Raw genomic sequence first — 137486 nt, 5'->3', positions numbered from 1 at the left:
AACTATATAATTAAAACACTATTTTAAAACACCTTCCAGACTGATCAGTAACTGAGGGCTTGTAACAGAGAGAACCACTACACAACCCCTCGTAGCATCACAACTCTCTCATTAGAAGAGAGCTGCCAGATTCTCGTTAGGAGAGTGCTCACTTGCTTTTTCTGTCAGCCCTGCACCCCTTCAAGGGTCACCACTGTCCAAACTAAGTGTCCAAAGAGGTCTTTAACAGAAAAGAAATTATTCCACCCTCTCTGGGGCCCTGCCTTTGGCTCAATCTACAGCCCCCTTGCTAGACTTCAGAACCCTTACAGTGGGCTTGTAGGCCCCCTTCCTTGGGGCGGGTAGAGGAACCCAGTCCCATCCGCAACTCTAGGCTCTGGCCTAGAGCCCTACACCAGAAAGTTAGCCCTGCTCCTTTACTTGTGCTTTGTTTTTTCCAGGTCACTTGCTATCTCTCCTTATATTCCCAGCCCTTTGGTCTTCCAGTAACTTTCCTGGTTATTCAGGATCTCTCCTGGGCCTCCCTGCTGAGAGAACTTTCCCACCTGCTGAGTCTATCGCCTTCCCAGATGGGCTTTATCAACACTTTACCCTGGCTCTCTCTGGGGAAGTGCCTGGTTCCCTTCAGGTGGGGCTCATTCTGTCATCAGGTTGGCTCTCCAGCCCATGGGGGAAAGTCACTCTGTTACAGGGCCATGTGGTTATGTTACCATCTGCCCTCTATAAAGGGCCAGGTGTGGCCATACTGCCTTAGGAGAGGAGCAGAGAATTAAATTCCCTGGTTCCTCCTGGTGGAAAGTAATGTACTATTGGTCTATACCAGTAGCAGGTTACATCCCCCACCTAACCAGGTCAGCTGTGCTGGCCGGTATGAGGGGGGAAGGAGGGGTTGAAGAGCCAAGTCCTCACCCATTACTCCCCCATTCTCTGCTCTCCTTCATAGGGAAGTGTACTGGCAAGGTCTTAGGGGCTGCTTCCCACTCACTTGCTTTGTGTTCACAGCAAAGTTAACTTGAGTGTTTCCTTAACTAGAGCCCTGTCCAACAAAAACCTTTAACTCATGTGAGGTGGTGCTTTTCGCTCAGGCTAGCCCGTCATAGGGTCGAGGCTACAGCTTGAGTGAGTACAACTCCTCAGTTGCTAACGCGACCATTCTGCAGCATGGACACAGGCTAACTCCACTTTAATGCTACTAGTCCTCCAGTGCCTTCCCACCTTCCCCACCATCCCCAGAAAGGACAGGCAAGGTCTCCCACAGTTCACTGGGAGAGAATTCATACAGTCGCTCAGCTCAGTGCAGTGCAAAGAGCCATGGGCTCAGCCCCCAGACATCTAAGTGTCAGACAGGAATGAGTGTGGTGTGGACACCGCAGCTTGAGTTCATTTCACAGTGTGGCTGCTCTCACTCGAGATAACCTGAGTTAACTCTACAGTGAAGACATACCCTGTTCTGTGACTCAATGTTGCTATCCCACACAATGGAGTAAGAGAGCACCTCCGCTGTGCAGCATTATATGGCCAGGTCACAATCCTGACCCTAATAATAATAATAATATTTATAGATACAGATAAAGTTGTGTTTGTATCATTTCCTTATATGCACTTCTATGGCACTTGTGCAATAGTATCTCAGCACCTCTCTAGGCCTAATCTCAATCTAATTCTTTAGACGTATACCCAGCTAGAAACACTGCAAGCACAGAGCTCTGCAAAATGAATATGGCTGAGATCTTAAAGAAAATGAGAACAAAATATTTCAACGCTGCATTCAAAAGGAAAAGGATGAGATCATAATTCGAAGAGTCTTGCCAAAGGTGAAGTCAGCAACAATTGCTGAAGCACTTACAGGAATGGAAACCAGCTATCAGAAGTCAATATGAAAACCTGAGGTATGCAACCATGACTAATACTTCACATGAAGTTTAAGACTAAAGCAGGGGGTTTTTAGTAGGGGTTCATGGACCCAATTGCACCCACAGTGGCTCCTGTTCTGTGGGGCCCAGCTCTCTGCTCCAGGCCCTGAGATCTGGTGCAAAGGGTTAGAGTGCTACTCAGGTTTGGCCCAGTCACCCCTCTGTAATGAAAGAGGGATGGCTGGGCCAAACCTGGGAGGTGCTGTGACCCTTCATGCCAGGTCACAGAGCTGGGAGCTGAGCCCACACCTGCGGGACAGGAGCCGCCGCTGCAGTGTGAGTGTGGCAAGCTCGCTCTCCAGTCCCTCCCCCCTTCACTGGGATGGCATCCCCCTCCCCAGGGTGGGATTAGGGCTTTGGTACTGGGACACAGGGTGCTGCTGCAGGTGGTTGGTAGCCCCTTGGCAGGTGAGGTGGCAGCAGCGAAGTGCACCCTTTGGATCAGGAAGCTGCATCTATCACTGGATTGAAGATGTGGCCTGCAGAGCCAACTCCAACTGCCTGTCCCTGTGAAGAGGAGTCAGAGAAGAGGTGTTTCTGTGGCTGGGAGTTAGTCTGTTTATTAACAATGTGATGAGCAAGGCCCTAATCTTGCCCTTTTGAGGGCACAAGCGAAACATTTTGCAGTATCTCTGTCCATTGTTAGGGTGGGAAAGATTTATATACTGTATCCTGGCCTTTTCTGGACACGTTTCCGAATGAGGTGGCTGGGGGAGAGCAGATGCAGTATATGCAGCTGTGGGAGGATTCTTCTGTAATCCAAACAGCACGACTAGTGTTCTCACCTTCTTTTGCCCTTATACAATGCCCCTGCCTCCTGTCAACCCCTCTTGGCTTGCCTTTATGTTTTCGATACAATATGCCTTGTACTTCTCTAATGTATTGACCTGGATTCACTCTCTCATCTGCCTCGGGTGCCAACCCTGCCCATCTCTCTGCAAGCTGCAATTCCATCGTCTGAAGCACAGTTATAACTGTGATGAAAAAGCAGGGCCTCCATGGGATAATCTGATATATTCTCAGATGTATCATTCCAGATGTGTGAAAATGTCTCATGTCACAATAAAGCCAGTCAAGTAGCTTCTGTGCTGCACTCTGTTGACTCACACTTAGTATCACCATCAGGTTAAATTTCAAAACAAAGCCACGAGGGCTGCAGCATTTTGTGGCATGTACCAGTGGCACTCATGTCAGCAAAGTGACACACCACAGAATTCCAACCATCACAATGCACATTGTGTATGTGCAGTTACCAATTTGTTGTGTTCTCTTAGAGGGTGTTCTAAAACCATTCAATAAAATCAAGACTATTTTTAGCTCATATTAGTAATTTGAAATCAGTCAGACTTGGATTAAATCATAAATGAAGATTATCTATATCAGACACCTCAGAGACTGATAAACTATCGATGCATATATATTGCTGCTGTGTACACCAAAAAGGTGTGTAAGATTTTTTGGTCCCTGAGTATGATTTCTATTCTTTACATCTCCGAATATTTTTCTGATCTTTTAGGAAAGTTTCTCTAATATTTAGCCTGAAAATGCCTATTGCTCTTCAGTATATGATTCCTAATTGTCTGTGAACTATGCAACTTGAACCACAAAAGTATTCAAAATCATCTTAGGACTGAGTTTGAACTGAAACCAGTAACCAGAAGAGGTTTGCTTGCATATTTATCCATTGCTGATGCCTGCATTTTCTTGTTTCAGGAATCCGAGGTGCACTGTATTTTGCATTTACAAAAACTTGCACACAGAAAGTATTCCCAAAACGTTTGGGATTGATCCAGAGCCCACCAAGGTTAATGGGAGTTTTTGCATTGACTTCTGTGGGCTTTGGATCAGGTCCTTAGAGACCACTCTTGAATAAGTGACCCTTTCGGGCATTTTATAACTCAACTGTTGCTTTATTTTTTAAAAACATTTTCACATATGTAATAACTGAAAGCTGTGGAACCAATCTATCTGACTGTACAGAGATCTTGGAGTCCTACTGGCAAATTTAAAACCATTCAGTCATCCCAAAGAAATCTGAAAATGCAAAAGCATCGTAGGAGCTTCCAGATGGTGACTGCATTTCAATTTTCGTAGTTTTCTCCTTCCTCTTTGTTCAAGATCTAAATGGGAGACAGTGTCAGAGATGTGAAAAAAGTGCCTAAGGAAACTATTTTGGTGCATCCCTCTTCTTTTTCAGAGCAGCAAGGTTTATACCATATCCTGGACTTTTTTTTTCACATTTCATTTGCTGAGGATTTGAATGTGTAACACATGGCTCCTTATGTGCCATTAATAACAATACATTACATCGTAGAAGGCCAAACTGTAGACACAGCACCACTGAAATGCAGCTACCTCTGGAGTGGAGGGTGACAATGAACTCTTGCACTGACTACTGTGCAATAGGGAAATTTTGGGCAAGAACACTGGGGCAAACTTTCTCTGTTTTGGTGGATGGATGTTCCCTCTCAGTTACTGTTGCTTTGGGTCTTGGGACATACGGTCCATAAATTAACACGTCACTGCTTGTGTTACTATGCACGTCTGTGTTGTTAAATTACTCAGCGTGGAGCCATACATATACTCCAGTGCTTGAATGCCAAAAACCACTCAGATTTGCTTGACCATAGCACTTATGCTATGTGATCTATCCATCTAGTACTAACATGTCTACTTGCAGCAAAACTTACAGAACATCTGCTAAAAAACATACAATTCATGCACTTTGGATCAAATAATTTTGCAAGGTTTAAATCCTGATACAACTTTGTGGATTCAAAATTAAACAGCCTTACACGGACTTTAAATCTGCATTAGAAAACCTCTTGGCTGCAACTGTATAAAAGTCAAATTACAGTTCTAGAACCCTAATTTATCAATTTATTTCAGCACCTCTGCCTTTCAAACCACATCTTTATTACATGAAAAGAGTAGGTATCTCTGCAACTTCCTCTGACCATTTTACCAGGAGGAACAGGACTGAGAAACAGCTAATTCTTTTCAGATAGGACACTGAACAGACAATATATAGTAACGGCTTCTGGTGACTACCAATCTGGGCTGGATTAGAATGGGTGGAGTAATGACGAAAGACAGTATAACATCTTCCCCAACCCAGGAGCCATCCTGTCCTCATTTAAACACTAATTTGATGCCAGATTGTGACTGGGCCCTGCAAGGGTGCACGGTAGGGTGGATACAAAAAGTCTTCCCCACCTTTTTACCTCACACTAGGATCAGCCACGGTTGCAGTCTCTGGATTTGAGAGCACACAGGAAGTACTGTCATCGGGCTCCCTAAAGAGAATATGTAGGGCCAAAGCTCAGCCCACCTGTATATCAGCCCTCCAGAGCAGACTGGGAACACAGGGAAGATGGTGCTGCATACAATCGTCCTTCAGATTTAAGTAGCACAATCCCTCCCTAAACTCCCTGCTGGGGCAGTGCAGCTCTACACCAGACCTCAGTCACGGCTGTGCTTACTTGGCATGGTCTAGGTCTTTGAGAGTAAAATCCTAACATCTTGCTCAGCCAACACACAAGGCTAATACAATTTCATATTGTGACACATCAGGGTATAATCCAGACTAATGAGCAGCTGTGTCACCCCTGACCTACAACCTTGGGTGCCTTACAATGCCTTGCTGAAGTAGCTCCCACCTGGCCCACTCACAAACAACCTTCCAGCATGCAAGCCACACCCTGAGTATCTGTATGTAACGGCAACCTGCCAGCCACACTTGGCCTACCCTCTGGTTCTCACCAGCCTTGGTTATACTGCGGGGTGACCCCAGCACTCCTTCAGTCCCAGATTTCTCTCCAGAAATGTATGTCCTGTACTGACCAGATCTCTCTTGGACAGTACAAAATATTGTAAGTCTGTTATTTCTTTAAAGGAATAATATGCCAGCTAATCCTCTCAAATAGTTATTCAGACACTTCAATTTAAACACACTGGATTAGATAAAACAGCAAATCAAGTTAATTAACTACAAAGAGATAGATTTTAAGTGAGTACAAGTAATGAGACATAAAATTCAGAAATGGTTACAGGAAAAATAAAGATAAGACATTTGCTAGTGCCGAATTTAACAAACGATATCAGATTCAAGCCAAGCCAAGCCAAGTTTCTCACCACATGTTTTCATCAGTCTTACTGACCAAACCTGTAGGTCAGGACCCCTCCCCCAATGCGTCCTTTGTCACTTCAGGTGCAGTGAATGCAATGGGCAGAGAGAGAGAGAGATGGATGCTGTGGGGTGTTTGTCCCTCCTTTTTATAGTTTCAGTCCCTCTCTTGAAAAACATTTCCAGCTGGGTGCTAGGAGACAAAGAGTCTGTGTGGAAGAATGTTCCCTGCTGGCTTTTCTCACCTGTTTGAGCTTCCTTTGTTTCCCTTCCTGCTTGATGACTCTGTTTATTGCTTAAATGCAAATTAGGCAGAGCACACATTCCTTTGTTTGCCAACCTCGTTTAGGCAGGGCCGTGGGATTTGGAACATGTGTTAATAATATCGTACAGGGAAATGTTATAAATTTACATATGATGTTGCCACATATTTTATCAGGATGATACTGACCAACAAATTATGAGTTTTCAAAGGATAATTTACAAGGCATGCCTTGTACAAAAAATATTACAACAGCCTCTAGGGCAGGAGTCTCAAACTCAACATACCTTAGGGCCAGTGCCAGTCCTCAAATCTTTCCAGGGGGCCAATAATGTCACTGAAGACGGTGTTCAGAAAAGAAAATGTTCCTATTGTATTTTTTATTTCGAATTTCTTAGAAATAATAAAACTGGTGTACAACTTTATACAGTTCTTTGCCTGCCAGAGAGTTTTTAGTGTTTGCCAGACACCTGGCAACACTTCAGTTCTGTCAGTTTGTTGATGTTTGGCCTCAGTGACTGAGCAGTTGAAACCTTCAGGACTGCAGCAAGGAGGGCATCAGATAGTTGTGTTTGGTATTTTGACTTGTTTACATTCATTGTGGAAAAAAGTGACACTGCCTCCATGGCTGACTCTGCCCGGCGACAAGTGATGGTATGTCTGTCCCTCTCCCCCGGCCTATAGGAGCTGCAGGGGGCGGTGCCTGCAGAAGACATTGCCAGCAGCTCTCCTCCATGCGCTGCAGTGGGGAGGTTCTCGGGCCGCAGATGGCCCATGGGCCAGGACTTTGAGACCCCTGCTCTAGGGTGTGAACACGGGTACATTATGTCTCACATATAAACTCTTAGATGACAACATTGGACACAAGGCTTTACAGAGAGGGTCTACCAATATTTCATTAAAAGGGGGGTCCAAACAATCTGGAATGTTGAAGGAAATCTAGAATCTATTCACTCTTTCCCATAATATATCCCACGCTAGAAGCAGCACCACTTGGCAAAGAAACCACTATGAAGTGCACTTGCTGGAAATGTTGATGCTTGCTTTCTGAAAAACGCACTGTATACATTGACAGCGTGGTGTGGTGTGCAACTTGTGGTGTCTAACCTGGCATGTGGAGAGGGGAGATTTTGCAGGTGATCATGCATATTTATCCTTCACCAGGAAAATACTTAGGGAGGACGTGATACTTGGTGTGATCTGGTGCTTCCCAGAGGCAAAACCATTTGCTCATTAGAAGCTTGTCTCAGGATGGATAATTTATGAGTATCTAGAGAGGGGGTGACACCCTCAAAGGACAGGAACTCATCATAACCCTCTCTTCAGTCTGGTGGGGAGATTCTATGGCCCCCAGGAGCCCTCTCAAGCTCAGCACTGGGGTTAGAGAAGCAGACCTGAAAGTTAAATCACAGAGCCCCAGAAGACCTCAGTGTCAATTAGCTGGCAGTAATAGTAGCTCGAATCCACACCAGGGACCGTGCTAGTGGCTGTAACTATTAGTGGCAGTATCAGGAACAGGATAACTGACCCCTTCTCTTACTTATATAAAGAATTTTGTTACATTAAAAACCAAGTTGTTTCCATATATACACACACGATTAATCTGAATGCCACCCCACACATAAATATCACAACATGAAGATCTGAAGGGAATGACATGCCTAAGAGATTTAGGAGCACAAGTCCCCATGAAAGTCAATGGAACTCATGGTCCTAAACCTCTTAGGTACTTTTGAAAATCTGTCCCTTAAGCTGCGTTAACTTTTTCATTGTAGAGTTATATCAAATTCCCATTAAATTCAATGGGAGTTGTTCCATTGATTCGACCTGGCGATCAGTTGCTAGGTAATTTTAAGTGAATCCACCACCTAAGATCACTATCATGCAATAATTAATCACACAAGTAACTCCACTGAAATTAATGAGATGACTAACATGCGTAATGACCACTTGTGTGAATGAGAATTGCAGGAGTGTTGCCAGCTCTTGTGATTTCATTGTGAGTCTTGTGATATTTGGTGTTTTGCTTAATGCCCCAGCTCCTGGAGCCATGTGATTAGGAGAGCATCTCAGCTTTACTTAAAATATAATTAAGTAAGTTTCTAGCCCTTATGGTTGTGGAGAAAAGCTTGAAAATGTGACCTTAAAGGCTCAAACACCGGAAGGAAAATAAAAAGACCTCAACTTATTGTATTTTTTCAAAGGCCTGGCATGCGATGTTTGAATATTTGGAATTGGTAATACTGTGGTTAACCATACATTTTGACCAAGAATGCTCAAAAATTTATTTATTTTGTTAAAAATGTGTTTCAGTTTCTAGATGAGTTTTTTAGGACTGGCGCCATTGCTTAATTCAGGGATTTCTTCTTCTCTAATGTTTCATTCAGTGTCTTATTATATTCCCCAAACATCCACTCCTCCCCCATAAAAGCCTGAGTCACCCATCAGGCGAAGTTCCTTAATGAACACATTTCCTAAAGTGTTTTTTGGTTTCAAAACATCACTCTTTCACAAGAAAACACGCTGCTAAAAAGGTCAGTTTTAACTAGTTTTCCATGAAGTATCCTTGGTTAGGTTGCAATACAGCTATTAGAGAAATGATGTTTCCTTTCTCAGTATCTGGGATCATAGGCACAACCATGGTGGAGGTAACAAGGGGGCAGCAGGGGACATGTCATTCCCTACTTCCCCTCCTCACACACAATAATTTGCTTGCCTGATGGCTGGGAAGGAAAGGAAGTCTCTCTGTAAGCATAACATCCTCCTACCGGAGATCTCCATTCCATGGCCCCATGCAACAAACAATTCTGTCTCCCCCATTCACCCTAACCTTGATGCAGCCATGCAGGGAGGGGACACAGTGCTGGAGGGGTCCACTGGGGGACACAGAACACGGGGGGCGGGGTGGGCGGAGGGAGAGACGCAGACGACAATGGGACATAGAGCATGCTGGGAAGGGGGAAGTATCCTGGGGCCCTCTACCTACTCAACTGACATAGGCTGGAGTAGCCCCAGGGCTAGGGCTAGGGTGGAGTTGTGAAGAGAATCAGGGAACTGAAGACCGTTGCCTAATAGTTCCCCTGTCTCTGCTGGTTGCAGAATAGAATTTGACACTCATTTGCTGGGCAGAGTTTGTCATGAATGAGTGGACCAGCTCTGGGGGCTGGACACGTAGGAGAGGAGCATGACCACTTGTGACCTGTTGCATCCCTTGGGCTTTTTGAAAAGCTCGGGCGCTAAGTTGTTCTGGTCACAGTAGATTCCCCCTTGTGATTTCAGGGGCACATTATATTCTGCCTTTCATTCTGTCCTACATGACTATGAACCGTTAAAACCGTTGTCACATTGCACCTTAGAGATGGTTGCATTTTAATGATTCCTGACTTCACTGACAGCTTCAAATACACAGCAAGGACAGAATTTGGCCCATAGTTTGTAGTCTGCTTAGGGTGAGGCCAATATATGCACCAAAGGTCCCCTGAAGTAGTACTTAGCCTCAGTGATATGAATCTCAAAAGTGAACAGTGCTTTCATTTACAGCTTCCTTCACACATGGTTTTAATGTCAATCAGCTACAGCTTTAACTGAATATAATAAGTTTTATAGTTTTGTTCCATTGCTCTTGATCCAGAATAGGTCTAATATCTTGGTTTGAGGGCTTCTTAGCTGCTAGATATTTAGAGGTACTGGCTGATTAGATTTCCAACCATCTGCATCTCTTTCCTTTTCCCCCATGAAACATATTCAAGGAATTTGGAAGAAATATATTGCTGTCATGACTTAAGGCTTGTCTACATGGGGAAATATCCTGGAACAGCTATTCAGTACTTTGGAAGTAGATTAAGCTAAGCCAACCAAGGCACTCAGGGTATGTCTACACTACGGAATAAGGTCGAATTTATAGAAGTGGGTTTTTTAGAAATCGGTTTTATATATTCGAGTGTGTGTGCCCCACAGAAAATGCTCTAAGTGCATTAAGTGCATTAACTCAGCGGCGTGCTTCCACAGTACCGAGGCTAGAGTCGACTTCCGGAGCGTTGCACTGTGGGTAGCTATCCCACAATTCCCGCAGTCTCCGCTGCCCATTGGAATTCTGGGTTGAGATCCCAACGCCTGATGGGGCTAAAACATTGTCGCGGGTGGTTCTGGGTACATATCGTCAGGCCCCCCTTCCCTCCCTCCCTCCGTGAAAGCAAGGGCAGACAATCGTTTCGCACCTTTTTTCCTGAGTTACCTGTGCAGACGCCATACCATGGCAAGCATGGAGCCTACTCACGTAACCGTCACCGTATGTCTCCTGGGTGCTGACAGACGTGGTACTGCATTGCTACACAGTAGCAGCAACCCATTGCCTTCTGGCAGCAGACGGTGCAATAAGACTGGTAGCCGTCCTCGTTGTGTCCGAGGTGCTCCTGGCCACGTCGGCTGGGAGCGCCTGGGCAGACATGGGCGCAGGGACTAAATTTGGAGTGACTTGACCAGGTCATTCTCTTTAGTCCTGCAGTCAGTCCTATTGAACCATCTTATGGTGATCAGGCAGGCGATACGGATTGCTAGCAGTCGTACTGTACCATCTTCTGCCGGGCAGGCAAGAGATGAGGATGGCTAGCAGTCGTACTGTACCATCTTCTGCCGAGCAGCCATGAGATGTGGATGGCATGCAGTCCTTCTGCACCGTCTGCTGCCAGCCAAAGATGTAAAAGATAGATGGAGTGGATCAAAACAAGAAATAGACCAGATTTGTTTTGTACTCATTTGCTTCCCCCCTCCCCTGTCTAGGGGACTCATTCCTCTAGGTCACACTGCAGTCACTCACAGAGAAGGTGCAGCGAGGTAAATCTAGCCATGAATCAATCAGAGGCCAGTTATTGTTCCAATAAGAACAATAACTTAGGTGCACCATTTCTTATTGGAACCCTCCGTGAAGTCCTGCCTGAAATACTCCTTGATGTAAAGCCACCCCCTTTGCTGATTTTAGCTCCCTGAAGCCAACCCTGCAAGCCGTGTCGTCAGTCGCCCCTCCCTCCATCAGAGCAATGGTAGACAATCGTTCCGCGCCTTTTTTCTGTGCGGATGCCATACCAAGGCAAGCATGGAGGCCGCTCAGCTCACTTTGGCAATTAGGAGCACATTAAACACCACACGCATTATCCAGCAGGAATGCAGGACCAGAACCTGGCAAAGCGATACCGGGCGAGGAGGCGACGTCAGCGCGGTCACGTGAGTGATCAGGACATGGACACAGATTTCTCTGAAAGCATGAGCCCTGCCAATGCATGCATCATGGTGCTAATGGGGCAGGTTCATGCTGTGGAACGCCGATTCTGGGCTCGGGAAACAAGCACAGACTGGTGGGACTGCATAGTGTTGCAGGTCTGGGACGATTCCCAGTGGCTGCGAAACTTTCGCATGCGTAAGGGCACTTTCATGGAACTTTGTGACTTGCTTTCCCCTGCCCTGAGGCGCATGAATACCAAGATGAGAGCAGCCCTCACAGTTGAGAAGCGAGTGGCGATAGCCCTGTGGAAGCTTGCAACACCAGACAGCTACCGGTCAGTTGGGAATCAATTTGGAGTGGGCAAATCTACTGTTGGGGCTGCTGTGATGCAAGTAGCCCACGCAATCAAAGATCCACTGATATCAAGGGTAGTGACCTTGGGAAATGTGCAGGTCATAGTGGATGGCTTTGCTGCAATGGGATTCCCTAACTGTGGTGGGGCCATAGACGGAACCCATATCCCTATCTTGGCACCGGAGCACCAAGCCGCCGAGTACATAAACCGCAAGGGGTTCTTTTCAATAGTGCTGCAAGCTCTGGTGGATCACAAGGGACGTTTCACCAACATCAACGTGGGATGGCCGGGAAAGGTACATGACGCTCGCATCTTCAGGAACTCTGGTCTGTTTCAAAAGCTGCAGGAAGGGACTTTATTTCCAGACCAGAAAATAACTGTTGGGGATGTTGAAATGCCTATATGTATCCTTGGGGACCCAGCCTACCCCTTAATGCCATGGCTCATGAAGCTGTACACAGGCAGCCTGGACAGTAGTCAGGAGCTGTTCAACTACAGGCTGAGCAAGTGCAGAATGGTGGTAGAATGTGCATTTGGACGTTTAAAGGCGCGCTGGCGCAGTTTACTGACTCGCTTAGACCTCAGCGAAACCAATATTCCCACTGTTATTACTGCTTGCTGTGTGCTGCACAATATCTGTGAGAGTAAGGGGGAGACGTTTATGGCGGGGTGGGAGGTTGAGGCAAATCGCCTGGCTGCTGGTTACGCGCAGCCAGACACCAGGGCGGTTAGAAGAGCACAGGAGGGCGCGGTACGCATCAGAGAAGCTTTGAAAACCAGTTTCATGACTGGCCAGGCTATGGTGTGAAAGTTCTCTTTGTTTCTCCTTGATGAAACCCCCCGCCCCTTGGTTCACTCTACTTCCCTGTAAGCTAACCACCCTCCCATCCTCCCTTCAATCACCGCTTGCAGAGGCAATAAAGTCATTGTTGCTTCACATTCATGCATTCTTTATTCATTCATCACACAAATAGGGGGATGACTACCAAGGTAGCCCAAGAGGGGTGGTGGAGGAGGGAAGGAAAATGCCACACAGCACTTTAAAAGTTTACAACTTTAAAATTTATTGAATGCCAGCCTTCTTTTTTTTGGGCAATCCTCTGTGGCGGAGTGGCTGGTTGGCTGGTGGCTCGCCCACCGCGTTCTTGGGCGTCTGGGTGTGGAGGCTATGGAACTTGGGGAGGAGGGCGGTTGGTTACACAGGGGCTGTAGTGGCAGTCTGTGCTCCAGCTGCCTTTGCTGCAGCTCAACCATACACTGGAGCATACTGGTTTGGTCCTCCAGCAGCCTCAGCATTGAATCCTGCCTCCTCTCATCATGCTGCTGCCACATTTGAGCTTCAGCCCTGTCTTCAGCCCACCACTTACTCTCTTCAGCCCGCCACTTACTCTCTTCAGCCCACCACCTCACCTCCTGGTCATTTTGTGCTTTCCTGCACTCTGACATTATTTGCCTCCACGCAGTCGTCTGTGCTCTGTCAGTGTGGGAGGACAGCATGACCTCGGAGAACATTTCATCTCAAGTGCGTTTTTTTTTCTTTCTAAGCTTCACTAGCCTCTGGGAAGGAGAAGATCCTGTGATCATTGAAACACATGCAGCTGGTGGAGAAAAAAAAAGGGACAGCGGTATTGAAAAAGACACATTTTATAAAACAGTGGCTACACTCTTTCAGGGTAAACCTTGCTGTTAACATTACATACATCGCACATGTGCTTTCGTTACAAGGTCGCATTTTGCCTCCCCCCACCGCGTGGCTACCCCCTCAACCCTCCCCCCTCCCTGTGGCTAACAGCAGGGAACATTTCTGTTTAGCCACAGGCAAACAGCCCAGCACGAATGGGCTCCTCTGAGTGTCCCCTGAAGAAAAGCACTCTATTTCAACCAGGTGACCATGAATTATATCTCACTCTCCTGAGGATAACACAGAGAGATAAAGAACGGATGTTGTTTGAACACCAGCAAACATACACTGCAATGTTTGTTGTACAATGATTCCCGAGTACGTGTTACTGGCCTGGAGTGGTAAAGTGTCCTACCATGAAGGACGCAATAAGGCTGCCCTCCCCAGAAACCTTTTGCAAAGGCTTTGGGAGTACATCCAGGAGAGCCGCAAATGCCAGGGCAAAGTAATCCTTTCACATGCTTGCTTTTAAACCATGTATAGTATTTTAAAAGGTACACTCACCGGAGGTCCCTTCTCCGCCTGCTGGGTCCAGGAGGCAGCCTTGGGTGGGTTCGGAGGGTACTGGCTGCAGGTCCAGGGTGAGAAACAGTTCCTGGCTGTCGGGAAAACCGGTTTCTCCGCTTGCTTGCTGTGAGCTATCTACAACCTCCTCCTCATCATCATCTTCTTCGTCCCCAAAACCTGCTTCCGTATTGCCTCCATCTCCATTGAAGGAGTCAAACAACACGGCTGGGGTAGTGGTGGCTGAACCCCCTAAAATGGCATGCAGCTCATAATAGAAGCGGCATGTTTGGGGCTCTGACCCGGAGCGGCCATTCGCCTCTCTGGTTTTCTGGTAGGCTCGCCTCAGCTCCTTCAGTTTCACGCGGCACTGCTTCGGGTCCCTGTTATGGCCTCTGTCCTTCATGCCCTGGGAGATTTTCACAAAGGTTTTGGCATTTCGAAAACTGGAACAGAGTTCTGATAGCACGGATTCCTCTCCCCACACAGTGATCAGATCCCGTACCTCCCGTTCAGTCCATGCTGGAGCTCTTTTGCGATTCTGGGACTCCATCATGGTCACCTGTGCTGATGAGCTCTGCATGGTCACCTGCAGCTTGCCACGCTGGCCAAACAGGAAATGAGATTCAAAAGTTCGCAGTTCTTTTCCTGTCTACCTGGCCAGTGCATCTGAGTTGAGAGTGCTGTCCAGAGCAGTCAAAATGGAGCACTCTGGGATAACTCCCGGAGGCCAACACCGTCGAATTGTGTCCACAGTACCCCAAATTCGAGCCGGCAAGGCCGATTTAAGCACTAATCCACTTGTCAGGGGAGGAGTAAGGAAATCGATTTTAAGAGCCCTTTAAGTCGAAATAAAGGGCTTCATCGTGTGGACGGGTGCAGGTTTACATCGATTTAATGCTGCTAAATTAGACCTAAAGTCCTAGTGTAGACCAGGGCTCAGTGTGGAATAAGAGTGCCCATAAAGGGAGTTAGTGCAGAATAGCTATTGCACTTTTAAATTGACACCCTGGCTCATTTCACAATAGCTTCCCCATGTAGATAAACCCTTAGAGAAATCACATCCCCCAGCCCATCCTGTTCAGAGGAGACTCCAATTGGAAGAGCGGATATAGCAATAGTTACGTCTTCTGAGATACCTGCATCAAATTTTAATTTTTGCTCAAAGTGAAATTTATGGAATGTTCAGAGAACCTCCATAAATGATCGATCTGGGCAGCATCTACATCTTCGGTCTTTGACACAGATCAGAATTTTCAAATTTGAGTGCCTTCATTCTGGCAGCTAAATCCAGACTGAGTACCTAAATCAGGTTACTAATTAGAAACCCTGAAAGAGATCCGCTCTCATTGTTCACAGCTTTTGGGTCCTTCTGGACTCCCGTATGCTAGTGGATATCCAAAAAGTCCCATTACTATCTTTGAATGGCCAAGAATTTTCCCCCTCCCCTATTGGAAACCAGATCTAGCGATACCGATTCATGTACTCACAACTTCCAGCCTCGATCATTGCAGCTCATTAGATCTAGGACAGAGGCCTCACTCCCTGAAAGAGCTTCAGCTTCTACAAATTGCAGCAGCCCCTTCCAGGTCATCGCAAACCTGTCACCCTAGTGCTCAGATGTATGTGCCCTGTTGAATCCAGAGTACAGTTCAAGGTCTCAGCCCTTACGTTCAAAGACCTCCATGGCGAATGAAAAAAAACAAGATGTCCCTTGCACCCTGCATGTTTTTTTGAGCTGTCAGACATTACACAGGTGAAATCTTGGCCCCACTGAAGTCATTGAGCGTTTTGCCATTGTCTTCTATGTGGCTAGGATTTCAACCTAGAAATTCATGTACAGATGGAGAGAAAGGGTATCTTTTACTCAAGTGAACCCTTCTGTATAGCCTCATCCACTGCATAAGAACTGAACCCTCTGCTAGCCATGAGACTTAGTCTTGTCACATTGTGATTGCTACTGTGCGGTTAAAGTGGCATCCATGGTTCCTAAGACCTATACGAGCCATTCCTACATTGATGACTATAACCGACTGGTAGGATTCCTCAGTGCTCATGCAGAATATCTTACTGATCCCATCACCGTTCCCCAAAATGTCATCATAGCGGACTTAGTTCTTGGTTGCACGCTTTCTGGAAGGGCCTCTCTCAGAGGCTGAGCCGCACGCTTACAGATAACAGATGTCCAGCGAGGGACACATGAGATTTCAGTTTGACAGAAGTAGTTTATGCACCAGAGGACATATAAATTATCAATCTGCTACTAGGAAATCCCCCTCCTGCTATACACACACACGCACGCACGCACCACTCTCAGCAGCTGGAGCATATTAAAAGGAGGGGGAAAAACTCAAGCCTGGTGTAATTCCACTGGAGTCCGTGGAGTTACACCAGGGATTAATTTGGCCCAATGCTTTTTTATATGCCAAGATACTGCAAAGCTCTCACAGAAGAGGCAAATATTATGATAAATCCTCAGCAGGAGAATCACTTAGCGGCACAGTTTACTACGATTTCATATTAAACTATTTTGGGAAACGAAGCCCAGCATTACTCACTCATCATGTGGCTGCTGGGACAAGGCGCTGCTGCCCTTGTCATCCCAAAGATACGTGGGTTGTTACATGGCTCTTCAAGAAAAAGGTTCATTTTGCTTAAAGGCGTGGGTATGTTTGATGGGTCTTGGGGTACCCAGGACTGTAAGTCACCTTGTTACCCCTGCCTCTAGCATGAGGGAATTTTGCTGGTGGTAACTAGATGTTAGCTCCTTAACACCACCAGCCTGTTAGCTACCCAAGCACTCTCCTCTGGATTAACAATATATGCGCCTCAGCCCCTGACTCCCTTTGAAGCGCTGCTACAGAAGATTTGCTGCAGAAGCGAGAAACATCTGTTAGCCATAGTGGGCGAGTCTAGAAGTCTGCCGACCCTTACCACATTGTTCAGGAAGGACTCCTACAACGAGAGCTCTCCTTTTCAAGTCACAGCAATGCTTTCATATTTGTACTTTGCTTTCTGTTATTGAGAGTGTGGCATTATTTCTCCATCTCCAAGAATAAACATAATTGAGACAAGAAAAAGCTCTTGGCTACACACTGAAAAATACCATGATACATACTAAAAGCAGAGCTGTGCAAATCCTGGTGGTTTCCCTCTACAGGGGTCTGTGTTATTTTTTTCCTCTGGTTTTGTTTCGTGAGGATTCACATAGCCCGCATTTTGGTTTGAGTTTGGATGAACCCAAAATCTCAAAGTGAAACTCAGTCAAAATGAGAGCGTTTCACCTCAAGAAACTTGCAAATTTCACCAGATTCTGATGCACCCCCATAAATCAGCCCATGTTCTCTCAAAACTGTGCACACACATTCTCCAAAGGGGCAGAATTTTAAGATACTTGGCTCCTAAAGATGCAGATAGATGCCTAAGGGAGTTTACAAAAAAGTGCTTAGGTGCCTAACTCTCATTGTGGGAGGCTGGCACTTTAGAAAATCCCACTACACCTATCTGCATCTTTAGGCACCCAAATACATTTAAAAAACTAGCCCTGTGTGCGTCAGGTAACTTTCTGAAAAACCTGATCTGGATGTACAGGTTGTAACAAACCCTGTAACCTGTGACTTGTATGAGCTTTCATGCTGAGCTGTGAATATTTTGCACAGTTCTGGTTGATGTCTTGATAGGGTGAATAACAGCAAACAGGACAAACCTACAGGGCGAAACTCAGCCCATTCAGGCCAGTTGCATTTTCCTGTGCTGGAGCTAAATTTGACATGCAAAACAGTACAGTAAGTACAAAAGGAGCTATGTTTTGCTTTTATTATATTATATTATATTATATTATATTATATTATATTATATTATATTATATTATAGTGACTAGGGCTAGTTGAAAATTTGCCAACAAAACTGTAATGTCAGTTAAACTAAAAAAAGTGTCTGCTTTCAACACAAAATTTAAATTTCTTTGTCAACCCTCCTGTCCCACAGAAACATCTGAAAACAGAAATATTGCCATTTGGAAATGCTGTTGCAGTGTCTCATGGGAGTTGTAGTTCCGTTACCTCGCGGCTCCATTTTCTTCTGTGAGCTAGGATCTTGGGACAGACTACATCTGCCATGATGCACATGGCCAGGGACTCCCATGATAAACTGCCTCCCCACTCCAAGAGGGGAGATTATGGTGCCTCATGGGACACAGGCTGACCAGGAAGTCCAGCCTATCTAGCAGAACAGGAGCATCAGGTGTCTGAACTACAACTCCCTGAGGCACCATAGCAGGGTTTCTGAATCAAAATATTACTGCTTTGTGGCCAAAATGTTTTGGTTTTCAGGTTTTTTTTTTCTATATGAAATTTTTACCAAACAGATGTTTTCCATCGGAAATTTATAGAAAAGACCATTTATTCCATTGTTGTCAAAACTTTCTATGAAAAAGTCTATTTTCCAACCAGCTCTGTTGGATACGTCATGTAAACATTCACAATACCTTCAATGTCACCATCCTAGTTCTTCTGTGGCACTCCCTTGAGGTGTGGCAGGTTATGTACTCACCTGGTTTCTGGTCACTCAGACTGGGGTAGCTGGTCACCCAGGAACTGAATATGAGCCCTCTGGCTGAGTTCCTCTGGAGTTTACCCCTTCTCGGGTACAAGGGAAGAAAGAAAAGAGCAAAGACACTGGAAAAAAGAAAAGGCAACAAATAGCCAGTCCCAGACAGACAAGCCACTGGCCTCTCTTCCTTCCAAGGGGCCCTGGGCAAGCTACAATCCAACTCAATGTCCACAAAGAGCCTGCCTTCATTTCAGGGAACTTGGACCATCCATAGGAAAGGAGGCAGGCTCTACTGCCTTTCACCAGGCCTGCCCCCTAGGCACCGGGAAGATAAACACTCTGCTCTGCTCCCAGGGCTGCCTCCTACTGACTGCTCCCCTTTTGAACTCTTCCGCCACTCTTTACATAATGTGCAGGGGTTGCAGTAATCCCCTTCCCGTCTACTGTGGGGTTTGTACACCCACCATGCTTAAAAGTCTGAAGCATGACACTCTCGCAAGAGACAATGGACCTTGCAGGGACAGATCCACCACTGATGTAAAGAGGCTTAGCTGCATTAAAGTCAGTTAAGTGAAGTTAGTTTACAATAGCCAAGCTACAAAGGCTTTATGCAAAACCCACTGACATTAATAGAAAGGCTCCTATTGACTTCACTGGGCTTTAGATCAGGTCCTATATGCTGTACAGGTGTGTAGGAAACCAAATTGACAGCTACATGGAATGAAACTGTTGAAAATGAAGTATCTCACCTGAGAGTGAGCATCTTAAGGAACTAAAGAAGTAATGAATGGAAAAGCCAGGACAAAGTTTATGAATAAGGGACAGGAGTGCATAATGTTTTATTCATAGTGCAAAATCATACATTTGGGTCAATGTATTTTCCTTTGCATGGTTTTGCTGAAAAGACATGGCAAAGAGCATTCTATAAAGCCTTGATGCAGGACAAGAGACAGTAGGCTCCAAATATAGGATATCATTTAAAAAAAAAAAGGTCTAGCAGACCTCACCCTAACTCACTGTTTTCCTGTACTTGGCTGCTTTTCTTCCATCGCTTATGCACAGACGATCTCAGGTTTTCAATATGAAAAGTGTTATTATGCCAGGATCCTCCAGCTGTGTGCCACCGGTGTTCAGTTGCCAGTGCTTCTGTACTCATAATGCCTCTTCTGAGGGACTGAAATTCAGCCAGGATGCAGAGCCAGCACAAGGTTCTCCTCTCCCCTTACTGCTCACACAGGGACTGTCCAGACAGAGTGGCTGTGCATAAGAGTTTCCGTGCACTCCCTCTGTGGTACAGAACGCGACTGCTGTAGAAATTAGAGATGGAGCTAAACCCAAACCCCAGAGCCAAGAACCCCTACATTCTAGTGAAGGTCTAAACTTTACAGCATAAGCCCCTCTCTAGTGGAAATGATTGGGATGTCACAAAGGATTATGGCTTCAAATGAGAAGCAGATGAATGATTAAGGAATAAAGATCACAGGTTATGTTCTGCTCCCAGTTACACTTGCACAAGCCCATTGATGTCAAGGGGTTGCACAGGGGTAACTTAGAGCATCTGGTTTAATGCAAATATCCTTAGCTCTGCTGACGTTTTTTAAAAGTGCTGTCCATAGCCCAAAAGGACTGCATGGTTGCTCCTGCGCTGGGCTGCCATCAAGGCATGCTTACTGTCACTGGCAGAATGCATTACAGGCTGCAGCACTGTGTGGCAACTTACGTCCACATCAGTGAAGTGAGGAGGGGAGGGGACACGCCCGATTTGGGTTTGAGATAAGTCACCTGCAACCAGATAGATGTAACATGGCAAAGGTAACAGCATGATAGCACAGGGCAGCCAGGGTTCAGGTGTACCATTTCCATTACCCTTCACCTGCAGCCAGATATAGCTGGAAACTGCCATATTGTTGATGGTACTTTTCAAGCTATAGAGTTTCCTCACCATGATGTTCAAATGTTGCAACAGCTCCCAGGTCCCATTTGACTCCAGTGACATTACGATATTTCAGCGATGACACATAGTTGTTTCTGGGTGCTTTCCTGCTGAAAGACGAATATGCTTCTGAATACTGACTAGCAAGGAAACTAATTACTATTACTTTCGTGTTGCAATAGTGCCTACGGACCACTGTCATAGGCCAGGACCCCCTATGCTACATGTTGTTCAAACACATATGAAACGGAGGCACTTATTTGTTCACACAGTGCCTAGCACTGCGGGTCCCCAGGCACTACCGCAATACAAATAAGGACTATTAAAAATAGTAACAGAGCAACATTTAAAACCCGCTGCCTAACGTTAGACACATGAATCCATACTGAGGCACCTACCGTAAGAATGTGGGGGTGGGGAAGGGATTATCAGAGGTGCTAATAGTAATTAACATGTGACGCAGGAGTTCTGGGAAGAGACAACAAAACTTTATTTCCTGGCTCCTGTTCATTGGTGCGGTATTCACTCAATAACATCTACTTTCACCATCTGGTCAAGTTCAGGTTTACTTTATTTCTCAATGCCACACGGTGCATGTATTTTGGCACTGCACTGGGATCTATCTCAACGTGATGTAGATCCTTAACGCATCCCAGTCCATTACACACCTCATCATAGTCTTTATTACATTTTGCATAGATCGCCCCCAATTACCGTTGAAGTCTATGGAAGCTGCGAGCACTCGGCACATCTGAAAAATCAGGTCCCCTGTTTAAATAGCTAAAAATAGATTTGGGTATCCAAATTTGAGAAGTTTGGCCTAAGTCACAGGGGAAGTCTGTAGTGGAGCTGGGAATGGAATCTAGGTTGTCTAGATCTTCCCATACGATGCTTTAGACATGAGAGCATTCTGCTTTACAATGATAGATTTTATGTGAATTTTCAATCTTACTTCAAGCTTTAATAAGTGATTTTCTTTTTATGCCTTGGAATCACATGCATCAGGTTCCATCTTCTAGTCTAAGATTCCATATAATAAAATGCACTCTGCATCGCTTTGTAAGGGACCACGTAACTGTGCATTTCTGTGTAAGAGCCAATTTTGCCAAATGGGAATGCACTGAGAAGTTCTTTATCCCCACCAAAAGTTAAAGGGGTTGGTATATTCACCTGATTTCCATGCAGGCTCTGCTAAATGTTTCTAAATGTGTCTCTGATTTCTCACTCATCGAGCTGTTGCACCACGTGATAGAGTGAGTTTCATAAATCAATGGGCATAGTGGCCCAGGAGTTTACAGTCCTCTTACTACATTTAGAGTCAGAGGGGCTGAAACAAGAGAACAGTGAACACCAAGACTTTATGCACCTGCTTGGGGTGTCACTCTGTAGAGAAATCAAAACCACCACCAGCTGGCTCAGAAACACAGCAACAGATTTCTTGTGGCACTGTTGCTGAGGATAACTAGGCTGTAAGATTTTCAGCAGCGAGGTGAAGCACTGGCAAGCTGGTACTTCACTGAGAAGAAATGTGAGGTCTCCCAGTTGAGGGAGGCCCATGTATAGTAAAGGATTAATCCGTAGTGATCAGCTAGGGAACAAAGATAGCCACATCTTAGCTGTACGCTTTGTAGAAAAAGGGCACTGCTAGCAAAACTCAAATGTAATATGTGAATCTTCTTCCCTCAGATATCCCTATGCAAACTCAGTTACATCCTGTAACTCCAGTGACCTGAGTAACAGAAGGCAGTGCATGGCTCGGTGTCAGCTTGCATGTCTGTGTGAACGCGGTGGATGGAGAAAGTGTGGAAGTAAATGAAAGATGGTTCTCTCCCAAATTATACCAATAAAGTGGAAATGTTTCAGGGTAGGGGGCTCTGTAGGGACTGAACTGACTTTAGCTTTGAAGTGATTCTCATACAGCAGAATTGCGTTATCTGAGACCAAGATTTACCATATACATTTAAAGCCTAAGTTATTGGGCTTTTGTGTAGGGAACACCCCCCCACACCCACCAAGCCACGTGCAGGCCACAGGGCTGAAACAGCTGCTCCTTTCTCTGCACTCCCACAATAGGAGAAAAGAGATTGGGCAGTTGCAGTTTGGGTGACTGATGCCTCTAGTTTCCCATATGGGCCAGTCTCTCTGGCTGGACTACAATTCCCATGATACACCCCCAATAGTGACTCCAATGAGCCACCACATGCCCCAGTCAGAGGGGAGACTGCACTGTAGCATGGGGGATGTAGTCTGGCCAGAGAGCCCAGGCCACAAGAGAGACTGGGAGCCTCAACTATGGTACCACTAAATATAATGAACTAATTAAAAGTCTGAGATAATTTAGTCTCAAAATGAGACGATGAAGAAGGACTTGACAGAATTATTCAGCATTATGAATGGCAGAGTGAAAATGAATTCATCCCTTCATGTAATTAGAGAACAAGTGGGATGATTCAACTAAAGAGAAGCAAGTTTAGAATAAATTTAATGGAAATACTTCTTTACACAGATGAGATTGGAATTCAGTGCTGCAGGAGGTTGTTGAGCCTAATTAATAGTAATGCCATGGGGCTGGGTTTAAAAGCTGGATAATTTTATGATCATTAAAAACATTTGTAGCTGTATGAGTTAAGAACATAAGGGCAACTAAATATCATGCTTTACTATGCAAACTGATTGCCTTCAATTATGGACAAGGAATTTCCCTGCCCCTGCACACATCATGGCAGTTAGCTAGATGCCTTACAAGGGAGGTTTGCATATTTTATTAACGTGTCAAGTAATGACCACAGTCAAACATAGGATATTGGATTAGATTGGTCAATGATCACATCCACTATGGCAGATCCTGTAACTTAAAAAATCCAGCACAATATATAGCAAGAGAGTGTTATGAGAATAATGGAAGTCTTAGATCAGGGGTCTCAAAGTCCTGGCCCGCGGGCCATCTGTGGCCCGAGAACCTCCCCACTGCGGCCTGCAGAGGAGAGAAGCATGCAGCCACGCTGCTGGCAATGTCTGCTGCAGGCGCCGCCCCCTGCAGCTCCTATTGGCTGGGAGAGAGGGACAGAGATATCATCACTTGTCGCCGGGCAGAGTCAGCCATGGAGGCAGCATCACTTTTCTCCACAATGAATATAAACAAGTCAAAATACCAATCACAACTATCTGATGCCCTCCTTGCTGCAATCCTGAAGGCTTCAACTGCTCAGTCACCGAGGCCAAACATCAACAAACTGACAGAACTGAAGCAAAGACTAAAAACTCTCTGGCAGGCGAAGAACTGTATAAAGTTGTACAACAGTTTTATTATTTCTAAGACATTCAAAATAAAAAAATGGTGTTCTTTTCTGAACACCATCTTCAGCGACATTATTGGCCCTCTGGGAGGATTTGAGGACTGGCACTGGCCCTAAGGTAAACTGAGTCTGAGACCCCTGTCTTAGATTCTTCCTCTAGGCTCCTGACAAAGGAGATATTTGTCTAGCGTTATAATGCAGAAAGAGTTGAGATACTATGTTGAAATAAGAGATTGGGCCAGGCTGCTGAGTTCAGATGCAAAGCCAGTAATGTCCAGATTTGAGACATTGTTTTGATTTGGGCCCATTTTTCATTAAAATATTTTAAAATATATATGTTTTTCTTTACTGACATGTCAAGGGAAAAAAAAAAAAAGGAAAATACAGACTAACACTACCCCCTGACACTACAAGCCAGATGTTTAAATTAAGACAGCACTTGTTATTACTGATATCAGGAATTACACCTTGCAGGCAATATGCACGAAGGGCATGGGGTGAGGAATTCTCATTGACCCCTCTCTGCTTCCATGGAAGTCTCTGATGCATCTACCACTGACTCCAATGGGAGCAGAGTACTTAGACTATCACTGGTTGCTTTCGAAAATCCACCCTCAACTTTTTGTTATGCATGCTGACTTTGGAGGTTAAACGGTAAGTGGGAGTCTGCGTTACATATCTCATTGGTAGAAGACGACTGGGAAGCTTTCTGACAGAGTGTTAGAAATACATCCAATTCATGATCACTACACTTTTTCAAAAACAAATTTTCAAATAGACTTTACGGGACATCAAAGCATCTCCATAAAGCAGATTTAGCTAAGCATAACAATAGCTGAAGAGGTTGCCAGCCATCAGCTAATCTTCAGGACCAATCCAGAGTTTTGGCTGAAATACTTTTAAAGACCCAAGATTTCATGTGGCACTAAATCATAATCCTGTTACTTGAAATAAGAACAGCCATATTGGGTCAGATCAAAGGTCCATCTAGCCCAGTATCCTGTCTTCTGGCAGTGGCCAATGCCAGGTGCCCGAGAGGGAATGAACAGAACAGATAATCATCAAGTGATCCATCCCCTGTCACCCATTCCCACAACAAAAAGGCAGTCCCCTACTTTTGTTCATGTTTTTCCAATATCTGTGCTCTGAATCCAAGCCTCACATATCCCCCCTTCTCACCTACTCCTCCATCAAGCCCCGTTGAGCTCTTCACTCTATGAGATGTTTCAGGACTGCTACTGCCCCTGCTAGTTCTCCGTGGATAGGTAGGACTTTTCTTCCTTCCTTGACCACCGCTTTAGCACATTCACTACACATGTCTCCTTGTCTACAGCAGGCACACAAGGTGGGGGATGTGGGAAGAGCCCAGATATTTGGTCGTTGCAATTCAAATAGTTGTTTAGGCCTATAGTTTCAAAAGTTCAAAAGTTCAAAAGTTTCAAAATCTTGGGGTCCTCAGTTTTTCAGTGCCCATCTTCAGGAAGTGAAGATACAATGAAGTACATTAAAAAAAAGCAGGCACCTAAAATTAGTGGCCACTTTTGACCATTTTGAGTCTAACTTTCCAATCTGCACTGCTGGCATTGTTGGGACACATGCAAATGCTGGACATCTGCACACACAAATAAATATACAATAAATAAAAATTGGGTGCATATGTAGGTATTGTTTTGAGGTTCCCTTGAAAATGTGCTTTGTTTTTCAATATAGATTTGGCAAATAATAAGAAATCACAGAGATAATCATGCCTAGATTTCACATGTATATTTCATAAAATGAATACATCAACTGTTGCCTGAATTGACCATGCTGTTGCTGAGATTATAATAAAATACACTTGGTCCTCCAGAGTACAAATTGAGAAACTTCCCCTGATAGCAATTAATCTTTCACTTTCCCAAAGCTTGTATGGGTTCAAGAGTCTATTTGCAGGACATGACACTGCTTTCTCAGTTTGCTGCAACAAATCTGGAGAACTGACAGTCTCCTTGACAAACAAGACAAGCTTTCAGTTCACAGGTTCAAACATATTGTGCTCTAGCAGATGTATATACTACGCAAAAGAAAAGTGTTATCTGAAGTGGAACAGGTGGTACATTTCAGCTACTCACCAGGGATTATGACAAAAGAGAGAGAGAAGGAGAAAAAGAAAGAGAGGACCAAGTTGAAAGAAAATCCAGTGTCACTGACAAATATACGTATTACTAGTGTATTTACCTTTGGCTGGGGTAAAGGCATGGCAATTTGTGCTGTACTGGGTCAGGTTATTATTTTGGAAAGGCATTTGGCCATTGTATTCCACACTCTTTGCTCAAAAGGAATTCTAAAGGGATTTGCTTTCTCTTGTTTCATGAGCCTCACATTTTCATACTGACCTAAGTGGATGCACACCAGCTGGCCATGTCCATCACTGCAGCCACGTCTGAGAATTCCTGATTATAGTTAGATCCCATACACTCCGCAGCAGAGACGGTCATTAACTGAGGCACTTTGTAACAAACCATGGTTTAAAATGAAACCGGCAGGGAACTCAATGCACTTTGCCTAAAGGAGCCTTGTATGATTCTGGATTAACCATGAAAGACTTAATGAACATTCCACTCGTACATATCTTCACTCTGGCGGCCTTCAGCTTAGCTGAAAAACTTCCAAAAGGTTTGTTTAAACAGCCTTCATCTTCTCCTAGCTTTTGTGACTGATTAAGGAGTTTTTATAAGGACAGGCGAGGCTTGAAGGGGGGACCCTTGTGTCAATACTGAAAACTATATAAATGTAAGGCTTTCAGTTTCACTAGTTTGGTCATTTCTCTATTGTCTTTAGAGGATAACAATGAAATAATCCTGCATTTATACCTAAAGCTGAAGGTTGTTTATTTACAAATAGCACTTAGTGTCACTGTAATGGGCAAGGATGTTCTTTGGGTCCAGTTTGCGTGGGATGGGTGTTGTCATGTCAAAGAAAGCTCCTAAGACTTAGCTGCTGACTGGTATACTATGTGTTAGGGTCAAAAGTTTTATGATATTCTTGTGCATCTATGTATGTATATGTATAAATCGTATTTGTATATATAATGCATATACATGTGTATATATAAAATGCCTACAAAATGCATGTATATATATATACACATACACATACACATGTATCATATATTAATATCATATGTCATTTATATTATACATACACACACACACACACACACACACACCAATATGAGATTCTAAAAATCTGTTCAGAAAATTCTGAGAGATGCAAATGCAACTTTATTGTAATGGGAACTGAAGATTTACCATATGGGAACCGAACTGTCAGCCAGGTAAATGTAACTTTTTTATTTTTCCATATTGATTATTAGGACTGGATCAAAATATACCATAAACTACACTCTCTGTGGACAAAGAAATTTAACCCAAGAGGAAGCTGCTAGTCACTTATTATGCCAATAGCTCTGCCCAAGTCAAGATTAATACCTATAACCGGTGATCAGACTGTTTTCCTTGCTTTCCAAATTTATTGACATGGAAATTGGCCCCAAGGTTTTGTATTAAGGCAGCAACACTAGATAAGGCTCGGGAAGAGCATGGTAGATAGTAGCAAGACTGGAGAGACAAGAAAACAAAAAGAGATAGAAGTGATTTTTCTGATACCATCATGCAATGAAGAGACATCTGCCCTTTCATGAAACATCTGCACTGGATTTTCTCTTTAAGAAAGCTAAACATCATGTTCATGTCAATTGTCTTGTTTCATGAGAGAGTCTGAACATGTGAATGCAACCAAGCGTGCTGAAAAGACCACAAAGTAATATTTTTGATAGGTTTTGCAGCAAAGCTGGACCAGCAATGGTCAGAAATACGCATAAGAGAAGTTCATAGAGAAGTTTCACTATTTCCAAGAGTCTACAATTCTGGAATGGGGGTAAATTTTATTTTTCTGTTTCATTTGTTCACTTAAAAAAGTTTAAATTTAAAAATAAAAAACAACCCAGTACTAACTGATGGACTGCATTTAGAACAGGGTCCACTATCTTCTCAATGAAAGTAACAAACACTAGAAACTTTTAATATTGACCGTGAATCCTTTTACTATTTCCTAAACTTACAATTGATGCCCAGGAAAATGGCACCTGAATGGCCTTAAGGATGGAGCAGTTATATGTCTTGTTGTGCTAGTTAAAGTTATACTTGTTATCTAAAAATATCAGGGCATAGTCTTGACTGACCTGAGTGCCGCAGCATGCAAAAGTCTTGGCCGGTTTCTCAAACCTAGGCACAAGGTACTATGCATTTTTCTCAGTTAATTTAACCATTGGCAATATGGACACCATTGGATTTGATGTGATTTTCTGTCTGGGAAAGCATTGGTTCTCATCAAAACCAGGACTTTTTTTATGTCAATCTCTAAATAAGCACCGGTCACTGCCATTTTGGAGATCTCTCTCTGGACAGAAACAAAATGGTGGCACGGCCCACAAATTACTGCGTCACACAAACACACCAAGTACTTCTTGGACCTGTGTCCTTCTTTTCTCTTATCCTAGCAAAATAATATTTACTCAATCTTCTCTATTATCCCAACATTAAATTTTAATATGGGAAAATAAAAAAGATAGGAAGGAAAGTGCAGGATACGCCCAGTTATTAACATTATGGTTATAAAGGCTTAGAAAGCAACAGAGGGCACTGTTAACAAGTTTTCCTTTAACTGTTTTTCTGATTGGTAAAATATTAGTTGTATGGATGCCATTCCCTTTACGTATAAGGGTTAATCCTGCTCTGAGAGTTATGCCATTAATTTGAATTGGGAGCTGGATTAGGCCCATAAAGCATAATAGCGCTAGTGCCAATGGTATCTTATCTACCAATAAAAAGGTAAAATAAAACTCTTTAATTGTGCCCATTATATCTGTTTACTCCCTGACTCTGAGGGATCTTGTTTTGCCTGATGAGCAAAGTACTATCAATAATACATCCAGTAGATCAGCTGTTACTGCTTTCTCCCTCAACATAGCTACATTTAGCTCATGAATACAATCAGTATGCAGTATACAATATGCATTTGAGTTAATTCATTAATTAAAGTAGCTTGAGATCAAAATGCACCTTTCCACAGCTCTAGGCACGCCAACATAAATTAAAATATCGCATGCAAGACAGCCATTGCAACCGATCCATCCCATAATAGAACCCAGCTATAAAATCTGATTCACAAAATAACTAAACCGTCTTTAAAATGAACAGACTTAGGGCAGAAAACGTACTAGCAATAATAAAGGACTTCAAAAAGTGCCTATAGTGTGTTTTCTCTAACATTTCAACACAGTTTTTTTCTTGGCATCTTTTTCAATAGGACCTGGAGTGAAATCCTGGCTTCACTGAAGTCAGTGATAAAACTCCCATTGACCTCAGTGGGGCCAGGATTTTAACCCAGCTGTAACACTTGCGAACAAGGAGGAAGGGACTTCTTATGCAGTAATAAACACACACCCTGCATACTTTAAAGCAGTGATAACCTGATGCAACTATCTTGTTTCTTTTAGCTGCAGAATTATGATTTGTTTTTCACATATATGTAATTACTGATTACTATGAGCAGTTTGCAGTCATATTGAAAAGAAATATTATTAGCAGAGACATGTTTTAGTAGCAATTTTCAAAAATACTGGACCATGACATGAACTTGAAAGATATAGTTAGCACGAAGGGCCTGAGTCTCCTCAGTTTTACTCCAGTTGGACTCCATAACACCAATGGAATCCTAAGTTACACCCAGGTAAGTGAGAAAAGAAGCAGGCACAAATTCTGTACTATACCATCTAAATATTCTGTCTCATTTGTACTGGAGTGCCTCACATTGCCATATGTTTTTGGTGCATTTTAGTGCTCAGGAATATTTAAGATTGAGTGTATTGGCTACAGAGGAAGCAGACATAGTGTAGGCAAACATTTTTCCACCAAGAAACATCAAAATGTAGCAGAGATCTCTGCAGTAAACACAGTATATCTATTTAGTAATGTATGTGCGGGAAAGGTAATTTTCTTTGTACTGTTTAAAGGTCACTGGAATTTCTCTTGTTGCTCCTTCATGTTCACTGCAGTATTTCACAGAGAAGCAGACGGCTAGTTCAAATATAGGCACAGCTGTCAATGAAATCCAGTGTACCAAGTACTGGATGTACGTCTCTACCAGTCATACATTAAGAGTTACTGGTTGTGTATCTTTGGTTGCAGGGATCACCATGGGGAGGGAAAATAATTATGAGAGGTACCTTTTGATCGCTACCATCTATGCTTCAGCTTTTACCAAGTGGCATGGAAAATACCTTTCCAAAGATAAAGCAGCATTTCAGTTGATGATGTGTGCCCAATAATAAATGTAAGCGATAGTTATTTATCATCCACATCACACTGGGCACGAGCTGATTAAGGAAAAAGAAACAAGAAGTTGTGTGTCAGTCAGGCCGTAGTATTGACGTACCTCAGGGGAATTTATAAACTATCCCTATGCCAATAATAGTATTACACATTTAAAAAAAAATGAAGAAATACAGAAGAACTGAAACAGACTGCATTAATGACACGGATTCCTGAAGCTCACATATTTTGACATCAATGGCGCACCACCTTACACACTCACACCAGGGTGTCAAGGAGCCCCCTTATTCCCACATATGGATCCAGCATTGCTGGTCCATGCAAGGATGAGCAGCTGCTGTAGGGGCCACTAGTTCCCCTTGTGTAGGCAAGTAGTGTGTAAAGCCTAGGATCTGCCCCCCGCCCCCCACCATGCCAACCACTGCTGTTGAGCAGGCATGGAGGGGGAAGCAGGGACTGAACTGTGACTCTTTGAATCACACCAGGTTTGGGGTAACTTCATGGACTATCCCTCAGAGAGTTTAAGAAAAAATAATAATAAGAAATAATAAGAAAAAAAACATGATAAAGAGACCAGGTAATAAGTGCCCATGGAAACCTCAGTTCAACTGTTTTAGTGCAGGAGGCCCAGTGTGTATTGGAAGAGCGTGCAGATTTGCAAGTGATGAGGATGCAGAGAATTGCCAGCCCCACTAGCCAGTTATAAGTGGCCTAGTTCTGTGTCAGAGAATTACTGAATTCCAGGGAAGGGGTTGGGAGGTGACCCCACTTACATTGACTCTGCACAGCAGCGGAGTCCCATTGGTTTGTGCCCGTGAAGTCAACAGGCAATTTGATGATTTTGCAGACATTGCTCAGAAGAAACCCAGGCCTGAAATCACATGTTTTCTCCCCTTCTTTCTGTAGCTCCCCTTATCAATACTCCTCTGGAAACCGTGGACGCATTAGTAGAAGAGGTTGCTAAATTCATGTGTGTAGTGGACTCCAATCCTGAGCCAGAGATTACCTGGACACGTAACAACATTCCCATCAGGTAAGTATGAAGTACTATGACAGCTCAAGGGGACACCGATTAATCTAGAATCAAACCAAAACTAAAAGTTTCAATTCAGTTCAACCATCCAAACTGAAATATTTCGATTCCAGAATGTCAAAACATTTCATTTGTTAGGAAATGTTGAAACAAAATGTTTGGAATCACAGTTTTTAGGCTGGTTTCAGAGTAGCAGCCGTGTTAGTCTGTATTTGCAAAAAGAAAAGGAGTACTTGTGGCACCTTAGAGACTAACAAATTTATTTGAGCATAAGCTTTTGTGAGCTACAGCTCACTTCATCAGATGCATTCAGTGGAAAATACAGTGGGGAGATTTCGAAAGCTTATGCTCAAATAAATTTGTTAATTTTTAGTCTATTTCCATTCCATAAAACGTGTGGATATTTTGACTTCTTATCCCAGTCAGGATTAAAACAAATTTTGAAATACCAGAATTTTCTGCAGGATGAAAATTCTGATTTCCCACCAGCTCTACTAAAATGTAATACCGAGGAACACAGCAGGACGTAAAATTTGTAGGGCTGAATTGAAAACTATGGATGAAAAGCACCAGCAGAGTGCCAAGTATGTCCCTCTTTAGCATGTCCTTGATAGAACAGCAATGTTACAAGCTGTGATCCTGTAATAGGGAAATAAATGAGGTTACCTGTTGTGATTCCAGACAAATTACTGGATCAGATTTTTTGGCAGGAGAATCATAAGCGTTTTCCTATAAAAAAGACATTTGTGACAGCAGAAAGAAACGTTGCCTAGGTGCATTTTGGTGAAAATCTGTCGTGAGGGGAAAAATGAGCAGAAACAACATGTGCGGGAGTTCTGTACGTTAGAACACGGCACAGATGGGATGCATTAGCAGATGCTTTTTAAGATAGTCCCAGAGTGCTCGGAGCATAGTAGCTGAGTACACTATTCCACTTTGTGGTAACAGATGGGAGAAATAAAGTGCCTAGGTATTCATATATGCTTCATAGGGTTGTTATGTAGGTTCCTGGAGCCATATCTCCATTAAATATATTTACAGACAGACAGCTACCTGTGCCAATGCTTGTCAGATTTTGTGCACAAGTCAGTATGACGTTTGTTGTGTATCCTTGTGCCACCATTTTGGGAGGAGTCAGGTTTTTTTTCAGGGGGAAACAAGTGTTTGAACAGCATCAGCCAATGGGGGAGCACTGGGATGGTTTCTGTCTCAAGGAGGGAGGCAGGATGTTTCTTTGAGGTCTGCTCAGATCTGTGACTATGCCCCTTTATGTGGTACAGCCTGTTCTCCTCAACTCACTGGTCCTGCTCTAAGAGCCTGTGTGGAGTCCTTTCTTCTCCTTTTGGGGCATCATGCAGTCACAACACTCCCACTGCACAAGCCATGTTGAGAAGGAAAGTGTCCTTGCATTCTCCCCCACTCTGCTCCCGACTCTGGCCCAGAGAGAGATGCTTACTTAGGCATCGAGCTTGTTAAAATATTTTCACACGAAACTCCCACTGACTTCAGTGGGAAAACGAATCTGCACTAGACCCAATGCTGACTGGTAACTTTGTGGACTAGTGAGTGCTGGGGGTGGAGCACTATAAGGGTCCTGGCCGCGTGTCAGGGTATTATTGTGTGTCAGGTTTTTGGGCGTGGCCCAAGATTCTACATTTTAAGAAAACAGTTTTGCTTCATTGGGGTGAGCTAGTTAAGGGGAGGGTAAGACTATGACTGGTTTTATTTGGGGATTATTATTTATTATTTAGTGCTCACAGAGCGCTTGGCACTGTACAGCACACAGAACGTGCCAAGAGTGCTAATCCACAGTGCCACGCACTGATGCTTAATACTGGTGGAAGAGATATCGGACAGGGAGTCAGGAAATCGGTTGTCTGTTCCCATCTCTGCCATGAGCGTCTTGCCTGAACTTGGGTGATCCTATTCTTAGTCATATTGGAGTTATTTTCAATGTGGTCATGTGGGTGTATATCAGAGCAGAATTTGATCCTTGTTATTCTTTAGGTCTCATTTCTGTATATGTTAGAACTAATTTCCCTATACGGCCCTACACATTTGAATTTGAAGGAGCAGTCATATGACTGAGTCTATTGCTGGCTATGCCACCACAGATTTCTTGTATAACTCTAAGAAAGCAATTAACTCTGTTCCTCAGTTTAGCCATTTACAGAACAGGGATGATATTTCTCTGATGAAAGGGAATGTTGCAAGACTTCATTCATTTGTGTTTTCAAAGTACTTTGTGAACCTTGCATAGAAAATGTTCTGTAATAGCAAAGTAGTATTATTCCTGCCTTGTGAACATAGTAATAGATTAAAACAAGGTTTCTTTGTATTGTACACTGTCACACATCATTCACTACCTACCAAAGCATCATCTAAAGAAGAATGATGTGCTGTGCTTTGGAAACTGTTCATTTCAGGGTGGTAGGGAATATTACTGTTGTTGCTATGGTTACATTTTGCAGACAATCTCTTGCAAAGGTAAAAAATAGTCCATCCACTTTTAACCTTCGATCAGGCAAATTCCTTTACATTCTCTGTTTCACATTCTTGATCCTCCCTTGATTCTCTTTCAGCGATGGGAAATTTCATTTTGTTTAAAAATAATCTGTATATAAATAAAGTGAGACCTGTTTTAATTGTGTAATTTGTACATTACTCAGGGTCTGCTTGAGGATGACTTCTGAGAAATACTCATGAGACTCCAGACAGGTCATTACTGCAGGCAGATTTGACTGTTTGTGCGACCATTTTAGAATATTAAAAAAAAGTCCTATCAATCTATTTAAAACTGCATATGTATATCCACACAAGATTTTAGAATTCATGCTTCAGTGACTGCAGGAGAACTGTCCTCTTTAGCCCAAATCTCAATCCTGCAAGAATTGTACTAAAGCCCCCAAACTGTGCCAAGCATCTTGCAGAACAAGGGCCTAAAACCGCATGAATAGAATCTTCAGATCAAACAACCTATCTTCTAGTTCCTTCTCCATCAATAAAACTAACATTGAAGGGAGAAACAGCCTGGGGGATGCCATTTATACATCAGGACTGGGGTCACATCATCCCCAACCCCCAATCCTTACAGGTCCACACACCTTCTCTGAGAGTATACAGAAAAGTAGACACTAAGTGGCACACTATCTCCTTCTCCAATAACTCAAATCACCTTCCCAAAAGGTGTATCACTTTGATACTAAATTAGACAGAGCATGCCTGTTTTACACAACTGCCAAAAAATCCTCTAAAAGCCTATTTTTGTGCGACCAAGCACATCAGTTGCTTTGTTCTTCTCCTGGTGTTTCTGCAGCAGAAACAAAATAGCTTTCTCCAGAGCAGTCCTGACATTCAGGGTCGGTGCTGGTGGATACAAAGTTTTGGCATGAAGACAGGGCATTATATAAACTGAAACTATTTCAACTAACTACACTCCAAACTCAGGGAGGGAGAAATATTTGCTAAATGGAAAAGAACCAAATCAGTGGATTTGTAAAAAAGTAAAACGTCACAGACGCTAATTGTTACACACAATACATATTAATTATTTTATTTTTGAAAGCTTCTTCCCTTGCCAAGGCTCAAGGACACTGGACAGACAGATAACTTCAAAACAAAACAATATGTAAACAATTGAATGCAATGGGAACAGTGCCAGAATAAGGACTGATGAGATTAGATTGCATGCAGCTCCTTATGTATTCCTTGTTTTCTAGGGTCACCGAATATTGACATATATAGTAGAGTTTTCTACCTTTAGTTAGCTGCTGGCCAACTAACTCAAGGTAGCTAATACATTCGTAAAGCACAGTGTAAAGCCACACATGTTTGCTTTAGGACCTGCAGTATAAACTTCAACTATGCAGACATTACTTGCGGTAGCATTTCCAACAGAAAACTCGATAGACTAGGGTCATAGGTTAGAATCCGGAACAACAGGAATCCACTGCTTTGCACCCTGTGTGGTTGTTTACACCTGGGTGAGTGTAGAATGCTCCCATTCTGATTTTGTAGTATTTTCCCACTCCCCTTGCACATGTGTAAATGATGATACAAGGTGCCAGCCAGCGGAGAGCTATGCCCCGTGCTTCTATAGCACTTTCACTCCAAGAATCAGGATGGGCTTTACAAACAGCACCGAATTCAGTCTCACAACAATCCCGTGAGGTAAGGAAGGGTCATTATTTCCTTTCTATGCTTAAGGAAAGTGAAGCACTGAGCAGGTAAGGTTACGTTTTTGAAAGACATTGCCTTAATTATTGGAGGCCCACTCTGCAACAAATGGGGCCTGATTATCAGAGGTACTGTTGAGAACCCAGTGGCGTTGTGGCTACTCAGTACCTCTGAAAATCATGTCCTTGAAAATTAGGGCCTAACGCCCACATCCTCAAAGGTATCTAGGTCATTTCAATTGATTTCAAATGGGAGTTAGGTGCCTAAATATCTCTGAGGATTTAAGCCTATGTGACTTGCGTAAAGTCACATAGGAAGTCAGTAACAGGCATACAGAACCAGATCTCCTGACTCTTATTCCTGTGCTTTAGCCATAAAACCGTCCTTCCTGAGCACTATTTAGGGTTTGTATCTTTCACCCTACTTTGTAAACTCCTACATTTTCCTAGGGAGAACTAGGAAAGGCAACTAACCAACATCCTGAAACTATTTATTGGCAGTTATGACATGTCAGTGTGTGCTAGATGGGTTTATTTAAATTGTGGTTACACAGAACAGCTGAGCATAAAATCTTTCCATTTGCTCACCTCCTGCTTCATTGTCCAACCAAAGCAGTAGTGTGGAAGCTTTCCTGGTACTCAGACAGCCAAGATAGTTTTATAATGCTGCCAGGGCAGTTCTGGTAACATGTCTAATTCTCAGTAAACCCACTGAAGTGTAGCTACTCACGACATGTATCTGGCCAGCATACAGATCACACTGCAAAGCTTAGTTTGATTAAATTGCTATCCTTGAAAAATACTGCTTTAGTCTCATAACATCTTCTGCTATGGCTGGCACAGTCTCCAAAACATATACACTAAATCACACACCTATTCTACAATGCAGAAATCTGTATTGACTGCATCAGACTCTGTTATTTTTCTGCTTTGTACTTTACTGTCCCATACAGGGGCAGCTTGTGCCCACTGATTTTAAGCCCTCGCGATAAGGGTTTGATTACTTGCTCAACACAGCTCTCTGGCTGTACTGCATCATGTGAACTAATGGCACGGTGTGAGTGATTAATAAAAATAAGTACAAAAATCTGTGATGTACCATTGTTCTGTGACAGCCATAAGGGATGCAGTAAAAAGGGAAAATTATCAAAAATAAATTATTCATATATTATGTATTCATATAATTATATTGTATTATATATTACATTTAGTGCTGATGAATCACAATTAACTCACGATTAACTAAAAAAATTAACTGCGATTAAAAAAACTAATCACAATTAATCACACTGTTAAACAATAGAATACCAACTGAAATTTATTAAATATTTTTGGATATTTTTCTACATTTTCAATTATATTGTATTCTGTGTTGTAATAGAAATCAAAGTGTACAGTGCTCACTTTATATTATTTTTTTATTACAAATATTTGCACTGTGAAATGATAAACAAAAGAAATTGGATTTTTCAATTCATCTAAGTACTGTAGTGCAATCTCTCTATCATGAAAGTGTAACTTACAAATGTAGATTTTTTTTGTCACATAACTGCACTCAAAAACAAAACAATGTAAAACTTTAGAGTCTCAGTCCCACTTCTTGTTCAGCCAATTGCTAAGACAAATAAGTTTGTTTACATTTAGGGGAGATAATGCTGACTGCTTCTTATTTACAATGTCACCTGACAGTGAGAACAGGACTTCACATGACACTTTTGTAGCCGGCGTTACAAGGTATTTATGTGCCAGATATGCAAAACATTCATTTGTCTCTTCATGCTTCGGCCACCATTCCAGAGGACATGCTTCCATGCTGATGATGCTCGGTAAAAAAATAATGTATTAACGAAATTTGCGACTGAACTCCTTGGGGAAGAACTGTATGTCTCCTGTTCTGTTTCACCTGCATTCTGCCATATATTTCATGTTATACCAGTCTCAGATGATGACCCAGCACATGTTCATTTTAAGATCACTTTCACAGCAGATTTGACAAAATGCAAAGAAGGTATCACTGTGAGATTTCTATAGATAGCTACAGCACTCGAACCAAGGTTTAAGAATCTGAAGTGCCTTCCAAAATGTGAGAGGGATGAGGTGTGGAGAATGCTTTCAGAAGTCTTAAAAGAACAGAAACTACAGAACCCGAACCAAAGAAAATCAACCTTCTGCTGGTGGCACCTGACTCAGATGATGAAAATAAACATGCATCGGTCCGCTCTGCTTTGGATCGTTATCAAGCAGAACCCGTCATCAGCATGGATGCATATATTCTGGAACGGTGGTTGAAGCATGAAGGGACATATGAATCTTTAGTGCATCTGGCACGTAAATATCTTGCGATGCCAGCTACAACAGTGCCATGTGAACACCTGTTATCACTTTAAGGTGACATTGTAAACAAGATGTGGGCAGCATTATCTCCTGCAAATTGTAACCAGACTTGTTTGTCTGAGCAATTGGCTGAAGTAGGACTGAGTGGACTTGTAGGTTCTAGTTTTATATTGTTTTATTTTGAATGCAGTTTTTTTTGTACATAATTCTACATTTGTAAGTTCAACTTTCATTATAAATAGATTGCACTACAGTACTTGTATTAGGTTAATTGAAATATACATTTCTTTTGTTTTTTACAGTGCAAATATTTGTAATAAAAATAAATATAAAGTGAGCACAGTACACCTTGTATTCTGTTGTAATTGAAATCAATATATTTGAAAATGTAGAAAAAGTCCAAAAATAGTTAAATAAATGGTATTATATTATTAACAGTAAGATTAATTGTGCAATTAATCACAATTAATTTTTGATAGCTTGACAGCCCTAGTTATAATTAATTATATATGCAGTGACAACCATCCCAATTGTGTCTCCTGTATGCTACTGGTAATTTTCTTTTATATTTTGCTCTCATTTAGATTCTGATCCTGAGCCTATTGAAATAAATGGCAAAGCTTACACTGATATCAATAAGATCAGGCTCTTACAGAGCTACAAACTGAGGATCCAATCTTGATCCCTTTGAAATCTATAGTAAAACTCCCATTGCCTTCAGTGGGGTCCAAAGTTCACTCCTGGGCTTCATTCACTTCAACAGAGTTAGTCTGGATTTACACAGGTGCAACTGAGAGCAGAGATAGCTCCTTATGCTTAAAGGTGGGTTTAGAGGTATCTAACTTCACTTTTGGAAAGCTGAGCCTATAAAATCTTAAATGGTGAATTTAGACTTATGATGCAAAATGTTTTAAACATTAAACGAAAACAGGGCAAATAAGGCTTTGGGGGTTTAAGCCTGCTTGGCAGAAGAACCCCTCTTTCAGTGACATTTGACAGAAGCAAAGGGCTGTTTTCAGGAACGCAGTTGTAAAAGGTCACAGAAAGATGTAAAACTCATAAACTTATGGCTATAGGATATTTGATGCAATCCGGAGAAATCTTGCACCATTAAAATGACTGCAAAGTTTGTTATATTTTGCAGTTTTGCAAGGAAAACCACAAAACAGCCCCTTCCTCTCCCCTAGGAATTTTGTATTGCTACACAATAGTTAGTCTAGCAGACCACTTCTCCTTCCAAAACATGGAAATCTTCACAGCCTTGTGGTGGCCTTAGGAATTTCCTTTCCTTCGCTAAGACCAATGGGCCAGATCCAGTTGTCATTTAAGTTATAACCACATTCAGATCTTGTAGTCCTTATTAGAGATGGATGGCAAATTTTTATTCTCATGAAAAATTACCAAAAATTTTTTTTTCTGGTTTAAAACAAAATAAAAACTGTTTTGGATGCCAGAAACTTAAAATTGCTTGGCTTTTTCTTACTCAAAACCTGAACAATTTTGACAAAACAAACATCTTTTCACAAAAATTTCCATTTAGTTGAAAAGACACTGTTTGTCCAAAAGCTGTGATGAAATATTTTCAACCAGGCATAGCTCTTATACAGACAAATCCTCATCGAAGTCAAATGCCCCTCAGCTACACTCAAACTATGACTTAGTTTGGTGAAGACTACTGGAGATTCAAGTGGATGCAAGGTTCTGTGCTTGTCTATCCACTTCAGGATAATAGTCCTAGATACTCAACACCTATATTTCACAGTGACTGATATTATAGAAATACCACAGATTAGATAAAAGAGTGTTCAGAACTGCTACTAAATTGGTATCATTACATTTAGAAGTTTCACCATTTTAGGAACCACGAGACAAAGCTAAACTTGAAGTGGGTTTGATGACTCGGAATGAGTTCAGATTTATACTGTACATCTTCTGCTCTTACCAGCGTGTCACTGTATCCTGCAGGCTGTTTGATACACGATACAGCATACGAGAAAATGGGCAGCTTCTGACCATTCTCAGCGTAGAGGACAGCGATGACGGAGTATATTGCTGCTCAGCTGACAATGGAGTTGGAATGCCTGCAAGAAGCTGTGGGGCTTTACAGGTGAAAATGAGTAAGTGGGAGGAGCCCTTTCCACACAATTAAACTGAGTAGATGATAAAAGCTGATCTCTCCTTTTGAGTTAATCTAGCAGACACTTAGGACTCCATTCTGCTGCTATTTGTGTAAGAGGACTGTTGCCCCCTTACTAACATTCAGTGGGGGTGTTTTGGTTGGCTAGCTCCCAGTACTAAAAGGGGAAGGGTCTATGGGGAATCAGGACCCTGAGACTGATAGTCCCCAGGAACAATGGGGAGAGGCCAGTGCTCCAGGTCAGCCTGAATGACAGGGTGGGCAGGCTAATCAGAGAGTCAGGAGGCCCCGTCCTCCGTGTGAGCTGGAATTGCCTGGGTCAGACAACGTGGGGCCGAGCTAAGGAGAAAGCAGGGGCCCAAGCTAAGCTGGGGAGCAGAGCTGTGCCAGATCCAGAGGGACCAGAAAAGCAGCCCAGAGAGAGCAGACCCTGTGCTGGGAGCAGAGCTGCAGCCCCAAAGCCAGAGGCACAGCCCAGAGAGAGCAGACTTGCCCTGGGAGCAGAGCTGCAGCAACCAGAGCCAGAGGGGCCAGAAAAGCAGCCCGAGAAGCAGGTCAGTGCTGGGAGCAGAGTCACAGAAGCAGCCTGCAGAGCAGACCTGTCCTGGGAGCAGAGCTGCAGCAACCAGAGGCAGAGGGGCCAGAAAAGCAGCCCGAGAAGCAGGTCAGTGCTGGGAGCAGAGTCACAGAAGCAGCCTGCAGAGCAGACCTGTCCTGGGAGCAGAGCTGCAGCAACCCGAGGCAGAGGGGCCAGAGAAGCAGCCCAGGAAGCAGGTCAGTGCTGGGAGCAGAGTCACAGAAGCAGCCTGCAGAGCAGACCTGTCCTGGGAGCAGAGCTGCAGCACCCAGAGGCAGAGGGGCCAGAGAAGCAGCCCAGGAAGCAGGTCAGTGCTGGGAGCAGAGTCACAGAAGCAGCCTGCAGAGCAGACCTGTCCTGGGAGGAGAGCTGGAGCAACCAGAGGCAGAGGGGCCAGAGAAGCAGCCCAGGAAGCAGGTCAGTGCTGGGAGCAGAGTCACAGAAGCAGCCTGCAGAGCAGACCTGTCCTGGGAGCAGAGCTGCAGCACCCAGAGCCAGAGGGGCCAGAGAAGCAGCCCAGGGAGCTGGAGGCAGAGCAACAGCAGCTGTGCAGAGACCGAGTGGTGGAGCTGGGGCTGGAGCAGTCCGGAGCTGGATGCGATGAGCAGCTGGAGAGAGCGAGGGGGACCCTGGGCAGTGGGCCCAGCACAGGGAGATGCCTCAGCTAAGAGGCTCTGCAGGCCAGGCTTGGATCGTAACCCTGACAGGGCGGGGGCGACACTGGGAAGAAGGGTCCTGCCACTTAGAGCCTGGGAGCGTGTGGCCAGCACCAGAGCAAGTGTCCAACCCCCAGCATCCCTGCAGCACAGCCAGGGCCTGAGAAGAAGGCCTGGGCCTTACAAGGAACAGACTGTGAACTGCCCGGACGTTCCAGGGACACTGTTTGTGATGTTCCCTGCCACAGAGCGGGTTGATATGTTTCCTTTAACCTTTCCCATTTTTCCTTATTCTTTTTAAAATTAATTGTTGATTAAATAACTTGCATTTGCTTTAAATTGTATGTAATGATCAGTGGGTCAGAGAAGTGCCCAGTGCAGAGAGAGTACCCCGGAGTGGGGACACCCTAGCCCCTGTCCTAGGTGACCACAGCAAGGTTGGGGGTCGAGCCCCCCCCGGAATCCTGGGCCCAGCCTTGTTGGGGTTACGAGGACTCTGCCAGACAGGAGAGTGGAAAGGGAGCCCTCAAGGGCAGGGAGGCAACAGGGTAAAGGAAGTGGGAGTGAGGACTCAGATCCTTTCACTAGCCCACTTCACTGGGGTAGTACAGAAGCCAGGAAAGTTCCCCACAGTAGTGGGACTATTCCCCCGCTTACATTTGGAGAAGAAAAAAAAGAAGCTTTCTTTGCACAATACGGACAATTTACAGTTTCACATGATGCACTTTCGATTTTTGCATATCTGTATGCACACCTCTGGCTTTGCATGGGGTTTCTACATCTGGCAAATGTAGTCAGTGTTTCTTGCATACAAGTGACCATGTTTGGGTCTTTGCTTATGCATATGTGTTGACCATGTTCTTTGTTCTGACCATCCAATCCCTAATGAGTTCCCCAGCTATTTCTTGACAGACAATAATGGAAACCCTTACAGTACCTGGACGGAAAATGAGAGAGAGGAAAAATTAGCTGCCCAAGCTTCAGGCACCAAATGAAATTTCTATGGTATGTTCCTGTGACTCTCAAAACCGTAAAGTAGGGTAGGTTTATCTTTCCTGACTGACAACCATGGAAGACTGTTATAATGCTTTACAGATCAAAAAGGCTATTCCTCCTTGGCTGACATTTTCACTGTGGAGCTCATCTAGGAAATTGCTGAGGACTCGTCTTAAGATCCACCCCCAATGGACGGAATGATGCCCCTACCACTGTGGCGCATCTCCACAGCACAACAGCAATGTGATGAGCGTCCTCCCACCCACTACGGAGGGGGACAGGAGTGCCCTATTCCACACTGAATGGCGTAACCCACCATTCCCCAGCCCCCACGGTGGCAGGTTAGGTTTTTTTTAAAACTGACTTCAAAGAAATCCAAACAGCTGCCCCCGTTTCAGCAACCTTTGTGTGAATCAGAAGGCTGGACCTTGTTTATCATTTCCCGTCATACTGGCGTGTGAATTCACATTTAGCTACATCCCACTGACAAAAAATCTGAAGCAGCTTATTACCTGAAATATATTGTACTCATGGAAAGACTGTGCCTAGTTCTAGTCTGAAGGGATAATAGCAGATTAAAAAATAGTCATGGACCGAATCTTTAGCTAGTGTAAAGGGGAAGTAGAGAGGGACTGAGAGGAAGAGTCTATTTGAGAGTTGGGGGTGGGAAACCGGCAGCGTACAGGAGAAAAGAGATTGGAAGGAAGAGACTGTATGCATGAGGCAATGTGGGATCGTAGAGTCTTTCCACAGTTAGTCATCTCCACCACCAGGAACTACTCCAGTCCCCAAGTTAGATGAATTTTGTGACTTTTCTAAGCAGAATGCAGCCAAACAGTACCAAACAAGCAATGGAGGCCTTGAAATATGTATAGAATATTGCCCAAAGGAGTTTCAGTCAAAGCCACTATCTTTTATTTTTGAAAAAAATATGTTGATTAGATGCAAACCAGGCACCTAGAGGTGAAAACCCAACTGGTTAATCACCTCGTAGGAAACCTACCCACTGCTATTAAAAATAATCACGTAAATGTGAGAATGAGACCCAGACATGACAACCTCTGGAGAAGCCTCAGGAGAGACTACACAGCATACAGCCATATTCTTCAATTTCCTGTTCTTGCTTTATCTATAGGATCATACACACTCTCACACCTAATAGGCGAAGAGTCCATCCACTAAGAGTCTGCTACCGGATACTTTAGAAGAGGAAGGCATAAAACCTTCATAATAAACCTAACTGTGCATTGCTGTGAAAATGTCTCCCTGACCCCATCTGGAGATCAGTTTGTGCCCTGAAGCACAAGGATTGCTAGCTTTCGCAACAGACAATGTGTCTAACTATTGTAACTATGATGCTATTCTTATTCATGCAGGGCTGCATTTTGGCTCTTGCGGTGAGAAGCACGCTCTGGGAAGACTGGGAGGGAGTGATGCCAAAGTGGCAGTCCCCTAAAGCATTTTGCCCAAGCGCAGCTGTACACAGAGAGGGAGAACTGGGAAGGAGCCCACTGAGCAGTGGTACTTACGGTGAAAGGCACAGCATGCATTCTCCCTGTCGCTGCCTCTGTGTGCCATCGGGCCTCAGAGCCCTTTAAGATGACGAGCCTTTACTAGCCAAACAGACCAGCGCTCAAGGGCACGCTGGGGATATAGTTTGGCTGCCTCCTATGTCAGCATGCTTGGAGGGAAGACAAAGTACTCCCTTCTTTGCTGTCCTCCACAAGTGCATCTACGCAGGGGCAGCCAGCCACACTTTGGTCCATAAGCACATCTTCCTTTCTGAAGTTACTACGTCTCATTTGTCTTATTATTTAATGTTAGCATGAGCTTTACTTATTGATGCCATTGGTATACCTGGTGCTGAATATCCTTCAGCCCTGAGTTCCACAAGATAATTATATGGCACTCCCAAGTATGTTCTGTTTGAGTACTATATGCTATTTGAGTACAGCATATCAGATAGCATGGCCCAGATCCTCACAGGGACTTAAACTCCGAAATTCCATTGAAATCAAGGGAAGTTAACTAAATAACCTTGAGGATCTGGCCCTGATTTATTCAGTATGGCCGATTCTCCCACACTTGTTCACCTTGAGTAGCACTATGCCCATGTTGCAATCAAAGTGGCTATTTGTGTAGTGACATACTACTCCACATGAGTATGAGGACCAGAATCCGCCTTTATGTGAGGGATTAAAAAACCCTTGGTAAAGCAATAAAGTAGCCCCTCTTAGCAATGTTGTGCATCAATCCTTCAAGTGCTGCTCCTTTAAACATAATCTTCCCTTGTATTTTAGTAACCAGATTTATTTCAGAGCAAAGTACAAATAAGCCCGCATCGTACTACGTGAGCACAGACTTTTTTATCCACAATCTCAAAAAGTCTTGAGCATTGCTCTATACATGTAGTTGTCCCTTCTTCATAGCTAGGGCCTGGTTCCTGCGGATACTTATACGCTTGAATAGCCCTGTTGAACTCAGTGGGAATAATCAGGTGCCTACAGTGATTTACATGTGTTTGCAAAATCAGAAGCTAGATTTGTAACTGCTATTACATATACGAGTATGAATGGGCATCTGTGAGTTAATGGGCCAGATCCTGAAGACTCTCTGCATGCAGACAACACATTAACATTAACAGGAGTTTTAGGCATGGGACGGTTGCAAAATTGGGCTCCAGGTTTGTTAACGATTGGTCTAATCCAGTGCCTACTGACATCAATGGGAGAGTTTTTGATGTCCATAGGCACTGGATTATAGCCATTATGAGAAAATAAATATCTTTGAAACCATTTTATTACTATTTAGAATTAAATAAAAATCCTCCCAGAGAACATGGAAGACAAAACTTCAAATGTTTTAGAAAAACTGACACTAAGATTTTTTTTCAAAACTTAAAGTTTCCAAGGTCGCGTTTACCTTCCAGGAACACAAAACTAAATGTACCCAAGTTAATATTTCAGTTGCTCTGGGTTTTATCAGGCCCGCCGACAGCAATTCTGGGCTCCAGCGCAGAACAGTCAGTGGGCCCCCACGCACGCACAAGCCACATCAGCCTGACATTTGGGTGGTTCTGTGCCTTGCTGGCTGGTGCCCAGTGAGCTGCCGGCTGTGCTGATGGGCATGCTCTTCTGGCATGGCCAAAGCTTCCACATGCCGGCCTGGTTGGGTTGCCAACTAATTGCAAAAACCCAAAGACCCTTGCCCTGCCCCCTGTCCTGCCCCTTCACTGAGGCCATGCCATCTGCTCATTCCATCTCCCCTCCCTCTCTTGCTCGCTCTTCCCCCACCCTCACTCACTTTCACCAGGCTGGGGCAAGGGGTTGGGGTGAGGGAGGGGGTGTGGGGTGCAGGCTCTGGGAGGGAATTTGGGTGCGGGAGGGGGTTAGGGGGTTGGCGCTTACCTCAGGCGGCTCCCAAAAGTATCTGGCAGACCCCTCTGGCAACGTCTCCGGCCCATGGGAGTTGTGGAGTCAGCGCTCGGGGTGGGGGGGCAGCGCAACAGAGACCCCCTGCCCCGTCCAGGGGCTGTATGGCTGTTCTGCTGCTTCTGGGAGCAGCGTGGAGTGAGGGCAGGCAGAAAGCCTGCCTTAGCTCCATTGCGTTGCCAGCGGTGACAGCCGGGGGCCCCAAGGCCCTTTTAAATTTCCTGGGCCCCTGGGCAGTTGCCCTCTTTGCCCCCTCATCGACAGGCCTGCTCAGATTATCCAAATGTTAATACTCCTGTCACACACCCTTCTTCTTGGGTTACAGATGGACCTGGTCTAAAACTCTGCATTTGGACACACTGAGGAAGTCTGAATCCAGACCCAAACTTTCACAGTAAATGCTCTCTTTACAGTGGACAAAGCAAAAACCCTGAAGACAAATATTCTTGAGCATCGGAGAGATTGTTATCTGGATCTCTGCCCAAGATCTGACGAATTCAGATCAGTGTCAAATTTCAATAATTTGAATAATTTATACTAGGGTATCTGATTTGGTGTCGTTTACCTGGATTTAACATTTTAGGGTGTAGATATAGTTTATAATTATTTCTTTCAGTGGAATTACATGCCTATCAAGAACTCTCTTGGTTCTTCTGTCATTTAGGCCCAGATCTTCCAAGACTTTAAGTACCTAAATACCTTTGAGGGCTGGGCCTTGGTGACAGCAATAAAGGCTATTTGTACAGAGATGCAGACAGGGGATTTTTGATGATAAAGAATAGTATTGAGTGTATCTGAACTGTGTCTCTTGTCCGCTGTTCAGATTTAATTTTGGCCTTTTTGTTTTAGAACCTAAAATAACTCGTCCTCCTGTAAATGTAAAAATAATAGAAGGCTTAAAGGCTGTTCTTCCTTGCACTACAATGGGGAATCCCAAACCTTCTGTCTCTTGGATCAAGGGAGAAACTGTTCTAAAGGTGAGTAGAGAATGAAATTAAAATATCACTTGCATGCTAAAAATATGATGACATAATCAGTCCAAGTATTTGTAAATTCTGCCAGAGAAGCATTTAAAGAGACACAGATGTCATGTTGAAAATGTCAAAACAAGATTTTTGTTTAGGGGTAATTCTACCGGTATAGAATTTTTTTTTTTGGAATTTCTCTATCTCATTTTTCAATTAATAGTAGATCTGAACTAATATAACCCAAAAAGAGTTTTTGAGTCTAATTGTGAATAAAATGTACTCATCTGCTTTGCAGATATTCATTCACAAGCCTTTTGAAGTTATTATTCCCTTATTTGTAAAATATTGGGTGAGTGAATGGCTTGAACAGTACGAACCGAACTTATTGGACTGGAGGCTCTAGCTATAAATTCCTTAATTCATAAGTCTTGTTCAAAGGTGAACATTTACTTCTAGCACTGTTAAAAGGTATTTTGGAATTCACTTAACAATTCCTGTAGGAAAGTCCATATTTGTAAATGAAAGTTTCTAATTGTTTGACGCAACACGTTAAAGTCTATTCATTTTTCTATTTCCCAACTCCCACCTTCCCATCTCTGGCAGGAAAATGCTCGGATTGCTGTTCTGGAATCAGGGAGTTTAAGGATCCATAATGTTCAAAGAGAAGATGAAGGACATTATCGCTGTGTAGCAAAGAACAGTCTGGGCACAGCCTATTCGAAACCTGTCACAATGGAGGTGGAAGGTGAGTGACCCTCATACCCAGACTATCAGCATTTAAAGATCTTTCAGTCATAACACGATCCAATTTCCAGTGAAATAAATGGGACCTACATTTTGTTATTCAAAAGCGTATGTTAAAGCGGGTGCAAAAGGCTAGAGAAGGGCAAGCAAAGAAAAACTCAGGTTGAGAGCATTGGCTCCGTGTCCAGGAGTGAAGGAAAAGCAAAGGAAACGCAAATCAGCAAGTATGTTTTCCTGTTGCTTGCTGATGGTGAAAGTGATGATTTATGAGGGCCAGCTCCTGCAGACCCTTTGACTTCAGTGGGAATTTTGGCTATGTAAAGACTACTGGATTTGCCTTATAGAGAAATAAGTAATTGATGTATCTCCCTTTTCTTTGTCTAGCCATTCCCATATATTGGTTTGTAAAGCCTCACTGCGATTCTACCCTATATCTTTCTAGCTTGGCCAGGGTGGGGAATGTTGGCGCTCCAGATTGATACTGAAAAGCAGGCTGCTGGAAAGTGCTCACTCAGGGCTGTCTTCAGTTGAAAATGTTGCAGCACTGCTTCTGAGCTTACTGTGAAGGATTGCAGCATGATTATTATTACTGCCATTTCCATCCTTTTCTCCTGTTTTTTATTTGAATTGGTTGAGTCTTCAGGAATACAGAACAGTTCTCTTCAAGGAACAGTTCTTTGTACATTTTCCTCCTGCTCAATTGGACACCGATTGATGTTGTTTGTTTTGGTGTTTAGTTACTCGTATACAGGGTGTTTTCCCTCTGGTATAAATTATCACCGATTTCAGTGTGCTGAAAGCAACAGACTGCAGTAGAGAGAGATTGAAAAAGCTAACAACATTCTGATTTCTTGGATACTATAACGAAAGTTAGGTCAAGCAGTGCTTTATGGTAGTCAGTGGTGGAGGAAGGATTAATCCAATGGTTGAGCCAATTTGCATTTCCCATTCTGAATGGAACCCCCATGCTGCAAAGTGGCTGTCCATTTTTCCAGTAACTCTAGTTTTGGGGCTGCGTGGTTTTGATCGGTGCAGGCTATATCATGGTTTTCATCAGGGGAGGCTATATTTAGCCTTATGATGACATTTTCCCATATATAGGGTGCAATCCTACTCCCAAACTCCCACTGACCTCATTGGGAGCAGGATGTGGCCCATTGTAACGGAATTACAAGTTAACGTAGGTTTGTTGTTTGCTTAGCAAGCACATTTGCAATTAAGATTTCACCGGACAAGTTGTTTGTATATCAAAAGATCTTGCAGTACACTGAATCAGAGATAAGAATGTTTTCTTATAACTAGAGATCCAGACTGCCGCAGGGTTCATATCTGGCGTTTTGGTCTGAAACCATGACAGCCATGTGGCCACCCAACACATTTGGATCTTGGTCTAAATTTCTCCAGTGTTTGGGGCTGATTGGTTTGGGCCCATTGTAGAGATAAAGTCCATGAGGGCCTGTGAAGAATTGATTGATTCCAGGAACACAGTGCCATTCAGTGGAACTTCCCCTACAGGGCAGGACCAACCTGTTTTAAGTTTTAAAGCACCAGGACCGTAGGAGCCAGCTGCGGAGTCTAAATCTGTGTTGGGACTGCACCAAAATTTGGGGTGCTTGGATTATATTTTGTTTTGTGCCTGTTAATTCAACCAGTGGAGAATTAATCAGCAAAATCACATTGCAAAGAACTCTGCATGCATCCAATCTCTAAAACAAGAAAAAATAGTGGTTAATTAATTAATGAAAGCTCAGTGCTCGTGCACAAACTATTCCTTCATATTCCATTAATGTATGTTATACTAACAAAGTAATGCTGTTTATTACTCTTGCTTTGGTTCTTCTGACCAGGTACCCATATAATATACCTCATTTCAGGGTAGGGTTGCCAACTTCCTACTCCGACAAAACCGAACACCACGCCCCGCCCCTGCCCTGCCCCTCCTCTGAGGTCCTGCCCTGCCACTTCTCCAAGACCATGCCCACTCCACCCCCCATCACTCTTTCTCCCCACCCTCACTCACTCACTCATTTTCACCGGTCTGGGGCAGGGGGTTGGGGTGTGTGTGGGGGTGAGGGGTCCTGCTGGTGTGGGGCTGAGGATGAGGGATTTAGGGTGCAGGAGGGGGCTCCAGGCTGGGACCGAGGGATTCGGAGGGCAGGAGGGGGAACAGGGCTGGGACAGGGGGCTGGAGTGCTGGAGGGAGTGCAGGCTCCGGCTGGGGGTGTGGGCTCTGGGGTGGAGCTGGGGATGAGGGGCTTGGGGTGCAGGAGGGTGCTCTGAGCTGGGACTGAGGGGTTCAAGATGCGGGAGGGGGATCAGGGCTGGGGGAGGGGTTTGGGGCACAGGGGGGTGTGAGGGCTCTGGCTGCGTGTGCAGGCTCTGGGATGGGGTTAGGGATGAGGGGTTTTGGATGCAGGAGGTGGCTCCAGGCTAGGGCCGAGGGGTTTGGAGGGCAGGAAAGGAAACAGGGCTGGGGCAGGAGGTTGGAGCACTGGAGGGGGTCATGTGTGCAGGCTCCAGGTGGCGCTTACCTCAAGCAATTCCCGGAAGCAGTGGCATGTCCCCACTCTGGTTCCTAGGTGGAGGCACGTTCCAGGTGGCTCTGTGCGCTGACCTGTCCACAGGCGCCGCCCCTAAAGCTCCCATTGACCATGGTTCCCACCCAATGGGAGCTGCAGAGCTGGCGCTTGGGGCGGGGGCAGCGTGCGTAGCCCCATGACTGCCCCATGCGTAGGTGCCGGAGGGGGGACATGCTGCTGCTTTGGGAGCCGCGTGGAGCCAAGGTAGGCAGGGAGCCTGCCTTAGTCCCACTGCGCTGCCGACCAGACTTTTACCAATCCAATCAGCACCGGCCGCCAGGGTCCCTTTTCGACTGGTCATTCTGGTAGAAAACAGGACACCTGGCAACCCTATTTCAGGCCTTAGTTTTGTTTTACTTTTCAGCTACCAAAATCTGAAAATAAAAATCCTGCAGTGCATAAGAATCTGTTTCTCATTCCAGTGTTTGGGTGTAACTCCAGCAAACATTAACAAGAGTTGCGTGTGCACAGACCACACCTCCTTAAGCATTCAGTAGACTGATTTATGGCCTGGCCCACACACTAGTTGTCACTATTTTTAGTATTTTCCCCAGATGTCACAATTTTAAAATAGCTTCAGGTGAATAATAATCTAAAATGGCATGGTGCAGGCAATCAGTCCTCAACTAGGTCATTTGAGTGAATTCATTACAGTCCATTGGAGCTTATGTAAGAAAACTAATGGAAATACTTTTTCTAGATTACCTTTCCTTAACAGAAATAAAATAGTTTTTCTTAGCTGATATCTTGATACAACCATTCACTGAAATTACTGGACTGTATATTATTCATTAATATTAAAATGTAGTTACCGAGAATGATTGGAATACTATCAACATTTAATCCCAGAACAAATGCACATTCCAAAAGTAATACAAATATGTTTAATACCATGCTAAATATAGATCATGCAGGTCCTGATTTTGAAAAGAGGCTCCTCTTGAGCTTCTAATTTTATGGGTTCAGTATTGGGCCTGGAATTAGTTTCAGGCACAGTTCGCAACATATAAATTTCTAACTGCTTGAGGGATTAATCTAATGCCCATTGAATTCAATGGGAGTATTTATTGCTTAAAGCTAGGCACATCCTTAAGTACCCCGCTGAATCAGCACCAAGGAACATCAGGTTCTCAAAGCTGCAGAAAACTTTTAGTGCTGGATGGTTAAAGAATTAAATTAAAACTGAAAACACTATGTTCTTTGCACTTCCATGTTCGGGGGCATGAGCCGATGTGAATTTAGAGCCTGATTCTGCCCCCACTGGAATGAATGACAATGGATAGAGTTGGTCAAAAAATACCAAATATTTTTTTCAAGAAATGTAAAATAAAACTATTATTTCTAGAAATAACCTATGGAAGTTTTTTCTGTTTCTTGACACAAACCAGAACCTAACCCTCCCCCCACCCAAAATGTTGGTTTCTAATTTTTTGTCAGCCTCCCTCCCCCAAAATAATGATTTTGCCACCCCTCGTCCCCCGCATTGTTAATTTTTTGGCCTATTTTCATCAAAAACATTTCAGCGAAAAAAGTCAGCCAGCTGTAGAGTAGGATAAGGGCCTAAATGAGGTAGAGTTCCTCTGGAACCCTTTCTCATTCTATCTGTGCCTTACTGCATAGCCTGTGCATCTTCAGTACAACCCACTTTTATTTTGCAGGTGAAATACCTCCCTCTTCAAGTCAATAGGAGTTTTTCCATTAATTTCATTGTGGCCAGCATTTCACCCATACTTTTTATAAAAATGACTAAAAAACCCAGATCATTTGCACTGTGCTTGCAAGAACTCCCCACCCCAAAATCAAAGGCAAGTCAAACTAGTTTTCACCAGAACACATAAAGGTATTTTTCCTTTCTAAGGACTAGCTTGCTGTAAAATTTCAGCTTTCTTCCCCTGGACATTTCAGCACTAGACATATTCAAAAAATGTTTGAAGAAGATTCTTTTTATGAGATAAGAAGTCTGTTTTTTTAATTTATTCTTCTTATTTTCAAAACTGGCTGAACAGTTCTCACTCAAACTTTTGAAGAATAATCCACCTGCCTTCTGAATCCAAGTCCCCAAGGATCAAACTTTCCTAAAGTTATTGAACCACTAAATACAGAGCTTTAGAATGGAAATGCTTATGGAACCTTAACAATAGCTATTGCTACTTCTCCGACTACAGTATAAATATATTTTGATAGATAATGAATGCATTGCTTTCGGTAGCAGAATAAACTAATGCATGTATAATACAAAATAACATGTTACATTTCTTGTACATAGCTTGAAAACCCTGATTTAGGCACTGATTATAATTTATTTCATTGGGCCAGATTCTGCAGTCATTTACACTAACATAAACTAGTTACATTTAAATAAATGGAGATTTCCAGATTTACATTTATGCAACTGAAAGCAGAATTTGGCTCACTGACTTCAGATGAAATTAATTGTGCTGATTTTATTTGAAGAATTTCACAAAATTTGAAATTCATCCTAGTTTATAGAACTGGGTGAATAAGGGAAGAATGTTAACTGAATAATTTGTTTGAAAAATACCATGAAATTGGACAAATAAGTAATTCCACAAATGTTATTCTACTGGCTCTGATATTCCTGTGGATGTTGTATCATCAATATTAGTGTACAGCCATACATCTGGTTCATCATAACACAATTCAGTAGCTTTCATAATAGTTGGAGATTGACTAATGATAAGCAATGATGGAATTCCCATGGAACTGCATGGTACATCCACGAGAACACACAGGATTTGAATCGTGAATCATGCTAATACAATGAATGATCACATTCAGATCCAAAGGCTCCAGCTGGAATACTCAGTACAGGCACGCAAATCAGTTCACTAAAGTAGGGCTTGCAGAATTCAACCTCCCCTTCTCCCCTGCCACCCAACTTGAAGGAAAACATCTAAATGCAGCAAAAGCTGTAGGGATGAGTTTGAACAAAGGAGATACAGGAATTGATCTTCTCCGGGGGGTGGGGTGGGGGGGAAGGAACACAAGTGACAAACATTTATTAGGAGAGTGTTGGAAGTGACAATGCTAAATAAACTGAAATAGTAAGTAGAAGGGCAGAAACTATTTTTACAATTTGAGCATGGCCAGTAGTAATAAAATCACGCTGCAAGGGGGCTGGAATGTGATGGTGTCTCTCTTTAGAGACGTCATGGCACACTGGAGCTTATTTTTATGGTTTCATTCCAGGGATAGTAGAGATGGTCCCAAAGGAGAATCTCAGTTTCAAACAGCCCATCACATTGAGGGGCTCTACATGCATACACAGGCATTGCGTCCTTGCGTGCATGGCTTTCTCATTTATATCAGTGCAGATTGAGGGCAGGGCATGGCCCTCGGTTGTGTCAAGAACACAATCCTTAACCCTTTTCTGATAATTGGATAAACGTGGCGCTTGCATAGGCCAAAGAAATTGTTAAAAAATGCAATATTCACCTGCCTCTTCCTTTATTTGTTGTGCAGTCCTGGATGTGACAAATGCAACAGAAGTATTTGCAGACTGTGTGTGCTATATTCTCAGTGACTGCACTGTTAATATTTGCAGTGATACTTTTCCAGGAATCAGTCCTAAATTGCTGATTCAGCTAATAGGGTGGGTCCAGAAATCAATGGGGATCCACCAAGCATAAATGTAGCCCTTTCTATGAAAAGCATGCATTGAAGTTGGCCAGCAAAAATATTTTTATGAAAAATAAATCCCTCTAAAGACTTTCCACCTCATGTTCTGGTTATCTTATCAAACGAGATGCTGATAGTTGGTATTCATAGAATACATGACATCTGCTGTAAATAATAGCCGATGTGGCAACACCAAAGTGGAGCAGTACAGTTACTTTGGTGGATTCAGGCCAGGGCCAGCTTATCACATCATCTGGGCCACATATTGTGACAGAACCTCCTGCTCCTAAATTGTTGCCATCTTCTGCTTTCAGTAGACCACAGGATCTGCTGCCACTCAGAGCCATGCTCCCTGCTCTGTCTGATCTCTGTATGTCTCAGAGACTTTTCATCATTGGTTCTCAGCCCAAAAGACCCAGGGACAGACTGTGGCCTCTGATGAGATTGTTTTGCTTTGCCCTGATGTAACAAAGAAACCTTAAAGTTGCCAATACAGCGCAGCACAGAAGATCTCCGGCGGTACAGAGTGGCATGGTCAGCCTGTGTGTGTCAGAGTATGCTACATTTCAACAATTCCCAGCTGATCTAATGGTCCCAGAAATTGCAGCAAGCCAGAATACATTTGGGTAGCCCAAAGGCTACTTTAATTTACACCAGAAACCAAACTAGTTCCATCTGCCCTGAGTATCAGGGGGCACTGTGGTGATGAATATACCTCCTTTCCTTCCCTCACCCCAGGTCCCATGCCGCGTGGACCAAAGAATCAGGATCACAGGGTTGTAGGGGCTGTTGGGCCTTTTTTTCTTTCCCAGGCCATGGATGGAGAGGAAGGACTCCCTTGGTCCCACACAATGTAGGGAGAGGTAGACAGAAAGAGCAACAGGAACTTGCTTTTTATTTTTGCAAGGACTTTTTAGGTCAGGCTATTTGAGTTGATCCAGGCCTCATTTGGGTTTAATTCATTCCTGTCTGTAAAGCCATTTTAGTCCTATATTTCTGGAATTAATGGTGCACTCACATGTTCCAGTAAATTCAACAAATTAAAAAAAAACCCTTGGTCATTTTAATCTTTAAAAATGATGAGTCATCCATAGAGCTGCAGGATTTGAACCTTTTGCATTACAGAAGTAAACCTAGTATGATAGATATAGCCACTTAGCTAGTGCATCTGCTAATTACACATTCAGAACAGCCGTCCTTGCATTTGGTATGGCTGTTGTTACATTTTTTGAGTATCATTTTCTGTACCGATTCAAAATCCTCTAGGGAAAAATAAGTATCTCTTTAGACACACAGAGAAGGTATAAAGAGAAGATGGTTCAAGTATTCTGCCCTTGTGCTGTATATCTCGCACTCTAAAAAAAATTTCCCAACATGAAAAAAACAAAAGCCTAAGGACTCAATACAGTGTTGAAGTAACTGTTTACAGAAGTATCTGTCTAAATCTATCTAATCTATCTATCTGTTGTATTTTTATATTGGGCCAATTTATTTTTACAGTATATGCTGAGCACTGCCTGTGAAGAGAGTATTGAAAACAAATTAATGTGTAAAATGCCTGAATGACATACCCGTGCTTAACCCAAACTGCCTCCCATATCTTCTCGGGTGCCAAAAGCCCTACCTGTCTCCCCCCATCTGCCAAACCTCTAGCGTTCCCCCTTCACATACGGTGCAGCTGTGTGGTTTCAGTACAACACACTGAATATTAAAAATATAGGCAAAGGTCATGTAAATGGAATTTAATATCACATGAAATAGCACAAGGAACACTGTGCCGATTCTGTTATTCCATTTGTATTTAACTCAATAAAAGCCTCCATTTTTTTCACTTATCAGACAGAATCTCCCGTCTATGGGACCACAGTGCTGCAGAATCCAGGGGCCTTGCCACAGAATTATTTCAAGGTTGCCATAGAGCCTGGGGGGCTGTGGTTATAGGTGTAGAACCATTGTTCATACGGTGGCATGACATGGAGGGCTTGCCTGTGTTAATCAGGGCTTGTCTACGCTTATAAAATGCTGCATCTGGGTCGACGGAAGAATTCTCCCATCGACCTCACGCTGTCTACACCAGGGGTTAGGTTGGTTCAATGGAGTTACTATGGGGTGTGGATTTTTCACACCCCTGAGCAACGTAGTTATATTGACCTAATTTCCTAGTGCAGACCAGGCCTCAGTGATCAGCAGAACTCACTAGGCTCAAAGGCGTGTTTCAGCTGGAACAAGCACTGAAAGGTCCAGGGGCCAGACTGAAAACCCAGTGGAGACTTCAGTAGGACTTTGTGTCTAGCACAATGGGGTCCTGGGTTCATAGGTGCTACGACAATACAAATAATTAATACTATTAATAGGTATCAGGCTGTAGCTGTGTACCTAAATTTCTTTGATCTCTAAGGATTGGGCTGAAAATCTCATGAGAACAGGCTATTTCCGGTCAGGCTGAAAATGTTTCATTTTGAAGGATGGGCAAAGTTCAGGTTCACTCAGACATGATCCAAGCAGATTCATTCATTCCTAATTCAAAGTGGTCCTAATCCACTTCTTGTTCTGCTGCTATTTGATATGATAAAAGGCAAACCAAGCAACACACCGGGAGGAGCAGTATGCCTCACATCCTGATTCTTGGAAGATACTTTTTTTTTAAAATTCCATCCCTTGTAGACAGAAGCCCTTTGGTGCTTGCAGTTTATTGCTTATTTATAGCTACTAAAATAGTGCCCTGCCACAGCCCACGGGAATGTTCCCCCACAAGTCACTTGTGAGACCTGCATTGTCCTTAAAAATAGGACGGGCTTGCTCTGTGAATCATTCCTTCAGGGAGGACGATCAGCAAGCAGCTGAAATGGAGATTAAAAAAAAAATTATGCTGTTTCTACACCTGCACAGAATTTCTCCCCTTCCCCCTTCATTAACCAAGGCGCTAAGGGGGCTGAGAACTTGCAGATACAACAGACAGTCACTTTTCAATTTGACAGACAGGTTGAGGACACATGTTGTAACAATGTTCATTTGCTTCCACTACTGCCTGGTCTCAGAAAAGCCGAGTCTCGTGTATTTTACAAATTTGCATTATAGATAAGTTGGCTGACACAAGAAATTACTGTCAAAAATAAGTGTGAAAAAGATGCACATTGGAAGTGCAGATAATTGTGTGTCTACAATATGGTTGCTGGAGCAGAATGCACAGCAGGGTTTTCAGATGGGAGTGGTTCAGAGGGCCACCTGCAAGTCTGTATTTGGGGCATAGAGTGCAGCCCGTGACACTCTTCCTTCACCCAATTTCTGCGTGATCACGGCACTCTGTTCTCTTCAGTGCCACACAGCCGTGGGGACCATAGTGACTAGGAAGAGGAATTTTCTACTGAGGTGGGATGGATGGGGCTTCTATCGAGGTTTCTCTTTCAGGCTTCTTAGCCTAGCTATCTTTCTTTCTTTACATATTTATATGGCCCCTATCTGAGCACCTCACATTCTTTAATGTGTTTATCCTCACAACATCCATGGGAGGCAAGGAACTGCTATTATCCCCATTTTACAGATGGGGAAATGAGCCACAGAGAGGCTAAGTGACCTGTCCAAGGTCACACAGGAAGCCAGTGGCATAGCAAGGATGTGAACATAGGTCTCCTACATCCCGGGTCATCCTTTTCTGGCTGCTTAGAAGCTTTGTCCAGATAATGTTGTCTGGGCCAAAAGGTACGTTCTCCACCCAGGGCTCCTAACCCCTGCTGGCCTGAGAAACAAAACTGTGACTCAAGCATCATCATAATGAATGACCAATAGTCACCAGTCATTAAAAGGTCACAACTGAAATAAATTTCAGTTGAGAAAGCTGTCCATCCCTAGAGCACAGCTACTCCCTAGGCAAGCCCTATGTATGAAGTATGAACATGGCAATAAAAAGGATAGGAGCATCCCTTCACTCCTGGACCCACTCCAGGCCCTCCCTCAGTGTTGTACGACAGTGATATTTATTTAAATAGGAAACAAACAAGTAACAGGATGAGCCAGGTATGGCATGTTCAGCTACACATATGGTGTACTTCTTATAAACATAGCTGGTACATGCCACAGCCATTAACTGGAGAAACCGTCACAGCTGTAGCCCAAGGCACTTTCTAAAGGATAATGACTAGCTTAGAAGGGTCCAGCTGCTGCCCTGGACCTTATTTCAGGCCATTAACACCAGTCATTTTTGAGTCCCACACAAACTGCAGTGGGCCAAGCTAAGAATTGCTTTTATAGTTTCTTCAGTGAAATACTAAACTTACAGGGTTATACACTGGCTCTGAATGTGCACATATGGCTCCCACTAAAGCCAAGACAGGGCTGCACTTTCACTTCCAAAGCCAGACTATGGATCTTAATGTGTTTCTCACGTTGCTGTTATTTCTTCAGAGTGCCACTGGGACTGCACTTGAATGATATTTGTGCTGATCTGGGCCTTTACAGCTCATTTAGTACTCAAGCAGTGAATTAATAGCATACCATCAAATAGCACCAACTACAAGCATATGTTCATTTCTTTGTACCTTTTATTTTCCCATAGTCTGCAAAGTGCTTCCAGCCAGGAAAAAAGGCAGTGTTCAGGAATTATCCACTTATCAAAGGGGAGATGGTGGCAAGAGGAAGAACTAATTTTTAATCAGAAGGACAGATAAAGTTGACAGGAATGTATTGTGCTAAATAAACTGATTGTGTCAACACAAATACCACCTGTATCTTGCACAAGTTCACTTTTTTTCTGTTGCCGAAAAGAAAAAGAACTGCCTATGTTCCAAAGGGACATTCAGTAAGAGATCAGACCCCAAAAGTAATGCAAGTAATGCAAGAAGTGCTTTCTCACAAACTAATGATCTTATTTTACTTTCTTTATCCTCTTTCTTTGGTCAAATGCACTGGAGATGATAGAAAAGACTTAAAGTGCTGGAAAACATTTTTTATCTTTGGAGGAGGGTTATAAAGGCACAATTCACCTTCTCTTATGGCATTTGATTATTTATTTATTTATTTGTATTGCAGCAGTGGCTATAGGCACTGCCCCATTGTACTAGAAATTGTATGTCTCAGTTTCAGGGTAATTGCACCTGTATTTCCCCTCTGTGGTCCCTGAAGGGCATCCACTTATGGTTTCTGGCTCCTCAGCCATCACCTCTCTTGTATGGTGACCCACGTCTTTCTCCCTCCTGACAGGTTTTAAGGCTGCCTAACACTGTGAATATCCCCAGCAAGCCAGTCAGACCGAAGGCCAACATTGTGCTTTGCTTTCTCTCTGAGGACTCTAACCAGTGTATTGCAGCAGTTAAAAGTTACCACACAGCTCGTTCTTAGCAAGCACATTGATTCTTAAGGTAAAAGCATTACAGAGAAAACATATTAAGAACAATAAAAGAGCCTACACGCGTGCTACCTACCTCATCTCCAACTGAGGGGTTTGGTAGGTGTCACTCTTTCCAATTCCACAACTGGGTTTGCCCACTTGATTACATGTTCATGTCAGTTTTTGGATCAGGAACCAGAACCCTGACTGGACAGTTGAGCCGTTTCTTGATACAGTTTGGGCCTTTTATCTCCAGTCTCCAAGACCAGATAATCAATTGCCAGTTGATGGCTCTCTCCTCAGGCCCTAGATACAAAATAGGCTGTGCTTTTATATAATCAGAGTTGTGTAATTTGGATCAACTGTTCCTCAGGGATTCCCCCCGCTTAACACTTATTGTCCCAAAACTCCATGCCTCTCTGGCACATTTCAATATTCTTCTGAACTCCTTACGCTTCCCAGAATTCACATCTGTCACACTCCACAAACACATAGTAAGAAGCAATCTATGCTCTAAAGACCTCACAATGTAAATAGACAAGATTCATAGAGTTTAAGGCCAGAAGGAACCATTGAGATCAAGTCTGACATCTTGTATGACACAGATCAGAGAACCTTACCCAATAATTTCTGCATCAAATCCATAAATTATTTTTGAGCAAGGGAATATTTTTAAAAAAAGACAACCAACACAGAGAAAGGATAGGAGAAAGTTCATACTTTCATACTCATCTCCATTGTACAGATGAACATAAGAACATAAGAATTGCCATACTGGGTCAGACCAAAGGTCCATCCAGCCCAGTATCCTGTCTACCGACAGTGACCAATGCCAGGTGCCCCAGAGGGAGTGAACCTAACAGGTAATGATCAAGTGATCTCTCTCCTGCCATTCATCTCCACCCTCTGACAATCAGAGGCTAGGGACACCATTCCTTCCCCATTCTGGCTAATAGCCATTAATGGACTTAACCTCCATGAATTTATCCAGTTCCCTCTTAAACCCTGTTATAGTCCTAGCCTTCACAACCTCCTCAGGCAAGGAGTTCCACAGGTTGACTGTGCGCTGTGTGAAGAAGAACTTCCTTTTATTTGTTTTAAACCTGCTGCCCATTAATTTCATTTGGTGGCCCCTAGTTCTTATATTATGGGAACAAGTAAATAACTTTTCCTTATTTACTTTCTCCACATCACTCATGATTTTATATACCTCTATCCTATCTCCCCTTAGTCTCCTCTTTTCCAAGCTGAAAAGTCCTAGCCTCTTTAATCTCTCCTGATATGGGACCCGTTCCAAACCCCTAATCATTTTAGTTGCCCTTCTCTGAACCTTTTCTAATGCCAGTATATCTTTTTTGAGTTGAGGGGACCACATCTGTATGCAGTATTCAAGATGTGGGCATACCATGGATTTATATAAGGGCAATAAGATATTCTCCGTCTTATTCTCTATCCCTTTTTTAATGATTCCTATCATCCCGTTTGCTTTTTTGACTGCTGCTGCACACTGCGTGGACGTCTTCAGAGAACCAGCCACAATGACTCCAAGATCTTTCTCCTGATTAGTTGTAGCTAAATTAGCCCCCATCATATTGTGTGTATAGTTGGGATTATTTTTTCCAACATGCATTACTTTACATTTATCCACATTCAATTTCATTTGCCATTTTGTTGCCCAATCACTTAGTTTTGTGAGATCTTTTTGAAGTTCTTCACAGTCTGCTTTGGTCTTAACTATCTTGAGTAGTTTAGTATCATCTGCAAACTTTGCCACCTCACCGTTTACCCCTTTCTCCAGATCATTTAGGAATAAGTTGAATAGGATTGGTCCTAGGACTGACCCTTGGGGAACACCACTAGTTACCCCTCTCCAATCTGAAAATTTACCATTTATTCCTACACTTTGTTCCCTGTCTTTTAACCAGTTCTCAACCCATGAAAGGATCTTCCCTCTTATCCCATGACAACTTAATTTACCTAAGAGCCTTTGGTGAGGGACCTTGTCAAAGGCTTTCTGGAAATCTAAGTACACTATGTCCACTGGATCCCCTTTGTCCACATGTTTGTTGACCCCCTCAAAGAACTCTAATAGATTAGTAAGACATGATCTCCCTTTACAGAAGCTATATTGACTTTTGCGCAACAATTTATGTTCTTCTATGTGTCTGACAATTTTATTCTTTACTATTGTTTCAACTAATTTGCCCGGTACTGCTGTTAGACTTACCAGTCTGTAATTGCCAGGAACACCACTAGAGCTCTTCTTAAATATTGGCGTTAAATTAGCTATCTTCCAGTCATTGGGTACAGTAGCTGATTTAAAGGACAGGTTACAAACCATAGTTAATAGTTCCACAATTTCACATTTGAGTTCTGTCAGAACTCTTGGGTGAATGCCATCTGGTCCCGTGCTGCCTCAATTAATTCCAAAACCTCCTCTAGTGACGTTTCAATCTGTGACAATTCCTCAGATTTGTCACCTACAAAAGACGGCTCAGGTTTGGGAATCTCCCTAACATCCTCAGCCGTGAAGACTGAAGCAAAGAATTCATTTAGTTTCTCTGAGATGACTTTATCGTCTTTAAGTGCTCCTTTTGTATCTCGATCGTCCAGGGGCTGGACTGGTTGTTTGGCAAGCTTCCTGCTTCTGATGTACTTAAAAAACATTTTCTTATTACCTTTTGAGTTTTTGGCTAGCTGTTCTTCAAACTCCTTTTTGGCTTTTCTTATTACATTTTTACATTTAATTTGGCAGTGTTTATGCTCCTTTCTATTTACCTCACTAGGATTTGACTTCCACTTTTTAAAAGATGCCTTTTTGTCTCTCACTGCTTCTTTTACATGGTTGCTAAGCCACGGTGGCTCTTTTTTAGTTCTTTTACTGTGTTTTTTAATTTGGGGTATACATTTAAGTTGAGCCTCAATTATGGTGTCTTTGAAAAGTGTCCATGCAGCTTGCAGGGATTTCACCCTAGTCACTGTACCTTTTAATTTCTGTTGAACTAACCTCCTCATTTTTGCATAGTTCCCCTTTCTGAAATTAAATGCCACAGTGTTGGGCTGTTGAGGTGTTCTTCCCACCACAGGAATGCTAAATGTTATTATATTATGGTCATTATTTCCAAGCGGTCCTGTTATAGTCACCTCTTGGATCAGATCCTGCGCCCCACTCAGGACTAGATCAAGCGTTGCCTCTCCCTTTGTGGGTTCCTGTACCAGCTGCTGCAAGAAGCCGTGATTTAAAGTATTGAGAAACTTTGTCTCTGCATTTCATCCTGCGGTAACATGTACCCAGTCAATATGGGAATAATTGAAATCCCACAGTATTATTGAGTTCTTTATTTTGATAGCCTCTCTAATCTCACTTAGCATTTCATCATCACTGTCATAAATATAAAGGGAAGGGTAAACACCTTTAAATCCCCCCTGGCCAGAGGAAAAACCCTTTGACCTGTAAAGAGTTAAGAAGCTAGGATAACCTCGCTGGCACCTGACCAAAATGACCAATGAGGAGACAAGATACTTTCAAAGCTGGGGGGGGGGAGAAACAAAGGTTCTCTCTGTCTGTGTGTTGCCTATGCCGGGACCAGAGCAGGAATGCAGGTCAGAACTCCTGTAAAGGGTTAATAAGCAATCTAGTTAGATATGCGTTAAATTCTGTTTTGTTTAAATTGCTGATAAAATAAGTTGTGCTGAATGGAATGTATATTCCTGTTTTTGTGTCTTTTTGTAACTTAAGGTTATGCCTAGAGGGATTCTCCATGTTTTGAATCTGATTACCCTGTAAGGTATTTACCATCCTGATTTTACAGAGGTGATTCTTTTACTTTTTCTTCAATTAAAATTCTTCTTTTAAGAACCTGATTGCTTTTTCATTGTTCTTGAAATCCAAGGGTTTGGGTCTGCGTTTACCTATGCAAATTGGTGAGGATTTTTATCAAGCCTTCCCCAGGAAAGGGGGTGTAGGGCTTGGGGAGATTTTGGGGGGAAAGACGTTTCCAAGTGGGCTCTTTCCCTGTTATATTTGTTAGACGCTTGGTGGTGGCAGCAATAAAGTCCAGGGGCAAAAGGTAAAATAGTTTGTACCTTGGGGAAGTTTTAACCTGAGCTGGTAAAAATAAGCTTAAGGGGTTTTTCATGCAGGTCCCCACATCTGTACCCTAGAGTTCAGAGTGGGGAAGGAACCTTGACAGTCACTATCACTATCCTGGTCAGGTGGTCAATAATAGATCCCTACTGTTATATTCTTATTAGAGCATGGAATTACTATCCACAGAGATTCTATGGAACATGTGGATTCATTTAAAATTTTTATTTCATTTGATTCTATATTGTCTTTCACATATAGTGCCACTCACCTCCCTCGCCCCACACGACCTGTTCTGTCTTTCCGATATATTTTGTACCCTGGAATGATTGTGTCCCATTGATTGTCCTCACTCCACCAGGTTTCTGTGATGCCTATTATATCAAATCCTCCTTTAACACGAGACACTCTAGTTCACCCATCTTATTACTTAGACTTCTAGCATTTGTGTACAAGCACTTTAAAAACTTGTCACTGTTTATTTGTCTTCCCTTTTCTGATGGGTCAGATTCTTTATGTGAATGTTTCTCGTCTGATCTGGCCCATACTTTATCCTCTTCCATCCTCTCCTCCTGACGAAAACCTAGAGAATTTCTATCAGTAGACTCTCCTCTAAGAGAAGTCTCAGTCCGATCCACGTGCACCTCTGCAGCAATCGGATGGGGGAACTACGGCAGGGAGAGAGTAAGTGATTTGCTTAAGATCAAGTGTGAAGTCTGTGGGAACTGAACCCAGATCTCGTGATTCCCAATCTATACCCCACCACAGCACTAGCTCTGCTAAAACTTCCTCCAGAATCTTACATTGGCTTCAGTAACAGTTTTGACTGTTTTCAGAGTAACAGCCGTGTTAGTCTGTATTCGCAAAAAGAAAAGGAGTACTTGTGGCACCTTAGAGACTAACCAATTTATTTGAGCATGAGCTTTCGTGAGCTACAGCTCACTTCATCGGATGCATACCGTGGAAACTGCAGCAGACTTTATATACACACAGAGATCATGAAACAATACCTCCTCCCACCCCACTGTCCTGCTGGTAATAGCTTATCTAAAGTGATCATCAAGTTGGGCCATTTCCAGCACAAATTCAGGTTTTCTCACCCTCCACCCCCCCACACACAAACTCACTCTCTTGCTGGTAATAGCCCATCCAAAGTGACAACTCTCTACACAATGTGCATGATAATCAAGGTGGGCCATTTCCTGCACAAATCCAGGTTCTCTCACCCCCTCACCCCCCTCCAAAAACCACACACACAAACTCACTATCCTGCTGGTAATAGCTCATCCAAAGTGACCACTCTCCCTACAATGTGCATGATAATCAAGGTGGGCCATTTCCAGCACAAATCCAGGTTTTCTCACCCCCCCACCCCCATACACACACAAACTCACTCTCCTGCTGGTAATAGCTCATCCAAAGTGACCACTCTCCCTACAATGTGCATGGTAATCAAGGTGGGCCATTTCCAGCACAAATCCAGGCTTTCTCACCCCCCCCCTTTTTTTTCCCCCCGGGGACACACACACACACAAACTCACTCTCCTGCTGGCAATAGCTCATCCAAACTGACCACTCTCCAAGTTTAAATCCAAGTTTAACCAGAACGTCTGGGGGGGGGGGTAGGAAAAAACAAGGGGAAATAGGCTACCTTGCATAATGACTTAGCCACTCCCAGTCTCTATTTAAGCCTAAATTAATAGTATCCAATTTGCAAATGAATTCCAATTCAGCAGTTTCTCGCTGGAGTCTGGATTTGAAGTTTTTTTGTTTTAAGATAGCGACCTTCATGTCTGTGATTGCGTGACCAGAGAGATTGAAGTGTTCTCCGACTGGTTTATGAATGTTGTAATTCTTGACATCTGATTTGTGTCCATTTATTCTTTTACATAGAGACTGTCCAGTTTGACCAATGTAAATGGCAGAGGGGCATTGCTGGCACATGATGGTATATATCACATTGGTGGATGTGCAGGTGAACGAGCCTCTGATAGTGTGGCTGATGTTATTAGGCCCTGTGATGGTGTCCCCTGAATAGATATGTGGGCACAGTTGGCAACAGGCTTTGTTGCAAGGATAAGTTCCTGGGTTAGTGGTTCTGTTGTGTGGTATGTGGTTGTTGATGAGTATTTGTATTGACTGTGTATGGAATGGCAGGGAAGCCAGCCCTTAAAGATGAGCTACCAAAATAGAGAGAGCTTTAAAAATATACCACAAATAAACACACTTCATAAACAGTTACATATCTTTCATACTATCCTCATTTCTGTTAGAACAAATGAGATATATTCCTGTTCAAAGAGGGATTTTCCCTCCCAGTAGAGTTTCTCCTCTTAGTGTTCCTTCAGCAAAGTTTTTTTTTCTGCCATAGAAAATGTTGTGTGTGCAAAATCTTGCAAGTACATTTTTTAGCAACAAGGTAGTTATGGGCAAGTTTTCAAAAGTGGGTGCCTGAAGTTAGGCAACTAAATCCATACCTAGGCATCTAAATGGGAAGCCTGATTTCCAGAAGTGTTGTACTAACACTAATTTCAAGAGCTGTAATGCGTGGGAGCTCAATACCTTTGAAAATTAGGCCACTTATTTTTCTACCATATGGATTTAGGTGCCAGGTTTGAAAATTTTGCCCTAGACCTCCCATGCCAAAGAATGCACCTGCAATTATTTATAACCATAAAACGTTTCCTTTAATTATGTACAGAGACAAAACTGGGAGCATGAAACCTGAGGTATATTTCAAAATAAGGCCCACAGTGGTGAGAGCAGAACTATTTCCATGGCAATAAACTAGGGAGTTTAATATAATATATGACCAGAAGAATATGACTTCATTCCAGGGCAAAGCAGGAGATGGATTGATGGAGAAAATCTTTATATTTCTTAACCTGTAAGCGCCTTGGGGCAGGGGCTGTGTCTATATTTCTTCAGCGCAGATTCGATCCTGACTGGGGACTCTGAGCAGTACTGAAATACATGTACTAGGAAAATACTACATGTATTTTCAAAAGGGCTCAGTTCCCATTTAGGCAGCCAAATGAAGCCAGATTTTCAAGCACTGAGCAGTTTCACTTGGGTACCTAAATGGGAGCTGTTGTGAAAATCTAGTGTAATAAATAATGAACATCCTTAGATATATCTCAGTCCGGATCACAGTGGACACATCACTGCTATTGGAAGTAACTGGCACCCTGGTTGGCAGCTGGGAAGCCAAGGGCACACTAGGTCATGGAGACTGAACTACCCTCTCACACTCAGTCCTGGTATAATGGGGTACAATGCCACTGAAGTCAAGTCAGGGATGAATTTTTCCTATTGTACTGGCAGAGAATCTGGCACTGCCTGTCCCCATGCTGTACCAGGTCCGTAGTTAAACAGAGGGGACTTCAATCTCCAAGGCTGTTAATTCTCTCTCTCGCACACGCACACACACACAAACACCCACACACCCCCTCCACAAAAAATGTCTTTATTAACAGGAAAGAAAACGTTTGTCACTACCACTGAAGAGACAACCTCCAGATGGGACCCCGTGTTCTAAGAAATGGGATCTACATTAAGATTTGCCAAGCTGGGGGTGCTAATTTGAGGACTTCTCAAATTTATTTCAAAAATGGAAAATACTGAATTCCTTACTTGTATTAATGAGAAATTAAATCTGGCCCGTCATAAACCAGGCCAGCACACTAAGCTTCATCCCAAGCCCCCTAATAAATGTCCTCCTTTGTTTTACAGCCCTGCTAAATGATGTACTATATCGCTACAGGCTTACTAGGAGACATCTGTTCTTAGGCCAGCTGCTCTCATTTCTGAGAATGAAGTAAATATCATCCAATCCAAACAATAGGATTTTAATACAGCCACAAAATTTTTTATGTCATGAAAAGATTAAAACACATTCTCACAAATTTGAATGACTAAACTCCTTGCAAAAACAACAAGGAGTCCTTGTGGCACCTTAGAGACTTACATATTTATTTGGGCATAAATCTTTCATGGGCTAGAACCCACTTCATCAGATACATGGAGTGGAAAATACAGTAGCAGGTATCAATACACAGCACTTGAAAAGATAGGAGTTGCCATATCAAGTGGGAGGTCAGTCTAAAAAGACAATTCAGTTAACAGTAGGATACCAAGGGAGGAAAAATCACTTTTGTAGTGGTAATGAGAGTGGCCCATTTCAAACAGTTGACAAGAAGATGTGAGTAACAGTAGGGGGAAATTAATATGGGGAAAATTAGGTTTTATAATGATCCAACCACTCCCAGTCTTTATTCAGGCCTAATTTCATGGTGTCCAGTTTGCAAATTAATTCCAGTTCTGCAGTTTCACGTTGGAGTCTCTTTTTGAAGTTTTGTTGTTGAAGAATTGCCACTTTTAGGTCTGTTATTGAGTGACCAGGGAGGTTGAAGTGTTCTCCTACTGGTTTTTGAATGTTATAGTTCCTGATGTCAGATTTGTGTCCATTTATTCTTTTGCATAGAGACTGTCTGGTTTGGCCAATGTACATGGCAGAGAGGCATTGCTGGCACATGATGGCATATATTGCATTGGTAGATGTGCAGGTGTATGAGCCCCTGATGGTCTGGCTGATGTGGTTAGGTCATATGATGGTGTCCCTTGAATAGATATGCGGACTGACTTTTCGTTTCCTTCTTTTCCAAGTGGGGCACCTGACCCCCCAGTCCTTTAAAACAGAATGCTCCTACTGTCATCAATGGGAGTTTTGCATGAGCAAAGGCTACAGGATCTGGCCCTTTGTTAATATAGGGCTTGATTGGTTTCAGTCTGCAGCCACGAGGGCTAAAAATTTACTCTTTTATAAAAAATGAAAGCTGAGAGTCTCATGTAATCACTTGACTCCAGCAGCTGGGGCTTTAAGAAAAAACATCAACTATCAAGAGGCTCGGGATAAAATCACGAGAGGTGGCAACATGGGGGCTCTTTTTATTTGGATGACTAACAAGATTTAGGAGCCTAACTTTAGGCACTGATTTCTTTTAAATCTTGGCCTATGTCCACATATTTTCCACCAGTCGTTTTATACACAAAGTGCAATAAATAGATTGAAAGCACCTCCTTTCCACTGAGGACTTTGGGCGATTTTGGTTTGGTTTTGTTTGTGCATGCCCCACAAGATGCTTCATAAAAACATATAAATATTTTGCAAAGTCAGTCACTCTTCTTGACAATAAGAAGTACAGTCATCTAGATCCCGATCCATCACATTCATTAATTCTTTCTGAGGAATTTAAACTGAGATGGGTCAGAGACAACAAGACTTGGGGTTAGCTTTTTCTTGAAAGGTCAGCTATGTAAACGATGACATTTTTACCCTCTGACATTTCCAATTAATCTGCATGAAATCCCAGTAATTCTACAAATACCATGTCTGAAAAAACATCATACATTATGTTGTATGGACATGCATCACCACGACTGCCGTGTAGAACTGCATGTAGTCATTAATTTCATGCCAATCCCCAGAACTGGTCAAGTGAAGCACAATCTCTGCAGCTGACATTAGGGGAGTAGATCCTGCTCACAGTCCAAATGGATTCTTCAATAAAGCGAGATCAGGGACTCGCAGCAGCAGAGGTGGACTCTGATTAAACATGGATCATATGGATTCCATATGGAATCTGCTTGATTTTTCTCTCTCTTACACACATACCACCACCACCAATAATGTCATGCAGCCAGTCAGAGTACAGGATTTTATTAATCAGCGTTGCCAACTCTCACGATTTTATTATGCGTCTTGTGATACTTGGTGTTTTTCTTACAGCCTCAGCTCCTGGAGGCAAGTGACTTTGTGAGACTATAGGAGAATCTCAGCTTTCATTTATTTAAAAAGTAAGTTTCTGGTTGCAAAGCAAAGCTTGAAAATGTGACACAAGCACACCTGAAAGGTTCAGAAACTAGACAGGAAATAAAAAGAATCCAACTGTATTATTTTTATTAAAATCTCACACTTTTAAAGATCGATCTCATGGTTTTTTGGCTCCTGACCTCACGGTTTACGAATTTTTAGGGTTGGCAGTAGTGTTGGCTGTACTGTCATTATGCAAATTGGACTCCCCCCCGAGTCAATCAGGATGTGTGGCACTGTGTGTGGGTACAATCTGGAGTCAGTAGTGGTACAGCATCCCTCTGAGATGAATATCAGACAATTCCATTTCTGTGCAGGAAGAAGGGATAAAACCACAGCATGCTCATCCAGAGGAATAAGCCTTCAGCTTCTAAGCTACAGTGTCGAGTATCAAAGCATGTTTTTTCTTAGCAAGGTAATAGCTTTTCAAAACAACCGTATTCTAGGGAGAGCTCCAGGATTTATGGATAGTAGTGAACGGGGAGATGAAAGAACCCCAGGTAATAGTAGGACAGACTGCATCAATGGAATATCTGACTGCATGTTAAGTGCCCCAGCTTGCAGAGGAATTTCTCCACTGTGAAAAGACTTTTGTATCCCATATAGATTGCCAAGGAATCCTAAAAAAAAAGACTGCTCATATGTAAAGCTGCAATTACCATAGCCTTGGGAGGATTAGATTTTTATAGGTCAATGTCGATAAATGCCAATTTCATACCATATACACACAAACCGACAGAAAGTATTTCCATAGATGATAATCTATGCTTACAGATAGGCAAAGTAAGAAAAATGCTTCTTGAGAACTTAGAGTTTGATTTAATGATATTTACACTATATATTTTGACATGTGATATTTTAACGATTATTAGGGCTGAAAAGCCATTAAAAAACGAATAGCCATTAATCACGTGATTAAAAATTAATTATGATTAATTGCACAATTGTGCTGTTAAACAATAATAGAATACCATTTATTTAAGTATTTTGGACATTTTCTACATTTTGAAATATATTGATTTCAATTACAACACAGAATACAAAGTGTACAATGCTCACTTTATATTTATTTCTGATTACAAATATTTGCACTGTAAAAAAACAAAATAAATAGTATTTTTCAATTCACCTAATACAAATACTGTAGTGCAATCTCTTTATCATGAAAGTTGAACTTATAAATGGAGATGTACAAAAAAAACTGCATTCAAAAATAAAAATGTAAAACTTTAGAGTCTACAAGTCCATTCAGTCCTACTTCTTGTTCAGCCAATCACTCAGACAAATGCTTGGTTATATTTGCAGGAGATAATGCTGCCCGCTTCTTGTTTATAATGTCACCTGGAAGTGAGAACAGGTGTTCTCATGGCATTGTTGTAGCCAGCGCCACAAGATATTTATGTGCCAGATGCACTAAAGATTCATATGTCCCTTCATGCTTCAACCACCATTCCAGAGGACATGCGTCCATGTGGATGATCGGTTCTACTCGATAACGATCCAAAGCAGTGCTGACCAACGCAAGTTCATTTTCATCATCTGAGTCAGATGCCACCAGCAGAAGGTTGATTTTCTTTTTTGGTGGTTTGGGTTCTGTAGTTTCTGCGTCAGAGTGTTGCTCTTTTAAGATTTCTGAAAGTATGCTCCAGACCTCATCCCTCTCAGATTTTGGATGGCACTTCATTTTCTTAAACCTTGGGTTGAGTGCTATAGCTATCTTTAGAAATCTTTATGTTTTGTCAAATCTGCAGTGAAACTGTTCTTAAATCAAACATATGCTGGGTCATCATCCTAGACTACCAGAACACACACACAAAAAAAAAAATGGTAAAATGTAGGTAAAACCATGGAGCAGGAGACATACAATTCTCCTCCAAGAAGTTCAGTCACAATTTAATTAACACATTTTTTATCATCAGCATGGAAGCATGTCCTCTGGAATGGTGGTCGAAGCATGAAGAGGCATATGAATGTTTGGCATATCTGGCACATAAATACCTTGCAATGCTGGCTACAAAAGTGCCATGTGAATGCCTTTTTTCACTTTCAGATGACATTGTACATAAGAAGTGGGCAGCATTATCTCCTGTAAATGTAAACAAACTTGGTTGAACAAGAAGTAGGAATGAGTGGACTTGTAGGCTCTAAAGTTTTACATTGTTTGGTTATTGAGTGCAGTTTCTAACAAAAAAAAAATCTACATTTTTAGGCTGAACTTTCACAATAAAGAGATTGCACTGCAGTACTTGTAGGAGATGAATTGAAAAATACTATTTCTTTTGTTATTTTTACAGTGCAAATATTTGTAATAAAAATAAATATAAAGTGAGCACTGTACACTTTGTATTCTGTGTTGTAATTGAAATCAATATATTTGAAAATGTAGAAAACATCCACAAATATTTAATAAATTTCAGTTGGTATTCTATTGTTTAATGGTGCGATTAAAACTGCGATTAATCTTTTTGAGTTAATTGCATGAGCTTGCTGCAATTAAGCGACAGTACTAAAAATTATAAATCTTTAACCTTTTAAATCTGTGTATACACTGTTATTAAATAATTGTCTGACACCCCCCTCGTAACTTCCCATAACTGTGAAAATTTAAATCAATAAACGTGTAAAAAAAGTGCTTAAAAACTATTTTACACGATTGTGAAAATTTAAAATCGACAGAAATCTTAATACTTAAAAATAAACATCAATATTATCCATCAAAATTATACAAAAAAAATCCAATTCTGCCAAGCCTGCATAACCAGAGCAAAATGTAAATAGCTAACTTAGGTCCTGTGAAACTAGATGAAACCTGTGTCTTACAAGTGCTCATTTCTATATACAGCGCAAACATCAGGTTCAAGGATATAGGAAGATAATGCATTCAAATTACCTTCCCAAGACCATGAATAAGGAAATTCTTTTCATGTAAATGCTAGTCTTGTATGTATGTGGTCTTTCAGAAGAAAAGACCTCTACAGCACTCACTGAAGAGAGTTTGTAGAAGATGGAGACACACTACTGACTATATAGTAAAGGGCCAGACTGTTGGGGTATGTCTACAGGACAGCTGGGAGCGAGTCTCCCTGCCCAGGTAGCTAGACTTGTACAAGCCAGGCTCAAGCTAGTGCACTAAATAGCAATCTGGCCATTCCAGCTCAGGAGGAAGCTCAGGCTCTCAATTCCACCCAAGTATCTAGGCTTGAGAGCCCAAGCTCCAGCCTGAGCCAGAACATCCACATTGCTATTTTTAGCACGCCAAAAGTCAAGCACCTAGCTTGAAACCTACTAGCTCTAGCTCAAGCCCTGCTATCATGAGTCTGTCTACCCGGGCTGGGAGGTTCGCTCACCGTTGCAATGTAGACGTACCCTTGTTGGATCATGACCATGTGCATAAGACTAGGGGAGTGTCCAAGTCTCCTGTATATAGTGACAACTTCTTGCTAGTGCCCTCTTGGAGCAGAAAGGGCAAGGAAGAGACGAAGCCTTGGCCGCATCTTCCTACATCCATGAGGATTAGCAGAGCTGGCTCACAGTCTCCATGTATGACTACGTTATTGGGAGGGCTGGCACCAAGCTTTCCTGAGCTCTGCCTAGGGCAGGGGGTTTTTCCTCCAGCCCCTAATGCAACCCAGAGCATAACTGCCATTATCAAGACCTTAATCATGCTCAAACATTACGCATTCAGTGTTCTGTGTCCATCAACCCCATCTCAATAGCAGCAGAGTTTGCAAGACCTGCAAGCACAGCCTGAATGCATTGGAATCCCCACAAGTTCCGTGCCTGTCTCTTACCCTGCAGAGCTCAGCGGGATTCACATAAGAGCAGACATTTCTGTGAATAACTGGAATACCCAGAGTTATTATAGTAAATATTGTTTAAAAATAAACAAGAAGGGCTGTAAACCCTCATGCTTCAGGGCATAAGCCAGACTCTTACTATGGGGGACTAGGAGAAAACTTTCCTTGAGGGCAAGTTATCTCATAATTGACTTCTGGGGGGTTTCTGGTACCGTACTCCTGGCTACTCTTGGTGACAGGATACTGAACTAGATGGTTTGATCCAGTCTGGTAATCTTGTGAGCCAGTGCTCCCAGAGTCTGAAATACGTGCAGATTCGATCCATGTGTGACATTCCTTCATGGTGAGAGCGAGCCACTGATTTCCCTCTCTGGGTCCTTCAGTCAGTGGCAGCAGCAGGGGGAGGAAGCAGGAACCTATTCCAGCTCACCTCAAAGCAAAGGGATCTGGGAGGAACTCAGGGCCTCATTACAACTCCCCCCATAATAAGCATTCAGGAAACCAGCAGGGACCAGGGTATTGGAAGGAGCCAGGAGCTGCTGGGATGGGTGTGTGGGCAGAGTCTGGAAGAGGGATTGTTGGGGAAGGGGGTGGAGAAAACTGGTGTTCTTATAGGGGTAGAAGGAGGAAGGACTTGCAGGAGGTAGGAGTAGGAAGTCTATATGGTCGGTGGGGAACATTTCCCTCATTTTGCCCTTTCCCCCCTTAACCTCCCCAATCCCCCCTTCCCATTAGCTTTGTCCTGTTTCCCTCTGCCCCAGGAGTACCCAGGGTTGTGAGGCTACTCACCACCACCTGCACTTAACATGAATCAGTCTTGTCCGTGCCTGCTGTGGATCAGCTCCCTGAAACCACCACCCTCTGCCTTTCAGGCCTCGCTCTCTGTTCCCTGCAGTGTCCGGCCCCTTATCCAGCTCACAGAATTACCAGGCCTGCTGTTCCCAAAAGAACAGAACGTACCAGCTTGTAAGATTCAATTCAGGACCAGCACTTTGCTTAACACTACAGCACTGGGATATGTTTATAGTGAACACAAATAAGTTTATGGTCAAAGACAGAGATTCAGGAGATGGTGAGTGAGGATAATGGAAGCAAATGGTTAAATATAAAACAAAATCGTAACACACTTTCTAGAGACTAAACTTAACTAGCATGTTAACCTCCTGTCTAAAGAAGTTTGTCTCACTCAAAGTCCTTTGCAGCATTTCCAACCAAGGCAGGCTGAGACCCCACTTTAATGAATGCAAGCACACTGTCTGGTTACTTCCTTGGCGCTGGATAACATGGTCTTCTTTGCCCTTTAGTAATACCGCCAAAGTTCATTGTCTGTACTATTAGAAATGATACCCCCATGGTTTGTTTTTTCCTGTGAGCTCCTTTCTCATTGAGTTTACATCTCTCCATGAACATTTGACTTTGTATGTAAATGTGCCTTTGCTGTGCTAGCTTACAGTGCTTCACTGACATCCTGATGGAGAGACATGTTTCCTACCTCTTGTCTGGAGGAACCAGACTCAGACATATCACCTTTTGGTGACCTGTTCTTAACTTACATGCTTAAGAACAATTTTCTGATTGATACGTAACTCCTTGCATAGTGCATGTACATACATTTCACAATGAGACCGGTGACCAGCGTGACACTGGCTTTCATTGGAAATCTCACGTGGCATTCTTTGATGAACTTGAATGTACTTACCAGAACCAGGTACTTACCAGAACCTGTACCCCTTTGCACCCCCTTGTCAGTTGACATTAAGACTTTGTTGGGTCATAATGGCAGGAGAGAACTTGGTGTTATTAGGGGTATGAGGTGGATGTCTGGCAAGCTTCTCGGAGTCTGGGGTACATAAGGTTGTTGGGAACTTTGTCTCATACTGTGAATCCTACTCTACTAAAAGCACCCCCAAGTTAATGATTTCATGCCATCAGTTTTTAAGTAGAAGTTCCTGATGATTTCAGTGGAGATTTCCACTTAAAACCTGATAGTATGACATGGTCTCCTGTGAGCAGTTCTTAACCTGTGGGTTCCTTGACGCCTATTGGAGTGATTTAAAAATATTCTCAATTTGGGGCCAAAACCCAAAATATTTCAACTGGGAAAATCTCATGAGCCCATTCTCCTCTCAGTCTGGCTGGGGAGCCCTGCCGAATCTCTCCCAATATGCACCAGGTTCAGGGACCCCCATGATACATTAGTTCCCCTTGCCAACAGAGGTACCCATAGTGCATCAGGGGAGATTAATCTGACAAGGGAGCCTGGACAATCAAGGAGATTGGGGTGGCACACACAATGGGGTGGCATTTCAGAATCTAAATATTTCAGTTTGGATTTTTCTTCCAAAAAAGGTAAAAAATTACTGCAGAAAAATTCCTATTTTGTGACCACTAGCTGACATGCTGCCAGCACTGGGCGTGGACAGGGTATGGAGCTGTGTGGGGACAGAGAGACAGCTCATGGTTGCTCTTGGATCCATGTGGTTCGACCCTACTTTCCCATAGAACCTTGACCTCAGCAAATTCTGCCTCTCGGTGCAATGCTAGCCACTCCTCCCTTGGGGGATAATACGATGGGAGTGGAGAATTTCAGGAGCTGGGGATTTTCTGTGGTAAGACCTTATCTCCAATGTTCCCAGTACAATTCTGTCTGAACTTTAGTGAAAGGCACCTCCCCCATGCCTTGTTAATGGTGTGCATGACTGATTTCTGCTGGTTCCTTGGGCAATAGCTTAAAATAGGTTTCACTATTTGTAGACAAGAGATCAGGTTATGCCATGCAGAAACGGCTTGTAGTGCATTTATTGTAAATTGCCCCACATCAATGCACTGTACATGGGTTTATCCCACTACACCAAACTCTGCCCTCCAAATTCTTGCACATGCACCTCTGCAGTTTGTTGGAGTTGCCCACAAAAATCGGAAGGCAAAATTTGGCTAGTATTGTGTAGTGTATGTAAAGATGACAGTCTTGGGGGGACAAAAAAGGGCTCTCATTTACAAGTGAATGTATGCAATGTTTTTATTCACTGTAGGGCTTGGACTGCCACCTCTTTCAAGATTTACTGAAGAGGAAGAGTGTCTGAGCTTCATCTTTAAATAGTCACTTAACTAGTACCTGTGTCTTCTTAACAGTTTTTGCCAGAATCCTGAAGGCTCCTGAATCCCACAATGTCACCTTTGGGTCTGTGGTGACTCTGCGGTGCGCAGCAACAGGCATTCCCATTCCCACTGTCACGTGGCTCGAAAATGGAAAAGCTGTAAGTGCTCCTTTTATACCTGTGACTAATGAGGGCAGGCATCAGGAAGCAGCATGATCTAATGAATAAAACGCAGACCTGGGAGTCAGGAAGTTAGGTTCTATTCCTGTCTGAAATGATGTGGCGTGCCACCTTGGACAAATCATTGAACCTCGCTGAGTCTCATTTTCCCCATCTGTAAACTGTGGATAATCGTACAGTGCTTACCTGCTTCGTTGAGATGTTGGGTTGAGTGACCTGTTAATGATTGCAAAGTGTGTGAAGTATGGTTTTTAGTAGGAGTGCTCTACGTCAATAGAGCTGCAGGTTTGATTTAGTGTTTTATGGGGCTTTTCTCACCATCTTTTCTGACTTGCCTTTTAATGATCCCTTTGTTAGGTAGCCAAATATTTCAATAATAATAGGGCAAAAAGAGGACATGCTGACTCTGTTTACAGAGAGAACCATAGCATGGGACTGCTGTGAGATGTTAGTACCAGGTTGATGTTCTTGTAGCTACAGATTGCGGGGAGGGTATGTGCCAGGATATATTAGGGCAACATATCTTTATAACAAACTGCCCACACATAATATTTATAGGTTCATTGACTTTAAGGCCAGAAGGAGCCATTGGGTCATCTCGTCTGACCTCCTGTATAACACAGGACCTTAAATTTCACCCAGTTACACCTGTAATAAGCCCAATAACTTGTGTTTTGCTAAAGCATGTCTTCCGGAAAGGCACCCAATCTTGATCAGAAAACATTCAGAGTTGGAGAATCCACCACATCCCTTGGTAATATGGTCCAATGCTTAATCTCCCTCACCGTTAAAAAAGTGTGCCTTATTTCTAATTTGAATTTGTCTGGTTTTAATGTCTTGTTTCTTGTTCTGCCTTTCTACATTGATTGAGAAGCCTTTCGGTACCTGGTATCTACTCTCTGTGAAAGTACTTATGCACCATAACCAAATCAGTTCTCAATGTTCTTTCTGCTGACCTAAACAGTTTGAGTTCTTGAAGTCTCTCACTGTAAGGCGTTGTCTACAGCCCTCAAATCATTTTATGTCTCTGCATCCTGTGCAATTTTCAACATACTTTTTAAAATGTGGACACCAGAAGATATGATTCTATTACCAGTCTCACCAATGCCATATACAGAGGTAAAATCACCTCCCTAAACAGGCTCATGACCCTCCAAGGAGCTCATCAGACCTTCTTTTGCCATAGCATCATGCATGTTGAGTTACTTGACCATTATATCCCCTAAATCCTTTTTAGAGTCACTGCTTTCCAGGACACAGTCCCCCATTTTGTAGGTATGACCTATATTCTTTGTTCATAGCTGAATGACCTTTGGCTGTATTAAAATGCATTTTGTTTAAATGGGCCCAGCTTCTCAAGCCATCCAGATCGCGCTGCATGACCGCCCTGTCCTCATCCTTATTGACCACTCTACCAATCCTTGTGCCATCTGCAAATTTGATCTGCTGTGATTTAATAGTTAATTTCAGATCACTGATAGAAATGTTGAATAGCATCAGACCCAGTACCGATCCCTTTAGAAACAGCCCTATTTGATGATTCCCCATTGACAATAACTTTTTATGATCTCTCTGTATTAATGCAGGTACTGCTAGAACTTGCAAAAAAATCCTGCCTAAAATGCTTTCTGAATTTGTGAACTGCCCCCACTCATGTTCTGCATTAAGGACAAAATTTTTGCCTGTCCAGAATGGCTGCACACAGCAGGACAAGGGCATGGGGAGCAATGTCCTCTACTGTGAAAATTAAAACAAGCAATGGATCAGCAGCTCCATTGAGTATTAGACATGACTCCCAGGAAGCATGTTCTGCTGGTTTATGGGTGATGTCCCAAGACTGCTGTCAAGGTTCCTTCCCCACTCTGAACTCTAGGGTACAGATGTGGGGACCTGCATGAAAGACCCCCCCCAAGCTTATTCTTACCAGCTTAGGTTAAAAACTTCCTCAAGGTACAAACTTTGCCTTGTCCTTGAACCCTATGCTGCCACCATGAAGTGTGTTAAACAAAGAACAGGGAAAGAGCCCATTTGGAGATGTGTTCCCCCAAAAATATCCCCCCAAGCCCTACACCCCCTTTCCTGGGGAAGGCTTGATAAAAATCCTCACCAGTTTATACAGGTGAACACAGACACAAACCCTTGGATCTCAAGAACAATGAAAAATCAATGTTCTTAAAAGAAAAATTTTAATTAAAGAAAAGGTAAAAGAATCACCTCTGTAAAATCAGGATGGTAAATCCCTTACAGGGTAATCAGATTCAAAACAGAGAATCCCTCTAGGCAAAACCTTAAGTTACAAAAAGACACAAAAACAGAAATATACATTCCATTCAGCACAGCTTATTTTACCAGCCATTTAAACAAAAGGAAATCTAACACATTTCTAGCTAGATTACTTACTAACTAACAGGTATAAGGCTGCATTTCTGATCTGTTCCCGGCAAAAGCTTCACACAGACAGACAGACCCTTTGTTCTTCCAGTTTTGAAAGTATCTTGTCTCTTCGTTGGTCATTTTGGTCAGGTGCCAGCGAGGTTATCTTAGCTTCTTAACCCTTTACAGGTGAAAGGGTTTTGCCTCTGGCCAGGAGGGATTTTATAGCACTGTGGACAGAAAGGTAGTTACCCTTCCCTTTATATTTATGACAACTGCTGATACACAAGGAATGCTCCCAAACTTGCTGTCCCCAGGCAGAATGGCTAAGGAACCTTCTGCTCTCCATTACCCCACTGCTTAGGGATGGCAAGGGCAGAATATTGCTTTAACTGCTTTGTCAGTTGGCTACTTGTATATCATCTTATGAGTAGTCAAATGGCCTTTTCTATACATCCTCAATTCCTTTAATTCATCTTTAGTAACCCTGGTAGAAGATCTTTAGGGACACTACTTTTCACCCTCATATTCTTTTCTATTGATCCCCTCTATCCATTAGGGTTCAGTATGTGCAGGCTTTGTGATCTGCAGGGACACATATTTGAGTACCCCAAAGTGGATGAGCATATTACACGAGAAAGCTTGCTTGAGGTCTGAATAAAATCAGACTCTTTCCGCATTCAGTTTTTGGACCGTATAGCACAACTGTTTTTTATAGTTGGGTTTAATATTTTGCAAGGACAAATGTTATTGGGACCTATTTCCGACAGTGTATCTTTCTAGTGGCATAAGCTTTTGGAGGGGAGCACTGTGTAATGACCTAGAAGGTAGGCACCATCTTCGCCCTTCTGCGGTATGCTAGCAGATGCTGGGCTTTGCAGATCAGTTTTCTGTTGGAGGAGAAATCAATGAGGTGGAGTCTGGGTATTTTTTAGTGCAACTTGTATTCAGTGTAAAATTAACAACAGCCCTTGAAAACAGGCGGTCACAAACACCAGGCAAGGCAATCTCCTCTTTCAGGAATCACAGCTCAAATGCCAAGACCTGGTTCCTGGGAAGAAAATTTGTACCAAGGATTAACATGAGTTACAGAGATTAAGACAGAGAGCAAACTCTCCTGCTGCTTGTAACTGCTCCATCAAAAGGTACTGATGTCACAAAACTAGCAACAATGCGTCCAAGACTGAACAGGGGCCAAATGCTAAGAAAAAGATCTTGTAAGACCATGTGTAACAGCACTAACTGATGACTCCTACATTATCTTTCTAGTTGTGGCATCTTTGCGGCATTATACTCCCATGTGCTTGCCTTGTGGTTCATGCATTCAGTATGAATCACATGCAGTCCCCATCATTCACATTCACTCTCCAGATTTCTGTGTTGTGTTCTCCTGGGTGCTGGGCAACGTGTGTTCTTATATTCTTTCATAGCCACTCTCTGCTGCTCTTGTATCTGAGATCACACTCCTATGGAGGAGCGGCAGAACAGCTGAGAAAACAGTAGAACCACAGAATTCTCTGCCTTCTTTGCAGTAGCCTTCCAAAAAGCAAGCTCTCCCCTCCCCTTACCACTAAATAGGCCTCAATATATCAAAAGGAGCTCTCAGCACAGGATCCTAAATGCCTGTTGTCTGTAGTATCAATATCTTCTCTCACATCAACTTCCAGCTCCTTTGCCTGACCTGGTGATTTACTATTGCCTTTGTTCTGAGTAGATCCAGTCACTACAAACTTATCCCAGAGAAAAGAGGGTCTGATCAATACACCTGGCCTCCAGCCAAGGGCTGAACTTTGTATACTCAATCCATTTCTTAATTGGGCATTGTTTGGGCTGGGGTCAGATCCGCTCCAGCCTCTATGCCTCCAAAGCAGAATCAGTCCCAAGAGGAATGCCTTCACGACCACATAGCTTTAAATATGGTAAGGAGACCTTTCTTTAATGAGTGCCTGCCTTTAGTAAAGTTAAACCAGGAAACAGGTGGAATCGAGCACATGTATTTAAAGACTGACTTGCAAGCAAGCAACAGCGAGTAATTTGAGGCTGTGATCCCTGCAGCGTCTGTGTTGTTATAGTCTCTGGATGCTGACCTGTAATTGTCCTGAAGTTTAACGAGATGAAAGCACTGTAGTCATTAAACTGCCATGGAACAGAAAGATGAAAGTTCCTCTAAACAGCAGCTGTCTTGACTTCCCAATGAACAAACAAACAAAAATACTGTTCCAATACTGTTTCCCCTCGTTAGCCATTGCAAGACATCAAGGGACTGAACTATAGCTCTCTGTTGTACTGCAAGGGAGAATTAAGCTAAACACAAAGATGTGGTAAAAGCCTCTTCTTTCTTAGGTTCCAAAATGGAATTTTAAAAAGTTAAAGAAAATCCTACTGGGGGAAGGAAAAAAAAAAACATACACAACTTCTTTAACAAGTAAAGGGAATCAATACATTTAATGAAGACAATCTCAGGTTCCAAGTAGAAAAATTAACAGCCAATTTGTAAGGTCTAAAAATACAATTACCTGAAATTTTCAAGAGCTACATCAGAAAGACAAGGTGGGCGAGGTAATATATTTTTTGGACCAACTTCTGTCGGCGAGAGAGTCCAGCGTTCAAGCTTACACAGAATGCTTCCTCAGCTCTGGGCCACAGACTTAGGTCCAATAAAAGATATTACCTCACCCATCTGGTCTCTCTACTACCCTGGGACCAACATGGCTACAACACCACAGCAAAAGCTACCTCAGGCTCTCTCATGCTGTTTTACATAATGCAAAAGACAGTTCGTAATGCTCTTGCTGTTTGCAAGCAAAGTCAAAGGGGATCATTTTCACACAAAGAGGCCTTGAGCTGAAATTGGCTATTGGATTATTTTCAACTGTAGCATATTCCCCTGTTCCTGAAATTTCTATCAACTGACCTGGCAAGCAAAGCATTTTGCATTGTGTGATCCAGGCTGAGAAGGAACAGTCCTGACTCACTGTTCTCAGATTTCCTTTCTGAGGCCCATTACGCTGAGTAAAACTCCACAGAAGATCCCAGACTTGACTCAGACCCTTTCATGTTTTGGCACTGATTGGATACACAGGAAGAAGAGTTCAGAGGAAGGGAGGGAGGCTTATTCTGAGACAGTGATCCACGGATCAGAAGTTTCGGTGAAAAATAAAATAACTGACAGCCTCCATGCTTGCAGAGAAGCCACCAGCACTGTCTAAGGATGAAGTCTGAAATATAAGAGAAGCATTTCAAGGAAGAAACATATTAAAGCCCAGTCAGCCTGGTGTACTAGCTCAACTATTATTGCACCTGGTTGAAATCCAGGAGACCTGGGTTCAGGCTCTGAAGAAATTCCTTTTCCATACCAGCAAGAATGATTGCAGTTTTGCATCCAAAGAAGTAGGGGCAGGACAAACTCTCTTTGCTCAATTATCTAATCATGAACACAGGTAAATGTTTAAGAAAGAATGCATTCCTTTCCTCCGAAGCGGATGTCATGGATGTGAGGAGCGGGGATGTCTTTTGGTTTTGTGTTTGTTCCTCTCCTAGCACAGTGGGGTCCTGGTCCAGAATTTGGGCCCATAGCCACCACTGCAGTAAAAATAGATAATAATAATCACATGCATCTGTGTGATAGGGCTTAACCCCCCACCCCCATCATCTGCAAGGCTAGCAAATGCACCTTATTAGTCATGCTTTGCTCCTGGGGAGGTGAGCAGCTAATTGGCTCATTGCCAAAAGGCATGGAGATAAGCCCTAATAAATAAACTGAAGGAGTTTAGGCGGGGGGGGGGGGAGGAGGAAGAAGAGATGGCAGATGAGACAGGTCTCTCTGACTGAGAGAAGCCTAGGGCTAGGGTGCACAGACAGAGACAACGGGGGGCAGCACAGTACAAGGGTAGCATAGGTTCCTGCAAGGGAAGCCCTGAGATGGTGTCTGTAAGTAGAGAAGACTTGAGTAGCCCCCAAAGGCAGAAGAACTGTGCAGTTTTGTTTGGGCTTGTTTAGAATACCCCTGAAGGGGTTAGAACTTAGGTGACTTGGACGAAGGTCTGAGACACAGAAGACTGGGGCCAGAGTCAGGTGGCCAGCAGGAGGTGCTAGAGCTGAAGCTAGCAGCTACATCCTGCACCAATGCAAGGGGGTGCTCTGGGGGTGAGTAAGCCCTGCCGCAGTCCTCCTTTCTGCTGATTTCGAACACCGTACAATGCGCAACCAAACTGAATGTGTGTGACCCAATTGAGTTTCAATAGCATTGTGCTGTTTGGAAAACACACATTTCGTTAAAGCTGTTGCCAGGTATTTTCTGCAGGCAAGACCGCCGACTGGGATGACAGGAATTCTTGAACCAGAACTGTTTCCTGTTAATAGAAATCTCACTCCTATCACCACACTGGATAACTGATACTAAAAATTATTCCTGCCGTCTGGCAGTAGCTATTCTAAATATGGCCCAACTCCTTCCCTGGCCCCGTTGCCTCTCTCCAGTTTGATTCCGGCTCCAGAGACCGCCTCACTTGCTCCTTCCTGACTCGCTCCCCATAGCGGCTTTCAGTAACCTGTGCATATATGGGTATAGACCAGAAACGGAGAGCCACTAGCCATTAGCCAATGAATCCTAAAAACATGGATGCTGCACGCCTCGAATCAGAATGGATCCAAATTCAGTTTGAAGTTTGTTATTTTTCACTTGATTTAAAAATATGGTACAAAATGTGACAGACTAGATCCACAAGCAATAAAAAGAAGCCATAAGCCTGTCTTAACCACCCAGCAAAAGTGAGTTTACAGCTGCTTTGAGAAGGAGTACTTGTGGCACCTTAGAGACTAACCAATTTATTTGAGCATAACCTTTCGTGAGCTCACGAAAGCTTATGCTCACATAAATTGGTTAGTCTCTAAGGTGCCACAAGTGCTCCTTTTCTTTTTGCAAATACAGACTAACACGGCTGTTACTCTGAAACCTGTCATACAGCTGCTTTGTGTCACTGGAGTATCAAAGTATCCAGAGCCTGATGGTGAATCTGGCCCAAAATGCCAACTGTAAAGAAGGCATTTCTTGATGATCCAGTGCTGAACTGCAGACCTCAGAAACCAGTACCTATTAGGGAGGGTGGGCAGATAAAATAAGCACCACCTCAAAATCCTAACCCAAACACCTCAACCTTTAAAGAGTCATTTAGTTCTTTAGGCCAACTCTAGAAGTGTAAGTGTTAACAAAGCACAAGGATGGGTGAAATCCTGGCATCATTGATGTTGATGGCAAATTTCCCAGTAGTTTCAATGGGACCAGGATTTCACCCACAATGTTTCCATCCTGACTGCAATCAGGAGGTATTAGGAATCTCCCAAGTAACTCTTCTCATGAGATATCCAGTTGAAGAGTAAAGTTCAATGGGAGTTGAGGGTAATGGATCATAATGTTGCAGACGGAAGTGTTCAGACAGTATAACTTAGCTTTGAATAAGCATTTACACTGGAATACACAACCTTTTGAGATTCAGGAATTATTAGCATATATTCCACTGTGTGGTACTTGTTACTTTAAGCATGGGCATTGTCCCATTGTCTTCAGTAGAACTACTCCTGTCTTTCATGTTAGACATGTGCTTAAGTACCTTGCTGAATTGGGGCCCACGAAAAGATATTCCAGCTCACTAGCCCTAATTCCCATGGTCAGGTAGCACTACTAGGGATCCAGAAACGACTCTCTCTCTCACTTGAATTATTCCTGATGGTTTGACACTGTCTCTGGCTCTCAGTGGTGGAGTAGGCTAACTGCTCAGCTTTAACTTTGTGATGTGACTTTGCAGGAGCTATAATGGACTATCATCTACAATTGCAGTGAGTGCCAATGCTGTACCAACAAGGAAAGGCTGACTATAAAATTATCCCAGCCTAAAATCACATCGTCCCCAGCTCACTCGTGGATTTCTGAAATGGGCAAAGAGAAGCACCAAGTCTGAACTCTTTCACATGTTACTGGGGGTGAGAAGTCAAAAAGTCTATCAGACCTTTCCTTACATTGGAGCCAGAGCACTTGCTCTGTTCAAAACACTGCCTGAAAGGATGGGTCTACCTTGAAAAGTGTGAAAATGGCTTGTGAAAATTTTTGAGATCTTGATTTTTTGTCCTAATTTGGGACAGGAAAATTTTCAAAATCTCTACAATTCTCACGGGGCAGGAGAACCATTTTCCACCTAGCCCTAATCCTTGGCTGCCATATTTAATGAAATTCAGTGAATTCAAAGGGAAATTTGCTCAGTTTACGTGTAACAAGATTTTTTCCCCTAGCAGCGAGCCCTGCAATCTCAAAGCCCTGCTATGTTCTTTGTGGCTCATGTATCATCACCAATAAAGACAGATCCTGGACCAGATCATCAACTCAGTTACAAAATTCAGTATGACCCTGTGACGTTGCAGTTTAGTTAATAGTTATTGATGTAGCATGAAACAGAAAGGAATCAGACTCCCCCCGTGCGTTGGTGTTGCACTGCTAACAGGGATAAAACATCCTAGGCTCTGCTTTTAGAAAGTTTGGAGCACCCACCTTCTGAAAAAGTCTCATTAAAGATGTCTCACATTGGGCACCCCAAAATGGAAGCACCCAAAATCACCAGTGATTTGAAAATCCAGACTATTAAAACTTGCTTTTGCCCGTAAAGTCAGCAGTTACGAAGGTGCCATTTCTATGCAGTCCCTTTTCTGACCATGCCGTACTTTAACTCACTGCTAATTTAATCCACCTGGTTCAGCTTTGTTTGTTATTTTAAAATTTGTCTTTAAAAAAATCCCTCAACCAACCCCCAACCCAGTGTTCTGTTTTTTGATCTTTTAGGTTTCTACAGGATCTATAGTCGAAAGCGTGAAGGACAGAGTGATCGACTCCAGACTGCAAGTGTACGTCACCAGGCCGGGCTTGTTCACTTGCATTGCTACCAATAAACACAGCAAAACCTTTGGCACTGCAAAAGCTGCAGCGACTATCAGTGTGTCAGGTATGCTGAAAAGAAAAGGCTTTTACTAAGCATCTTGCCACCCAGCATTACCTTTATCCTGTCAGGAGGAAGGAGTAGGGGAAGGAGCTTTGGAGGATGTGAGGGGCTCTACTTAATAATAATTTACAGTGGGTTAAATTTGACCATAAGTGCAACCCCCTGCTGGGCCATTTCCTTATATATCATTATGCTTCAGAGATTGGCACAGCTGCCATTTCCTGCTTACTTGCTTGTCTTGCATGCTGTGTCCCAGAAGTGCTGTGTAAGTTCATCCTTGTGAAGGAAGTCACAGTATTAATATCACCTAACAGCAAAATGAAAATAACCTCAATGAATGACTAGCATCTTATGTTATATGAAAGAAACCATGAAGCTTTGTGGCAGAACAGGTTCCCCTCCTCACAGAGTGAGATTGCAGGGCCGTGCAGCTACTGGTCCTTAGGTGACCTCTCTGTTTGTTAACTGAACTGTGCTTTTGGGGGGAGACCTGTGCTGTGAACTGGAAAATTTGGGGTATGATAAACCAGGGAGGAACTGTTGATTATTGCAGGATAAACTGAGAGCCCAATTCATTCTTGCACTAACACAGTTAGTTTGCCCCTCCCTTATTCAGGAGTTGGTTTGTTTTCCCATCACCCCAAAAAGACCTAGACTTTCTTACAAGAGAACGCTTCAGGCTTGATGACATATAGGTTATCATAAGTCCCAAGTAAAGGGCAGTTTGTAGCTGTACTGCCCAAGGAAAAAGCCAGTCACAATTCACTCCATGTTTCCCCCTGGCTCCAGGAGGGAAGTAATCTGTGTCAGTCTCTTATCAGGAGCAAATTACTTCTCTCTCTGCCAGCTCAGCTGCGCCTGCTGGCATATTGCGGGGTGGGGTGGGGGTAAAGATAGTGCTCCAGTCATTCCTGACCCCTGCCTGTTAACTCTCTGCCCAGCTCTTCCCCATATGCTGTGCTGGTGTCCTGCACAGGAACATAGGCTGAGCCACAATTTAATCTGCAAGTCCTGAGTGCTGACTCCATGGGTGCTCCAGGGCTGCAGCACCCATGGGAAAAAAAATAGTGGGTGCTCAGCCCCCCCACCGGTGGCCACGCCAATCAGCTCCTCTCTCTCCCTCCCTCCCTCCCAGCACCTCCTATCTGCCACAGATGCTCTTCAGCGGTGTGCGGGAGGAGCTGGGGGGAGGGGATGGAGCGAGGGCATAGCGTGCTTGGGGGAGGGGGAGGAACAGGGCGGGAAGACATGGGGTGAGGATGGAACGGGGAGCAGGAAGGGAAGGCGGGGCCTTGGGGGAAGGGGTGGAGTGGGGGTGAGACCCAGGGCAGAGCAGGGGTCAAGCATCCCCCAGGAAATTAGAAAGTCGACACCTCTATTCAAGGCGCTACATTACGTGGACACCAAACTGCTGATCTGCTGGCTTGCTAGAACCAGCACCATTGGCCCGTGGATCACCACGATCCATTTCAGCAAGAATTTCATAGAACACGCCTTTCTGTTCCTAATTCATTCTCCTTCCTCTTCCCAAAACACATCCAGGAAGGAAAGTCTTGGCCTCCCTCTCCGTTACAAAATACAACTCCATGACAAAAGGGAATGGCAGTTCATTTCCTATATGAACCTTTAAGTTTTGCCCTCAAGAAGAATGGGTAAAAGGTCACTGACTAACATTTCCCTTTCTCTCCCAAACCTGGCTCCTGTTGCGGCTGGCTCATGTGCCTTTCCAATAGAATGGAGGTAAGACGATGTTTTCTTGTCTGTTGAGGTGATTGTTTGGGCCAGGGAGGCTGTGAGAGGAGATGAATTATGAAAGTAATAGGAGAACCTCATTTGAGATTTCCCCTCTGATTTCCAGAATGAAAATTTTTTGAATATATTTGGCTGAGCCTTTTTAAATTCCTTCATCACATTTGACTGAAACCTATTTAGGTCCCTCTGTCACTGACCACATAATTGGGGAAGTTATTCATAGCCGATTATTTACTCTGTGAATTCAGCCCTCGTATTCTCTTCACAAGTAATCTATGAGCAGAGTTCAGTTGTTAGCGTTTGTCATTCAGTGCTGCTATTTGATGCAGATTTTCGGTGTGCATCTTTTAGTCCGTGTTGCCCGGACAAATTCTTTACAGCAGCTGTTCGTTTCAGCATTTGCTGTTCAGAATTCACTTTTTGTACTGCATGACTAGTCACCAGATGAACATGTTGATTTTGCTTACGATTAGATTACTGTCTGTGGTTCTTTAATTTAGTTTTAAGATGATGGCACATACATATTCTTCTGAGGTCTCTGAACACAAGGGAAACATGATAGTAGCACTGATTGTTGCTATCAAGCTATTCCTGTGGGCCGCCTGCCATAATAGTTGCTGGTTTCACAGCTGACCAGTGCAATCCTATGCATGCACTTATTGCTTCCAGCTTTCTCTGGCTAAGGGTGTGGAAGACATCCCTCACCCACTAAACAGTAAATAACATTTTATAAAAAATAATACAAGTACTCCAAGAAGGAGTTGACCCTGCCATATTTCTCATTCTGACAAGCATTGCTTCAGTGTAGCCTCTGACATCGCAGTGCTGGTTAGGAAACCGACCCTCCACGGCGTATTCGTGGGCTGAGGCTGACTGACGCAAGCAGAAGTCTCCTGGTCAGCCCATGGAGCACGCATAGGAATGTTGTGGTGGCAACGTTCAGTGCTGCCATCATTCGTTACTTCCTTTTCTTTTAGAATTTTTTTTTAAAAGCTTGATATTGACCCCAATAATTAGAACTATTACACGGCCAGAAAATGTCCTTAGATTGCTATGAAAATATCACCTGAAAATCATTGAATTTACAGTTGGGAAAGGCTTATTCATTTGTCTTGTTTATTCCCTTGTCGGTATGCTTTTTTTCTTTTCCCTGGAGGAACCTGAAGCTGTACTGACAATGGGTAATTTGTGGAGGGGAAAGAAATAAAAGGAAAATATACAAATAGCATGTTGTGAATTGAACCCCATTGACCTCTGTTAAACTGACTGAATGAGCAACCAGGACAGCTGCAGCCATGCCCCATCCCTCTGCATTTTGAACACTCTCTGGTTAAAGTCAAGGCAGACACTCCCAGGTGCATGCTCATACACCCCTCCTGCTGGCTAACCACTCTTGGCTGGATGACTCATGGGGGTGTGGATGTCTTCACGTGAAAACAAAACTCCATGTTTGCAGTCTCTGACAGCAATCCCAGCCTATCTGGCAGCTGCTCAATTAGTTCCTTTTAAATAAAGCTGTTTGTAATAATAAACCCCTTAAGTTATCATGCTTTCTTATTACACTTATTCTGTACTAGGCTAGCCCCTTCTGCCTGTCGTCTGCACTGGAACCCAGAACTGCATCAGAGAGAGAGAACAATTTTTTCCTGATCTGAGAAAATATTGGACTAGGGTTCGGTTTGAATGTTGGGCTGTGGTTGAGATTGGTTCTTATCATACCCAAATCACTTTGCCCATGCCTAATTTGAACTTCTGTACTAGGGCTTCCATGTGTAACCCATGTGCCTAATAGGGAGATGTCTCTTTAAGAGACCCATTGCGGGGAGGTAGGAGTGAGAGTTGTGTGGGGGGTCATCGTTGCTAGGCAGATTTAGCACTCCACACCCAGAAGCTTCTGGAATTGGGTGTGGTAATTTTGGGTTTGCTCCAATAGGTTCCCTAGCAACAATGACCCAGACACAACTCACTCCTACCTCCCCCACCAATGGGTCTCTTAAAGAGATATCTCCCTTTTAGGCACACGGTTTACACATGCACAGATGTCTCCTGCAGTACATTGCACTCACTCTCCAGACAGAGCAGAAATCTTGTGTAAGTTGCACCTAGTTCCATGTTTGGATGGCACCTGATTGTTTCAGTGGTTATATTTATGCTCCGTCTTCTTCACTGTCTAATTAGCCTTATAAATACTGTCTTACTGATGAAACTTTGCACTTCAGCACAGATTACCGCTGTACACTTACTCCTGTGTACATTCCCCCTACCAGCAAACTGTACAAGGGTGATACAGGCTACTGCAGCACATACAGAGGTGAGGTGTGTAGTGCTATCTTGGTGAAGGATGCTCTTGTTTTCTTCAACTCCTCCTATGCTGACCCAGAGGAGACCCAAGAGCTGCTTGTTCACACTGCCTGGACTGAACTTAAAACGGTGAGTTCATTCTGCCACCCAGCTGCTGAGTCTCTGCTGTGTAACTACATCTTCCAGGAGTGCAATCCCTCAAGAGTTGGACCAGCTCCAAAGCCCATGTGCAGGTAAAAAACATTGACCAGGTGGGAGGATTTCAGAGAGGGCGGGGCAGGGGGAGTTTGTCCAGAAAAGAAGTGGGGATTGTAAGGAAGAACAAGAAAATTACTTTAATGTTTAAAACAGCGTATATTTATAGCATTTTTCTTCGCCCCAGTTTCAGCTTTGTTCATCTGCTCACAGAGGTTCCGAACCCAGCCCAATGAACACAATCACAAAGCTTACTTAGACTGTACTGAGGATAGGATCAAGCCCAGAGCTCTTTGTAATACAGAGGGAAGGCAGCATTAAAGAGCAAAAGCACTTTCAAAAATATGCCATTGGTTTCCATCTGAAGTGCACTAGAGGTTTAATGAATGAATGAGTTAACGTCTGTAAAGTGATCTGAAGAAGAATCATGCTATATTATGTAAATGCTAAGTATTTTATTAGCATTGGGTCACATCATGAAGTCATTATTCAAAGTAAGGACAGAGTATGGACTGCAGGATTTGGCCAACCCAGTAAAACAAACAATTATTTTAACCATGTAAAAGAAAAATGTCAAAACACAGTACAACAGGTATGACGGCACAAATGCCAACATACGTATTTGCATGCTCTGATGGAGAACCATGCATCAGCGCCCATTGGTACATCCGTACTAATGCTGGTGTAACTGTTTCTTCATACAGCACCTAGGTTGTTTGGGGCAAGGGGATAATGACTCCCAGGTGGTTCAAATGAACATGTACCAGAGCAGTGGGCCAATGTCTTGCCTCAGCCAAATCTCTGATTGGCAGAAATGGCAAGTAGAGAGATCAGGACTGGATCCACTGAACTCAAACCAAACAGAATCAAGCAGTCTCTCTAATCACTATTACCTCTATTGTTATATAGGGGTCCACTATCCCAGTCAATGAGACATCCTACCAAAATCATTTACCTCTTTCAGTGCAACTCCCTCAGCATCTCTAAAAACAAGTCATTATGGGGAAGTCCCTGTATGAATTAAGATGATGTAGTGTGCCTTAAATTTGGTGAATATACTGTATACTAGATTTGCCAATCCACACAGTAACCTCTCAGCTTATTTTCAGTCTGTGTGACAATATTTATATCCAAGCCAGTCACCATGTATTTGTCAAGTGAGGCTTTCTGAGGTGCTGTATTAAATATTACACCTACTGCATTCCCGCCCGCCCCCCCACATCCACAAGTGGCCCTCTATGGGACAGAGCTCCCTGTGACTCAATGGAAGTTCTATGCCTAGAGGGCTTGAAAAATTATGGGCCACAGCCTAAGCTGTGTAAACCAACCTAGTTCCTGCACCAACTGAGGCCCTGGCCCAGTGGGCCTAAGGGTTTGCAAGAGAATTCAAGATTAATAGATTTGTCTGGAATGATCTATTTAAAAATCCCAGCTGCTTATTGGCAAAGGTTTCATCATCACTCTGTAGATTCACACACAATTTTATCTCTCTCTATCTCTCTATATAGACACACACACTCTAGTATTTTAGTAGGGATTGAAGTCAGATTTAAATGACGGTTCCTGAGACTACTCCCTCTTCCTGTTTTAAAGATCAAAGAGCCGTACCACAATGATTTTCTCCAGAACCGCAATATCCCTACTACTTCTGTGGTCTTTGATTTCTGAAATGTAATTGTCAATGGTTCCGAGCCCTTGGACGCATTTCAGATGGTCTTGTTGATTTGTATATATTAATTTTTCCAGATATATTGTCTACTCTTTATCAACAGTTTATCTTTCTATAGCAATTGGCCAGACCTCACCACTTTTCAAATCTTGTTAAATTCCATTTTTAAATAAGAAATTCAGTATCTCAGACATTTTAAAACAGATTTCACCAGCCTACTCTTTTATTAAGAGACTACTTTCTTTTTAGTATTTTTACCACCATTTTTTTTTAAAATACCTCTTATTCCTTATTCCCTTTACTTTTTGGTGAGCGTTAACTTACATGACTCTCTTGCTGCTTTTATATTTTTCCCTTTCTGTGCCATCTTATTGGTTTCATCTCAACTTCTTCCTTTCCACAGTGTCCCAGGGACCTGGAGTTGATGGTAGAATTGGGACATTAGAAATAAATCAGCCTATAATTGTACACTTCGCAGCTGGGCACTAGCAGGCTTGAGCTATTACTTGCTTATATTCTGAATATATCAGAAGCACTACACATTTAAGGAAGCGATAGATACGTAGAATAAATTAGTGTGAAACAAAAATGTGTGCTCTGTCTCACTTCAGTTAGATTAAAATGTAGCTTCAGGACCTATCCAAAAACTACGCATACCTTTGCAAATACAAAAAGAAAAGGAGTACTTGTGGCACCTTAGAGACTAACCAATTTATTTGAGCGTAAGCTTTCGTGGGCTACAGCTCACTTCGTGATACTTAGCCAGTTAAGAATGGAAATGCAATTCTGCCAATGACTAGGTCTTGAACTCTTTCTTCCCCTCTGAGGTTCAGGATATAGAGTCTCTCTGGTTCACTGACTAGGGCATTTGGAGTATTGTGGGTACCTGCTTTCTATCTTTTCAACTGAAAGATAGAAAGCAGGTATCTTTCTCGGAAAAAGTCATCTCACAAGTAGAAGGTGTAACAGAGAAAATTAATGAGGCCCAACTCTACCCCAGTGACAGGGGTGCAACTCTTGTTAACTTCAGTACGAATCACACTCAGGGGAACGAGGACAGAAGTGAAACCTTAGCCTCAGAGTCTCAAAACCCAACCACCATTCTCTTTCAATGAGATTGGGGTGCTTGCCTCGTTTAGACTGCTTGGAAAATCTCACCCTTACTGTTCTGGTCATCCTCGGTCATAAATGTTGGCAGTTGTCATGCTTCTGTGTGGACTCATAGGTCATTCTAAAACCATAAACCCCAAATCCATTATACAGTATATTTTCATAGGATTAGGTTCCCTTGGGACTAGATGATCGTCACGGATATCCGTTCAGAACAAGCAGGCAGTCTTGGTTTAAAGTTTGTTTACCAGATACAGGTACTTATCTTGTAGTTTACAAAAAGGAGGACTTGTTGCAAAAAAACAGTGATCATCATGAATGACAGGGAGTCTCACATTCTTTCCAATTGACTCTGGAGTCCCTGGATAAGAAGCACTGGGAGAACTGGTGAATTGCCATATTTTGAGGGAAAGTAACTTCTCATCTTATGTAGTTATTGATTGGCTCCATCCTTCTCCCTGTCTTGGTGGCTGGGTATGACAATAGCTCAGGCAGGAGAAGAATGAGTTCATTCCTTTTGAGATACTGCTGTTCTTAGTACTTAGTGGATCACGCAGCAAGTAATATTTGTATGTTAAAAAATAATCTGGAATGACTAGGTGGCTTCTCTGCTTCTTCTCTAAAATAAGGTTCTTTTCTTCCTAGTCTGAATGGTCAGTAAGAGGTTACTGGCCCTCCTGTCCTCCTGCTGATTTTGTGTCTCTCCCATTTACATTACAAGGATTCTAACAATGGTCTGATGTCATCTATCTTTATATATGATCTCATCAAGCTCCTGCTCCTCAGTATTAGGTTTTGTACAAAGGACTGCTGCTCACATAGCCCCCTCACCATGGAATCAGAGAACTACGGAAACATGAATGATTTTAGCCTCACAATACTCCTCAACAGGGATGTTCATCCCCATTTCACAGGCACAAACAGCTTAATCGACTTGCTCAGGGACATGCAAGATGTCTGTGGTAGAGGCAGGTCTTGAACCTGCATCTCCCAAATCCCTGCCCAGTTCCCCAAGATCGTCAATCTTCCCCAGCTTAGGGTGCGTCTCTCACTCCTTTGGAATGTGCTGTTTAATTAAAATTGATACGGTCTGGCTGAACTCAGTGCTTATGGGAGTTAGCAAGGAGAGAGCACTGGCTAAAGGCAAGCACAGTGCAGGCAGGATCTGTGCATTCTTCTTAAACAGCCTTGCTCCTAAATAGAGCCCAGATAGTGCACTCACTGAAGCTGCAGAAGAGCAGCTGCCCCATCCCTTGGTAAAATACACTCCACCTCAGCGGTGCTATCACTGAACAGTTGTGACTCCACAGGGGCAGAATGTTTTATAAAGATTTGCAATGTCCCCAGCTCTTATTAACATTAATCCTCACTGAGTAGTAGGGAAACTGGTGGCAACAAAATTGTAATGTGGTGCTTTAGGTTACACATTTCTAGGGGTGACTGATTCAGTTACTATCATCATGTGCCAACTGCTCAACTCCTAATTATGCCAAAGCCTGTGCTAGTGTTGAATAGTAGGCAAGTCTGTCCCACAGACTTGGCCGAGTCTGCCAAAATCATCTCCACTGTAACTGCAAAGCCAGTATTCCAGACCAGGTTTCCAAAAAATGAATGGCTGGTAATTAACTAACACCATCAAAATCGTTCCCAATATTCTGGGTATGACAGTTCTGGTTTTCGTATAAAGCAAACAGTTTTTCCTGACAGCACGCTATTCCTGAAACAACTGAAAAACCATAAGCATTATTTAAAATGTAAATGAATTTCAATAATTTATTCATTAATTACTTTCAAAGAGTAACCTGGGATGAAAAACATCAGACAGTCCCCTTTTTTATCTATTATTATTATTAAACATTTCTATTGACTTACACCTAGAGATCTCAGGTGTAAGTAGAAGGTATAACAGAGAAAATTTCTATTTCTATTTCAGATTTCTATTGACTTACACCTAGAGCACCTAGAGATCTCATCCATGTTGGCGTTTCATTGTACTAGGTGCTATATAAAGGTCTCTGCCCCAAAGAGATTAGAGTGAAAAAGACAAGACATAGCAGGTGAAGGAGACAAATCAAGGAGACCAGAGCAGGGAGATTGGCTGAGAATTGGGCACATTCTATCAGGAGTAGTAATGACAGCTCACCGCCTGGTATCAGATTATAACTTTCTGTCTGTATTACAACAGAGAGGTGAGTTTTGAGGAGGAACAGGAGGAGGTTAAGGTGACCCACAGGCATGACACACTGTCATTAGTTGGTGTGAACTCATGATACAGAATGACATGTGTGGTGCTTTGAACAGAATACTGCTTTACAAAAAATGCAGCTTCAAGGCTTTCCCTAGAGCAAATTGTTACATTTCATGCAGTGTTTCCATTACAGTTTATGAGCCGGATTCACAGCTCGTATAAATCAGCGTGGCCCCATAGAAATCAGTGGAGCCATGCCGATTTCCACAAGCTAAGGATCTGTCTGCATAACTTTTGCACACCATTGTTAATGCAGTGTTTGTCAGCAAGCCATTGACTGTGTATTTCACTATTCTTTGTAAAATAATGTAGAGAGCATTGCCTTGCGGTAAAGGATCTCTACTGCTTTAAGGAATGGCTCTCAATGGAGGAGAACTCCCAGAAAGGGATTTACAAACCAGGATTAATGCTGCTCGCTCTACCTGAATGCAACAGACTTCCCAGCCTGCACAAGGACGCAAAGGCCTGCACCAGGATTCCATATTTTGGTAACTGAGAATTCTGCTTGCTGTTGTGCTAAATGGAGTCAAGGCGTAGCAAGTGTTTGGGGATGAGGGGAAGGCCTGAGGCCACTGAGCAATCAGCACCAAAGTGTGGGCCAGATTATGCCCTGAGGATGTGGCTCTCTTCTTCGCCAGAGGAAGGGGGGAAATCAGACATGTCGATCCTGCCCCCTTTCCTTGGATTCCATGGTGGATTCTCCAGAGTTTTGGGGATCTGTGGATTGGATGGAGGAGGGAGAACGCATCCCCCTTGCACCCAGCAGTAAACCCAAATACACCCAGGAGCTGTAATAGCTTTCCTAAGGAAACCCTCTCTGCTGGGGAACCCCTTTAAAGAGAGATACAAGGAGCAGGAGGAGGCTGGGGAGTCCTTGGCAGTGTGACTCCAAGAGAGAGGGGCCAGCTAAAAGAATCCCACTCACATCACTGGAGAGACACAGGGTACACTGGATTTGGCCCATGGTACCTTTAAGTATTTATTAGACTGTGGCATGTCAAATGCCCTCTGACAAGGAAGACAATTGTAAAATATAAAATTTACGAATAAAATAAGAACTGGTAGGAAATCAGCTTCCTACGTATCAGTCTATGTAGTTGGAAGAGGCTCTTGAAGTAAATTGTAGCCTTGCAACATCTTTAGTTCTACTTTACCCTGTGTTTGAAATGCCAAATTCTGTGCATTACAGAACAATAGCAACAACAGTTTGTTTATTTGGCCTGATTCCAATGTACAACCCACCCAAAAAACAACCACCCTATTTTAGAACCATTGGTCTCAAAACCTAAAACCAGTTTCGTTGATGATAGTGTTGCCACTTGAAGAACTGGTGTATTCAGAGAAACTTCCCAGAGCGCTTCTGGGAAAGAATGTTTTCCCACAGCACGTGCGAGAACTGATAGTAGCTGAACCATTGAACAAAGATTTCAGTTAGAATATCTGTTGCTTACTTCTTGTTTGTCTTTTTTTTCCCTCCAGATTTTAAGACAGAAAATACAACCAGTAAGTAGATTCCCTTGCAGTTTAGAACTAGAATCCTTGACTTGGTCTAGTTATTTAAGATGCCATGTTGCCAACTCTCCTGATATTTGGGAGGAGAGGGGGGTTCTTTCAGCCCTACCTACCTACTGGAATCAGGTTATTACCTGAAAAATCTCAGCTTTCATTTAAAAAAAAAAATTAGCTCTCAGGCTTGGGGAGAAAATGTGATCCCCAAACTTTTCAACATCAGGAAGAAAATAAAAAGAACAAATAATTCATTCTTAAATCTTGTGATTTTTTTTTAAAGCCAGTCTCATGATTTTGGGGGGCCTTGACTCATGGTTTTTGAACAATTGGGGGGGGGTTGGTTAAATCCAAAGATGTTTCACGTTTATAATATTTGCAGTATACTTTTTCATTATGAGGCGGCAAGATTTTTGGAGCATGACGACTCTTTGGGGTTCATACCTTCCGTGGAGCTTTTGATTTGATAAATCATGATGGTCTGGCCTTTGCATAGGTTGAAATGTGTGTATGCGACTCCTCAGTGTGATGCCAAAAACTCTTCTTAAAGACTGAGAGTTAAACTCTCTGCTTTGACTGTTTCGCATTCCCACAGACAAACTAAATAGAGCCAGGAGGAAGAAAGAATGTGGAAGGGCAAAGGAGAGGAAGGGAGAAGAAAGGAGCTGTAGAAGGGTGGAGAGAGAGAAAAAAACCCCACAAAAACAAAACCCAGAGGTCTAATCTCGTGTACTTTTGCTTCCACCCTTGGGAGGTGCTCAGATACTATCCTGCTGGGCACGCAGTGCAAACAGAGGAAAAATCCAGGAGACGAGAATAGGCTTTTCCAGATAATAATCTCTCTCCCCACAGCTTCCCTCAGGGTTTGGCTTCCAGAAGTAGCCATCCAAATCCCCAGAGCACTTCCCTATCATAGTGTTCTGCGAGAAACAGCTTAATTCATTACAGCTGCTCCTGTTGTGCTTCTTTGACACAAATCTTTGCATTTAAGGCATACAACTGTAGTCCTTCCCCTCCTCAGAGGAAGTGGGGTGGTGGTGTGTGTGTGCATTAACCCTTTCCTGATAATTTTTGGGTCAGGGGTTTTAAGTGCTTTAGAAGGTCAGAAGAGAGACTATGTAAAAATGCTACCTTTGTCTAGTATCAATGGCATTTTATCAAAGGACACCTTCTTATTCAGCTGATAAGCCCCCGCAATGTCCATTTAGTCATATTTTCTGGTTTTAGGCACAAAAGTACGATTTTAGTGCTTTATTATTACAATACTATTGCCAATCCATACAGCTATGGGAAAGTGAGCTGGATTGTATTCCAACTCATGCATAATCAACAGAGCTACTATTAACTAAATCCCAAATATAGAATCTCTGTTACTCCTTGCTCCTTCCTATGGGAAGACTGCCATGCGAGTGGCATCTTTGTTTCCCAGTTTCTCATCGCCCTTAGACAGAAAGCAGGGGCTACTTTTTTGGTAGTTGTTTCTGACTCCAAAAAGGTCACTAGAAAGTGTCTCTCAGACATTATATGGATGTTTATTTCAGACACGTGGTGAAAGTACCAAATCGGAGGGCACGGGTCACTGTGCAAGGCTTTTATTTTTGTCAAGAAACAGGCTAATGCTTTAGTGGCACCAGATCAATCATTAAACAAGTTTCAGATATTATTCACCTTGCCTTTGAAAGGGAAACTCCTAAAATATTCATTCTGTGCTGCCAGGACATGGTCCTTGTCGGGTCTGGTGTGTGTTTTCTTTCCTCTGCCAAGTGTGTAATGCAGGGAGCCCTGTATGAGGTGTTCAGGTACTATAGAAAAGAAACTATTGTAGTAATGGAGGTGTGGAATGCAACAGATTAAGGGATACATGATCATCCATAATGTGTTTGATTTACTCTAGTAGCCCTACTTCCATTGGTCCTTTTGAACTTGTTCTATAGATGTCCACCCTAAATATTTACATCTGCAACCTAGGTCTGCATGAACTACATTTACCCTACAGACGAGGAATGGGTAAAATCTGTTCAGACAAAATAAGAGGCCAAACCTTTTGCCTCAAACTCAAACTGAACCCCAAACAAATCTTTCTTGAAGTTCAAAACCATTAGTGTAACTTTTCACCCTGTTTCTTAACGTTGTCTCTTCTTGGCACTTCTGATGTCTGGCCAGGAATGGAAGAAATGGTACTGAAATAGTGTGAGAGGTGATTCTTGTGGCACTTCCAGCCCTCCCAGAAGCAGCTAGTTTAAGAAATCTTGCACTTAAGCCTATTCTCACAAGATTTCTTGCTCAGATTAACTCCAGCGTGAATAAGCTTTGGATCTATCTAAACTGTATTCATTCTTTATTATTCTTAGTATCAGTGTGTGCAGGTACCACCCACAGGGTCTAGGCACTATGCACACACACTATGCCCTAAAAAGCTTACTCTCATAAGACAAGCACCACACTGTTGGAGAAGAGGGACACAGTCACAGAGCCTGATTCTCCCCTCTGAAGCCAATGGACACTCTGCTGCTACCCTGCCTCTCCAGGGGCTAGTGGGGACTTCTGTTGCTAGTCCTGAGGGGAGAAGACTGCCCTAGGTCACTGCCAATCTAAGTGGGTGTGAGGCTGATCCATGGGGGTCCTGTGTTAGGGCCTCCGATTGGCATGATCTGGCCCTGGAATTCAAAATAGTCTCACTTACTATTAGGGGGGCTTGTGTGCCTTAATTCCTTATGTAGTTTGGAAAATCTTCCCCCTTCATTCCTTAGAACCAACTCCTTCCAATCAGATTGGCAAACCTTTTGATGAATAGGATGGTTTTTAATTGTACAGTTCTAAGAGCTGTCCCTCTTTTTATTCTCAATTTTACAGGAAACAAGGAATAACTAATTTTATATTCCGTGCAGCTTTACTTACTATATCTGCATATGAAAAAAGCAGAAAGATACTCGCAGGTTGTTCAGAGGGGTTCTGTGCTGCATTTTCTGTAACAGGAGTGAATTGGATGGATGGATGATGGGCAGAATGGCTAGATTGGAATCTGAACCCACATTACAATGGTGTAAACCTGGAATAACTCCACTAGGTCCTTTGGAGTTACACCATCTTTACCTTTGTGTAGCGGAGTTCAAAATCTATTCAATGGTGTGAACAGAAGTCTAGATAGTCTCTTGATGGCAGACTAGCTGTCTGGACACCTTAATGTTCTCAAGGGTGTTTTTTTGCTTCTAATCTGCAACTGTGGTCATTTACTCCTATTTTATTAAATAGTTTACACATTTTTGATTCACTGTGCTGCAGTCCACTCTCTCAGTTTACTTGTTTAAATGGCCTTTCCCCACAGCAACTTGCTACAAAGGCAATGGCAGGTTCTACCAGGGTTCTGTCAATGTCACAACCTCAGGCATTCCTTGCCAGAAGTGGAGTGAACAGGTGAGCATCAGTTTATTCAGATCTACAGTCGGGGTTGGATTTATAGTCTAATGCTGGGATATCCAAAGGAGTCGAACAGAAACTCGGTGGAAGTTGGGCCGCTGCTCTTGAAAATCCCCCGAAAATCCCAGCCTAAGTACACTATCTTGGGTGTACAAGTCCAGAGGGGAGTGGGGGCAAAGATGGCATCTGAGGAGCCAGCCGTGTGCTAGGCATCTCCCCTGTGTTAGAGCAACCTGAAAACTGGTTTAAATAGTGCCAAAGGCCAATGACCCCAAAGGGGTGTTATGGCAGCTGCAGATTAACTGGGTAGATCTTCCTCGGTCCCTCTGTCAGCATGAAGAAAGGGAGGATGGTGGCACAGAAGCCACAAAGCTAGCTGCACGTTGCTGAAAGATCTGCCTACACTGGGGCAATCATTCCCTGGCTGGCACCTCAGGCTTAGTACAGGAATCCCCCAGAAGCACAACAGACACACGACACAGGAGCCATCTATTTAAGCGATTGTGTTTTCTTGTAATATGTATAAGTAACTGGAATAAAATCCCACCTATTGAAAACGATACCGAGATGGCCAGCAAATTACTCAGGCCCTATTTAGGCCCTTAATTCTCATTGAAATCAACAGGAGCTAAGTGCCTAAATACCTTGGCGGATCAGGGCCTCAGAGACAGAAAGCCAGGGAAAGTGTGGTTAAAAGGTCAGGTATGTTAGCATTTCACCCTCATGACTGCCCCCCCTCACAAGATGCAGATGTCATATGTTTCTTGGCAAGCTGTTGCAGACTTGCAGCCATCAGCTGTTTCTAAAAACATCAGGAAGAAGTGCGCTCTAGAAACACTAACGCTAACTTATTCCTTCCCACCAGGTACCCCATTTGCACAGAAGGACGCCTCAGGTTTTCCCAGAGCTGTCAAATGCAGAGAATTCTTGCCGTAATCCAGGAGGGGAAAATGAACGTCCCTGGTGTTACACAAAGGACCATTCTGTAAACTGGGAATACTGCAGTGTGCCTCTCTGTGGAGAGGGTAAGGGACAGCAGCTAACTACTTCGCCCAGTAGCTGTTAGTTTTAGAACAGCATTAAATATTGATCCACAAAACTGTTCAGGACCGTCATATCCTAATAGTCACCATGACAGTTCTGACAGTCGTACCAGTGTCTTTGGAATTCAGTGGGAACAGGATTTGGCCTTAACGTTCAGAGTGCTTTACAAACTAGCACGTGCTCATAAAAAGAGAAGGGGAGATGAAGGTAGAAAAGAAGCTAAGTGACTTCTTGCCCAAGGCCCTGGGAAATCCAGGCCAGAGCCAGGATACGAATTTTAGAGTTTCTGCCTCCCCAGTTTAGTGCCCAGGCACACACTTTGCTTATCCACAAGATGTCAGGGGTTTTAAATGACCATTACGGAAATACTGCACTATTCAAACTATGCCTCAGCAAAGGCCCTTTTCACTATTTCCACTTCCACTAAGCAGAGAGCAGAAACATTCTAAGGCTCTAGTGAGCCAAAGCTATGTCACGATCGCTGCACTTGAAAAGGAATGAAGGGGAACAGCCTGATTTAGCTTTCCTTTTAGTCTTGGCCATTACACGTACAAACCAACAGATTGGGTTTAGCTCTTTCAGAGCTATGCTAGCAATGATTTATATTCATGATGCTTTTTGAAAGAGATAAATTAAACTAAAAAGTTTAAATACATTTGTACCTATCAGATTTTTTTCAGTCGCTTTTATTACTTTGATTCTTACCAAAGTTATTGGCATAAAAAGGGGGTTTCTTCCTTCCAAACGACCTTCTCCTGTATGATCCTGCTGCGGGAGTCAGACTGTGGAATTTGTAGACATCACAATAATTACCATGACAACTGGGTGATGTCAGAAGTATCCTTTAACAAAAAGTTCTGTAGAATTTAAGAGGGATGGAATCATTTTTGTTTTCATTGCAGTATCCATATCACCAGGAACGAAAAAGCCAAGTGCAGAGACTCCCAATCTCCCTTCTTCTTTCTCCCCTACATACTCAATGACTGTCATCATTTCCATCATCTCCAGCTTTGCATTGATAGTGATTCTCATTATCATTGCTCTTGTTTGCTGCCGAAGGCGAAAACAATGGAAAAACAAAAAGAGGTATGACCTAGAGATCTATAAATAAAGCCATGTCGGATTTGTTCCAGCAAATACAGCTTTGACATGGGGCTTGGAATGGACATTCCAGTACTCACTGAATTCAAATTTAAGGAGGGAACTTAAATGGATCACAGGGAGGTCAAAATGGATCACAGGTTTCCCCATTATATGGGCAGAAAAGATTAAATTCATCTTGGATCATTTCTTCTTGGCTGACAGCTTGTATTTTTCTTTCAAAAAGAAAAGGAGTACTTGTGGCACCTTAGAAACTAACCAATTTATTTGAGCATAAGCTTTCGTGAGCTACAGCTCACTTCATCGGATGCTGTAGCTCACGAAAGCTTATGCTCAAATAAATTGGTTAGTCTCTAAGGGTCCACAAGTACTCCTTTTCTTTTTGCGAATACAGACTAACACGGCTGTTACTCTGAACCCTGTCATTTTTCTTTCAATGTCTGTTTCAACTCTTAAGGCCGATAGGGCAATGGGAAATATTAGATTGGAAACTCTTTGGGACAGGGATGTCTCTTTATATGTCTGTTCAGTATTTAGCACCCTGGGGCTCCAATCCTAACTGGACCCTCTGGGCACTAATCATACATTAACAACAAATAATGCAGGCCAAAAATTCTCATGTTCTTCCATGAGACCTAGAAATCAGGACAAAACGTTGGTGCTTGTCTAGTGCTTCAGCTTTCCCTCACACTTCCAGTTGAGGTTAGCAATGTTTCATTTTGAATTCTCATCACACTAAACCAAGGTACTGGTGACTTATATACCGTACGACTAAGACTAAAAGTCACATGAACATCAGCAAAGTTCATAACTACATAGGACCTCATGTAACCTGAGGAATCATTTGACAAAGACATCTGGAAACGTGTGTGTGCGCAATTAAGCAGGTCAATTGCTTTCATTCTGAATAGCAAACAATTGTTCTGGTTTCTCAGGCAATTAACAGATTTGAGAATGAGTTCAAGTTTAGCTTAGAATGTAAGGACATACTATGGTAGGCCATTACTAGACAATCTAGATGTAGGAAACTCTCCTCCTTGGGGAGATTAGATGTGAAGTATTCAGCAGATATTTAGACATTGTTAAGAATTGAGTGGTCAAAGAGAATTAAAAAGGAGCAACTCCAGCCCCACCCACTTCCAATAAAAAACAAAACAAAAAGGAGACTCTTAATGAAATTTCTTCTGTTTCCAAGCATTACACTACAAACTCTTAATGGTGAGACTTTAGTCAATATATAAGAAGTTATCTGGACATGAATGTGGTTGAAAATAATATGGGTTTTCTCCCTCCTCAAAACCCTCATGCCCTTAAAGCAAAATTCCTTAGCCCCAACCCTACTGTTTATGGTTAACAGCCTGAACAGTTTGTGGAACAGGCCAGAAGAGAATTTTTCCAGCCACTAGATTCCTTCAATTGTCAAAAAGTGAAGGGATGCTGGTTTTTGAAAAGTGTAACTTTGCAGAGTGCTCTGCTGAGGGGTGAGAATAATATTTCCAGGGTATCATTCCTTTTTGCTGTAGGTTCTCGTGTTAGATCTCCTTTCTCTATATATTGTTGCCCCAGATTACTGACTGAGGCCCTGCAAACTCTTAATCACATGAGCAATCCTGGCTCACATGGATAGTTCTGTTGCAACTGCTCATGGAAGGACGACTACTGTACCCAGTGGCCTGCTGGATTGGCCCCCGACCTGGCAGACCTACATACTTAGCCTAGATCCCTAGAAATAACAGGCAAACTGGAAATGTCCCAGAAACAAACAATACAATGTCATGAGACACATGGTAGTGCACAACTGGTAAGAAGGGGGGAGGTAGCAAAATGCCCAGGCAGATACATTGTACACTTGGAAGGCACATATCCCCGTGTTAAGGGGCACCACACTCACCCATCCAAGACATTTCCTACATGTAGTTCCACAAGAGCATACAGGGCTGAAAATGAGGATGTTGGCATGGTGGGAGCAAAGAGGCAGAACATGTATTCAGGGCATGCTCTAACCCACTGATCATTTCCTTATCTATCATTTCAGGGAGTCACAAGCACCAACGCTGACCACTCTTCCATCGGAGCTCCTACTGGACAGACTTCATCCTAACCCCATGTATCAGCGCATACCCCTTCTCCTGAATCCTAAATTACTCAGCCTGGAATATCCAAGAAACAATATTGAATACGTGAGAGATATCGGAGAAGGAGCGTTTGGAAGGGTCTTTCAAGCAAGGTAAGTGTCCTGCTAGCAAGTGCTCCTTAATACTGATACGTGGAAGATATTAACATCTGGCTAGAGTTCTGGTAGCAGGAAAATATTTGTTCGTTTATTCCAACTGTCATGGAGAAATTAATTGTTCTAACCAGAATGAAATGTGTGTGTGAAAGTATGACAAAACTAAATGATAAAAACTAGGCTAATTTACTCCTGTTTCCCACTTTCAATTGTTATTTGGTAAAACATGGTCACAAATGTCCATAGTCATCTTCTATATATTAGACAGAGTATCTCACTTATTCCTGTTAATCCAGCTGAATGTGGCAGCTAAGTTTATGATGCATTCAGGACAGTAAGAATTTTGCTGGTTTTTCCTGTGACTAGTCCATTGTGAAATTTTCAAATTTTCCCAGGATTTCATGTTTGTTTAAGATGTTGGTACATGGTAGCCAGCAACAAAAAAAAAACACCCTAACATTTGCTGGTGGTTACCCCCCGTACTGTATTTGCAGTTAGGCCCCAATCCTGCTGCAAAAATACCCTTACTTGCTTAGCGGGTCCTTATTCCTGAAATTGACAGTTTTTCTTATTTGCCAGGAGACCAGGTCATAGAGACTCAGAGCAGGAGTCAGGCCTAGTGGTCAGAGTCCACATGCCCAAGACAGAGTCAGAATCAGGAATCAGAGCTGAGGGTCAGAACCAGAATCAGAGTCTGAATGCCAGAGACAAGGATCTAGACAGAACTAGAGTCAGGAATCAGAGCCGAGGCTCAGAAATGGGTTACCAGGAATCAGGGAAAGCAGGAGCAGGGCTGGTTCTGAGGCAGGAACAAGGCTGGGTGCAGGGTAGGATCTGGACTGAAGCCATGGAAGAGGAGAGCAGGAGCTGGGCTTGGTGAGACACAAGCAGAGGGAGGCAGAGAGTCCCTGAGCATGTGCTTTGAGCAGCCAGCAAGCTACTGCTGCTGCTGGGTTTAAGAACTGGCCTGCTGGCTTCCTCAGCCAGTCGGGCAGGACGGTCCGTCAGGCATTCTAGCTGGCTCATCAGGGTGTCAGGAACATTGAGCAGGTGCAGCTGCAGGGCCTTACTCCTGGCACTGTTCTGAATTCAAGGAATTAAGAACCAATCCTGTTTGTTGACTTCCATGGGAGGAGAGGGCAGTCACTACTTTGCAGGTGAAAGACCATAAATCATGAGCAGTGAGGTAAAGGCTCATGTAAGTTACGAGTGAAGCAGGGAAGACAAAACGATAGAAATAGTATCCTAGTGCTAGTTCTCATGGATATTAATTACTCTGAAGTGTTTTCCAGTATTGGTTTCTCTAAATGTTTTCAACAATTTACAGGCGGGAATTTCAAAAGAACTCCGAATTTGCTCCACCTCCGTTGGCTGCTCTGGAGTTTGTGGTAACACCCCCATTGCCGTCAGTGGGGTAAGATTAGGCCAGTGATGAGAAGTTTTGAAAGTCCTACCCCAGAATTGCTGAAAGGAAGTGGAAAGGCTGCAGTGTGTATTTATTTTGGCTCCCTTTCCTCTTTTCACGGTTAGTTTCAGGGATGTGCTTGTTACTTGGGACACCTCTGCAGGATGGAACATGACTGGTTAATGAGGTTATATGTGGAATTGTGTGAGAGAAACGAAATGAACAAACAATGTACATGCTCCTCAGCGTGGACATGCACCCACAAACCTGACTTGTGGGACTAGTCTCATTGATGGCTAAGTCAAAGGACTCCTCTTGCAAGTTGTGGTTGCAAGAGTAGATATTTAAAAGTTAATAGTGTGGTAATGCTCTGCCCTGGCATGGTCAGTTATACCATTAACAACTTTATTAGGAAATGAATTATGTAGTAGGTTAAATTTGTTAGAGCGAGGAAATACTTCTAATGGATGCGAGGCATTTTTTTGTCCCCCTGAAGGGATGTGGAGGAAGTGCACATTTATTTATACAGACAGTGTTAAAAATAACAGTTTAAAGGGCACACAGCAAAATCACAGATGCTTAGCTTATGACTGACGATTAGCTTTGTTGGCTAAACTAGAGGAGTTGAGCTTGAAGCAATAACAAAGCACATGGGACCAGATTCATAACTGTGCGCCGGATGCCACGTGCCATTCTGATGAGGCAAAGCAGCCCTACACCCAGTGTATTTGCCTAGCTAAACCAAGCATCTGGGATACACTGGTGAATATAGCCCATCATTTTATTTCATACTGGGTAAAATTCACATCTATGCAGACAGGCAACACAAGGACTATGCCCCACTTAAGACCACTTGAGCTCTATTTTGAGGGTATAGGCTATCCCTCTGCCCAGTGGTGAAGTTGACCTGAACAGAATGGCACCTATACAAGGCAATTCAAACCCTACTTAAGCTGTGGGTTAAGTGAGCCTTAAATGGTATATAGATCTTTACATAGGCCCTATTGACTTGGGTGAATTCTATCCACGGTGAGTTTCCTCTGAATAATCCTCATCCCTCCAGATTCCCACATGTAATTTTCACTGCATTTTGCAATTCCTTTTAACAGAAAGTTTTTAAGCGATATTTAACGAGAACCAAAAAAGAGCATGAGGTTTATGAACAGAAAATAGAAAGACCCTGTGCTTTGGGAATGACTTGGCTTGATGGAGAAGCTCCAGCCATCCTGATTTCTGAATGGGTTTCCTCCCTATTGTTGGCGTTACCCTCTCACCTGGCAGCTTCATCAAGAATGCCTCAGAAGCCGAGCATTTCCTGGGCAAAGGTTCGCAGTTGGCACTGCTGCGCAGAGTTGGTGGATAAAAAATAATGGTTCTGTTAGCTTCCAGTACTGTCAGACCCACACCTGGATGGAACGCTCAAGCTACCACATGAGAAATAAGCTTTTCCTGTTCTCAGAAAGGAAATTAAATTCACTGCCCTATATATGTTAATGGATGCCTCAGAGTAAATTTAGTAAGCCTCTTATTTCTCCTTGTATAATATTTCATCCCTGTAAACATAATTCTACACACAGTGCCAATAATCTCTTTGCCAGTTGGCTTCCTTAAAATTCTGATTCACTGTTTACTTATTCTTGGGTGAAGCAGCATGTCAGGACAGGAAGTGACTGGCTGTTATTTACTGGCTCCCTCTGAAAGGCTGCCATTTGTATTAAGAACGGTCTCCTGCAGTGGGAATTGAGGATGTAACAAGTTACCGTCACATCTGTCTTAAGAACAAGATCAGTAGCCAGCTCAAGCAAAGCTAGGGCCACCTCAAGACCTCCTAAGAAAAGAGCATTATCTTATGCATTGCTGGTATTCCTTTTATAGCTCTCAAACCACATGATTCTACATCCATCAGCATGCAGCTGCCTTCTTCAGTTTGAGCTTGGCGGCCATGGCCCGGCATATCTAACAGATTGCCTAAAACACTCTGGGATTAAGACCGTGGTCAACAACTGCACTTCAGGCACAAAAGACCTTTCTACCATAAGGGCAGACATAGCTCCTGGGTCCGTCTGTGTGGGTAACTCTGTTTGCACTACTGGTCAGTCCTTTGTGCTGGTTGTCAGCTATGAGCCAAATTCTGCAGCTAAGAACCATATCCTATCCTGTGCTGCTCCGATGCATAGTGGGCAGAAGGCATAGACAGCTTCCTCCATCCCATACACCATCGTGCACTGGCAGCATAACGTTTAATCCAAGCACTGGAGAGACATGTGCTAGCAAAAACATCAGTTGATGCAACCTGGTCCCAGGAGGAAATAACCTATTGGTTAGGAGGCCCCCAGTTTTCAGCCCTGGAAACTGAACTCCTGTTTAACATCAAAATGAGTTGTTTTCGAATACTGCCCTGGAAAGAGCACTTTGTGGATTAAAAGGGTTCTGTCTCTATACCTCTCTGCTAAAACGGTTAAAGATACCACTTCGTTCCAAATCATGGTGATTTTTGCAACAGATACTTGTCTGCTAAGAACTTGCTCAGCGTGAAATTCACCCTTGTGCAAACCTCATGCACTGCTTAAATCCCACTTAATTTACACTTTCAGGATTTAAGAGGTACCTAGGCTATTGCCAGCCTCTGCACAGGAGTGAATTTCTCACTCAAAAGAATACCATGTGAAACCTGTGTTGTCTTATTTCTGTTCCGTATAAACCCTTCTAGGCTTTTGATCAGGTGTAATGAACCCTGGATGCTAATCAGAAGAGGTGAGCCCCCTTATCTTTCTTACACTCGCATTATCTATCAATAACTAGAGATCATACCCTCCTTTTCTCAAGCACTGAAACATATGCCACTGACTGGTATGTGAAAAGAGTATTGTCCCCAATAGCATAGTGGAAGTTCTGATACTCACCAGAAGGCACAAATGGCATTTAGCTCTAAAGAAGGCAATTGTGGAGACAGACAAACTTTTCAGCTGTAATACTGGCTTGCCTTGGGAGATTTCTTTTTAGATGGGTGTTTTCCCATTCTCTGACATTTGACAATGATGTGACATTTACTGTAGCCAAGTGCATCTGTTGCAATGCCATCAGTCTGCAATAGGTGAAAAGGAAACTGGAAGTTTGCTTCGGAAACTAGAACCTCTCATGGCTACCGAACAGTAAAATAACCTGACACTTAAGCAATGGTGGATCAGCGGGTCAGGTGTAGTAACTGAATTCACAAATGGATGCTTCCTTTTATAGGCATTAGGTGGCTACATCCAGGAACATAATGCTGAGGGCATGGCTTCCATATCTCTCCATGGGTAGGAATTACCTCAAGTAATAAAACTTACACCATTCCCATAGGTTTGACCAGTGTTTAAAGAGTGGAAAGTTACTGTGCTTTGGGAATTGACATCCCTAAGTCTTTGGCAAGCTCAGGACCCAGCATCTATAATTAAAAATGTTAAGGGAAGAGTGCCCCAAGGATAAGAAAAATATTCATGATTATTATTTATATCACAGTGGTGGCTAGAGGCTCGACTCAGAAAAAGGCTTCAATGTAGCCTTGTGGATTGGGCACTGGACTGGGACTCAAGAGACAGGGGTCCCAGGTTCTGCCAGGCAAGATACATCACTGCCACATGCCTCAGTTTCCCCTATCTGTGAAATGGGGTTAATGATACTGGTCTTCTTTGTAAAGTACTTTGAGATCTGAAGATGAGAAGGGCTATGTAACAATATTATTGTAGCTTTACTAAGCTGACAAGACAGCGATTTTCCTTAAGTACCAAAGCAGGTCAGTGACAGAACTGGGAATGGAGCCCATCTACTAGGCCATGCAGCCTCCCAAGCAAACCTCAGCCTGGGGTGTATTCGCAGGAGTGTTGTAAGCAAGACATGAGAAGTAATTCTTCCGCTCTACTCTGCGCTGATTAGGCCTCAACTGGAGTATTGTGTCCAGTTCTGGGTGCCACATTTCAAGAAGGATGTGAACAAATTGGAGAAAGTCCAGAGAAGAGCAACAAAATGATTAAACATCTAGAAAACATGACCTATGAGGGAAGATTGAAAAAAATTGGGTTTGTTTAGTCTGGAAAAGAGAAGACAGAGGGGGGACATAACAATTTTCAAGTACATAAAAGGTTGTTACAAGGAGGAGGGAGAAAAATTGTTCTTAACATCTGAGGATAGGACAAGAAGCAATGGGCTTAAATTGCAGCAAGGGCAGTTTAGGGTGGACATTAGGAAAAACTTCCTAACTGTCAGAGTAGTTAAGCACTGGAATAAATTGCCTAGGGAGGTTGTGGAATCTCCATCATTGGGGATTTTTAAGAGCAGGTTAGACAAACACCTGTCAGGGGTGGTCTAGATAATACTTCGTCCTGCCTTGAATACAGGGGACTGAACTAGATGACCTCTCAAGGTCCCTTTCAGTTCTATGATTCTAAGCTGTAGAAATCTTCAATTTATAGCATGTTACAGCAGTTGCTCCTGGGCAGGCATGTAAGCCAGCAAAGCTCAGCAGATGCTACTGTCCTCTCAAAAATATTCAAAAGGTAGAGCTGGCAAAATATGCAGGACTGACTAAAGGGGGTTTAGAGTCCTCAGACACCCACAGAACAGACACAACAAGGGCAGCAATGGTGCTACCTTTCCCACACACTGACCATGTGTCTTACACTCCTGCCAAGGAGGAGTCACCTCTAAAAGGTGAGGTGGGTTTGATTTTCATTCTCCTTCAGTCCTTGCCCTCTCCGGAGATTGCCCAGCAAGGCTGCAAAATAATTCCAGTTGCAGGTCACTGCTTTGAGAGTCCTCCCCCAATCCCTGCTTTGTTTGGTCTGTGGTTTCTGACACGAAATGGGGCTAACATTGTGTGTGCGCATGCAATACCTCTAATCCTATTTAGAAATTCTCTCTCTCCTAGGGCTCCTGGATTGCTTCCCTCTGAGCCATTCACAATGGTGGCAGTGAAAATGCTAAAGGAAGAAGCTTCGGCAGACATGCAGGCTGATTTCCAGAGGGAGGCGGCTCTCATGGCAGAATTCGATAACCCAAATATCGTCAAACTGTTAGGTACAAAAACAAAATGCTAAGCTCTTGGGGTATGATCTTTCCAGCAATCCATTTGTCGTCATTTTGGGTCTAAATTTTCAAAAATGTAACACCTAAGGTTGCATACACAGGATTTGCAGTTATGTGGAAATTGCAAATTAAGGAATGGGCAACTGAAATTTGCTTTTGGTAAGGCCCTAGTTATTGGGGGGTGGGGGTGGGAAAAGGGGTGTTTGTACATGCCACTGCATGTTTTTTGCATTCTCTATTGGCACACGTTTGAATATTTAGCACTAATGCCATTTTTGTTACATGGAGGCAGACTAGTTTTCATATATGGCCATGTAAATAAGATCCAAATCCTGCACTGGGGTTCCTGCACCACTTACATCAGTCTCTCTCTCTTTGCTAAGACTCTTAACACAGACACCAGTTAGTTCCAAATTATGGTGATTTTTGCAATAAGAACTGGACTGAAACCAGAGTCAATTCACTCAGGGTGAAACTCAGGGAGACTACAGGTCAGTTCATACATGTTTTCCTAGCTTGCAGTTGAAAGATGTGGGTGAAAATCTTATTGCTTACACCTCCACTTGGCTGTACGTACAAATGAACTGGCTAGAGATGCAGTAACTCAGAATTGTTATTCATTTTGTGGGCACAAAACGGTGGGTGCAAATTTTGAGCACACAGATTGTCTGTTATTCAGGCAATACAGTGATGGGAGCCATCTGAGTACCTCATTGAGTCTTTAAAAATAGAAACAAGAATAGTCTCTCTCTCTCTCCTCCTTCCCCTTGGCAGACTGTCTGAAAATAGCTTGATAAAAGTTTATTGGGCTTCTTAGAGGGCACCACCTCCATGGTGGGCTAATGGGGGCCCCCCTCGTGTCATTCTTCCATCAAGAAATCTGACCACAAGAATTTTGGCCCTGTAAACGTCATCTTTCAGCAGTGGTAGAGGTCATTAACCAATGCCATCAGATGGTTCTTCTGTAAACTCCCTGGAGGTAGATTTGGCCTTTGTCATATCAATTCTGTCGGCAATCTGGTTTCATGAAAGCTGACCTGGCGTATGTACTTCAGCCACAGAAAAGAGGAACAGGAAGTGCCCTAAACTAGAATCAACTTTTTGTTTATTGTTAACACATTGGATAAATTTGGAAAGGCCAAAGATACAGGAATTAACTGGTTTTATATTGCAAGGGTGTGAGGAAATGAACACTATTTGACCTATAAACCTTTCACATTGCTTGTTCTTGCTAGAACCAGATGTTATCACGTTGGGAAATGTCTGTTCTTTCTCCGAGAGACAAGTGTTAGGTCATTGGCAAGAATTTCTTATTTCACAATAAGCCATATCATTGACTGTGCTGAATGGCAGTTATAAGAAAGCAAAGTGTGTATGATTTTAATGCCGGTTGCACTGGTTTTCAGTAGCTGGCAAGCAGTGGAATACTGGTAATGTTCGTGTCTTTTTGGCCAGCTCTAAAATTGGTTTAATATTGTTATTTATTTGGTAAAACTGAATAATTTGGAAATCTATTAATTGAATAATTCCTTCATTCATTGAAAGTTGGGGGAAAAAAAAAAAACCAATACACACAGAATAAAGACTCTGGAGCCAGATCTTCAAAAGTGCCCAGCATCCAGTAGTTCCAGTTGAGAATAATAGCTGTTTAGGAAACCCGGCCCTCCTTAAATAATTCCTTTGAATTTGAAAGTGAATATTTGCTGATCATTTCTTGCATCTGACACTTAGCTCGTCTCATAATCACAATGCTTTTTTCTTTAAGATACAAAAGATATATGATCAAAATGTACTGGGTACTTGTCTCCATTTCATTCAGCTGGTTATGAATTTCTTTGAAAGAATCGTTTCTAACTCCCAAGGGAAAAACACAAAATTAAGATGTTAAATGGTTCACAGATATTTGTCTTAACATGGGGGACTTGCTTTTATTCCAGGATAGACATCATAAGATATTTGGTGAAACGGTAGAAGTTTGTTAGGCATACCTGAGTTGGGCAAAAATAGAGTTGTTTATAAAGAAATGTCAAGGAAAGATTAGAATTTTCACAAGGCACACAGAAGCTTGGTTCATGAGAGTTCCACTATATTGGTTGTAAGTTCTTAGGGGGAGGGACTGTCTGTTTTGCCTTTGTACTGTACCTATAGCATGATGGGGTCCATGGCAAAACTCCTTGTTAACATGAATGTGACCAAGATTTGGTTCGTAATCAAATGAAGGCATCCAATTTTTTTTATTTTGGGGAATCAGAGTAAATCAGCCAAGAACATTACATTTTTTCCCTCCCCTTGGAGTTCAACATTAGAAGATTAATAAAGGCACAAAGAAAGTCAGGGGGATTTGAGGGCTTAATTTATATCTGTGCTTTTTAAAAATCTTCCTTATACAAAAAAAAGGGACAAGATTGACTTGGTGTATTTTCTTGCTTTCAGGGGTGTGTGCTGTTGGGAAACCCATGTGCCTGCTGTTCGAATACATGGCTTACGGGGATCTCAATGAGTACCTGCGCACCCGCTCACCACACAACCTCTGCGGCCTGAGCCACAGTAACCTTGATGCCAGGATCAGGCTCTCCAATCCCAATCCCCTTGCCCTGTGCTGCACTGATCAGCTCGGCATTGCCAAGCAGGTGGCAGCGGGCATGGCGTACCTCTCAGAGCGCAAGTTTGTGCATCGGGATTTGGCCACCAGGAATTGTTTGGTGGGCGAGAATAGAGTGGTAAAAATTGCAGACTTTGGCCTCTCGAGGAATATCTATTCAGCAGACTATTACAAAGCCAATGAGAATGATGCCATTCCCATTCGCTGGATGCCCCCCGAATCCATATTCTACAACCGCTACACCACCGAGTCCGACGTGTGGGCCTACGGTGTGGTCCTGTGGGAGATTTTCTCCTATGGCATGCAACCCTATTATGGGATGGCTCACGAGGAGGTGATTTACTATGTAAGAGATGGCAACGTCCTTTCTTGCCCCGACGACTGCCCTTTGGAGCTCTACAACCTTATGCGCCTTTGCTGGAGCAAGCTGCCTTCTGACCGGCCCAGTTTTGCCAGCATCCATCGCATCCTGGAGCGTATTTATGAGAGAGCAGTGGCTGCTATCTAGGTCTGAGGCGTGTACTGCAGCATGACATTTCACCCCCATCCTATGCCCAGTGCAGCTGGCCCACTCCTCAGCCACAACACCCAAGCTGAACTCAAGGGGAGTTTTCTGAGTGAGGGCTGCAGGGTCGGGCCCAGTATGTTTAATCTGCTAAACCAAAAAGGTAAAGGGGAGAGACTGTATGTGGACGTTTGGGAGTGATGGCTACATTAGAGGAGGACAGTTTTGCTGAGAGCAGAAGCATCTTGCTCATCAATCAAGGGGCAAGTTCTCATTTTGTCTTTATAAACAGGATTTAGCTTCTGAACTAGTGAACTAATTTGCAGTTGAGTCAAGGCCTAGACTCCCTCGAAAACCAGTGAGTCCGGTCCTTATTACTACAAATTAGTTCAATAGTTACTGTTTAGGATTTCTAAGGAACAAACAAAACACTCCCCTCAAAGCAAAACTTTCTGTTGACCTTAATTTCCCTGCCTTCCCATTCTCTCCTTTTTTATCCCATTTTCATGTGTTTAGCTTTTCCCCCTTTTCCTCTTCCCTTTCTGCTTTCAAGTCTCCTTTTTTTAAAATCCTTGTTTCCTTTAAAATTTTTTGTAATATTCACTTCCTTTAAAAAAAAATTATCCCATTCTTTTCCCTTTAATTTCCTTCTTTCACACTCAGATATTTGCCACACAAGATCAGACCATTAGCCTGTCACATCCTGCCGCGAGCAATGGCCAATATATGGATGCTACAGAGGACGGTAGACTCCCTTAATGGGCACTGAGAGCTGCCACTGAAGTCAATGGGAGTTTGCCCGAGTAAAGCTGAACATAAAAAGTAAGGGCCAGATGGGGCCTGCTGCTCCATAGGTGTGTGGGGCTGTGTGAGGCAGGGTGAGGAAGGGGTATAAATCTCTGCCCCTGCACAGCACAACATCACTGCAGTTCCTGGAGCACAGGGATTGCTCCCCGCTCTGTACCTCCCAGATAAGAAACCCCTCAAGAGGTAGGGTCCCTCCCCTTCCCCTATGCACTGGTGTGGGAGCAGGCCAGATACACAGGAGAGAGTAGGCTGCCTCCCCTGAAGAGATCCTGCAATGGGAGCACTTCTCCCAAAGCAACCCAGCATACAGGAGAAGTGCTGCATCTCTAAGGTGAAATTTCTCTTTGTGCTCCAGGTAGGGCAAAATGGGTCTATGTAGCCTCCAACTAAGGACTGGGCCTCACAGGCTCAATTGAGCCCTCAATAAAGACTTTAGTATTTGGCCCTTCAAAATTTTGCCTAACATAAAATGTAGCCAAATGATGAACACTTGAACTGAGGAACAAAATGAACACTTTAGCAGGCTGGGCTATCTCAGCAAAGGAAAGAGTTTAAAATGAATTTCCAAATTGCCCTTGGCAGACCATATGATGAAACAACTTGGATGATAGCTCAAACAGAACAATAGTTAGACTCGGGAGTGGAGGATGGAAATTTTCTATTCGCTCTTTGTCCCAGTGGGCCCTGGTAAGACCTTATGAAATACTCTGTTTATCTGAGAATTCAAAGGAATTGAACACTTTTTTTAAAGCCCTGCTTCATTAGTTTCACAACATGTCCATTTTGTTATGTGCACAAGTAACGCTGAAATATTATTCTGAGGAGTTAGTCTTTGTCAATGCATACTGGATGGTTGTATAATTTGTGTTAGAATGAGTTTATAACTCAAAGGTTGAGTCACGCTTTTATACACCTCAATAGGAGTTTACATGCAGAAAAGTCAGGATTAGATTCTAAACCTGTTCCCAGTCAGATATTTCCTAGTTTTAGACTCAGATTGAAAATTGTACTTGCACACTAGAGGTGCTCACCATACGTTTTTAAATGCCTTGGATCAAAAGTGATGGTGTTCAAATCTAATCTCCAAGAACAAAGGGTTGTTGAGGGGGCGGGGGGGATTTTCACAAGCACTCAGTTTTTGCCTGATTTTGCTCCTGTTGATGTCAATAGTGCAATTCTCATTGATCACAGTGACAGCAGTTAGGCAAATGCTGACTACGTGTGAAAAAAAAAAAATCACAGCCCAGATTCACAGGCCTTGTGCACAGTGGTGAATTTCACCCTTAGTGGAAGCACGTATAGAGCAAGAGGGTCATCCTGAGGAGGGACAAATTCAATTTTAAATTATGGTACATGGGCTGGGGTGCATGTTTAGGCCTAAATACACCCCTCAATCCACAGCACAGCTCCCACCGACTTCTTAGATTGCCACATCTTGGTGCAATAAATAAACTCTTACTTATCATTCATTACTGCTTCAGAGCCTTCTTGTCACATCCAGCATCACTCTGTAAGAAAATACCCTCTTCTTTAGCAACGCCATGGTTTCCTCTTGCTGTCTCATCCCCATCTGTTTTCCTTCTCTGCGGGAGATCCCAGTTCCCATATGTAGGCTTCACTCCCAGCCCTTTTCACATTTCTTGTGCTAAAGTGATCAGCGAGGAAATAGTGCTGATATGCAGAGCGTCATTGGGAGACTACGGATGAATTGGGGCGCAAGGCAGCTGTTGTTTCAGGCTGTCTGCACACTCAGGAAGACAACACTGCATCAGATCCGGTCTGCAGACATCTCTGACCTAGGCTAGGGCTACACTAGAGAGTTTACAGCAGCGCCACGATAAGCTCTCTAACGTAACCGCCCTCAGCTAATGGGAGGGCTCTCTCCCGTCAGCTGAACTACGCTAGCCCCCCGAGCGGCGGTAGCCGTGTTGGCGGGAGAAGCTCTCCCACAGGCATAAGCGCCGGTGTGGACAGCGCTTAGTGTAATTTATGTCGCTCATGGGGGTGGCTTTTTCACACCCCTGAGCGACAAGTTATAGCACAGTAAGTGCTAGCATAGACATAGCCCTAGCGTTCCTTCTCTGGTAAAGCTGCTCAGGATCCCTGCAGGTGATGTTTTTTGTGAGGAAAATTTAATATTTTCTGAACCAGTTTTTAATCTCTTGGTTCCCAGAGGAGAGAGAGGGGAAAGTTATCCAGCTTAGAATCTGGAATCCCATAGTAATATGTAATCAGAAAGTGATACATGGTTCATCCCAGCAAAATGGAAGCTTTAGAGTAGTCATTAATGGGCCAGCGTGACTTCTGTGTTTAGTCAAGCTGTTTGCTTTCATCTAGGAGTCACCACAGAAGTCAGGTCTCAAAAGTGGGATTTATTGGTTGGAAAATAAAGCCAGCAATAAGGAAAGCAATGCAATGTGCTAGGTTTTTATAAACTGCAGTTTCAGCTCTGCTTCATGCTGTAGTCACATATTTTCTTACATAACCATCACTCAAAACATTTTGCATACAGCCACAAGAGCGTGGCTTAGTATTTATTAACCACTGCTGCTTATTTCACCCAACCCAGGAGCTCACCATTACCAGAAACAGTGAAAAGAAATAAGCTGCTTCCTCTGGCCACAGTAGGGAGCTGCAGTCCCTGCTAGGGGATGATGTCAGAAGAGTGCGAGGGCACATGTAAATTGTATGCAGTTACCAATGCACCAGTGTGTATGCCCAGAAGTCTCTCAGCCACCCTGTTGACCGAGAACTGCTTACATAGCTTGGGACACTGATATAATCTCAAGAACCACTGCTCCAGTAGAAGAACGATCTCTGCTACTTACATGGTCTTCATTACCATAGTATTTGAGGCTAGGGAAATGCTATTATCCCATTTTACAGTAGAGTAACCGAGGCACAGACTCCACAGAGACTAAAGTGACTTGCTCCAAGTTACACAGGATGTCTGCTGCAGAGCAGGGACTAGTGCCGAGGTCTGCCGAGTCCCAGGCTGGCACCCCGCCCGCTGGACCATCCTTCCTGCTCTAAACAGGAAGGACAGTCTTGTGGTGAAGGCACTGGCCAGGGACTTGGGTAATCTAATTTCAGACCCTGGCTCTGTTATATACTTCCTGTGTGACAGTCAGTATCCTTTCTAAGTAAATACTTCTGTGAAACAAGCACCTCTTTCTATCCCAGGTGCAACTCCTCCCTAAAGGTCTCAAGAGTGGATTTAGATTGACAGAGCGGCTGAACTCGAAACAAATAAATACATGTAAAGCTTGAGAGATTGAACCTGCATTTCTCTCTATGATTCCAGTGCTGGCTTCAACTAATCACCCCTCCTCCTTTCCCCTCACCTGGCATAAGAAGTCCTCAAACCCTGACAGCTGTTTCCATGCTGCTTAATGATATTTCCAGCCCGCCCAGTTCAAAGCTCATAATGTCACATGCTATAATCTTTCCTCACCCCGCAACTGAGAAAGCGCCTTCTCACTGGAATAATACCCCTTTTTGTTGCACTTTCCTGACCAAGTCCTTCGCTCAGTGACACTGTTTCAGCCCCATTAAGGTCAATAGGGATGTACCGGTGCGAACAAGAGAGAATTTGGTTGTCCTTGTCCAGCATTCCAGCCTTTGCAATATAAGAGTGAGCCTGAAATCTATGGTAGTTAGCAATTGTTCTTTTAAATGCAACAAAGAATGTTTCCACCCTTTTTGCATGGAGAAAGAAAAGAAGAGATCTTTTCCTAGCAAAACTTCCCACGATATGGGTAGAACTCACCCTTGTGTAGAGGACCACCAGCACATAGGCCATTTAAATGATTCCCTATTTTGGGGATGTAAGTGGTGCATAGACGTAGCATTGGTGCAGTGCACGTGGGTGAATTTTATCCTGAGGATTCCTGGCTGTTGTATATTTTTCAGCTTGCTGTACAGAAATTGCATTATTTCAGTTTTCCCCTTTGTTTGAGATTTCAGCTTTGTTACTGTATGTTTGCTACCAAGAGGGGTATACAGTGTTCTGTTAACAATTTACTTAAACGCAAATTGTTTTTCATGTGGGTTGAAGGGGGGGGGTAGTCTCTTGTTTAAAAAAAAATGAATTTTTTTTTGCTGTTTGTTTGGATTTAAGTGTTCATGAAGAAGGTAGTAAAATATCAAGTAGATTTGATTTCACGTCACATTTGACAAAAACATTCAGAGCATATATGAAGCTTTACCACTGAGGACATATAGTGTGAAGTGACTAACCAGAAAGTCCAAGGGACACAGAAATCCTCCTATTCATATTTTTATAGATTTTTTTTTAAAAAAGTATGATTAAAATACATTTTGCATGCTTGGATTCATATTTGTAATGGTCTTTCATCAGCAACATGATGCAATCTTGGCCAAGAAGTGCCTCAAACATATCCATGGACTAAACCTGATTGGTTAATCTAAATCAGATTCTTTCTAATGTGCTAAATACATGTTCTGTTCTTATAACTTCCTGTAATTATCTGATGTGCATTTCATGAATGATGCTTCTGAATAACATCCCAAGCAACAATGTATATTTCACAATAAATTTTGCACACTGGCACAGCTTGTGTAATTCTGGTGTGTAGTATTTAATAAAATGAAAGGTATAATCGGGGGGGGGGGAAGGGGGAACACATGGGGCCCTCTTTTTATTCACCCCCTCCTCCTAAATTCATGGCTTTGGAGTTTTGATACTGGGTAAGTTATTGAATCAGGATCTATTTCATGTCAGAACAGAGGGTTTATCACGGTTTATTTTCATTACATTTATATTAAACTATAGTTCAATGTTAACGTAGGACACTAATGATGGAGCTAAAAACCTGTATCCAGTTCACATAGGTACTATCTGAAATAAAGGTTGCACTTTAAATTTAGGGTACATTTTTGTTTCTAATACCTTATTTTGTAACCCTTTCCAAAAAATGTAGGATTAAGTAAGCAAACATTGTATCAGCATCCGACAGCCAGAATAAATCAACTAAAAACGCACCAGAACCATTAAAAAAAAATTACAAACATTTGAAAACCATTTGTCTTTTTACTGATGTGTTGTAAATCAAATACTGTTTATAGACCAATAAATTTATCCTGCAGCATGCGTGCAAGCACTGAATGTGTGTAAGTGAGCATGCATGCAACTTTGTATGTTTATCTGCTGTCCCACAGGACTCCTGTAAATGAGATGCGATAAACGCATGAATTTATCTAGGCGAGGAAACTTTTATGTAAACAAACAACTCCATGGAAGAGTGGGACTGCATTGAATTGAGAATCACTGGATGAATGAAAGAGGGTTATTCACTCTCTGGGATGGTGAGCTCACTCAGGGCTAAATTTATCTTCTTTACGTAAAGGTATATTAACTTCAGAGCAATGATACTAGAGAACAGGCAGGCTTTAGTTACAGCAAAGACGGGGGAGCTTCTAGGGTCCTGCTGAAAAGCAGGAGGACGACACAGTATCCCTGTGAGGAAGGAACATCAGGGAACTGGAAGTTCTGCACGTGAGGAACATGACATTTTCTTCATGGATGAAATGCCAAACATACTCACCCCTGGCCTAAAAGCAGCCAGAACTCCAAGTTTATTTGGAGTCTAGTAGCTTCCGCTTACAGTTCATTGTTTGTTATTGTTATGATGAATTATTTGTATTGCAGTAGAGCTGAGAGGCCCCAATCCCGTTGTGCAAGGTCTGTATGCACACACAACAAAAAGATGCCCCCCCCCCCGAACGAATTTACATTCTAGAAGGACGGGGCTCTGCTCAGCTCTTATTCAGTTATGGGTTTTGAAACAGGAATTCCTAGCTCACTGTGGTGTCTGACTATGCATATCGCATAACAGAGTTACAGCTCTCAGTGGGTTTGCATGGCTCCTCCTCATTTGGAAAGGACTCCTGACTAGAACCGTACAAACTGTTCGGAACAAGACCTGAAACCATGCCAAGTCGCCTGCCTGGGGGTGTCATGAGTAGCTCAGAGCAGTTCGTTAAAAGGTTTTTGGGAGCCTTTCAGCTGAACCTAGGCTCCACTTCAAGTGAAACTGGGCTGATTCGCAAGTCAATTTGCAAACACCGAGAAGATAATAAGGTGATAAGTTTCAGAGTAACAGCCGTGTTATGGATTTGTCAAGAACAAATCATGTCAAACCAACCTGATAGCTTTCTTTGATAGGGTAATAAGCTGGGAGGGGGGGGGGGGGAGGGTGAGAGAAGAGCAGCAGATGTGGTATATCTGGTCTTTAGTAAGGCTTTTGGTACTGTCTTGCATGACATTCTCAAACAAGTTAGGGAAATACCACCTAGATGGAGCTACTATCAGGTGGGTAAATAACTGGTAGGAAAATAGTTTCCAGAGAGTAGTTATCAGTGGTTCACAGTCATGCCGGAAGGGCATAACAAGTGGGGTCCCACAGGGATCAGTTCTGGGTCCGGTTCTGTTCAATATCTTCATCGATGATTTAGATCATGGCATAGAGAGTACACTTATAAAGTTTATGGATGATACCAAGCTGGGAGAGGTTGCAAATGCTTTGGAGGATAGGATTAAAATTCAAAATGATCTGGACAAACTGGAGAAATGGTCTGATGTAAATAGGATGAAATTCAATAAGGACAAATGCAAAGTACTCCACCTAGAAAGGAATAATCAGTTGCACACATACAAAATGAGAAATGACTGCCTAGCAAGGAGTACTGGAGAAAGATCTGGGGGTCATAGTGGACCACAAGCTAAATATGAGTCAACAATGTAACGCTGTTGCAAAAAAAAGCAAACAAACATCATTCTGGGGTGTATTCGCAGGAGTGTTGTAAGCAAGACACGAGAAGTAATTCTTCTGCTCTATGCTGCGCTGATTAGGCCTCAACTGGAGTGTTGTGTCCAGTTCTGGGCGCCACATTTCAGGAAAGATGGACAAACTGGAGAAAGTCCAAAGAAGAGCAACAAAAATGATTAAACATCTAGAAAACCTGACCTATGAGGGAAGATTGAAAAAATTGGGTTTGTTTAGTCTGAAAAAAGAGAAGACGAGGGGGAACACGATAACAGTTTTCAAGTACATAAAAGGTTGTTTACAAGGAGGAGGGAGAAAAATTGTTTTTCTTAACCTCTGAGGACAGGACAAGAAGCAATGGGATAAATTGCAGCAAGGGAGGTTTAGGTTGGCCATTATGAAAAACTTCTTAACTGTCAGGGTGGTTAAGCACTGGAATAACTTGCTTAAGGAGGTTGTGGAATCTCCATCATTGGGGATTTTTAAGGGCAGGTTAGACAAACACCTGTAAGGGATGGTCTAGATAATACTTAGTCCTGCCTTGAGTATAGGGGACTAGACTAGACCTCTTGAAGTCCCTTCCAATTCTATGACTTATGGATTTGCCACAGTAACACACCAGGCAACAAACAGCATTTTGGGGAAAGGTCGTAGATGGGTCCCCATGTCCAGGGACAGATTAAACTATCAGTGGGCTTTGGCCTAGGTAAACATGCACTCCTGGCCTGGTGACCAGAGGGAGGTGTTTTAGACAGCAAGCCTGCTCTGTCATCACCAGGCAGCCGCAGTTCCTGTCCTGCGGGGCTTGGCCTGGCTCCTTGCTCTGGGCATCATGAGATGGTGCAATGCCACTCACTCCAAATGGGCCCATCATGACAGAGGAGTGGCTGGGCCAAACCTGAGTGGGGCTGTGACCCTGTGTGCTAGGTCACAAAGCCCAGAGCGAGGAGCCAGGCTGGGAGTCATCGCTGTGGGGTGGACTCACTCTGTAACATCTCCCCTCCCCTCCCCACCGGTCTGGCATCAGGTCTGAGGTCCTGGGGCATAGGGTGCATGTTATGTAATGGTGGGAAGAAAAAAAAAAAAGCGAAGTGCAGTTGGTGGATTGTTGTCTTAGCGAGCAGTTTGGGAACCACTGGACTAGATGATCTAATAGTCATAGGTTTTCCTGGTGAAATGCTGGCTCCATTGAAGTCAATGGCAAATCTCAAATGATTGCTTCTCTCAGGTTTCTAGGGAAGGTAAAAACTGCTGTTTAATGTATGGTCACTAGGTGGCACCATTCTAGATACGACAGTAAGTTTTCTTCTGATTTATTTTCCCAGTATAAAAGCCCCCCCAATGCGTACATGGCACTCTCAGACTGGTAAATTGTGCTAAACAAACAGGGTCCCTCTCCATTTTGCAAGCCTGGTGCTGGAAAAACTCTCCAAGGGTGCAGGTCAACAGCATTTTGGATTTGATCACAACCTCCCCCCCTGCACCCAGCGACTTGCATGACAAATCATGTACACGAAAAGAACATATTCTTTATTCTGAAATGTACATTGACTCACATGACTTTGTACAAATATTTTTCTTGGATTGCCACCATACAAGTAGTTGCTACTAAACAATTTGCCTTTTTATGCCATCCTAGACTTTAGATGAGCACAAAAGGTTTGACATGTTTAAAAATAATTTTTGATAACACTTTACTGATAAGATAACTTGTTGACTATGAGAAAAAAAATTTACACATAGGTCTAGAGAACTACATTAACCTACTGAGAATGAACTGAGTCACCACAACATTACTGATTTTACTCAACTGACTTTGGAGAATAAGTCCTCAGATGTTCACTGGTTCATGCTATTGTGAGATGCATACATGGAAGGTGCTATTTAAGTCCAAGTTGGCCTAACATACACAATTTGGATCTGGATCAGAAGTCCCCCATTGTTGGATTATTCGAATAATCTTTGTCCACTATGGAAGGTTATGGTATTATATTAACATTACAGTGAATACAGACATACATTTTGTAAGGCGGGGGAATAAGGAGTCGATTGTGCTGGGTCGGTCTGGTGGGTTAATTGGATGGTTCGGTGAAGGACCTAGATGCGATCTGACTGGGCAACTGGTTCTTCTTGTCTGCCTGGTTCTCTGATTTTGCTCCTTTCTAGGATTACGAAAAGAGAGCTGGGATTTTCCTAGTGAGAAATCAATACTATCTAGTTGGTGTGAACACAGCACCATTCACTAGGACTCAAAGTTGTTATCATCTAATAACTGTAGTGGCTTATGCGAAATGAATATTGCTGGCTCAGTCCAATGTCCGGCAGACAAATTTCCACCTCAAACCCAGCAACAGCGCTACTGGAATGCTGGCTGGTGGACTCAGAAGGGAAATCAAGGACAAAAGAAGCATGGGGGGTGTGCTAGGTGCTCATCCCTAGAAGTAGGTCCTCTAGGCCAGACTGAGGCAGGACATAGATCTCCAGGGCTGTCAATCCAGCACTGTCCACCAGCAGTAACTGCACATAGGACAGACATTTACATTCCTAGCCTTTGACCCAGAAAAGGTTACATACTTGTGTGTAAAGTAGCCCCACCGACTTCAAAATGATTTCAACGAGCCTGCTCATATGTTTAAAGTTAAGCATGGGTGTAACTGCTTTGCTGGATCAGGGCTTTAGTGTGAAACATTCTGTTTTCTCTTACTGAATCTTGACAAATAGCACCAAAACATCCAGGTAGAAGCAAAAGAAGAGGGAGCAATATAGCATTGATCCAGAGTGTTTTTTCCATTCAGTCACTGGATGTTAGCTCTCAGTCCTGTGGAGGAAGAGGCTAGATTCAAATGCTCATGGCCTGTTAGGATTCCTATAGTTCCCAGCACTGGAGCTGAATCTAAATATCTGGCTTCCTGATCTCCTCAGGCTAGTTTATTGCTACAGAACTTCATGTTTCATTCACAGATGGTTGTTTGGATAGGAACACAGCTCAGTTTCTAACCCCAAAAAGTAAGTTATCCCAATGCACTCAGTAGAACCAGGACCAAGAATGAGTGCACACTCCCACATGTACATTAACATAGTGCTGACACGATCTCATGATCTCTGCAGAACTTTCCCAGTTACTGATTTTTCTAAACACTTCTCCAATTTATTCTAAACTCAACATTTCAATTATTTGTATTAGTAAAGCGTGTCTAGCAGTTAGAGTGGGGAACTAGGAGTCAGGACTCCTGGGTTTTGTTCCTGACTGCCATGGACTCACCAGGCGACCTTATGATTACAAAGGGCTCGACCACGAACTGCTGAAGTCAACGGGAGTTTTTACAATAATGAGAATGGGAGCAGGATTGGACCCTTAAGCCTCCTCCCGCATTCAGTTTCTCCAGCTGTGAAACTGTTATAATAACCCACTTCACAAGGATGTGTTGGAAAAATCAGAAGAAAAATTTTCCATTTTTGAAGCACTTGGATGAGAGGAAGGTGATCAGGAACAAACAACATGGATTCACCAAGGGCAAGTCATGCCTGACTAACCTGATTGATGAGATACCTGGCTCTGTGGATATGGGGAAAGTGGTGGATGTGATATACCTTGAGTTTAGCAAAGCTTTTGATTTGGTCTCCCACAGTACTCTTGCCAGCAAGTATGGATTAGACGAATGGACTATACGGTGGATAGAAAGCTGGCTAGATCGTCAGGCTCAATGGACAGTGATAAATGGCTCAATGTCTGGTTGGCAGCTGGTATCAATTGGAGTGCCCCAGGGATCAGTCCTGGGGCCAGTTTTGTTCAACATCTTCATTAATGATCTGTAATGCTCAGATAGTCGATCTGGAAGTTGATCAGGAGTCGATCGTCACATACCAAATTGGTGGATACGCAGTTACATGCTACCATGCGTATCATCTGCGTCACCCTGCATCCGACTCCACTCCCATGGCTCCCAGTTCTAAGCAATATTGCTCCTCCTCCTATCAGACAAGAGGTTGCCACTGGCAGGTTACTGGAGAAAGTATATGCCAGCTCAAGCCTGCTGCTGCACAATGACCTTTTTAAACCACCAGCTGCATGTTTGCTGTCACGTTGCCCATTATGGTCTCATTCGCCACGCCAGGATGTTAGGATGGAAACACTCTGGCAAGAGGAATGGATACCTGTTATAATTCACAACCAGTCCCTCATCACTGACTCCACAATCTGCCCACCTGGCTTTGACCTGCCCTGTCACCAGTGGTCCCTGTTGAACAGGTTCTGGACCTGGTAAGGTCCCTGTGCAGCCAACCAGTATCACTGGGGCCTTCAGGATTGCCCTTTGTGCAGCTGCGGTGTAATAAAGATGATGACACACATTGTTGATGAATGCCTGCTGACTAGGTTCAGCGGTGGCCTAGAAGAACTGCATCACGCCACTGAAGATGCCATCGCTTGGCTAGAAGACAATGCACACGCTAAATAATAAATTAATGATCTGGATGATGGGATGGATTGCACCTGCAGCAAGTTTGCAGATGACACTAAGCTGGGGGGAGAGTTAGATACGCTGGCGGGTAGGGATAGGGTCCAGAGTGACCTAGACAAATTGGAGGATTGGGCCAAAAGAAATCTGATGAGGTTCAACAAAGACAAATGCAGAGTCCTGCACTCAGGATGGAAGAATCCCATGCATGGCTACAGGCTGGGGACCGATTGGTTAAGCAGCAGTTCTGCAGAAAAGGATTACCTGGGGATTACAGTGGATGAGCAGCTGGATAGGAGTCAGCAGTGTGCCCTTGGTGCCAAGAAGGCTAATGGCATATTGGGCTGCATTAGGAGAAGCATTGCCAGCAGATAGAGCGGAATAATCACTTCCCTCAATTCGGCACTGGAGTATTGCATCCAGTTTTGGGGCCCCCGGCCCAACTACAGAAAGGATGTGGACAAATTGGAGAGAATCCAGCGGAGGGCAACAGAAATGATCAGGGAGGTGGGGCACATGACTTATGTGGAGAGACTGAGGAAACTGGGGTTGTTTAGCCTGCAGAAAAGATGAATGAGGGGGGATGTGATATCAGCCTTCAACTACCTCAAGCGGGGTTCCGAAGTGGATGGAACTCAGCTGTTCTCAGTGGTGGAGAATGAAAGAACCGGGACCAATGGTCTCAAGTTGCAGTGGGGGAGGTCTAGGTTGGATATTAGGAAACACTATTTCACTAGGAGGGTGGTGAAGCACTGGAATGGGTTACCTAGGGAGGTGGTGGAATCTCCATCCTCAGAGGTTTTTAAGGTCCGGCTTGACAAAGCCCTGGCTGGGATGATTTAATTGGGGATTGGCCCTGCTTAGAGCAGGGGGTTGGACTAGATGACCTCCTGAAGTCCCTTCAAACCCTAATAGTCTATGATTCACCACCAGAAATTTTTAAATATATTTGGACAGAAATTAACCTTTCTGGGGACCCAAGCAGATTGTGTTACTCAGTCAGGAGTAAATGAGTATATCAGCAAGTCATTCATCTCTACTGTGTGCTACATTTCCTGGGGAGGGAGAAGTAAGGCAGTATTTTGTGGTTATCTTCCCCCCCACCCCTCAACCATCTCTCCCTATATATAGGATATAGGGAGGATGGATTCGGGGGGCGTGTAAAGGGGGGGGAGGAGAAAGAAAAAGTGCTCAGCTTTGGCCTAACTTTGCTGCCAATGAAAAAACTTCCATTGACTTCAGTGGGAGCAGAGTTAGTTACCACTGACTGCACTGGGAACAGAGGAGTTAGGCCAACACTGAGCGCTTTAGAAAATCCCATCCTAAATCTCAATTTTTATAATGTCAGTGGTTATGCAAGATAAAGCTTTACATCTAAGGTGAGATGAGGCAGGAAAGTTTCAATCAGTGAATGCAAGTTTATGAATTGCTGCATGTTATTCGTAAAGTTATATAAATGTGACCTGTGGCTGACCTTCCTTGGCAGCTTCTTGACTTGCAGTTAGAGATCTGCTGGCTACATTTTTGTTCTGGGGCCCAGACAGTTTGTCTAATTCCAGATACAGTACTCATTTTTGGCAAGCTGGATATCTAAACACCCTGAAACGGTCTCCTGGAATGGCTTCCCTTGAGAGTCATATACTTTCATTGGCAGATGAATGGAAGGTTTTTCGGTTCTTTTCCCCTCTTTTCCAGCTATAGTACATTTGTAAGGAACAACACTGGCATCCAGTGACTGGCTAGGATAACAACAGGTGATCCCAGTGGATGCCCCCAGCACAAATACAACATGCTCCTATGTATCCTCTTTAACACACACACACAGACACACACACCCCTGAAATATGGTCAAGTGGGACTGTGTTTCCTGTAGTCTTCCACACGTATCTGTATAAAAGCACTAATGTGCGACAGAGTCACAACAACGCAGTTACATTGTCCTGTCCTCTCCCTGCTGTCTACGGGGCAGTGTTCATCACGGTCTTGGAACACACTGCTGTGTTCAGGTTGGGAAAGAAGGAGCATTGTTCCCAGGCTCAACACTTCCTTCCTGGCTAGGCAGTTGCCAGCCCCAGCCTATGCTGGTAGAAACCGAAAGCTGCTGCCATCTGGTAGCTCTGGGGTTGGCTTTCATGAAATGAGCCGGTGGTCTCAGTCCAGTCCTAGAGAACAGGTCTATACCATCAATGGCATTATGTGGTAGCCTGTTGGAGGGCTCCACAGAGAGGCCAAGGCTTGAAGAGGCACCTTCTTCCTAGCTCTAGCCGTGCCCTGCCGAGAGCATGGGTAAAGCTCATTGGCAGGGTGGTATGGAAAAAGCTGTTGCTCCCCATGCTGAACCTGTTCTGTGGGTGACAGCCTCTAAGGCTGTCAAGCAGGCAATTTTCATCATCAGTCAGTTCACCCCCACCCAGCTGTTAAACTCCAGGGTCATTCAGGAGCCAAATGGGCACAATGGTGCAAGGTCTCCGATACCTATCTACAGTAGGTTTGCAAAGTGTTGAAGTGTGACTGGGATGGTTCTTGGAAGAATCAAGAGTGATGGACTCTCATAGTCTGCAGTTGTAAATTTACCCATACTCCTCCTCTGCGGTGTTTCAGGCATATCGATGGGATTGGGGTTCAGCTAAATGATCCAGCAGCATTTTGCCAGCACTGCTTTATTTAAAAGCCATTTACCCAACTGTCTGTCCAAATGAGACATAACACACACAGTAGCTTAGTGGAAATTTCATTAGACCTACCACAGTCAATTGATCGTTTGGCATTCTTCATGGAAGAAGGCAGACCCCTGTAAATGATATGCTGGATCACTGTGAGAAATGTTCTTGTATCACCATTATTGATGGATCAAGTTCTGACTAGTAATTAGTCCCATTTGAGTAGTTTATATGAGATGTTGACTACCACTCCCATGCACCCAACAGATGTCAATGCTTAACTGAGCACTGAAATGAAAGCATCTGGAGCTTAACCCATCTCAAGCACAAAAGGTTAGTATTTGACCGGGGAACCATTTGAACCTGCACATCAACAGATGCCTGGAAATGACACACCTACAAAATAAGTGTTCAAACAAATGGGATGTCTCTTAGAAATGTTCAGCCATGTCCTTCATTCCCTTGCCACACTGAGGCCTAACCTGGACTAAAATGAAAACAGAAATGCAGAATTATCTGTACAGTCAGAAAATTAGTGCCTGATCCAACTCCCTTTCATGTCAGTGAAAAGATTCCCATTGGTCTCAATGGGAGTTGGATACAGTCCACAGTGAACAGAAACATCTTATGGTCACTAAAGTTATGTAAACACAAAATAAGTACCTACTGCACATCAGTGATCTTGCCATAGGATATGATCTCCTCTGTTCTCATGAACTAAGCAGAGTCCAGGTCTGGCCAACATTTGGATGCAAGACCTCCAAGAAACCAGCCTGTTGTAGGAAATAGTTCTGGTGATTCAGTAAGTGACACTTTCCCCTGAATTAGTACGGAAGTAACACTCCTGCCTGATGCGTTGGGGGTGGGGACGGTGCAGTGTTACCAGTGGCACTGTCTTTCAGATGAGATGGAGACCTGAAGTTCTTGTGTTTTTTAAAAGTCCTATAGCAATTTCGTAAGATTAAAGATTTTGGTCTTAGTGTCCTGGCCAAATCTGAATTTAGGTATTTAAATTTCCACTGCTGCTTCAACTAACAGTTATTCTTTATTCCTAAAATGCTTTGAAGCATTGCTGTGTGCCATTAAGTAGTTACAACCTTCCACCCAAGGGTTGCACTGGTTATGTTTCAGTGGGAAGCACAACGATTCCTAAGTTTGTAAGATGTTTGGGAATCCTTGGGATGTGCGATAATATATAAATGAGATCAGTTGTAGTGAAAACCATTTTCTATTGTGGGTCACTTCTTATAACACAGATGTTGTCATGGACTCTCACTCCAATCCTGCTTCCACACAGGTATTATACTAGATTTAATATGCTTTTTAATATAACCAAACAGTATTAAGGAAACAAGATTAAAATAACTCTTAAACGTGATGGGTGTTGCTGCTTGGTAACATCTGCTGCCATCCTCTTCCCACCACTCCTACCCCCGATTATCTGTGCTGGTTACTTTTATCTCTGGGTGCACAACTTCACCTCTATCAGTAGTGAATCTCCTCCATTTCTCTCAGACACTCCAGTGAGGAGTGTAGCATAAATGGTCACTAGAGAGACCTTCTGAAAACCCTAATGGACTCTGAGGGCTGGGGTACACTTAGCGGAAGGCATCACTGCTCAAAGACTAACAAAATTCTGACTACAGCAGCTCCATGGATCACCTGGAAATGCTCTGGACCACACAGTTTGGAGGGCCACTTGCTAGATACTGTTCCTTTCATGAATCTGACCCTCTGTCTGACCTTCATGTTCTGTCTGATGTGGCTCTGTTTCCACAAAGCAAACTGGAGAAATATGAAATGATTCATTGGCTTTCATGCTGATTGCCTGCAATTTTCACAATCCTGTCAGATTTGGGATCTTTCCTCCTCTTGATGGGCCTGATCCTGAGAGGGGCTAAAAACACCCCTTTACTCTAGTGGATATAGGACCAGGCCATATGTGCATACCCCCTCCCAGTCATATTACAAGGAGCTCCCTGTTTGGATTCAGAGGAGAATGAGTTGACACCTTTGCACTTTGAGGATAGGGTGAGGTGAAGAAAAACTATCACATTCAGTAGTGGTAAGATCCACTGTGGAAAATCCTGTGTGTGTCATCACTGTCCCACCATTCATTAGCTCTTGGCTGTCTATAGTACCATCAGTCACATCTCCCCAAGTGGCAAATGTAAGGGACCAAAGAGGCAAAATATTGTATGTTGGGGGGCGGAGGAGGGGGAAGAAACAGAAGTACTCTCTTTCCCTCCAAAAAAAGGCCAAGAAATTATGGTGGGGAGGGGATGTCTTGGCATGAGTATGCCTTTAGTCTACTGTGTTCAACACCGTGGAGCTTTGGCTTGGAAATGCATTGGTGCCAAAATACGATGCATACTCCAGTCACAGCAGTATACTGTAGTGTCACAAAGACAGCACAGCATACTTTTGGGGAGGAGAATGAAACAAGAACGGCAGGAAAGCAGCAATCATGAGGTGGGATCTCAATGACCATTGTTCACAGAGTCCTTTAGTACCATTCTGTCAGAACATTTTGTGAAAGAGGGGACTTGCCACCCAGAAATCAACTAGCTACCACTGCTTTAACCAGAGGAGCTGTCAAGACGTAGGGCTTTCATTTCCTGCTTTGTTCTTGGATCAGAGCGATTTTGGCCAACAACGTTTGCCAGGTTGGGAAGACTTAGAGCCTCTAAGCATCTGTGGGCTCATATACATCACATAGGATTACCCTTTTGCAGAGAGCATATTAGCTCATCCAAATGTTTAACATTGCAAATTACCAGGATGCAGAATTACTGGCAACACCATGTTGGTTGGGAAGTGGAAGGAAAGAGCCACAGGAACAAGGCATTCAATATTCCTGGTCAAATCATCAGCTCATTGACTCAGGCACCTTGCCTACGGAAGTGATCAGTGTTTCTGGAGAAGACAGCCCGCAGGCTAAAGAAAGCACATAGATAACTGTGGATTGGAGGGGATTAAAATACCCCAGTTTGGCCACATTTTTCAAACTGTGGTGCCTAAATATGGATTTAGGAGCCTAATTTTAGGGATCTAAATAAATGGACTAATTTTCAGAGATGCTGATTGCCCACAGCTAGCGTTAGACACCTACATTAGAAACTGGTGGCCTACGTACCTAGCCAAAAGTCTCATAGAATCATAGAAGATTAGGGTTGGAGGAGACCTCAGGAGGTCATCTAGTCCAATCCCCTGCTCAAAGCAGGGCCTAATTCCCCTACTAAATCATCCCAGCCAGGGCTTTGTCAAGCCTTACCTTAAAAACCTCGAATGAAGAAGGAGATTCCCCCACCTCCCTAGGTAACCCATTCCAGTGCTTCACCACCCTCCTAGTGAAAAAGTTTTTCCTAATATCCAACCTAAACCTCCCCCACTGCAATTTGAGACCATTACTCCTTGTCCTGTCATCTGCTACCACTGAGAACAGTCTAGAGCCATCCTCTTTGGAACCTCCCTTCAGGTAGTTGAAAGCAGCTATCAAATCCCCCTCACTCTTCTCTTCTGCAGACTAAATAATCCCACTTCCCTCAGCCTCTCCTCATAAATCATGTATTCCAGTCCCCTAATCATTTTTGTCTCACAAAGAGACAAAGCCCAGCATGGAACCCTGATCATGAGACTCTCAGTCCTGTGCCTCAACAAGTCCATCCTGCCTCCCTCATTATTACACCCTAAATACATAAAAGTTGTCAGATAGTGACCCTTGCAGAGATTACAGCCCTGCTGAATAAGGCTCAAATTCCTGGTGAGTGGGATGATCCAGGGCTGGAGGCTGTAATACCATGATGGCGCTTGGGCCTGCGAATAAGGGATTGTTTTCAATCTCATTTTGGAACACTCCGGCTGGGACATGTCTGTATGCATTACATTAAATCTCTAAAGGCTCCCCTGGCTTTTGCAGAATCAGAGATTTGTTCCTGGAAGTTGGACGCAGGCCTTGTCTGAAGGAGCTGACTTTTGAGCCTGTACAATAAATCCTTGGCAAGAGCCTCAAACTTTAAAATAGGCTCGTTCTCTAAAAACAAAGCCAGAAGGTCCTTTTTCACATAACGTTTTTATAAACCACTTCAGGAGGAGAAGCTTTTTTTTTTTATTAATATATTTTAAACAATGCACAGTAAAAATATGAAGGACCAAGACTAAGTTTTAACCATGGGAAGCTCACTGTGGCAGTTGAAGTAATGAACAGAGGGCAAAAGACAGTTTGCAGTGATTGAGCTGAGGGATCCCATAACCCTAGGAAGATAAGGACAAGCACAATGGGGCTCTGATCCTGTTTGAGGCCCTGGAGTGTTAGAATAATACAAATACCAATAATTCTAGATTAGAGGTCTCCTGGTATTTTATCCATCCACTTTGAACAGTAACTACACAGTTTTAAAGTAATAGTTTGCATTAGGGTGACCAGATGTCCCAGTTTTATAGGGGCAGTCCTGATAATTGGGGCCTTTTCTTATATAGGTGCCAATTACCCCCACCCCGATTTTTCGCACTTACTATCTGGTCACCCTAGTTTGCATTCAAGAAATGCCTCAATTTAAGCATTCCCCACCCACGTTTTTTGGCCAAATCTAGAAATATGCTGAAGTCCCATGCCTTTTTCCAGCTGTTTTGACTCTCAACTGGTGGTTCTGTTTGAAAGTGGGAAAAGGAAAAGTTTTCTTAATGGTTTCTGGAGATTGTGGTAAGTGACTGAAACTTTAGATGCTGGAGGACTCATAAGATAGTCTAGGAATTAAGGGGTCCTTGCCAGTGGACTGGGGAAAAACCAAGTTCTGCTTAATTTAATATACTGTACTCTTCTCAACTATTGTATACATGACAGGGAAGTCAACTCTGCAAAAAATGGGCCATTTCAACTGTTTCAAAATGCTCACGTCAGGACTTTGCTTAAGCAATTCCTCTGCAACAGAGGATAGTTAGTCTCTGTGGAATAGGTTAGGTTAAAACTACATTAGAGAGATGCCTTTTAGGAAAATAAAAGTTAACTTAATAGGGCACATGCATCTTTGGTGTAATTCCAATTGAATGAGTTACATCATGGATGACTTTGACCTTAGCTGTTCACGGAGAAGGATAGTCCAATGGTTAGGGCAGTTGTCTGGGACTCGGAAAACTAGAGATCAAGTCCCTCCTCTACCACATGTTTCCTCTGTGACCATGGGTATGTCACTCCATTTCTTTGTGCCTTAGTTTGCCATCTGTCAATGGGGATAATGGCACTTTTCTACTGCACTGGGGTGTTGTGAGATTAAAGGTGCTCAGATACAGCAGTCATGAGAGTCACAGGTATCTTAAATAGATATAATTTTAAGCATAAACAAAGCAGGGTTTAACACAGGAGCTCCCCAGGAGTACTGATCCTGCAAACACTTACTACTGGGCATAGCGTTCATAATCACGATTGCTTCTATTGAGAACAGGACTGCACATGGCAGTAAGCACTATACCTGGTAAGTGTCTGCTGGATTGAGTCAATACAGCTAGTATGAAGAGCATGAAGTCTCCTATCTTCTACCATGTTAACACAAAAAGCACCTTTAACCCCAGAAGTGGATCCCAACATCCGATAACCACTCCCTCCATCAACAAATCTTTCCCTCCAACACTACACATGTTCTAATAAGTCCTTATGAAAAGATGTCAAGTGATACAACCTTCACATACGGCATATAGAAGAATCTCATTAATTTGTATTTATGGTACTATGAATTACTGAATGTTGTGATTTAGTGAGTGAATAAACACAATAAAGAAAATCAAGGATGCTGCATAACAGGAGACTAGTTAAAATATTTTGACAAGAATTTTTATGATACTATTGAAAAATGAGTCAAAAGTATAGAAATGAACTATGAACTTGTAGAAAACAAACCAGACTATTTTACAAAAACAACGATGGTTTGGTAATACAGGGCCCAACTGGAATGCTGTTTTATCCAATCTTTGTTGGGATATGGGGAGAAACCACCATTTCTGATGTGAACTGTACTGTATGCAAATTAACAACATGAAGATTAGCAGGGTTCTACTGTACTTTCTTTTGCGCACACAACATTCTTTGCAGCGATAGAGGATTTTGAAAGATAAGAATAGACGTAAGCCAGTAATTCCAAAAAGATACAGAACACTTTTTAAAGCTATTCTGCAGTAACTAAACAATGTATAAGCAAGATATATAGTCCACTGAAGAGACTTTAGCCAACTGGGACCTGCATTTGACATTACAAAAAAGTGAAATGGGCAAACAGAACATATCAGAGGCATCTGAAATTAATGTGGGTTGCAGCATATGCCATATTCATCTCATGCATGTAAAAGTGTGCCATAGTCTGCTATCTTAGAGTATACTAGGATACTAAAGCAGGATTGTAGCATTATTATAAGCACTCTGAATCTAAAGTGAAGTAAGAACAACAATTTAGAATAACTTCACAATCATACTGTAACGGAGCACAGACTCACCACTGTGGCGCCTCCTGCCAGTCTCTCCGGGAATTAGCTCCATTCTAGCCGTGGAGCGCCCTCTGCAGGTGGTGTCCCATCCATTGCATGCTCTGCTGTGCTGTCTGGGACCCACGTTGCTCCCTGGCTTGTGGCGTCTTCTTCTGGATACAGCCCGCCAGGTGTGATCACCTGCCACCCCAAAGTCTAGTCCCTTGCCTCAGGGACAAGGCACAGTCCATTGGCCATGCTCCTCTATGGTAAGGTGCAGTGTAAGAGGAGGACCCAGACCCATCCACTACTCTGGGTCCGAACACAGGGACCCTCCAGCAGCAGCCTCCCATTGCCCTCCTTCTATCCCCTCTTCTCTCTGTGTACCCTGAGCCACTTCCCCTTAGCACTTTTTGTGAGCGGCCACTGCCTGGCAGGTACTAGGCCAAAGCCTGAGCAACACTGCTCTAGCCTGGATGCTCTGTCTACATGGAGCCAGTCCTTCTCCCTTGCTTGTCAGGAAGAGACTGCTGTCTTCTGCTTTGCAGCCTTTATATAGGGACCAGCCTGGCCCTGATTGGTTGCCTTTCTGCCCTTCTCTGATTGGCCAGGTTCTGCACAACTGCTCCAAGGGCTGCCATTAACCCTTTGCCAGCCAGTGAGGGGCAGCTACCCCATCACACACGCTCCTCCTTAAGACCACACACCAGGGGCGGGGTGTCTACCTCCCCAGCTTCCCTCACAGCTGGGCGCACAGGAGATCCCTCTCCTGTTGCAGGCTCTCTATTCTCTGGAGCAGCCTGCATCCCTCTTCCAGCGTTTGGGTCACCACCGTAGCCTGCTCAGCTCCCGCGTGGGTTTCCCTTCCCGTTTGGGTCCCTACTGTAGCTCCCCCAGCTCCCAGGTGGGTTCCCGGGTTTAGCTGGGGCCTCTTTGCCCCAGTCCCCATCTCTTTTTGGGCCTCAGCCTTTCCTGTCCCTCCAGCCTGGGCAGGCTCAGACTGGGCCTGCTGCTTTGGCCTCCCCCTCTGTCTCTGGGAGCAGTGCCTTTTTAAATGGCCCTTGTTGTGGCAGTGAAAGCACCTCCTGTGCCTTCTGGGCCCCTTGCCCCAGCCTTCCCACAGTCTGTCCCTGGCTTAGCCCTTCCTTCAGGGCTAGCCTGAGCCCTGCAAGTCCCCTGAGGGCACTCCCTCTTTATGTGCCCTGATTTCCTACAGGCCCAACAAGCCTGAGGCCCCTGTTTCCCTCACAGGGGGCTCTCTCCCAGTTCTTTCCTTGTCCAGGTGTGGCCTCTGTGCCCCAACCCGGTAGGGGCACTCCCTTCTAAAGTGTCCCATTGCCCACAGGCAAAACAGCTCTTCTGCCTTGGCACCGGCCTCCCACCCTTGATGTCTGGCCTCCCAGGAGGTCCATGTGCCCATCCCTGCAGCAGCCGGCATAGTCCCCCTGGCTGCTTGGAGAGCTGAGCTGCACAGGTCCTCTGGTAATAGTCCATCTTCTCCGCCCTTGGTCTCTCAATTCTCTAACATGGCACAGTTTTCCCAGTCCTTACTCTATTCCCCTCGTATCATGGGTGACACAGTGTATGCCTGTTCTTTTCGTTTGTTCTCCCTGTATACCCTGGGCCACTTCCCCTTGGCCCATGCACCTTCTTGGCCCTTTTTGTGAGGGGCCACTGCCTGGCAGGTAACAGGCCGGCGCTCGCCTGCTCCCGCGAGCCTGCCCAGCACTGCTGTAGCCTAGGTGCTCTGTCTACAGGGAGCCAGTCCTTCTCCTTTGCTCATCAGGAAGAGACTGCTGTCTGCTCTGCTTTGCAGCCTTTATATAGGGCCCAGCGTGGCCCTGATTGGCTGCCTTTCTGCCCTTCTCTGGTTGGCCAGGTTCTGCACAGCCGCTGCTATTAACCCTTTGCCAGCCAGTGAGGAGCAGCTGTCCCATCACACATACTTTTCAAAAATGCGTTTGTTACGGTTCGGAGGTGAAGCTGTACCTTTGTGTGTGGATGTGCACTCTCTCTCTCGGCACCCTTTCCACATGACAGGCCGACCCCTGTACTTCTCTCACGGTGGAATCCTGCAATTCACACCATTTTTAGACTGTACTGACCAAGGTAAAGCATGCCCCATTTATCAACCACGTCACCTGTAGTTTGGGCCCCTGCTATCAGGAGCTGCAAAGCGCCATTTAAAGTGGGTGTGTATGGCGCATAGGTATGCACACTCCTCCTTGACCCTCCTCTTCCCCTCTCAGCCCCCTCCCCACAACAGCCTGACCCCCATGGCTCTAGAGTCCCTACACTTACCCACTCCAAATCTGACTGTGGGGGGTTGTGGCCTCGTGCATGAGGTCGCAGCATCACTCAAATCTGGGCCAAACCTGAGTGGCGTGCCAGGTTGCAAAACCACCCTGCATGCCAGGTTGCAAAACCACCCACCCAGATTTGACCTGGCCACCCATCTGGCCAAAAGCGAGTGAGTAGCATTGAGACCTGGCGCATGGGGTTACAGCGCCACTCAGGTTTGGCCCAGTGAAAACCGGCTGGGCCATGGCCTGGGTGGCTCCCTTGCTCTGTGGCCTGTGCCTGCTTTAGACTTCTCTCCTGGCGCTCATGAACGGCATGAAATCACAGCGACTCAGGACAGCTTCTTTAAAACAAGTATTATTTATCTGGCCACTCAGCATGTGGACAGATAGCCTAGAATATGGAAGTAGAGTTGTGATCTCTTGGGTATTTCAGGTTCATGGGCCTCCAGACAGAGACTTGTCGTGAGTACTTCTACTGACTCCAGTGAGACTGCGCACCTGTGTAAGGGTGACAGGGCTGGATGCTGGAAGCCTCCATACGCCTTTAAGAAACAATATGGTTCTAAAAATGGCCAATAACGAAGGACATGCACTCTGTTTTAATGTTTCCTCAGAGCAGGTAAGTGCTGTTACAGACATTTGGAAAAAAATGAACAAAAACAACACTTCAG

General features: G+C 43.4%; 1 protein-coding gene across 1 annotated transcript; it reads left to right on the top strand.

Moving 5' to 3' along the window:
- Positions 1 to 26301: 26301 nt before the first annotated feature.
- On the top strand, positions 26302 to 118698 carry MUSK (muscle associated receptor tyrosine kinase). Its single transcript, XM_084628158.1, has 17 exons — positions 26302 to 26494; positions 31120 to 31246; positions 39721 to 39872; positions 46402 to 46529; positions 47124 to 47265; positions 75694 to 75818; positions 85042 to 85201; positions 87302 to 87372; positions 89129 to 89484; positions 94786 to 94961; positions 95953 to 95976; positions 99305 to 99393; positions 100262 to 100421; positions 101343 to 101526; positions 103577 to 103768; positions 110083 to 110231; positions 112674 to 118698. Exons 1-17 carry the CDS (start codon positions 26416 to 26418, stop codon positions 113348 to 113350), a joined length of 2991 nt encoding a protein of 996 aa, XP_084484284.1. The 5' UTR covers positions 26302 to 26415; the 3' UTR covers positions 113351 to 118698.
- Positions 118699 to 137486: the final 18788 nt, after the last annotated feature.

This window comes from Lepidochelys olivacea, assembly GCF_965140295.1.
Source record: "Lepidochelys olivacea isolate rLepOli2 genome assembly, chromosome: 5".
Taxonomy (NCBI): domain Eukaryota; kingdom Metazoa; phylum Chordata; order Testudines; family Cheloniidae; genus Lepidochelys; species Lepidochelys olivacea.
This window is presented reverse-complemented; position numbering and strand designations above follow the sequence as displayed.

Excerpts from the sequence above, each read along its gene's own strand:
- MUSK (XM_084628158.1), top strand. The coding sequence starts at position 26,416 with ATGAAAGACTTAATGAACATTCCACTCGTACATATCTTCACTCTGGCG. Across the intron at positions 87,373-89,128 it reads CTGTTCAGAATTCACTTTTT|CCTTATAAATACTGTCTTAC; the intron begins GTACTGCATGAC and ends CTGTCTAATTAG. Across the intron at positions 103,769-110,082 it reads GGAAGGGTCTTTCAAGCAAG|GGCTCCTGGATTGCTTCCCT; the intron begins GTAAGTGTCCTG and ends TCTCTCTCCTAG.